The sequence below is a fragment of the Ranitomeya imitator genome, chromosome 4 (genome assembly GCF_032444005.1).
Source record: "Ranitomeya imitator isolate aRanImi1 chromosome 4, aRanImi1.pri, whole genome shotgun sequence".
Classification (NCBI taxonomy): Eukaryota; Metazoa; Chordata; class Amphibia; order Anura; family Dendrobatidae; genus Ranitomeya; species Ranitomeya imitator.
Genome location: NC_091285.1, coordinates 495,766,371 through 495,910,549, shown reverse-complemented (window position 1 = coordinate 495,910,549; position 144,179 = coordinate 495,766,371). Strand labels below are relative to the sequence as shown.

The following is a 144,179-nucleotide window of genomic DNA, read 5'->3' as shown; positions in this document are numbered from 1 at the left end:
AAGCGTCAGCAGGCTGTATTGGCTATGAAGTGTTTGGGCGACAACAGACACACCGCGGAAGTTCTGTCCGAGTTCTTGCAGAAAGAAACGCAGTCGTGGCTGGGCACAGTAGATCTTGAGGCAGGCAAGGTAGTGAGTGATAACGGAAGGAATTTCATGGCTGCCATCTCCCTTTCCCAACTGAAACACATTCCTTGCCTGGCTCACACCTTAAACCTGCTGGTGCAGTGCTTCCTGAAAACTTATCCGGGGTTATCCGACCTGCTCCTCAAAGTGCGCGGACTTTGCTCACATATCCGCCGTTCGCCCGTACACTCCAGCCATATGCAGACCTATCAGTGGCCTTTGAACCTTCCCCAGCATCGCCTAATCATAGTCGTTGCAACAAGGTGGAACTCAACACTGCACATGCTTCAGAGACTGTGCGAACAGAGGCGGGCTGTAATGTTTTTGTGGGAGGATACGCATACACGGGCAGGCAGTAGGATGGCAGACATGGAGTTGTCAGGTGTGCAGTGGTCGAAGATACAAGACATGTGTCAAGTCCTTCAGTGTTTTGAGGAATGCACACGGCTGGTTAGTGCAGACAATGCCATAATAAGCATGAGCATCCCCCTAATGCGTCTGCTGATGCAAAGTTTGATGCACATAAAAAATCAGGCGTCTGCAGCAGAGGAACAGGAAAGCCTTGATGACAGTCAGCCATTGTCTGGTCAGGACAGTGTACAGGACGAGGTAGTGGGTGAAGAGGAGGAGGACGAGGAGGATGATGGGGATGAGTATATTTTTAATGAGGAAGCTTTTCCGGGGCCACTGGAAATTGGTGGCGTGGCAAGGCCGGGTTCTGGTTTTTTGAGGAACACAAGTGACGTAGATTTGCCTGAAACTGCCCCTCAACCAAGCACAACCGCTGATTTGACAACTGGAAGTTTGGCCCACATGGTGGATTATGCCTTACGTATCCTCAAAAGGGACACACGCATTACTAAAATGATGAACGATGACGATTACTGGTTGGCCTGCCTCCTTGATCCTCGCTATAAAGGCAAATTGCAAAATATTATGCCACATGAGAACTTGGAACTAATATTAGCAACCAAACAATCAACTCTTTTTGACCGTTTGCTTCAGGCATTCCCAGCACACAGCGCCCGTGATCGTTCTCACACGAGCAGCAGGGGGCAGCAGAACAGAAGTGTTAGAGGTGCAGAAATCCGAAGTGGCGTTGGACAGAGGGGTTTTCTGACCAGGTTGTGGAGTGATTTTGCTATGACCGCAGACAGGACAGGTACTGCTGCATCAATTCAAAGTGACAGGAGACAACATTTGTCCAGTATGGTTACTAACTATTTTTCATCACTTATCGATGTTCTACCTCAACCGTCATTCCCATTTGATTACTGGGCATCCAAATTAGACACCTGGCCAGAATTGGCAGAATATGCATTGCAGGAGCTTGCTTGCCCGGCAGCTAGTGTCCTATCAGAAAGAGTATTCAGTGCTGCAGGTTCAATATTAACCGAAAAAAGGACTCGTCTGGCCACCCAAAATGTTGATGATCTAACCTTCATTAAAATAAACCACAACTGGATTTCGAATTCTTTTGCCCCACCTTGCCCGGCCGACACCTAGCTTTCCTATGAAAAGGTATTGCCTGTGGACTACTCTGAATTACTTTACCAATCTCGTAATTTGCAGCAGCTGATTGTCCAGCATACGACATGTTTACACCTCCGAAAATGGCCAAACTCCCCACACGGGGCCGTGGTATCGCCACTTGAAGCAAGCACCCGTGAGAGTGCTGTTTGTCTGAAGAGGTGGGTGTGCCCGCTTTTGGTCTACGGCACTGCCACTGCATCCCTCATAGTACAATAAAGTGTCTCTGGCGGTGGTGGTGCGCACCCAACGTCAGACACACTGTTGTAACATGAGGGGCCCTGGGCATGTACCGCCGGCCACAAGAGAGTTCACCCACCCCCAGCTCAAACATTGCTCTACCACTTGCACAATTATCTCTCACAGTTACACCTATGTTTAGTCTATGCGCTGACATCCGTAAATTACTGCCACTGACAACACCATTGTGTTGACATGTATGATGGTACTTAACATAGTCAGGGGCAGTGTCCTATATTTACCCAAGTAAATACTTTGTGCAAAATTACTAGGTCTGAAACTACGCAGAGGAGCCCAACCCTGTACCTAATGATTGCACCCTTTTGGTTTTTCTTTTTGTTGTAATGCGAGACATTAACATGTATTGATTTTTTTGGGACTACTAACTGGCAGACACTCATTACAATCGGCCGCCGCTGACAACACCAATGGTGCCCACTGCCTGTGTACCCCTGCAAGACAATTCAAAGTGCCTACAGCCCAATTTTATTATGTTAGGCCTTCGAAGCCTGTCTGCGGTCCCTCCTTCCACTAGGCCTCCACTGACCTGTCTACTGCTGCCCGTGTTCCCCTGGAACCAATGTTAAAGTGCCTACAGCCCTAATTTATTATGTTAGGCCTTCGAAGCCTGTCTGCGGTCCGTTCTTTCTACTACTCCTCCACTGACCAGACCACTGCTGCCCGTGTACCCCTGGAACCTATTTAAAAGTGCCTACAGCCCAATTTTTTTATGTTAGGCCTTCGAAGCCTGTCTGCGGTCCCTTCTTTCTACTACTCCTCCACTGACCAGACCACTGCTGCCCGTGTACCCCTGGAACCTATTTAAAAGTGCCTACAGCCCAATTTTTTTATGTTAGGCCTTCGAAGCCTGTCTGCTGTCCCTTCTTTCTACTACTCCTCCACTGACCAGACCACTGCTGCCCGTGTACCCCTGGAACCTATTTAAAAGTGCCTACAGCCCAATTTTTTTATGTTAGGCCTTCGAAACCTGTCTGCAGTCCCTTCTTTCTACTACTCCTCCACTGACCAGACCACTGCTGCCCGTGTACCCCTGGAACCTATTTAAAAGTGCCTACAGCCCAATTTTTTTATGTTAGGCCTTCGAAGCCTGTCTGCGGTCCCTTCTTTCTACTACTCCTCCACTGACCAGACCACTGCTGCCCGTGTACCCCTGGAACCAATTATAAAGTGCCTACAGCCCAATTTTATTATGTTAGGCCTTTGAAGCCTGTCTGCGGTCTTTCCTTCCAATAGTTCTCCACTGACCAGACCAATGCTGGCCGTGTACCCCTGGAACCCAGCTGAAAGTGCATGGAGCCTCCTTTTTTTCTTTGTTTTATATTTAGAAAGCCCAGATGAACTACGCTGTACCAAGGTTCAAGCTACCCAGTCGACATTTCTTTTGCGAGAAAAGCCATCCCAGCCCTCCACCGGCATGAAAAAGTCTGCATTGTCATACATAGTAACATAGTTAGTAAGGCCGAAAAAAGACATTTGTCCATCCAGTTCAGCCTATATTCCATCATAATAAATCCCCAGATCTACGTCCTTCTACAGAACCTAATAATTGTATGAAACAATATTGTTCTGCTCCAGGAAGACATCCAGGCCTCTCTTGAACCCCTCGACTGAGTTCGCCATCACCACCTCCTCAGGCAAGCAATTCCAGATTCTCACTGCCCTAACAGTAAAGAATCCTCTTCTATGTTGGTGGAAAAACCTTCTCTCCTCCAGACGCAAAGAATGCCCCCTTGTGCCCGTCACCTTCCTTGGTATAAACAGATCCTCAGCGAGATATTTGTATTGTCCCCTTATATACTTATACATGGTTATTAGATCGCCCCTCAGTCGTCTTTTTTCTAGACTAAATAATCCTAATTTCGCTAATCTATCTGGGTATTGTAGTTCTCCCATCCCCTTTATTAATTTTGTTGCCCTCCTTTGTACTCTCTCTAGTTCCATTATATCCTTCCTGAGCACCGGTGCCCAAAACTGGACACAGTACTCCATGTGCGGTCTAACTAGGGATTTGTACAGAGGCAGTATAATGCTCTCATCATGTGTATCCAGACCTCTTTTAATGCACCCCATGATCCTGTTTGCCTTGGCAGCTGCTGCCTGGCACTGGCTGCTCCAGGTAAGTTTATCATTAACTAGGATCCCCAAGTCCTTCTCCCTGTCAGATTTACCCAGTGGTTTCCCGTTCAGTGTGTAATGGTGATATTGATTCCCTCTTCCCATGTGTATAACCTTACATTTATCATTGTTAAACCTCATCTGCCACCTTTCAGCCCAAGTTTCCAACTTATCCAGATCCATCTGTAGCAGAATACTATCTTCTCTTGTATTAACTGCTTTACATAGTTTTGTATCATCTGCAAATATCGATATTTTACTGTGTAAACCTTCTACCAGATCATTAATGAATATGTTGAAGAGAACAGGTCCCAATACTGACCCCTGCGGTACCCCACTGGTCACAGCGACCCAGTTAGAGACTATACCATTTATAACCACCCTCTGCTTTCTATCACTAAGCCAGTTACTAACCCATTTACACACATTTTCCCCCAGACCAAGCATTCTCATTTTGTGTACCAACCTCTTGTGCGGCACGGTATCAAACGCTTTGGAAAAATCGAGATATACCACGTCCAATGACTCACCGTGGTCCAGTCTATAGCTTACCTCTTCATAAAAACTGATTAGATTGGTTTGACAGGAGCGATTTCTCATAAACCCATGCTGATATGGAGTTAAACAGTTATTCTCATTGAGATAATCCAGAATAACATCCCTCAGAAACCCTTCAAATATTTTACCAACAATAGAGGTTAGACTTACTGGCCTATAATTTCCAGGTTCACTTTTAGAGCCCTTTTTGAATATTGGCACCACATTTGCTATGCGCCAGTCCTGCGGAACAGACCCTGTCGCTATAGAGTCACTAAAAATAAGAAATAATGGTTTATCTATTACATTACTTAGTTCTCTTAGTACTCGTGGGTGTATGCCATCCGGACCCGGAGATTTATCTATTTTAATCTTATTTAGCCGGTTTCGCACCTCTTCTTGGGTTAGATTGGTGACTCTTAATATAGGGTTTTCATTGTTTCTTGGGATTTCACCTAGCATTTCATTTTCCACCGTGAATTCCGTGGAGAAGAAGGTGTTTAATATGTTAGCTTTTTCCTCGTAGCACTCAGGCAATCAAACAGTAGAAAGGTGCACCTGACAAGAGACGCATGGACCAGTAGGCATGTCCACAAAAAGTTACGTGTCCATTACGGCGCACTGGGTTAATGTGTTGGATGCATGGTCCACAGGGGACAGCCTACAAAGTCTGTCTGCAGTCCCTAATTCAAATTGTCCTCCGCTGACCACACCACTGCTGCACGTGTACCCCTGGAACCAATTTTAAAGTGCCTACAACCTAATTTTGTTATGTTAGGCCTACTATGCCTGTCTGCGGTCCCTCCTTCCAATACTCGTCCACTGACCACACCACTGCTGCCCGTGGACCCCTGGAACCTATTTTTAATTGCATAGAGCATCCTTTTTTTAATAGTAGGTGTACAAAGTCTGTCTGCGGTCCACTATTGAAATTGTCCTCCACTGCCCAGAGCAATGCTGGCTGTGTACCCCTGTAACCTTTTTTAAACTGCAGTGAGCCACATTTTTGGTTTAAGGCCTACTACCTGTGTCTGTCTGCGCCACTCAATACAGCTGTCCTCCTTTGAAAAAAGCAGAGCGTCAATAGTCTTGTTTTCAGCCTCTAGGAATTTTAAAACTGCATTGGGGCTACTACTTTGGTAGGGCCTACTAACGGTGTCTGCCGCCCCAAGGTGTGCCCCAGGTTTCCTCTCCATTGCTTCGATCTTCCTACTCTCGTTTAGTAGTTGTTGCAAACTACACTGCATTAGGCCTACAAATTGGGTATGGGGTGTAGAGAGACGGTGTGTTACACTCCAAGGTGTTCCCCAGGTTTCGTCCACATTGCTTCGATCTTCCTACTCGCGTTTAGTAGTTGTTGCAAACTACACTGCATTAGGCCTACAAATTGGGTATGGGGTGTAGAGAGACGGTGTGTTACACTCCAAGGTGTTCCCCAGGTTTCGTCCACATTGCTTCGATCTTCCTACTCTCGTTTAGTAGTTGTTGCAAACTACACTGCATTAGGCCTACAAATTGGGTATGGGGTGTAGAGACGGTGTGTCCCACTCCAAGGTGTTCCCCAGGTTTCCTCGCCATTGCTTCAGTCTTCCGACTCTCGTTTAGTAGTTGTTGCAAACTATACTGCATTAGGCCTACAAATTGGGTATGGGGTGTAGAGAGACGGTGTGTTACACTCCAAGGTGTTCCCCAGGTTTCGTCCACATTGCTTCGATCTTCCTACTCTCGTTTAGTAGTTGTTGCAAACTACACTGCATTAGGCCTACAAATTGGGTATGGGGTGTAGAGACGGTGTGTTCCACTCCAAGGTGTTCCCCAGGTTTCCTCGCCATTGCTTCAGTCTTCTGACTCTCGTTTAGTAGTTGTTGCAAACTACACTGCATTAGGCCTACAAATTTGGTATGGGGTGTACAGACGGTGTGTCCCACTCCAAGGTGTTCCCCAGGTTTCCTCGCCATTGCTTCGGTCTTCCGACTCTCGTTTAGTAGTTGTTGCAAACTACACTGCATTAGGCCTACAAATTGGGTATGGGGTGTAGAGAGAGGGTGTGTTACACTCCAAGGTGTTCCCCAGGTTTCTTCCACATTGCTTCGATCTTCCTACTCTCGTTTAGTAGTTGTTGCAAACTACACTGCATTAGGCCTACAAATTGGGTATGGGGTGTAGAGACGGTGTGTTCCACTCCAAGGTGTTCCCCAGGTTTCCTCGCCATTGCTTCAGTCTTCTGACTCTCGTTTAGTAGTTGTTGCAAACTACACTGCATTAGGCCTACAAATTTGGTATGGGGTGTAGAGATGGTGTGTCCCACTCCAAGGTGTTCCCCAGGTTTCCTCGCCATTGCTTCGGTCTTCCGACTCTCGTTTAGTAGTTGTTGCAAACTACACTGCATTAGGCCTACAAATTGGGTATGGGGTGTAGAGACGGTGTGTTCCACTCCAAGGTGTTCCCCTGGTTTCGTCCACATTGCTTCGATCTTCCTACTCTCGTTTAGTAGTTGTTGAAAACTACACTGCATTAGGCCTACAAATTGGGCATGGGGTGTAGAGAGAGGGTGTGTTACACTCCAAGGTGTTCCCCAGGTTTCTTCCACATTGCTTCGATCTTCCTACTCTCGTTTAGTAGTTGTTGCAAACTACATTGCATTAGGCCTACAAATTGGGTATGGGGTGTAGAGAGACGGTGTGTTACACTCCAAGGTGTTCCCCAGGTTTCTTCCACATTGCTTTGATCTTCCTACTCTCGTTTAGTAGTTGTTGCAAACTACACTGCATTAGGCCTACAAATTGGGTATGGGGTGTAGAAAGACGGTGTGTTACACTCCAAGGTGTTCCCCAGGTTTCGTCCACATTGCTTCGATCTTCCTACTCTCGTTTAGTAGTTGTTGAAAACTACACTGCATTAGGCCTACAAATTGGATATGGGGTGTAGAGAGACGGTGTGTTACACTCCAAGGTGTTCCCCAGGTTTCGTCCACATTGCTTCGATCTTCCTACTCTCGTTTAGTAACATAGTAACATAGTAACATAGTTAGTAAGGCCGAAAAAAGACATTTGTCCATCCAGTTCAGCCTATATTCCATCATAATAAATACCCAGATCTACGTCCTTCTACAGAACCTAATAATTGTATGATACAATATTGTTCTGCTCCAGGAAGACATCCAGGCCTCTCTTGAACCCCTCGACTGAGTTCGCCATCACCACCTCCTCAGGCAAGCAATTCCAGATTCTCACTGCCCTAACAGTAAAGAATCCTCTTCTATGTTGGTGGAAAAACCTTCTCTCCTCCAGACGCAAAGAATGCCCCCTTGTGCCCGTCACCTTCCTTGGTATAAACAGATCCTCAGCGAGATATTTGTATTGTCCCCTTATATACTTATACATGGTTATTAGATCGCCCCTCAGTCGTCTTTTTTCTAGACTAAATAATCCTAATTTCGCTAATCTATCTGGGTATTGTAGTTCTCCCATCCCCTTTATTAATTTTGTTGCCCTCCTTTGTACTCTCTCTAGTTCCATTATATCCTTCCTGAGCACCGGTGCCCAAAACTGGACACAGTACTCCATGTGCGGTCTAACTAGGGATTTGTACAGAGGCAGTATAATGCTCTCATCATGTGTATCCAGACCTCTTTTAATGCACCCCATGATCCTGTTTGCCTTGGCAGCTGCTGCCTGGCACTGGCTGCTCCAGGTAAGTTTATCATTAACTAGGATCCCCAAGTCCTTCTCCCTGTCAGATTTACCCAGTGGTTTCCCATTCAGTGTGTAATGGTGATATTGATTCCCTCTTCCCATGTGTATAACCTTACATTTATCATTGTTAAACCTCATCTGCCACCTTTCAGCCCAAGTTTCCAACTTATCCAGATCCATCTGTAGCAGAATACTATCTTCTCTTGTATTAACTGCTTTACATAGTTTTGTATCATCTGCAAATATCGATATTTTACTGTGTAAACCTTCTACCAGATCATTAATGAATATGTTGAAGAGAACAGGTCCCAATACTGACCCCTGCGGTACCCCACTGGTCACAGCGACCCAGTTAGAGACTATACCATTTATAACCACCCTCTGCTTTCTATCACTAAGCCAGTTACTAACCCATTTACACACATTTTCCCCCAGACCAAGCATTCTCATTTTGTGTACCAACCTCTTGTGCGGCACGGTATCAAACGCTTTGGAAAAATCGAGATATACCACGTCCAATGACTCACTGTGGTCCAGTCTATAGCTTACCTCTTCATAAAAACTGATTAGATTGGTTTGACAGGAGCGATTTCTCATAAACCCATGCTGATATGGAGTTAAACAGTTATTCTCATTGAGATAATCCAGAATAACATCCCTCAGAAACCCTTCAAATATTTTACCAACAATAGAGGTTAGACTTACTGGCCTATAATTTCCAGGTTCACTTTTAGAGCCCTTTTTGAATATTGGCACCACATTTGCTATGCGCCAGTCCTGCGGAACAGACCCTGTCGCTATAGAGTCACTAAAAATAAGAAATAATGGTTTATCTATTACATTACTTAGTTCTCTTAGTACTCGTGGGTGTATGCCATCCGGACCCGGAGATTTATCTATTTTAATCTTATTTAGCCGGTTTCGCACCTCTTCTTGGGTTAGATTGGTGACCCTTAATATAGGGTTTTCATTGTTTCTTGGGATTTCACCTAGCATTTCATTTTCCACCGTGAATACCGTGGAGAAGAAGGTGTTTAATATGTTAGCTTTTTCCTCGTCATCTACAACCATTCTTTCCTCACTATTTTTTAAGGGGCCTACATTTTCAGTTTTTATTCTTTTACTATTGATATAGTTGAAGAACAGTTTGGGATTAGTTTTACTCTCCTTAGCAATGTGCTTCTCTGTTTCCTTTTTGGCAGCTTTAATTAGTTTTTTAGATAAAGTATTTTTCTCCCTATAGTTTTTTAGAGCTTCAATGGTGCCATCCTGCTTTAGTAGTGCAAATGCTTTCTTTTTACTGTTAATTGCCTGTCTTACTTCTTTGTTTAGCCACATTGGGTTTTTCCTATTTCTAGTCCTTTTATTCCCACAAGGTATAAACCGCTTACACTGCCTATTTAGGATGTTCTTAAACATTTCCCATTTATTATCTGTATTCTCATTTCTGAGGATATTGTCCCAGTCTACCAGATTAAGGGCATCTCTAAGCTGTTCAAACTTTGCCTTCCTAAAGTTCAATGTTTTTGTGACTCCCTGACAAGTCCCCCTAGTGAAAGACAGGTGAAACTGCACAATATTGTGGTCGCTATTTCCTAAATGCCCAACCACCTGCAGATTTGTTATTCTGTCAGGTCTATTAGATAGTATTAGGTCTAAAAGTGCTGCTCCTCTGGTTGGATTCTGCACCAATTGTGAAAGATAATTTTTCTTGGTTATTAGCAGAAACCTGTTGCCTTTATGGGTTTCACAGGTTTCTGTTTCCCAGTTAATATCCGGGTAGTTAAAGTCCCCCATAACCAGGACCTCATTATGGGTTGCAGCTTCATCTATCTGCTTTAGAAGTAGACTTTCCATGCTTTCTGTTATATTTGGGGGTTTGTAACAGACCCCAATGAGAATTTTGTTACCATTTTTCCCTCCATGAATTTCAACCCATATGGACTCGACATCCTCATTCCCTTCGCTAATATCCTCCCTTAAAGTGGACTTTAGACAAGACTTTACATAGAGACAAACCCCTCCTCCTCTCCGATTTTTACGATCCTTTCTAAACAGACTGTAACCCTGTAAGTTAACTGCCCAGTCATAGCTTTCATCTAACCATGTCTCGGTTATTCCCACTATGTCAAAGTTACCTGTAGATATTTCTGCTTCTAGTTCTTCCATCTTGTTTGTCAGGCTTCTGGCGTTTGCGAGCATGCAGTTTAGAGGATTTTGTTTTGTTCCAATCTCCTCACTGTGGATTGTTTTAGAAATGTTCTTACCTCCCTTCTGAGTATGTTTTCCTGGGTCGTCTTTGTTCGAGTCTAATGTTTTTCTTCCCGTCCCCTCTTCTTCTAGTTTAACGCCCTCCTGATGAGTGTAGCGAGTCTTCTGGCGAATGTGTGTTTCCCAGGTTTGTTGAGGTGTAGTCCGTCTCTGGCGAGGAGTCCATCATACCAGTAATTCACACCGTGGTCCAGGAATCCAAATCCTTGTTGTCTGCACCATCGTCTTAGCCAGTTGTTTGCATCAAGGATCCTGTTCCATCTCCTGGTGCCATGCCCGTCTACTGGAAGGATAGAAGAAAAAACTACCTGTGCATCCAGTTCCTTTACTTTCTTCCCCAACTCTTCAAAGTCCTTGCAGATTGTCGGTAGGTCCTTCCTTGCCGTGTCATTGGTGCCAACATGTATCAGAAGAAATGGGTGGACGTCCTTGGAGCTGAAGAGCTTTGGTATCCTATCGGTCACATCCTTGATCATCGCACCTGGAAGGCAGCATACTTCTCTTGCAGTTATGTCCGGTCTGCAGATGGCTGCTTCGGTGCCTCTCAGTAGTGAGTCTCCCACCACCACCACTCTTCGTTGCTTCTTGGCTGTACTTTTTGCTGTCACTTGTTGCTGTGTGCCCTTTTCTTTTTTGCTTGCTGGTATTGCTTCATTCTTAGGTGTGCCATCTTCATCCTCTACAAAGATTTGATATCGGTTCTTCAGTTGTGTGGTTGGTGATTTCTCCATGGTCTTCTTGCTTCTTTTGGTCACATGCTTCCACTCATCTGCTTTTGGAGGTTCTCTGACACTTTTTGCACCTTCTGTGACCAGTAGAGATGCTTCTGTTCTGTCTAGAAAGTCTTCATTCTCTTTGATGAGTTTCAAAGTTGCTATTCTTTCTTCCAGACCCCGCACCTTTTCTTCTAAAAGGGCCACTAGTCTACACTTCTGACAGGTGAAATTGGATTCTTCTTCTGGTCGATCTGTGAACATGTAGCACATGCTGCAGCTCACCATGTAGGTTGTCACATCTGCCATGTTGCTCCTAGATCCTGCTGACTTGCTGTGTGTTTTCCTTCTTGTGTAATCTACTCAGCCAAGCTCTCTTGCAATAATGTCCTACAGGCAAAAATTCGCGCGGTTTGGTGATGCTTTCGAAGCAGCTGGTCCCGGCTGTATCCAACGATCTTCTAGCTTAGGGAGACTTCGCTTCTCCCAGAAGGCACCTGGAATATGCAAATTAGCCTCCTGAAGCTTGAATCCCTGGTTTGGTGATGCTTTCGAAGCAGCTGGTCCCGGCTGTATCCAACGATCTTCTAGCTTAGGGAGACTTCGCTTCTCCCAGAAGGCACCTGGAATATGCAAATTAGCCTCCTGAAGCTTGAATCCCTGGTTTGGTGATGCTTTCGAAGCAGCTGGTCCCGGCTGTACCCAACGATCTTCTAGCTTAGGGAGACTTCGCTTCTCCCAGAAGGCACCTGGAATATGCAAATTAGCCTCCTGAAGCTTGAATCCCTGGTTTGGTGATGCTTTCGAAGCAGCTGGTCCCGGCTGTATCCAACGATCTTCTAGCTTAGGGAGACTTCGCTTCTCCCAGAAGGCACCTGGAATATGCAAATTAGCCTCCTGAAGCTTGAATCCCTGGTTTTTGTTGTTGAAAACTACACTGCATTAGGCCTACAAGTTGGGTCTGGGTTGTAGAGACGGTGTCCTCCGCTCCAAGGTGTTCTCCAGGTTGCCTTTCCATTGCTTCAATCTTCATGCTCGTGTTAAAGGGACACTGTCACCTGGATTTGGAGGGAACAATCTTCAGCCATGGAGGCGGGGTTTTTGGGTTTTTGATTCCCCCTTTCCTTACCCGCTGGCTGCATGCTGGCTGCAATATTGGATTGAAGTTCATTCTCTGTCCTCCATAGTACATGCCTGCGCTGTGCAAGATTACCTTGTGCAGGCATGTACTACGGAGGACAGAGAATGAAGTTCAATCCAATATTGCAGCCAGCATGCAGCCAGCGGGTAAGGAAAGGGTGAATCAAAAACCCAAAAACCCCGCCTCCATGGCTGAAGATTGTTCCCTCCAAATCCAGGTGACAGTGTCCCTTTAAGTAGTTGTTGAAACAACACTACATTATGCCTACAAGTTGGGTCTGGGTCATAGAGACGGTGTCTTCCGCTCCAAGGTGTTCTCCAGGTTGCCTCTCCATAGCTTCGATCTTCTAGCTCTCGTTAAGTAGTTGTTGAAACAACACTGCATTAGGCCTACAAGTTGGGTCTGGGTTGTAGAGACGGTGTTTTCCGCTCCAAGGTGTTCTCCAGGTTGCCTTTCCTGAGCTTCTATCTTCAGGCTCTTGTGAAATAGTGGTTAAATGGAACAACTGCATTTGGCGTACTAGTTGGTTTGGGGCCTACTAACAGTGTCTGCCGCTCCTTGCTGTTCTCCTGGTTTCCTGTCCTGAAATTCCATTTTCAGGCTCTCGTTAAGTAGTTGTTAATGTTAGACTGCATTTGGCCTACTAGTTGGGTTGGGGCCTACTATCGGTGTCTGCCACTCCTTGCTGTTCTCCTCCACTGAACAAAGCTGTGCCGCCTGTTTACTACTGTTGCCAATTTTGAACTGCATTTCGACTACTTACTGATTTGGGCCTACTCTCTGTGTCAGCCTCTCATTCCAGTTGTCCTCCACTGCAATGCCCCCTGGTTAGTCCTGTGTTACCAATTTTGAACTGCATTTAGCCCACTTTATTCTTTGGGCCTATATCTGTGTTTCCTCCTCATCCTGCCCATTGCCCAGCCAGTGATAGATGAGTCTGCTGGTACATTGACCCATAATGCAACATTCCCCGTGCACGCTACACAGCAAGATTGTGACCCTGCTGAAAGTCAGGTTCCTCTTCCCGCATACCATACCACCTTACACGGGGACAAAGAGGAAGGTGCAGATGAAAGTGCAGGTTCCTTCATCAGGTGGGGGGAGGAATACTAGTTGGCGACGTCACTGGCACAGGGCCTCTCATAGTACGCAAAAGTGTTTCTGCCGGTGGGAGGCGCCCCCGCCGTGCAAACACACCGCTGTACTTTGAGGGGCCCTGTGCCAGTGCCAATGCCAACGAGTGGGCCCCCCCTGCTTGCTCAGGATCACAGCACTTGCAAAGTTGAAATACTTACCTCTCCCTGCTCCACTGCCGTGACGTGGTCCAGATTTACTGGGCCCACTAATTACTTGAACCAGCCCTACCCCCCACAACTTTAGCCAAATGACCCCCAATTTCAAATGCCTTCCAATTATTATAAGCTAAATTACGATTGACAAGCTTCTGTAACAAGAATGGATGTTTTTGCCATTAAAATGGGCAGTGTAGGTGTTTTCCTGGCCTCCACTCACTGCCGACTATGCTCCCCCATTGACTTGCATTGGGTTTCGTGTTTCGGTCGATACCCGACTTTTCGCGATAATCGGCCGATTCCACTCGACTCGACTTTTAAGATAGTCGGGTTTCGCGAAACACGGCTCAACTCTAAAAAGGTCAAGGTCGCTCAACCCTAGTGTCCACAATTAATTATCAAGAGACCGGTGCCGGCTTGTGCGGTGGATACTGCGTTGCACTAGCACAAGCCGGCACTGGTCTCTTGATAAGTAATTGCCGTACATCCCACATCACGTCCAAGGGACGCTTCTATATCTTCCTTATGGAAATTGTTACTGCAGAAGGCCAAGCATTAAGGCCGAAACGTTTATTTTGATGACTACAATAAATTACAAAAAAACTCCATTTAAGTTGAGTGCCTAAGTTTATCTTTCACTATATACGGCTTTGGACCCTACTAAGGCACCATTTCCGGATAGTGCACGCGGTTTTCCTCTAAACCACAGTAGGCAGCCACATGTTTGACATTATTATAATGGGGAGAAGGTAGTTAATTTATGTGTGTGAATCGCAAGAAACACGAGCTGGCACAATGTATGGGGGTGCTACAATATATGGGGGCTCTACACTGTATGGGGACACAATGTATGTGTACTAGACTGGCAGATTTGCAATTCTCCAGAAAAAAAGCCTGGCTTGTATGCAGGGACGGTTTTAAACAAATTGGGGCCCTAGACAAAATTCAAAGTGGGGCCTCCATGTCCATATAAAACATGTACATTTTACACCCATATCGGTGTCACCAGTGTTTTCAATCAGTGTGCCATCCGTGTTTTTCCGGTATGGATAATGGAAATGAAATTACAAAGCTTCTCATATACTTTCCATGTTTAACACGGATGGCACACATACGGCACACGGGCAGCACATGTACAGCACACGGACGGCACATGGACGGCACAAGGACAGCATGGACTCATAGACTTGTATTGGCCCTTGTCATCTGTGCTGCTGGGAAAACATGGACATGAGTTCAGCACTGTAGGTCAAATAGGGCACACATGGCATCCGTGAATAACATGATCGAACATGTGACAGGAGCTGTACAGTCACATAATAGAAAACAGCAGAATTGCCGTCTTTTTCTACATCCTACCTCACAAACAGCAGAATAAAAAGTGATTAAAAAAAGTCCTACATGTCCCCCAACCTACTCTGCTAAATCCCCTCTGGCTCCATGGCCGATGGTTCGGGGTCCCTGATGGTTATTATTCACTTTGCCACTATAATATAAGGTGAAGCTACAGACCCCTGCAGCCCAGTGCCGACATTTTGTGAAAGGGCAGAACCCCTGCAGTTGCATGGTTTCCTATGGGGTGGACTCCGGGAAAATGGATGCTGGGGGCATCCCAGCAGATGGAGATCTTGGGAGATGAGATTTCATCGCTGAGATCTCATCTCCCGAGATCTTGGTGCCAAGATCTCCATCTGCGCATGCGTCACCCCCGGCAGCTATTTTCCCTGTAGTCTGCCGCATAGGAAACCATACCATGCAACTGTGGTGGCACGGTGGCTCAGTGGTTAACACAGCAGCCTTGCAGTGTTGGGGTCCTGGGTTCAAATTCCACCAAGGACAACATCTGCAAGGATTTTGTATGTTCTCCCAGTGTTTGCATGGGTTTTCTCCGGGTGCTCCGGTTTCCTTCCACATTCCAAAGACAGGGAATTTAGATTCTGAGCCCCATTGGGGACAGTGCCATTAATGTCATTAATAGCGCTATATAAATGAGTAGAGTTGAGCGACCTTGACCTTTTTAGAGTCGAGCCGGGTTTCGCAAAACCCGACTATCTCAAAAGTCGGGTCGAGTGAAATCGGCCGATTATGACGTAAAGTCGGGATCGACCGAAACACGAAACCCAATGCAAGTCAATGGGGCAGCATAGTCGGCCGTGAGTGGGGGCCAGGAAAACACCTAGAGTGCCCATTTTAATGTCAAAACCATCCATTCTTCTTAATGAAGCTTGTCAAGCGTAACTTAATAATTGGAAGGCATTTGAAATTGGGGGTCATTTGGCTAAAGTTGTGGTGGGTAGGGCTGGTTCAAGTAATTAGTGGGCCCAGGAAATCTGGACCACGTCACGGCAGTGGAGCAGGGAGAGGTAAGTATTTCAACTTTGCAAGTGCTGTGAACCTGAGCAAGCAGGGGGGGCCCACTCGTTGGCATTGGCACTGGCACAGGGCCCCTCAAAGTACAGCGGTGTGTTTGCACGGCGGGGGTGCCTCCCACCGGCAGCAACACTTTTGCGTACCATGAGAGGCCCTGTGCCAGTGACGTCGCCAACTAGTATTCCTCCCCCCACCTGATGAAGGAACCTGCACTTTCATCTGCACCTTCCTGTTTGTCCCCGTGTAAGGTGGTATGGTATGCGGGAAGGGGGACCTGACTTTCAGCAGGGTCACAATCTTGCAGTGTAGCGTGCACGGGAAATGTTGCGTTATGGGTCAATGTACCAGCAGACTCATCTATCACTGGCTGGGCAATGGGCAGGATGAGGAGGAAACACAGATATAGGCCCAAAGAATAAAGTGGGCTAAATGCAGTTCAAAATTGGTAACACAGGACTAATCAGGGGGCATTGCAGTGGAGGACAACTGGAATGAGAGGCTGACACAGAGAGTAGGCCCAAATCAGTAAGTAGTCGAAATGCAGTTCAAAATTGGCAACAGTAGTAAACAGGCGGCACAGCTTTGTTCAGTGGAGGAGAACAGCAAGGAGTGGCAGACACCGATAGTAGGCCCCAACCCAACTAGTAGGCCAAATGCAGTCTAACATTAACAACTACTTAACGAGCGCCTGAAAACGGAATTTCAGGACAGGAAACCAGGAGAACAGCAAGGAGCGGCAGACACCGATAGTAGGCCCCAAACCAACTAGTACGCCAAATGCAGTTGTTCCGTTTAACCACAATTTAATGAGAGCCTGAAGATAGAAGTTCAGGAAAGGCAACCTGGAGAACACCTTGGAGTGGAACACACCATCTCTCTACACCCCATACCCAATTTGTAGGCCTAATGCAGTGTAGTTTCCAACAACTACTAAACGAGAGCCGGAAGATCGAAGCTCAGGAAAGGCAACCTGGAGAACACCTTGGAGTGGAACACACCATCTCTCTACACCCCATACCCAATTTGTAGGCCTAATGCAGCGTAGTTTCCAACAACTACTAAACGAGAGCATGATGATCGAAGCATTGGCGAGGAAACCTGGGGAACACCTTGGAGTGTAACACACCATCTCTCTACACCCCATACCCAATTTGTAGGCCTAATGCAGCGTAGTTTCCAACAACTACTAAACGAGAGCCGGAAGATCGAAGCTCAGGAAAGGCAACCTGGGGAACACCTTGGAGTGTAACAAACCCTCTCTCTACACCACGGAAGGGCTGATTCTTAGGAAGGAAGGCTGTCGGAAAGAAGCAGGGCGCGTCCGAGGGTGATTATATTACATAGTAACATAGTAACATAGTTAGTAAGGCCAAAAAAAGACATTTGTCCATCCAGTTCAGCCTATATTCCATCATAATAAATCCCCAGATCTACGTCCTTCTACAGAACCTAATAATTGTATGATACAATATTGTTCTGCTCCAGGAAGACATCCAGGCCTCTCTTGAACCCCTCGACTGAGTTCGCCATCACCACCTCCTCAGGCAAGCAATTCCAGATTCTCACTGCCCTAACAGTAAAGAATCCTCTTCTATGTTGGTGGAAAAACCTTCTCTCCTCCAGACGCAAAGAATGCCCCCTTGTGCCCGTCACCTTCCTTGGTATAAACAGATCCTCAGCGAGATATTTGTATTGTCCCCTTATATACTTATACATGGTTATTAGATCGCCCCTCAGTCGTCTTTTTTCTAGACTAAATAATCCTAATTTCGCTAATCTATCTGGGTATTGTAGTTCTCCCATCCCCTTTATTAATTTTGTTGCCCTCCTTTGTACTCTCTCTAGTTCCATTATATCCTTCCTGAGCACCGGTGCCCAAAACTGGACACAGTACTCCATGTGCGGTCTAACTAGGGATTTGTACAGAGGCAGTATAATGCTCTCATCATGTGTATCCAGACCTCTTTTAATGCACCCCATGATCCTGTTTGCCTTGGCAGCTGCTGCCTGGCACTGGCTGCTCCAGGTAAGTTTATCATTAACTAGGATCCCCAAGTCCTTCTCCCTGTCAGATATACCCAGTGGTTTCCCATTCAGTGTGTAATGGTGACATTGATTCCTTCTTCCCATGTGTATAACCTTACATTTATCATTGTTAAACCTCATCTGCCACCTTTCAGCCCAAGTTTCCAACTTATCCAGATCCATCTGTAGCAGAATACTATCTTCTCTTGTATTAACTGCTTTACATAGTTTTGTATCATCTGCAAATATCGATATTTTACTGTGTAAACCTTCTACCAGATCATTAATGAATATGTTGAAGAGAACAGGTCCCAATACCGACCCCTGCGGTACCCCACTGGTCACAGCGACCCAGTTAGAGACTATACCATTTATAACCACCCTCTGCTTTCTATCACTAAGCCAGTTACTAACCCATTTACACACATTTTCCCCCAGACCAAGCATTCTCATTTTGTGTACCAACCTCTTGTGCGGCACGGTATCAAACGCTTTGGAAAAATCGAGATATACCACGTCCAATGACTCACCGTTGTCCAGCCTATAGCTTACCTCTTCATAAAAACTGATTAGATTGGTTTGACAGGAGCGATTTCTCATAAACCCATGCTGATATGGAGTTAAACAGTTATTCTCATTGAGATAATCCAGAATAACATCCCTCAGAAACCCTTCAAATATTTTACCAACAATAGAGGTTAGACTTACTGGCCTATAATTTCCAGGTTCACTTTTAGAGCCCTTTTTGAATATTGGCACCACATTTGCTATGCGCCAATCCTGCGGAACAGACCCTGTCGCTATAGAGTCCCTAAAAATAAAAAATAATGGTTTATCTATTACATTACTTAGTTCTCTTAGTACTCGTGGGTGTATGCCATCCGGACCCGGAGATTTATCTATTTTAATCTTATTTAGCCGGTTTCGCACCTCTTCTTGGGTTAGATTGGTGACCCATAATATAGGGTTTTCATTGTTTCTTGGGATTTCACCTAGCATTTCATTTTCCACCGTGAATACCGTGGAGAAGAAGGTGTTTAATATGTTAGCTTTTTCCTCGTCATCTACAACCATTCTTTCCTCACTATTTTTTAAGGGGCCTACATTTTCAGTTTTTATTCTTTTACTATTGATATAGTTGAAGAACAGTTTGGGATTAGTTTTACTCTCCTTAGCAATGTGCTTCTCTGTTTCCTTTTTGGCAGCTTTAATTAGTTTTTTAGATAAAGTATTTTTCTCCCTATAGTTTTTTAGAGCTTCAATGGTGCCATCCTGCTTTAGTAGTGCAAATGCTTTCTTTTTACTGTTAATTGCCTGTCTTACTTCTTTGTTTAGCCACATTGGGTTTTTCCTATTTCTAGTCCTTTTATTCCCACAAGGTATAAACCGCTTACACTGCCTATTTAGGATGTTCTTAAACATTTCCCATTTATTATCTGTATTCTTATTTCTGAGGATATTGTCCCAGTCTACCAGATTAAGGGCATCTCTAAAATATTCTTATTAGGTATATACTCACCCTCGGACGCGCCCTGCTTCTTTATTTGTAATGAATGTTTATTTGCAATGTGGTTTTGACTTACTCTATTTTTTTGGTAAATAATGATTTTATTATTTTCATTGTTTTGCATCTTCTTGGCAATAATATAAAGAAGACGCGACAGGACAACACTCGGTGGATGCCATATCTGTGTTTAAAATTGAAAAAAACTTTCAGTTAACTACTTGCAGGAGAAAGTTATTGTAGCTGGTGGCCATTTTTAGTACTGTACCAGATTTTTGTTGTATGTGTTTGTTTTTAATGTTAAAATGTCTGCATTTGATATCTCTCCAGTATTTTCTTTTTTATAAGCAAAATACTTATTTTTATATTTTCTGATGTTGGTTCCAGGGGTACACGGGCAGCAGTGGTGTGGTCAGTGGAGGCCTAGTGGAAGGAGTGACCGCAGACAGGCATCGAAGGCCTAAAATAATAACACATGGCTGTAGGCAATTTTAAATTGGTTCCAGGGGTACACGGGCAGCAGTGGTGTGGTCAGTGGAGGCCTAGTGGAAGGAGTCACCGCAGACAGGCATCGAAGGCCTAAAATAATAACACATGGCTGTAGGCAATTTTAAATTGGTTCCAGGGGTACACGGGCAGCAGTGGTGTGGTCAGTGGAGGCCTAGTGGAAGGAGTGACCGCAGACAGGCATCGAAGGCCTAAAATAATAACACATGGCTGTAGGCAATTTTAAATTGGTTCCAGGGGTACACGGGCAGCAGTGGTGTGGTCAGTGGAGGCCTAGTGGAAGGAGTGACCGCAGACAGGCATCGAAGGCCTAAAATAATAACACATGGCTGTAGGCAATTTTAAATTGGTTCCAGGGGTACACGGGCAGCAGTGGTGTGGTCAGTGGAGGCCTAGTGGAAGGAGTGACCACAGACAGGCATCGAAGGCCTAACATAACAAAAATGTCAATACAATGGTATTGTCAGTGGCAGGCATTGAAGGATGTCAGCGCATAGACTAAACATTGGTGGAGCTGTGAGATAATTTTGCAAGTGGTAGAGCACTGTTTGAGCTGGGGGGGAACTGTCTTGTGGCCGGCGGTACAGGCCCAGGGCCCCTCATATTACAACGGTGTGTCTGACGTTGGGAGCGCACCACCACCGCCAGAGACACTTTATTGTACTAGGAGGGACCCAGTGGCAGTGCCGTCGACCAAAAGCGGGCTCACCCACCTCTTCAGACAAACTGCACTCTCACGGGTGCTGTCGCCAAGTGTCGATACCACGGCCCCGTGTGGGGAGTTTGGCCATTTAGTGAGGTGTAAACATGTCGTATGCTGGACAATCAGGTGCAGAAAATTACGAGATTGGAAAAGGCATTCAGAATAGTCCACAGGTAAGACCTTTTCATAGGAAAGCTAGGTGTCAGCCGGGCAAGGTGGGGCAAAAGGTTTCGAAATCCAGTTGTGGTTCATTTTAATGAAGGTTAGATCATCTACATTTTGGGTAGCCAGACGAGTCCTTTTTTCTGTTAGTATTGAACCTGCAGCACTGAATACTCTTTCTGATAGGACACTAGCTGCCGGGCAAGCAAGCTCCTGCAATGCATATTCTGCCAATTCTGGCCAGGTGTCTAATTTTGATGCCCAGTAATCAAATGGGAATGACGGTTGAGGGAGAACATCGATAAGGGATGAAAAATAGTTTGTAACCATACTGGACAAATGTTGTCTCCTGTCACTTTGAATTGATGCTGCAGTACCTGTCCTGTCTGCGGTCATAGCAAAATCACTCCACAACCTGGTCAGAAAACCCCTCTGGCCAACGCCACTTCTGATTTCTGCCCCTCTAACTCCTCTGGTCTGCTGGCCCCTGCAGCTCGTGTGAGAACGATCACGGGCGCTGTGTGCAGGGAATGCCAGAAGCAAACGGTCAACAAGAGTTGATTGTTTGGTTGCTAATATTAGTTCCAAGTTCTCATGTGGCATTATATTTTGCAATTTGCCTTTATAGCGAGGATCAAGGAGGCAGGCCAACCAGTAATCGTCATCATTCATCATTTTAGTTATGCGTGTGTCCCTTTTGAGGATACGTAAGGCATAATCCGCCATGTGGGCCAAAGTTCCAGTTCTCAAATCTGCGGTTGTGCTTGATTGAGGGGCAGTTTCAGGCAAATCCACGTCACTTGTGTCCCTCAAAAAACCAGAACCCGGCCTTGCCGCGCCACCAATTTCCAGTGGCCCCGGAAAAGCTTCCTCATTAAAAATATAATCATCCCCATCATCCTCCTCGTCCTCCTCCTCCTCTTCGCCCGCTACCTCGTCCTGTACACTGCCCTGGCCAGACAATGGCTGACTGTCATCAAGGCTTTCCTCTTCCTCAGCTGCAGACGCCTGATCCTTTATGTGCGTCAAACTTTGCATCAGCAGACGCATTAGGGGGATGCTCATGCTTATTATGGCGTTGTCTGCACTAACTAGCCGTGTGCATTCCTCAAAACACTGAAGGACTTGGCACATGTCTTGAATCTTCGACCACTGCACACCTGACAACTCCATGTCTGCCATCCTACTGCCTGCCCGTGTATGTGTATCCTCCCACAAAAACATAACAGCCCGCCTCTGTTCACACAGTCTCTGAAGCATGTGCAGTGTTGAGTTCCACCTTGTTGCAACGTCTATGATTAGGCGATGCTGGGGAAGGTTCAAAGAACGCTGACAGGTCTGCATACGGCTGGAGTGTACGGGCGAACGGCGGATATGTGAGCAAAGTCCACGCACTTTGAGGAGCAGGTCGGATAACCCCGGATAACTTTTCAGGAAGCACTGCACCACCAGGTTTAAGGTGTGAGCCAGGCAAGGAATGTGTTTCAGTTGGGAAAGGGAGATGGCAGCCATGAAATTCCTTCCGTTATCACTCACTAACTTGCCTGCCTCAAGATCTACAGTGCCCAGCCACGACTGCGTTTCTTTCTGCAAGAACTCGGACAGAACTTCCGCGGTGTGTCTGTTGTCGCCCAAACACTTCATAGCCAATACAGCCTGCTGACGTTTGCCAGTAGCTGCCCCATAATGGGAGACCTGGTGTGCAACAGTGGCAGCAGCGGATGGAGTGGTTGTGCGACTGCGGTCTGTGGACGAGCTCTCGCTTCTGCAGGAGGACGAAGAGGAGGAGGAGGGGGTGCGAACGGCTACAGCCAATTGTTTCCTAGACCGTGGGCTAGGCAGAACTGTCCCAAACTTGCTGTCCCCTGTGGACCCTGCATCCACCACATTTACCCAGTGTGCCGTGATGGACACGTAACGTCCCTGGCCATGCCTACTGGTCCATGCATCTGTTGTCAGGTGCACCTTTGTGCTCACAGATTGCCTGAGTGCATGGACGATGCGCTCTTTAACATGCTGGTGGAGGGCTGGGATGGCTTTTCTGGAAAAAAGTGTCGACTGGGTAGCTCGTAGCGTGGTACAGCGTAGTCCATCAGGGCTTTGAAAGCTTCGCTTTCAACTAACCGGTAGGGCATCATCTCTAACGAGATTAGTCTAGCTATGTGTGCGTTCAAACCCTGTGTACGCGGATGCGAGGCTAAGTACTTCCTTTTTCTAACCATAGTCTCATGTAGGGTGAGCTGGACTGGAGAGCTGGAGATCGTGGAACTAGCGGGGGTGCCGGTGGACATGGCAGACTGAGAGACGGTGGGAGATGGTATTGTTGCCACCGGTGCCCTAGATGCAGTGTTTCCTACTACGAAACTGGTGATTCCCTGACCCTGACTGCTTTGGCCTGGCAAAGAAACCTGCACAGATACTGCAGGTGGTGCGGAAAATGGTGGCCCTACACTGCCAGAAGGGATGTTGCGTTGCTGACTAGCTTCATTGGCCGAGGGTGCTACAACCTTAAGGGACGTTTGGTAGTTAGTCCAGGCTTGCAAATGCATGGTGGTTAAATGTCTATGCATGCAACTTGTATTGAGACTTTTCAGATTCTGTCCTCTGCTTAAGGTAGTTGAACATTTTTGACAGATGACTTTGCGCTGATCAATTGGATGTTGTTTAAAAAAAATGCCAGACTGCACTCTTTCTAGCATCGGATACCTTTTCAGGCATTGCAGACTGAGCTTTAACCGGATGGCCACGCTGTCCTCCAACAGGTTTTGGCTTTGCCACGCGTTTTGGGCAAGATACGGGCCCGGCAGATGGAACCTGTTGCGATGTTGATGCCTGCTGCGGCCCCTCCTCCTCCGCTTCAGAACTGCTGCCGCCTGCACCCTGTTCCCCCAATGGCTGCCAATCGGGGTCAAGAACTGGGTCATCTATTACCTCTTCTTGTAGCTCGTGTGCAACTTCGTCTGTGTCACCGTGTCGGTCGGTGGTATAGCGTTCGCGATGGGGCAACATAGTCTCATCAGGGTCTGATTCTTGATCAGCACCCTGCGAGGGCAATGTTGTGGTCTGAGTCAAAGGACCAGCATAGTAGTCTGGCTGTGGCTGTGCATCAGTGCACTCCATGTCAGATTCAACTTGTAATGGGCATGGACTGTTAACTGCTTCACTTTCTAAGCCAGGGACGGTATGTGTAAAGAGCTCCATGGAGTAACCTGTTGTGTCGCCTGCTGCATTCTTCTCTGTTGTTGTTTTTGCTGAAGAGGACAAGGAAGCGACTTGTCCCTGACCGTGAACATCCACTAACGACGCGCTGCTTTGACATTTACCAGTTTCACGAGAGGAGGCAAAAGAGCTAGAGGCTGAGTCAGCAAGATAAGCCAAAACTTGCTCTTGCTGCTCCGGCTTTAAAAGCGGTTTTCCTACTCCCAGAAAAGGGAGCGTTCGAGGCCTTGTGTAGCCAGACGACGAACCTGGCTCCACAGCTCCAGACTTAGGTGCAATATTTTTTTTCCCACGACCAGCTGATGCTCCACCACTACCACTACCCTCATTACCAGCTGACAATGAACGCCCCCGGCCACGACCTCTTCCACCATACTTCCTCATTGTTTTAAAAACGTAAACAAACTAACGGTATTTGTTGCTGTCACACAAATTACACGGTGAGCTATAACTTCAGTATGATTTAGCTACCCCTTTACAGGTGAGTGAGACCACAACGAAAATCAGGCACAATGTTACACACTCTGTTGTTGGTGGCAACAGATGAGAGAGATGCCACACACGCAGGACTGTCACTGAAGCACAAATGTAAATATTAATCTCCCACTGATTTGATTTTTTTTTTTTTTTTAAGGGAGACTTTAGGAAAAAAAAATAATAGAATAAAATGATTTTTTCAGGAAGAATTTAGAAACCAAATAAAATAAAATGATTTTTTCAGGGAGAATTTAGAAAACAAATAAAACAAAAAAAGGCTTTCTATGGCCCACTGAGTGAGAGATGACGCACACAGGAGTCAGGAGTGGCACACAAGCCCAGAGGCCAATATTTATCTCCCACTGATTGATGTAGTGATTTTTTCAGGTAGATTTTGGAACCCAAATCAAGCTAAAAAAAATAATAGGCTTTCTATGGCCCACAATTGGAGAGAGAGAGAGAGATGGCACACCCAGGAGTCAAGACTGGCACACAAGCAGAAAGGGCAATATTAATCTCCCACTGATTTGTTTTTTTTTGTTTTTTTTCAGGGAGACTTTAGGAAAAAAAAAATAGAATAAAATGATTTTTTCAGGAAGAATTTAGAAACCAAATAAAATAAAATGATTTTTTCAGGGAGAATTTAGAAAACAAATAAAACAAAAAAAGGCTTTCTATGGCCCACTGAGTGAGAGATGACGCACACAGGAGTCAGGAGTGGCACACAAGCCCAGAGGCCAATATTTATCTCCCACTGATTGATGTAGTGATTTTTTCAGGTAGATTTTGGAACCCAAATCAAGCTAAAAAAATAATAGGCTTTCTATGGCCCACAATTGGAGAGAGAGAGAGAGAGATGGCACACCCAGGAGTCAAGACTGGCACACAAGCAGAAAGGGCAACATTAATCTCCCACTGATTTGTTGTTTTTTTTTTTTTTTTTCAGGGAGACTTTAGGAGAAAAAAAAAATAGAATAAAATGATTTTTTCAGGAAGAATTTAGAAACCAAAGAAAATAAAATGATTTTTTCAGGGAGAATTTAGAAAACAAATAAAACAAAAAAAGGCTTTCTATGGCCCACTGAGTGAGAGATGACGCACACAGGAGTCAGGAGTGGCACACAAGCCCAGAGGCCAATATTTATCTCCCACTTTTTTTTTTTGTTCCAGGGAAAATTTATAAACCCAATAAAAAAAATAATAAATAGGCTTTCTATGGCCCACTATCTGAGAGACAGAGAGAGATGGCACGCTTAGGACTGGCACACAAGCCCAAAGGCCAATATTAATCTCCCTTTTTTTTTAAGGGAGAATTTATAAAACCAAAAAAAAATAAATAAATAGGCTTTCTATGGCCCACTATTTGTGAGAGAGATGGCACGCTCAGGACTGGCACACAAGCCCAGAGGCCAATATTAATCTCCCACTTTTTTTTTTTTTTCCAGGGAAAATTTATAAACTCATTAAAAAAAAAAAAAAATAAATAGGCTTTCTATGGCCCACTATCTGAGAGAGAGAGATGGCACGCTTAGGACTGGCACACAAGCCCAAAGGCCAATATTAATCTCCCGCTGATTGATTTATTGATTTTTTCAGGTAGAATTTAGAACCCAAATAAAGCAAAAAAAAAAAAAAATGGGCTTTCTATGGCCCACTGAGTGAGTGATGATGCACACAGGAGTCAGGAGTGGCACACAAGCCCTGAGGCCAATATTTTTCTCCCACTGATTGATGTAGTGATTTTTTCAGGTAGATTTTATAACCCAAATCAAGCAAAAAAATAAATAGGCTTTCTATGGCCCACTGAGTGAGAGATGACACAGACAGGGATGGCACTCTAGCAGAAATGTCAATCTTAATCTCCCACAAAAAAAAAAAAAAAAACAGGGAGTGTCCTTCAATTACTATCTCCCTGCAGTAATCTCAGCCAGGTATGGCAGGCAGCAATAAGGAGTGGACTGATGCACAAATTAAATAAAAAGTGTGTACAAACCAAAAAGATAGCTGTGCAGAAAGGAAGGAACGAGAGGATTTGTGCTTTGAAAAAAGCAGTTGGTTTGCACAGCGGCGTACACACAGCAATGCAGCTATCAGGGAGCCTTCTAGGGCAGCCCAATGAGCTACAGCGCTGAGGGAAAAAAAAAAAAAATGTAGCTTCTAGAGTTGAGCGACCTTGACCTTTTTAGAGTCGAGCCGGGTTTTGCGAAACCCGACTATGTCCAAAGTCGGGTCGAGTGAAATCGGCCGATTATGACGTAAAGTCGGGATCGACCGAAACACGAAACCCAATGCAAGTCAATGGGGCAGCATAGTCGGCAGTGAGTGGGGGCCAGGAAAACACCTAGAGTGCCCATTTTAATGTCAAAACCATCCATTCTTCTTAATGAAGCTTGTCAAGCGTAATTTACCTTATAATAATTGGAAGGCATTTGAAATTGGGGGTCATTTGGCTAAAGTTGTGGGGGGTAGGGCTGGTTCAAGTAATTAGTGGGCCCAGGAAATCTGGACCACGTCACGGCAGTGGAGCAGGGAGAGGTAAGTATTTCAACTTTGCAAGTGCTGTGAACCTGAGCAAGCAGGGGGGGCCCACTCGTTGGCATTGGCACTGGCACAGGGCCCCTCAAAGTACAGCGGTGTGTTTGCACGGCGGGGGCGCCTCCCACCGGCAGCAACACTTTTGCGTACTATGAGAGGCCCTGTGCCAGTGACGTCGCCAACTAGTATTCCTCCCCCCACCTGATGAAGGAACCTGCACTTTCATCTGCACCTTCCTCTTTGTCCCCGTGTAAGGTGGTATGGTATGCGGGAAGAGCAACCTGACTTTCAGCAGGGTCACAATGTTGTTGTGTAGCGTGCACGGGGAATGTTGCGTTATGGGTCAATGTACCAGCAGACTCATCTATCACTGGCTGGGCAATGGGCACGATGAAGTGGAAACACAGATATAGGCCCAAAGAAGAAAGTGGGCTAAATGCAGTTCAAAATTGGTAACACAGGAATAACCAGGGGGCATTGCAGTGGAGGACAACTGGAATGAGAGGCTGACACAGAGAGTAGGGCCAAATCAGTAAGTAGTCGAAATGCAGTTCAAAATTGGCAACCGTAGTAAACAGGCGGCACAGCTTTGTTCAGTGGAGGAGAACAGCAAGGAGTGGCAGACACCGATAGTAGGCCCCAAACCAACTAGTACGCCAAATGCAGTTGTTCCATTTAACCACAATTTAATGAGAGCCTGAAGATAGAAGCTCAGGAAAGGCAACCTGGGGAACACCTTGGAGTGTAACACACCATCTCTCTCCACCCCATACCCATTTTGTATGGCCTAATGCAGTGTACTTTTCTACAACTACTAAACGAGAGTCGGAAGACCGAAGCAATGGCAAGGAAACCTGGGGAACACCTTAGAGTGTAACACACCCTCTCTCTACACCCCATACCCAATTTGAAGGTCTAATGCAGTGTAGTTTCCAAGAACTACTAAACGAGAGCCGGAAGATCGAAGCTCAGGAAAGGCAACCTGGGGAACACCTTGGAGTGTAACACACCCTCTCGCTACACCCCATACCCAATTTGAAGGCCTAATGCAGCGTAGTTTCCAACAACTACTAAACGAGAGCCGGAAGATCGAAGCTCAGGAAAGGCAACCTGGGGAACACCTTGGAGTGTAACAAACCCTCTCTCTACACCCCATACCCAATTTGTAGGCCTAATGCAGCGTAGTTTCCGATAACTACTAAACGAGAGCCGGAATATCGAAGCTCAGGAAAGGCAACCTGGGGAACACCTTGGAGTGTAACACACCCTCTCTCTACACCCCATACCCAATTTGTAGGCCTAATGCAGCGTAGTTTCCGATAACTACTAAACGAGAGCCGGAATATCGAAGCTCAGGAAAGGCAACCTGGGGAACACCTTGGAGTGTAACACACCCTCTCTCTACACCCCATACCCAATTTGAAGGCCTAATGCAGTGTAGTTTCCAAGAACTACTAAACGAGAGCCGGAAGATCGAAGCTCAGGAAAGGCAACCTGGGGAACACCTTGGAGTGGAACACACCATCTCTCTACACCCCATACCCAATTTGAAGGCCTAATGCAGCGTAGTATCCAACAACTACTAAACGAGAGCCGGTAGATCGAAGCTCAGGAAAGGCAACCTGGGGAACACCTTGGAGTGTAACACAACGTCTCTCTACACGACGGAAGGGCTGATTCTTAGGAAGGAAGGCTGTTGGAAATAAGCATTGCGCGTCCGAGGGTGATTAGATTCTTATTAGGTATATACTCACCCTCGGACGCGCCCTGCTTCTTTATTTGGAATGAATGTTTATTTGCAATGTGGTGTTGACTTTCTCTATTATTTTGGTAATTAATGATTTTATTATTTTCATTATTTTGCATCTTCTCGGCAATAATATAAAGAAGACGCGACAGGACAACACTCGGTGGATGCCATATGTGTGTTTTCAATTTAAAAAAACTTTCAGTTAACTACTTGCAGGAGAAAGTAATTGTAGCTGGTGGCCATTTTTAGTACTGTACCAGATTTTAGTTGTGTGTTTGTTTTTAATGTTAAAATGTCTGCATTTGATATCTCACCAGTATTTTCTTTTTTATAAGCAAAATACTTATTTTTATATTTTCTGATGTTGGTTCCAGGGGTACACGGCCAGCAGTGCCCTGGTCAGTGTAGTAGTAGTTGAAAGAATGGACCGCAGACAGGCATCGAAGGCCTAAAATAATAACACATGGCTGTAGGCAATTTTAAATTGGTTCCAGGGGTACACGGACAGCAGTGGTGTGGTCAGTGGAGGCCTAGTGGAAGGAGTGACCGCAGACAGGCATCGAAGGCCTAAAATAATAACACATGGCTGTAGGCAATTTTAAATTGGTTCCAGGGGTACACGGGCAGCAGTGACCTGGTCAGTGTAGTAGTAGTTGAAAGAATGGACCGCAGACAGGCATCGAAGGCCTAAAATAAAAAAATTGGGCTGGCTGTAGGCAATTTTAAATTGGTTCCAGGGGTACACGGGCAGCAGTGGTGTGGTCAGTGGAGGCCTAGTGGAAGGAGTGACCGCAGACAGGCATCGAAGGCCTAAAATAATAACACATGGCTGTAGGCAATTTTAAATTGGTTCCAGGGGTACACGGACAGCAGTGGTGTGGTCAGTGGAGGCCTAGTGGAAGGAGTGACCGCAGACAGGCATCGAAGGCCTAAAATAATAACACATGGCTGTAGGCAATTTTAAATTGGTTCCAGGGGTACACGGGCAGCAGTGACCTGGTCAGTGTAGTAGTAGTTGAAAGAATGGACCGCAGACAGGCATCGAAGGCCTAAAATAAAAAAATTGGGCTGGCTGTAGGCAATTTTAAATTGGTTCCAGGGGTACACGGACAGCAGTGGTGTGCTCAGTGGAGGCCTAGTGGAAGGAGTGACCGCAGACAGGCATCGAAGGCCTAAAATAATAACACATGGCTGTAGGCAATTTTAAATTGGTTCCAGGGGTACACGGACAGCAGTGGTGTGGTCAGTGGAGGCCTAGTGGAAGGAGTGACCGCAGACAGGCTTCCAAGGCCTAACATAACAAAATTGGGCTGACTGTAGGCACTTTTAAATTGGTTCCAGGGTAACACGGCCAGCAGTGCCCTGGTCAGTGTAGTAGTAGTTGAAAGAATGGACCGCAGACAGGCATCGAAGGCCTAAAATAAAAACACATGGCTGTAGGCAATTTTAAATTGGTTCCAGGGGTACACGGACAGCAGTGGTGTGGTCAGTGGAGGCCTAGTGGAAGGAGTGACCGCAGACAGGCATCGAAGGCCTAAAATAATAACACATGGCTGTAGGCAATTTTAAATTGGTTCCAGGGGTACACGGGCAGCAGTGACCTGGTCAGTGTAGTAGTAGTTGAAAGAATGGACCGCAGACAGGCATCGAAGGCCTAAAATAAAAAAATTGGGCTGGCTGTAGGCAATTTTAAATTGGTTCCAGGGGTACACGGGCAGCAGTGGTGTGGTCAGTGGAGGCCTAGTGGAAGGAGTGACCGCAGACAGGCATCGAAGGCCTAAAATAATAACACATGGCTATAGGCAATTTTAAATTGGTTCCAGGGGTACACGGACAGCAGTGGTGTGGTCAGTGGAGGCCTAGTGGAAGGAGTGACCGCAGACAGGCATCGAAGGCCTAAAATAATAACACATGGCTGTAGGCAATTTTAAATTGGTTCCAGGGGTACACGGGCAGCAGTGACCTGGTCAGTGTAGTAGTAGTTGAAAGAATGGACCGCAGACAGGCATCGAAGGCCTAAAATAAAAAAATTGGGCTGGCTGTAGGCAATTTTAAATTGGTTCCAGGGGTACACGGACAGCAGTGGTGTGCTCAGTGGAGGCCTAGTGGAAGGAGTGACCGCAGACAGGCATCGAAGGCCTAAAATAATAACACATGGCTGTAGGCAATTTTAAATTGGTTCCAGGGGTACACGGACAGCAGTGGTGTGGTCAGTGGAGGCCTAGTGGAAGGAGTGACCGCAGACAGGCTTCCAAGGCCTAACATAACAAAATTGGGCTGACTGTAGGCACTTTTAAATTGGTTCCAGGGTAACACGGCCAGCAGTGCCCTGGTCAGTGTAGTAGTAGTTGAAAGAATGGACCGCAGACAGGCATCGAAGGCCTAAAATAAAAACACATGGCTGTAGGCAATTTTAAATTGGTTCCAGGGGTACACGGACAGCAGTGGTGTGGTCAGTGGAGGCCTAGTGGAAGGAGTGACCGCAGACAGGCATCGAAGGCCTAAAATAATAACACATGGCTGTAGGCAATTTTAAATTGGTTCCAGGGGTACACGGGCAGCAGTGACCTGGTCAGTGTAGTAGTAGTTGAAAGAATGGACCGCAGACAGGCATCGAAGGCCTAAAATAAAAAAATTGGGCTGGCTGTAGGCAATTTTAAATTGGTTCCAGGGGTACACGGGCAGCAGTGGTGTGGTCAGTGGAGGCCTAGTGGAAGGAGTGACCGCAGACAGGCATCGAAGGCCTAAAATAATAACACATGGCTGTAGGCAATTTTAAATTGGTTCCAGGGGTACACGGGCAGCAGTGACCTGGTCAGTGTAGTAGTAGTTGAAAGAATGGACCGCAGACAGGCATCGAAGGCCTAAAATAAAAAAATTGGGCTGGCTGTAGGCAATTTTAAATTGGTTCCAGGGGTACACGGACACCAGTGGTGTGGTCAGTGGAGGCCTAGTGGAAGGAGTGACCGCAGACAGGCATCGAAGGCCTAAAATAATAACACATGGCTGTAGGCAATTTTAAATTGGTTCCAGGGGTACACGGACAGCAGTGGTGTGGTCAGTGGAGGCCTAGTGGAAGGAGTGACCGCAGACAGGCTTCCAAGGCCTAACATAACAAACTTGGGCTGGCTGTAGGCACTTTTAAATTGGTTCCAGGGGTACACGGGCAGCAGTGGTCTGGTCAGTGGAAGTCTAGTGGAAGGAGTGACCGCAGACAGGCTTCCAAGGCCTAACATAACAAAATTGGGCTGGCTGTAGGCACTTTAAATTGGTTCCAGGGGTACATGGGCAGCAGTGTATGGTCAGTGGAAGTCTAGTGGAAGGAGTGACGGCAGACAGTCTTCGAAGGCCTAACATAACAAAATTGGGCTGACTGTAGGCACTTTTAAATTGGTTCCAGGGTAACACGGCCAGCAGTGGCCTGGTCAGTGTAGTAGTTGTAGAAAGAAGGGACCGCAGACAGGCTTCGAAGGCCTAACATAACAAAAATGTCAAAACAATGGTATTGTCAGTGCCAGGCATTGAAGGATGTCAGCGCCTAGACTACACATTGGTGAAGCTGTGAGAGATAATTTTGCTAGTGGTAGAGCACTGTTTGAGCTGGGGGGGGGAACTGTCTTGTGGCCGGCGTTACAGGCACAGGGCCCCTCATATTACAACGGTGTGTCTGACGTTGGGTGCGCACCACCACCGCCAGAGACACTTTATTGTACTATGAGGGACCCAGTGGCAGTGCCGTCGACCAAAAGCGGCCACACCCACCTCTTCAGACAAACAGCACTCTCAAGGGTCCAAGCGCAAAGTGGCGATAGCACGGCCCCGTGTGGGGAGTTTGGCCATTTCGTGAGGTGGAAACATGTCGTATGCTGGACAATCAGGTGAAGAAAATTACGAGATTGGAAAAGTCATTCAGAATAGTCCACAGGCAAGACCTTTTCATAGGAAAGCTAGGTGTCAGCCGGGCAGGGTGGGGCAAAAGATTTTGAAATCCAGTTGTGGTTCATTTTAATGAAGGTTAGATCATCTACATTTTGGGTAGCCAGACGAGTCCTTTTTTCTGTTAGTATTGAACCTGCAGCACTGAATACTCTTTCTGATAGGACACTAGCTGCCGGGCAAGCAAGCTCCTGCAATGCATATTCTGCCAATTCTGGCCAGGTGTCTAATTTGGATGCCCAGTAATCAAATGGGAATGACGGTTGAGGGAGAACGTCGATAAGGGATGAAAAATAGTTTGTAACCATACTGGACAAATGTTGTCTCCTGTCACTTTGAATTGATGCTGCAGTACCTGTCCTGTCTGCGGTCATAGAAAAATCACTCCACAACCTGGTCAGAAAACCCCTCTGGCCAACGCCACTTCTGATTTCTGCCCCTCTAACACCTCTGGTCTGCTGGCCCCTGGAGCTCGTGTGAGAACGATCACGGGCGCTGTGTGCAGGGAATGCCAGAAGCAAACGGTCAACAAGAGTTGATTGTTTTGTTGCTAATATTAGTTCCAAGTTCTCATGTGGCATAATATTTTGCAATTTGCCTTTATAGCGAGGATCAAGGAGGCAGGCCAACCAGTAATCGTCATCGTTCATCATTTTTGTAATGCGTGTGTCCCTTTTGAGGATACGCAAGGCATAATCCGCCATGTGGGCCAAAGTTCCCGTTGTCAAATCTGCGGTTGTGCTTGGTTGAGGGGCAGTTGCAGGCAAATCTACGTCACTTGTGTCCCTCAAAAAACCAGAACCCGGCCTTGCCACGCCACCAATTTCCCGTGCCCCCGGGAAAGCTTCCTCATTAAAAATATACTCATCCCCATCATCCTCCTCATCCTCCACCTCCTCTTCGCCCGGTACCTCGTCATGTACACTGCCCTGACCAGACAATCGCTGACTGTCATCAAGGCTTTCCTCTTCCTCTGGTGCAGACGCCTGATCCTTTATGTGCGTCAAACTTTGCATCAGCAGACGCATTAGGGGGATGCTCATGCTTATTATGGCGTTGTCTGCACTAACCAGCCGTGTGCATTCCTCAAAACACTGAAGGACTTGACACATGTCTTGAATCTTCGACCACTGCACACCTGACAACTCCATGTCTGCCATCCTACTGCCTGCCCGTGTATGTGTATCCTCCCACAAAAACATAACAGCCCGCCTCTGTTCGCACAGTCTCTGAAGCATGTGCAGTGTTGAGTTCCACCTTGTTGCAACGTCTATGATTAGGCGATGCTGGGGAAGGTTCAAAGAACGCTGATAGGTCTGCATACGGCTGGAGTGTACAGGCGAACGGCGGATATGTGCGCAAAGTCCACGCACTTTGAGGAGCAGGTCGGATAACCCCGGATAACTTTTCAGGAAGCACTGCACCACCAGGTTTAAGGTGTGAGCCAGGCAAGGAATGTGTTTCAGTTGGGAAAGGGAGATGGCAGCCATGAAATTCCTTCCGTTATCACTCACTACCTTGCCTGCCTCAAGATCTACAGTGCCCAGCCACGACTGCGTTTCTTGCTGCAAGAACTCGGACAGAACTTCCGCGGTGTGTCTATTGTCGCCCAAACACTTCATAGCCAATACAGCCTGCTGACGTATGCCAGTAGCTGCCCCATAATGGGAGACCTGGTGTGCAACAGTGGCAGGTGCGGATGGAGTGTTTGTGCGACTGCGGTCTGTGGACGAGCTCTTGCTTCTGCAGGAGGACGAGGAGGAGGAGGAGGAGGGGGTGCGAACGGCTACAGACAACTGTTTACTAGACCGTGGGCTAGGCAGAACTGTCCCAAACTTGCTGTCCCCTGTGGACCCTGAATCCACCACATTTACCCAGTGTGCCGTGATGGACACGTAACGTCCCTGGCCATGCCTACTGGTCCATGCATCTGTTGTCAGGTGCACCTTTGTGCTCACAGATTGCCTGAGTGCATGGACGATGCGCTCTTTAACATGCTGGTGGAGGGCTGGGATGGCTTTTCTGGAAAAAAAGTGTCGACTGGGTAGCTCGTAGCGTGGTACAGCGTAGTCCATCAGGTCTTTGAAAGCTTCGCTTTCAACTAACCGGTAGGGCATCATCTCTAACGAGATTAGTCTAGCTATGTGGGCGTTCAAACCCTGTGTACGCGGATGCGAGGCTAAGTATTTCCTTTTTCTAACCATAGTCTCATGTAGGGTGAGCTGGACTGGAGAGCTGGAGATCGTGGAACTAGCGGGGGTGCCGGTGGACATGGCAGACTGAGAGACGGTGGGAGATGGTATTGTTGCCGCCGGTGCCCTAGATGCAGTGTTTCCTACTACGAAACTGGTGATTCCCTGACCCTGACTGCTTTGGCCTGGCAAAGATACCTGCACAGATACAGCAGGTGGTGCGCTAAATGGTGGTCCTACACTGCCGGAAGGGATGTTGCGTTGATGACTAGCTTCATTGGCCGAGGGTGCAACAACCTTAAGGGACGTTTGGTAGTTAGTCCAAGCTTTCAAATGCATGGTGGTTAAATGTCTATGCATGCAACTAGTATTGAGACTTTTCAGATTCTGACCTCTGCTTAAGGAAGTAGAACATTTTTGACAGATGACTTTGCGCTGATCAATTGGATGTTGTTTAAAAAAATGCCAGACTGCACTCTTTCTAGCATCGGATACCTTTTCAGGCATTGCAGACTGAGCTTTAACCGGATGGCCACGCTGTCCTCCACCAGGTTTTGGCTTTGCCACGCGTTTTGGGCAAGATACGGGCCCGGCAGATGGAACCTGTGGCGATGTTGATGCCTGCTGCGGCCCCTCCTCCTCCTCTGCTTCAGAACTGCTGCCGCCTGCACCCTGTTCCCCCAATGGCTGCCAATCGGGGTCAAGAACTGGGTCATCTAATAACTCTTCTTGTACCTCCTGCGCAACTTCGTCTGTGTCACCGTGTCGTTCGGTGGTATAGCGTTCGTGATGGGGCAACATAGTCTCATCAGGGTCTGATTCTTGATCAGCACCCTGCGAGGGCAATGTTGTGGTCTGAGTCAAAGGACCAGCATAGTAGTCTGGCTGTGGCTGTGCGTCAGTGCACTCCATGTCAGATTCAATTTGTAATGGGCATGGACTGTTAACTGCTTCACTTTCTAAGCCAGGGACGGTATGTGTAAAGAGCTCCATGGAGTAACCCGTTGTGTCGCCTGCTGCATTCTTCTCTGTTGTTGTTTTTGCTGAAGAGGACAAGGAAGTGACTTGTCCCTGACCGTGAACATCCACTAACGACGCGCTGCTTTTACTTTTACCAGTTTCACGAGATGAGGCAAAAGAGCTAGAGGCTGAGTCAGCAAGATAAGCCAAAACTTGCTCTTGCTGCTCCGGCTTTAAAAGCGGTTTTCCTAATCCCAGAAAAGGGAGCGTTCGAGGCCTTGTGTAGCCGGACGACGAACCTGGCTCCACAGCTCCAGACTTAGGTGCAATATTTTTTCCCCCACGACCACCTGATGCTCCACCACTACCACTACCCTCATTACCAGCTGACAATGAACGCCCCCGGCCACGACCTCTTCCACTAGACTTCCTCATTGTTTTAAAAACGTAACCAAACTAACGTTATTTGTTGCAGTCACACAACTTACACGGTGAGCTATAACTTCAGTATGATTTAGCTACCCCTTTACAGGTTGGTGAGACCACAGCGAAAATCAGGCCCAATGTTACACACTCTTTTTTTGGTGGCTGCAAATTAGAGAGATGCCCCACACGCAGGACTGTCACTGAAGCACAAATGTTAATATTAATGTCACACTATTATTTTTTTTTTATTTTTATTTTTTTCAGGAACACTTTAGAAACCCCCCCCCAAAAAAAAAAAAGATTTTTGCAGGGAGAATTTAGAAAACAAATGTAACAAACTATATGCTTTCTATGGGCCACTGAGTGAGAGATGACGCACACAGGAATCAGGAGTGGCACACAAGCCCAGAGGCCAATATTTTTCTACCAATGATTGATGGAGTTATTTTCTCTGGTAGATTTTGGAACCCAAATCAAGGAAAAAAAATGTAGGCTTTCTATGGACCACAATTGGAGAGAGAGAGAGAGAGAGAGAGAGATGGCACACCCAGGAGTCAAGACTGGCACACAAGCAGAAAGGCCAATATTAATCTCCCACTGTTTTTTTTTTTTTTTTTTCAGGGAGACTTTAGAAAAAAAAATAATAAAAAAAATGTGATTTTATCAGGAAGAATTTAGAAACCAAATAAAATAAAATGATTTTTTCAGGGAGAATTTAGAAAACAAATAAAACCAAAAATAGGCGTTCTATGGCCCACTGACTGAGAGAGAGAGAGAGAGAGATGGAACGCTTAGTACTGGCACACAAGCCCAAAGGGCAATATTAATCTCCCTTTTTTTTTCCAGGGAGAATTTCTAAAACCCAAAAAAAAAAAAAAATAGGCTTTCTATGGCCCACTATTTGTGAGAGAGATGGGACGCTCAGGACTGGCACAGATGGCACGCTCAGGACTGGCACAGAAGCCCAGAGGCCAATATTAATCTCCCTTTTTTTCTGGTAGAATTTATAAAACCAAAAAAAATTTAAATAGGCTTTCTATGGCCCACTATTTGTGAGAGAGATGGCACGCTCAGGACTGGCACAGATGGCACGCTCACAACTGGCACACAAGCCCAGAGGCCAATATTAATCTCCCTTTTTTCAGGGAAAATTTATAAAACAAAAAAAAAAAATAAATAGGCTTTCTATGGCCCACTATTTGTGAGAGAGATGGCACGCTCAGGGCTGGCACAGATGGCACGCTCAGGACTGGCACACAAGCCCAGAGGCCAATATTAATCTCCCTTTTTTTCAGGGAGAATTTATAAAACCCCCAAAAAAAATAAAATAGGCTTTCTATGGCCCACTATTTGTGAGAGAGATGGGACGCTCAGGACTGGCACAGATGGCACGCTCAGGACTGGCACAGAAGCCCAGAGGCCAATATTAATCTCCCTTTTTTTCTGGGAGAATTTATAAAACCAAAAAAAAATTTAAATAGGCTTTCTATGGCCCACTATTTGTGAGAGAGATGGCACGCTCAGGACTGGCACAGATGGCACGCTCACAACTGGCACACAAGCCCAGAGGCCAATATTAATCTCCCTTTTTTCAGGGAAAATTTATAAAACAAAAAAAAAAAATAAATAGGCTTTCTATGGCCCACTATTTGTGAGAGAGATGGCACGCTCAGGGCTGGCACAGATGGCACGCTCAGGACTGGCACACAAGCCCAGAGGCCAATATTAATCTCCCTTTTTTTCAGGGAGAATTTATAAAACCCCCCAAAAAAATAAAATAGGCTTTCTATGGCCCACTATTTGTGAGAGAGATGGGACGCTCAGGACTGGCACAGATGGCACGCTCAGGACTGGCACAGAAGCCCAGAGGCCAATATTAATCTCCCTTTTTTTCTGGGAGAATTTATAAAACCAAAAAAAAATTTAAATAGGCTTTCTATGGCCCACTATTTGTGAGAGAGATGGCACGCTCAGGACTGGCACAGATGGCACGCTCACAACTGGCACACAAGCCCAGAGGCCAATATTGATCTCCCTTTTTTCAGGGAAAATTTATAAAACAAAAAAAAAAATTAAATAGGCTTTCTATGGCCCACTATTTGTGAGAGAGATGGCACGCTCAGGGCTGGCACAGATGGCACGCTCAGGACTGGCACACAAGCCCAGAGGCCAATATTAATCTCCCTTTTTTCAGGGAAAATTTATAAAACAAAAAAAAAAATTAAATAGGCTTTCTATGGCCCACTATTTGTGAGAGAGATGGCACGCTCAGGGCTGGCACAGATGGCACGCTCAGGACTGGCACACAAGCCCAGAGGCCAATATTAATCTCCCTTTTTTTCAGGGAGAATTTATAAAACCAAAAAAAAAAATAAATAGGCTTTCTATGGCCCACTATTTGTGAGAGAGATGGCACGCTCAGGGCTGGCACAGATGGCACGCTCAGGACTGGCACACAAGCCCAGAGGCCAATATTAATCTCCCTTTTTTTCAGGGAGAATTTATAAAACCCCCCAAAAAATAAAATAGGCTTTCTATGGCCCACTATTTGTGAGAGAGATGGCACACTCAGGACTGGCACACAAGCCCAAAGGCCAATATTAATCTCCCACTGTATTTTTATCAGGGAGAATTTATACACCCCACAAAAAAAAATACAGAAAAATGAAAAGGCTTTCTATGGCCCACTATGTGAGAGAGATGGCACACACAGGGATGGCACTCTAGCAGAAATGCCAAATTGCCAATCTTAATCTCCCACCAAAAAAAAAACAAAAAAAAAAACAGGGAATGTCCTACAATTACTATCTCCCTGCCTGCAGTAATCTCAGCCAGGTATGGCAGGCAGCTACTATCTCCCTGCCTGCAGTAATCTCAGCCAGGTATGGCAGGCAGCAATAAGGAGTGGACTGATGCACAAATGAAATAAAAAGTGTGGACAAACAAAAAAGATAGCTGTGCAGAAAGGAAGGAACAAGAGGATTTGTGCTTTGAAAAAAGCAGTTGGTTTGCACAGCGGCGTACACACAGCAATGCAGCTATCAGGGAGCCTTCTAGGGCAGCCCAATGAGCTACAGCGCTGAGGGGAAAACAAAAAAAAAAAAAACTTCCACTGTCCCTGCACACCGAGGGTGGTGTTGGACAGTGCAAATCGCTGCAGCACAAGCGGTTTTGTGGTTAATGGACCCTGCCTAACGCTATCCCTGCTTCTGACAAAGCGGCAGCAACCTCTCCCTAAGCTCAGATCAGCAGCAGTAAGATGGCGGTCGGCGGGAACGCCTCTTTATAGCCCCTGTGACGTCGCAGACAGCAAGCCAATCACTGCAATGCCCTTCTCTAAGATGGTGGGGACCAGGACCTATGTCATCACGCTGCCCACACTCTGCGTTTACCTTCATTGGCTGAGAAATGGCGCTTTTCGCGTCATTGAAACGCGACTTTGGCGCGAAAGTCGCGTACCGCATGGCCGACCCCGCACAGGGGTCGGATCGGGTTTCATGAAACCCCGACTTAGCCAAAAGTCGGCGACTTTTGAAAATGTTCGACCCGTTTCGCTCAACCCTAGTAGCTTCCACTGTCCCTGCACACCGAAGGTGGTGTTGGGCAGTGGAAATCGCTACAGCACAAGCGGTTTGGTGGTTAATGGACCCTGCCTAACGCTATCCCTGCTTCTGACGAAGCGGCAGCAACCTCTCCCTAAGCTCAGATCAGCAGCAGTAACATGGCGGTCGGCGGGAACGCCCCTTTATAGCCCCTGTGACGCCGCAGACAGCAAGCCAATCACTGCAATGCCCTTCTCTAAGATGGTGGGGACCAGGACCTATGTCATCACGCTGCCCACACTCTGCGTTTACCTTCATTGGCTGAGAAATGGCGCTTTTCGCGTCATTGAAACGCAACTTTGGCGCGAAAGTCGCGTACCGCATGGCCGACCCCGCACAGGGGTCGGATCGGGTTTCATGAAACCCGACTTTGCCAAAAGTCGGCGACTTTTGAAAATGAACGACCCGTTTCGCTCAACCCTATAAATGAGTAAAAATAAATAAACTGCAGGGGTTCTGGCCTTTCATAAAATGTGACCCTGGGACCCCGCTTCACTGCAGCCGCCACCGCCGGTAAGCAATAAGCGTGGATTATAAGAAGCACCACCATTGTATTAAAAAAAAAGTTTTTTTCCTATTTTTCTCCTCAAAATTTGGGGTGCCTCTTATAATCCGGAGCATTTTATAATCGGCAAAATACAGTAAACTACTAATTCCTATTATAGCGACAATACAATTACAGAACGATATATGCAGCACATGTACACAGATTCACACTATACATGTACACACATTATATATACTTTATGCATATAGAAACACACACTATATAAAGTATATACACAGAAACTTTCAGTTTATATACAGTATGCTCACATACTTATAGAGTTTATATATTTACACAATATAATGCACATATACAGTATACAAATATAGTATACGTACACATGCTAAATACTGTATGTACATGTGTGTATCTACTATATAATTGTCTAAGGGTCACTTCCATCTGTCTTTCTGTCTGTCTGTCTGTCACGGAAATCCCAAGTCGCTGATTGGTCGCGGCAAAACGGCCATGACCAATCAGCAACGGACACAGTCTGGCGGCAAAATGGCCACTCCCTACTCCCCTGCCATCAGTGCCGCTCCATACTCCCCTCCAGTCAGCGCTCACACAGGGTTAATGGCAGCATTAATGGACCGTGTTAAGCCGCGGTGTAACGCACTCCGTTAACGCTGCTATTAACCCTGTGTGACCAACTTTTTACTATTGATGCTGCCAATGCAGCATCAATAGTAAAAAGATCTAATGTTAAAAATAATTAAAAAATAAAAAATCATTATATTCTCACCTTTCGTCACCTTTCCAGCTCCTCGCGACGCTCCGGTGACCGGTCCATGCATTGCAGTCTCGCGAGATGATGACGTAGCAGTCTCGCGAGACCGCTACGTCATCATCTCGTGAGACCGCAATGCACTCTTGGGACCAGAGCATCGCGAGGAGCATCGGTAAATGCCTGGGCTGGATCCAAGGGCCAACGGACGGTGAATATATAACTAATTTTTATTTTAATTCTTTTTTAACAGGGTTTGGTGCCAACATTGCTATATATTACGTGGGCTGTGTTATATACTAACTGGGCTGTGCTATATACTACATCTCTGTGCTATATACTATGTGGGCTTTGCTATATAATACGTGGCTGTGGTATATATTACGTGGCTGGGCAATATACTACATCACTGTGCTCTATACTACGTGGCCTGTGTTATATACTGCATGGGCAGTGTTATATACTATGTCTCTGTGTTATATACTATGTGGCTGTGCAATATATTACGTGGCTGTGCAATATACTACGTGCCTGTGCAATATACTACATGGCTGTGGTATATATTACGTGGCTGGGCAATATACTACATCGCTGTGCTCTATACTACATGGCCGGTGTTATATACTGCATGGGCAGTGTTATATACTATGTCTCTGTGCTATATACTATGTGGCTGTGCTATATACTACGTGGCTGTGCAATATATTATGTGGCTGTGCAATATACTACGTGGCTGTGCAATATATTACGTGGCTTGGCAATTTACTATGTGTCTGTGCTATATACTACGTGGCTGGGCAATATACTACGTGGCTGTGGTATATATTACGTGGCTGGCCAATATACTGCATTGCTGTGCTCTATACTATGTGGCCAGTGTTATATACTGCATGGGCAGTGTTATATACTTCGTCTCTGTGCTATATACTACGTGGCTGTGCAATATACTACGTGGCTGTGCAATATATTACGTGGCTGGGCAATATACTACATGTTTGTGCTATATACTACGTCTCTGTGCTATATACTACGTGGCTGTGCTATATACTACGTGGCTGTGCTATATACTACGTGGCTGTGCAATATATCACGTGGCTGTGCTATATACTATGTGGCTGTGCAATATATTATGTGGCTGTGCTATATACTACGTGGCTGGGCAATATACTACATGGCTGGGCAATATACTACGTGGTTGGGCAATATATTATGTGGCTGGGCAATAGACTACGTGGCTGTGCAATATACTATGTGTCTGTGTTATATACTATGTGGCTGGGCAATATACTACGTGGCTGTGGTATATATTACGTGGCTGGGCAATATACTACATTGCTGTGCTCTATACTACGTGGCCAGTGTTATATACTGCATGGGCAGTGTTATATACTTCGTCTCTGTGCTATATACTACGTGGCTGTGCAATATATTACGTGGCTGGGCAATATACTACGTGTTTGTGCTATATACTACGTCTCTGTGCTATATACTACGTGGCTGTGCTATATACTACGTGGCTGTGCAATATATCACATGGCTGTGCTATATACTATGTGGCTGTGCAATATATTATGTGGCTGTGCTATATATTATGTGGCTGTGCTATATACTACGTGGCTGGGCAATATACTACGTGTTTGTGCTATATACTACGTCTCTGTGCTATATACTACGTGGCTGTGCTATATACTACTTGGCTGGGCAATATACTACGTGTTTGTGCTATATACTATGTCTCTGTGCCTTATACTACGTGGCTGTGCTATATACTACGTGGCTGTGCAATATATCACATGGCTGTGCTATATACTATGTGGCTGTGCAGTATATTATGTGGCTGTGCTATATACTACGTGGCTGGGCAATATACTACATGGCTGGGCAATATACTACGTGGCCGGGCAATATACTATGTGGCTGGACAATATACTACGTGGCTGTGCAATATACTACGTGTCTGTGCTATATACTATGTGGCTGGGCAATATACTAGGTGTCTGTGCTATTTACTATGCGGGCTGTGCTGTATACTACGTGGCTGTGCTATATACTACGTAGATGTGCTATATACTACGTGGCTGTGTTATATGCTACGTGGCTGTGCTATATACTACATGGGCTGTGTTATATACTACGTGGGCTGTGTTATACGCTACTTGGCTGTGCTATATTTCTCTGCTGTATCTGTGCATCATGAATTGTGGTATGTATTAAAGAGGGGGGCCCACTGAGACTCTTTTGCCCATTGCCCTCAAAAACCTGGAGCCGGCCCTGGCTTCACTGATTGGTCACGCCCGGCCGCGAACAATCAGCGGACGGCGCAGTCCGCCCACGAATTGGCATGGAATTTGAACCACGCTTCACTAATTGGTCATGGCCGGCCGGCCGAATCCTGTGTATAAATTGCATTATTCTGAAAACTTCATAAACATACTATATACATATTCTAGAATACCTGATGCGTTAGAATCGGGCCACCATCTAGTATATATATACACACTCACATGCACCACAGATATACACAATCATACTACAGTATATAGTGCATATATGTACACACATATTACACATACTATACTATACACATACTATGTACTGTACATATGTACACACATACTATATACATATATACAGACACACACACTGTATACTACACATCTACATACAGATACAGATATACATATATACTTACCAGCTTCTGCGGCTTCACTTGTACAGATCCATTCCCAGGACAGTGCTAGGAGCAGCCATGATGAGGGGAGAGGACACAGACACACAGGGCTGCAGGTATCTTCTTGGCCCGGCTCTGACCTCTGTCTGCTGTCCTGTAATTGGGTCCCTAACCCTTAACTACTTACCTGACTGCAGGCAGGGAGAAAGAGAAAGAGAGGGGGCTGGAAGGGGGTTTGGGAGAGACGTTGTGGGACTTACTGCTCATTCACTGCTGTACATCCTCTGGGCACTTCATAAAGGGGCTGCAGATGCAGGGGGCCCCTTTGTGAGTGGGGGCCTCAGGCGTCGCCCTTGTCTGTCTGCCCCAAATGCTGGCCCTGCTTGTATGTTCCAAAATAATCACTGCAGCCATAAATGAGTTCATAGAGAGCTGCAGTTTCTACAATGGAGTTTTTTTTTTCTTGCTGTCCTGGCACTTTTGGGGCTTTGCAAATGTCGCCCAGAAACTATTCTAGCAAAATCTGTGCTCCATAAGCCAAATAGCGCTCCTTCCTTCTCAGCAGTGAGGTGTGGCCTAACAGTAATTTCTGACAACATATGGGGCAGCGTTGCGTGTGGGAGAAATTTCGCAATAGATTGTGGGGGTCTAGTTTCACCTATTAACCCTTGTGTACCTGAGAAATTTACAGTAAATACAAAAATTACATTTTTGCCACAAAAAATGTCATATTTTCACGTCTCAATATTATAAAATTCTGTGAAGCACCTATGGGTTTAAAATACTCACTACACCACTAGAAGAATATCTTGAGGGGTCTAGTTTCCAAAATGGGGTCACTTGTGGGGTGTTTCTGCTGTTTTCACATGTCAGGGGCTCTTTAAATGTAACATAGTAACATAGTAAGGCCGAAAAAAGACATTTGTCCATCTAGTTCAGCCTATATTCCATCATAATAAATCCCCAGATCTACGTCCTTCTACAGAACCTAATAATTGTATGTTACAATATTGTTCTGCTCCAGGAAGACATCCAGGCCTCTCTTGAACCCCTCGACTGAGTTCGCCATCACCACCTCCTCAGGCAAGCAATTCCAGATTCTCACTGCCCTAACAGTAAAGAATCCTCTTCTATGTTGGTGGAAAAACCTTCTCTCCTCCAGACGCAAAGAATGCCCCCTTGTGCCCGTCACCTTTCTTGGTATGAACAGATCCTCAGCGAGATATTTGTATTGTCCCCTTATATACTTATACATGGTTATTAGATCGCCCCTCAGTCGTCTTTTTTCTAGACTAAATAATCCTAATTTCGCTAATCTATCTGGGTATTGTAGTTCTCCCATCCCCTTTATTAATTTTGTTGCCCTCCTTTGTACTCTCTCTAGTTCCATTATATATATATATATATATACCGACCCCTGTGGTACCCCACTGGTCACAGCGACCCAGTTAGAGACTATACCATTTATAACCACCCTCTGCTTTCTATCACTAAGCCAGTTACTAACCCATTTACACACATTTTCCCCCAGACCAAGCATTCTCATTTTGTGTACCAACCTCTTGTGCGGCACGGTATCAAACGCTTTGGAAAAATCGAGATATACCACGTCCAAGACTCACCGTGGTCCAGCCTATAGCTTACCTCTTCATAAAAACTGATTAGATTGGTTTGACAGGAGAGATTTCTCATATACCCATGCTGATATGGAGTTAAACAGTTATTCTCATTGAGATAATCCAGAATAACATCCCTCAGAAACCCTTCAAATATTTTACCAACTATAGCGGTTAGACTTACTGGCCTATAATTTCCAGGTTCACTTTTAGAGCCCTTTTCGAATATTGGCACCACATTTGCTATCCTGCGGAACAGACCCCGTCGCTATAGAGTCCCTAAAAATAAGAAATAATGGCTTATCTATTACATTACTTAGTTCTCTTAGTACTCGTGGGTGTATGCCATCCGGACCCGGAGATTTATCTATTTTGATCTTATTTAGCCGGTTTCGCACCTCTTCTTGGGTTAGATTGGTGACCCTTAACCCCTTCATGACCGGGGGATTTTTCGTTTTTCCGTGTTCGTTTTTCGCTCCCCTCCTTCCCAGAGCCATAACTTTTTTATTTTTCTGTCAATTTGGCCATGTGAGGGCTTATTTTTTGCGGGACGAGTTGTACTTTTGAACGACATCATTAGTTTTAGCATGTCATGTACTAGAAAACGGGAAAAAAATTCCAAGTGCGGTGAAATTGCAAAAAAAGTGCAATCCCACATTGGTTTTTTGTTTGGCTTTTTTGCTAGGTTCACTAAATGCTAAAACTGACCTGCCATTATGATTCTCCAGGTCATTACGAGTTCATAGACACCAAACATGACTAGGTAGTTTTTTTTTTATCTAAGTGGTGAAAAAAAATTCCAAACTTTGCTAAAAAAAAAAAAAAAAAAAATTGCGCCATTTTCCGATACTCGTAGCGTCTCCATTTTTCATCATCTGGGGTCGGTTGAGGGCTTATTTTTTGCGTGCTGAGATGACGTTTTTAATGATAGCATTTCGGTGCAGATACGTTCTTTTGATCGCCCGTTATTGCATTTTAATGCAATGTCGCGGCGACCAAAAAAACGTAATTCTGGCGTTTCGAATTTTTTTCCCGCTACGCTGTTTAGCGATCAGGTTAATACTTTTTTTTAATTGATAGATCGGGCGATTCTGAGCGCGGCGATACCAAATATGCGTAGATTTGATATTTTTTTTATTGATTTATTTTGATTGGGGTGAAAGGGGGGTGATTTAAACTTTTATGTTTTTTTTATTTTTTTCACATTTTTTTAAACTTTTTTTTTAACTTTTGCCATGCTTCAATAGCCTCCATGAGAGGCTAGAAGCTGGCATAGCACGATCGGCTCTGCTACATAGCAGCGATCTGCTGATCGCTGCTATGTAGCAGAATTGCACGTGTGCTGTGAGCGCCGACCACAGGGTGGCGCTCACAGCGACGGGCAATCAGTAACCATAGAGGTCTCAAGGACCTCTATGGTTACCATTCACAAGCATCGCCGACCCCCGATCATGTGACGGGGGTCGGCGATGACGTCATTTCCGGCCGCCCGGCCGGAAGCGGTAGTTAAATGCCGCTGTCTGCGTTTGACAGCGGCATTTAACTAGTTAATAGGTGCGGGCAGATCGCGATTCTGACCGCGCCTATTACGGGCACATGTCAGCTGTTCAAAACAGCTGACATGTCCCGGCTTTGGTGCGGGCTCACCGCGGAGCCCTGCATCAAAGCAGGGGAGCCGGCATCGGACGGTATAGTACGTCCGATGCCGGTAAGGGGTTAATATAGGGTTTTAATTGTTTCTTGGCATTTCATCTATCATTTCATTTTCCACCGTGAATACCGTGGAGAAGAAGGTGTTTAATATGTTAGCTTTTAATAATAATAATAATCTTTATTTTTATATAGCGCTAACATATTCCGCAGCGCTTTACAGGTTGCACACATTATCATCACTTTCCCCGATGGGGCTCACATTCTAGAATCCCTATCTGTATGTCTTTGGAATGTGGGAGGAAACCGGAGTGCCCGGAGGAAACCCACGCAAACACGGAGAGAACATACAAACTCTTTGCAGATGTTGTCCTGGGTGGGATTAGAACCCAGGACCCCAGCGCTGCAAGGCTGCTGTGCTAACCACTGCGCCACCGTGCTTTTTCCTCGTCATCTACGACCATTCTTTCCTCACTATTTTTTAAGGGGCCTACATTTTCAGTTTTTATTCTTTTACTATTGATATAGTTGAAGAACAGTTTGAGATTAGTTTTACTCTCCTTAGCAATGTGCTTCTCTGTTTCCTTTTTGGCAGCTTTAATTAGTTTTTTAGATAAAGTATTTTTCTCCCTATAGTTTTTTAGAGCTTCAATGGTGCCATCCTGCTTTAGTAGTGCAAATGCTTTCTTTTTACTGTTAATTGCCTGTCTTACTTCTTTGTTTAGCCACATTGGGTTTTTCCTATTTCTTGTCCTTTTATTCCCACAAGGTATAAACCGCTTACAGTGCCTATTTAGGATGTTCTTAAACATTTTCCATTTATTATCTGTATTCTTATTTCTGAGGATATTGTCCCAGTCTACCAGATTAAGGGCATCTCTAAGCTGGTCAAACGTTGCCTTCCTAAAGTTCAGTTTTTTTGTGACTCCCTGACAAGTTCCCCTAGTGAAAGACAGGTGAAACTGTGCAATATTGTGGTCGCTATTTCCTAGATGCCCGACCACCTGCAGATTTGTTATTCTGTCAGTGCTACTCCTCTGGTTGGATTCTGCACCAATTGTGAAAGATAATTTTTCTTGGTTATTAGCAGAAACCTGTTGCCTTTATGGGTTTCACAGGTTTCTGTTTCCCAGTTAATATCCGGGTAGTTAAAGTCCCCCATAACCAGGACCTCATTATGGGTTGCAGCTTCATCTATCTGCTTTAGAAGTAGACTTTCCATGGTTTCTGTTATATTTGGGGGTTTGTAACAGACCCCAATGAGAATTTTGTTACCATTTTTCCCTCCATGAATTTCGACCCATATGGACTCGACATCCTCATTCCCTTCGCTAATATCCTCCCTTAAAGTGGACTTTAGACAAGACTTTACATAGAGACAAACCCCTCCTCCTCTCCGATTTTTACGATCCTTTCTAAACAGACTGTAACCCTGTAAGTTAACTGCCCAGTCATAGCTTTCATCTAACCATGTCTCGGTTATTCCCACTATGTCAAAGTTACCTGTAGATATTTCTGCTTCTAGTTCTTCCATCTTGTTTGTCAGGCTTCTGGCGTTTGCGAGCATGCAATTTAGAGGATTTTGTTTTGTTCCAATCTCCTCGCTGTGGATTGTTTTAGAAATGTTCTTACCTCCCTTCTGAGTATGTATTCCTGGGTCTTCTTTGTTCGAGTCTAATGTTTTTCTTCCCATCCCCTCTTCTTCTAGTTTAACGCCCTCCTTATGAGGGTAGCGAGTCTTCTGGCGAATGTGTGTTTCCCAGGTTTGTTGAGGTGTAGTCCATCTCTGGCGAGGAGTCCATCGTACGAGTAATTCACACCGTGGTCCAGGAATCCGAATCCTTGTTGTCTGCACCATCGTCTTAGCCAGTTGTTCGCATCAAGGATCTTGTTCCATCTCCTGGTGCCATGCCCGTCTACTGGAAGGATAGAAGAAAAAACTACCTGTGCATCCAGTTCCTTTACTTTCTTCCCCAACTCTTCAAAGTCCTTGCAGATTGTCGGTAGGTCCTTTCTTGCCGTGTCATTGGTGCAAACATTTATCAGAAGAAATGGGTGGACGTCCTTGGAGCTGAAGAGCTTTGGTATCCTATCGGTCACATCCTTGACCATCGCACCTGGAAGGCAGCATACTTCTCTTGCGGTTATGTCCGGTCTGCAGATGGCTGCTTCTGTGCCTCTCAGTAGTGAGTCTCCCACCACCACCACTCTTCGTTGCTTCTTGGCTGTACTTTTTGCTGTCACTTGTTGCTGTGCGCCCTTTTCTTTTTTGCTTGCTGGTATTGCTTCATCCTTAGGTGTGCCATCTTCATCCTCTACAAAGATTTGATATCGGTTCTTCAGTTGTGTGGTTGGTGATTTCTTCATGGTCTTCTTGCCTCTTTTTGTCACATGCTTCCACTCATCTGCTTTTGGAGGTTCTCTGACACTTTTTTCACCTTCTGTGACCAGTAGAGATGCTTCTGTTCTGTCTAGGAAGTCTTCATTCTCTTTGATGAGTTTCAAAGTTGCTATTCTTTTTTCCAGACCCCGCAAATGTGACATGGCATTCACAATCTATCCCAGGCAAATAGCACTTTTTCCTTTTCTAGCCCTTCCATGTGCCCAAGCAGAAGTGTTTGACCACATATGGGGTATAGTCCATTTGAGACAAATTGCGCCACCATTTTTTCTCCTATTATCTATTGTGAAAACTACAAATTTGGGACAAGAACAACATTTTTGTGAAAAACATGAACATTTTCAATATGATGACCAAATGTTATAAAATTCTGTGTAGCACCTGTGGGTTCAACATTCTCACTATATGCCTGGATAAAATCCTTGAGGAGTGTAGTTTCCAAAATGGGGTCACTTGTGGAGGGCTTTCACTGTTTAGGCAGATAAGGGGCTTTTTAAACGCAACATGACACCTTCAGACCATTCCAGCAAAGTCCAAAACATCACTCTTTCCTTTCCAAGCCCTGCTGTGTACCGAAACAGTGGTTTTCCTCCACTTATGGGGTATCGGCTTACTTAGGAGAAATTGCACAACAAATTTTTGGGTCAATTTCTCCTGTTACCCTTGTGAAAATAAAAAAAATTGTAGCTGAAAGTACATTTGTTGGTTAAAATGTGATTTTGTATTTTCACAGCTGTACATCATAAACTTCTTTGAAGCATCTGGGGGTTTCAGGTGCTCATGAAACATCTAGATAAGTTCCCTACGGGGTCTAGTTGCCAAAATGGGGTCACTTGTAGTTTTTTTTCACTATTGGGGCTAAAAGCACAATTTTGTGGGTAAAATGTGATTATTTATTTTCACAGCTTTGCGTTATAAGCTTCGGTGAAACATCTGGGGGGTCAGCGCGCTCACCATACATCTAGATACATTCCTTAAGGAGTCTAGTTTCCAACATGATGTCAATTGTGGAAGGGTTTCCACTGTTTAGCTACATCAGGGACTCTCTAAACGCGACATGACGTCCACTCTCTATTCCAGCCATTTTTGTGTTTAAAATGTCAAATGGTGCTCCTTCCCCTCTGAACCCTGCCATACACTTAAACACAAAAAAGGAGAAAAGACCGAACTACAAGGATCAATACAGTAATGGAAAAAAACACAAAAAGATGTATAAAGTAGTCCAAAAAAGTATTTTTATTAGTAACAAATAGGGACAAAAAAAGAAGAAAAAGGATGGCAAAGTGGCGCTAACCACACACAATGTGTATCAGCCCACACGAACACCGCATACGTTGTATCAAAATATATAATACTCAAATGTACATAATGTTACAAAGACTAACTAAAACAATGGCATATATCAAATACTATATATATAACCCGTAGAATGTACTAGAGGGGCAAATACATGTACATAGAGGTACATCAGGAAACCAAAAAAATGCAATGATCAGTGCACATATGTCTAAGTAGAATCAATTGTTAAATGTAAGACCGAATCAATTGCTTAATATAGGACCGAACCATATCATGACCTGCAGCTGCATAGAAAATCAGTCACATGTGACTATAGATACCCTGACGAAGGGTTTCTGATCCGAAACGCGCGTCGGGGCGCGTGTGCTCGCACTCACCGCTCCATTCAGGTAAACCATGGTATCTATAGTCACATGTGACTGATTTTCTATGCAGCTGCAGGTCACGATATGGTTCGGTCCTATATTAAGCAATTGATTCGGTCTTACATTTAACAATTGATTCTACTTAGACATATGTGCACTGATCATTGCGGTTTTTTGGTTTCCTGATGTACCTCTATGTACATGTATTTGCCCCTCTAGTACATTCTACGGGTTATATATAGTATTTGGTATATGCCATTGTTTTAGTTATTCTTTGTAACATTATGTACATTTGAGTATTATATATTTTGATACTACGTATGCGGTGTTCGTGTGGGCTGATACACATTGTGTGTGGTTAGCGCCACTTTGCCATCCTTTTTCTTCTTTTTTTGTCCCTATTTGTTACTAATAAAAATACTTTTTTGGACTACTTTATACATCTTTTTGTGGTTTTTTCCATTACTGTATTGATCCTTGTAGTTCGGTCTTTTCTCCTTTTTTGTATTCCTCATTTACCGAATGGTCTGCCATTTTTTGTTTTTTTATCTTTTTCTTTATCAAGCTTTGCGATATATTGTTGTTTGTACATATTCTACTACATTGCTTGTGAAGTGTGCATTTCCTCATACACCTAAATAGTAGTTTTCCCCCACATATGGCGTATCGGCATAGTCATGAGAAATTGAACACCTAATTTTAGGGTCCATTTTCTCCTGCTACCCTTGTGAAAATAGTTAAATGTTAATTTTTTCCTTCCACATTGTTTTAGTTCCTGTGAAGGACCGGGAGGGTTAATAAACTTCTTAGAATGGTGTCACTTTTGGATATTTTTTGTCATATAGGCTCCCCAAAGTCACTTCAAATGTGATGTGGTCCCTAAAAAAATGGTTTTGTAAATTTTGTTTGAAAAATGAGAAATTGCTAAACAACTTTTAACCCTTATAACTTACTAACAAAAAATATTTAAAAAAAAATGATGCAGATGCAAAGTAGACATGTGGAAAATGTTATTTATTAACTATTTTGTGTAACATAATTTTCAGATTTAAGGGCATAAGCATAAAAATTTGGATAACTGCGAAATATTCTAAATGTATGCCAAATTTCTGATATTTTCACAATTAACGCTAGCCATATCGAACAAATGTTACCACTATTATGAAGTAAAATATGTCACGAAAAAACAGTCTCAGAATCAGTGGGATCTGTTGAAGCGTTATAGAGTTTTTACTGCATAAAGTGACACTGGTCAGGTTTTAAAAAATTGGCCAGGTCAATTAAGGTCAAAAATGGCTCGGTCACTAACAAGGATGCATAAAAGCAAAAACATTTAGTTTTATTTTTTACAGTTATTTTGAATATTTAAGGTATGTCACTATGGGACATATTTTCTCCAGTGGCATATATATTTATTAATTATTATTATTAGTTATTTAAGAGGCTATTCATTTTGAAGTAATTTTAAAAACTTATAACCCAGACAAAATAAACAAACATGTGAGTTGAACAAGCTTAGTTTATATTGTATTTGTAAGTGCTGAACCATGACAGATTTATTTTTCTTTGAGTGTAGTGACTAGCACTGCTCTTAAAGATGAGCTTTTCCAATTTCTTGCCTTATACAAAGATTAGATTTTCACCAGAGGGCTGAAGTTTGTGCCTAATAGGCTTATTGTCTATGATATTTCTATACAATGTCAGCCTTCCTTGTCAAGTTTTCTGACATCTTCTGGTAATTGACTGCTCCTCTTTACAAAAGAAGCTTAGACTATGACTGCTGTTTCCAAGACACCCTTCATTCCCTTATGGGGCCCCTCCTTGCCTCTCCCGGACACACGCCTCTGCCATCACTTCCACATCATTAATTTGGATCTGAAAGTATAATCTTTGTTAAACAGCCCACGGCAAGTCAAGACATTTAAACAGACTCCAGCCCATAAAAAGCACTTTGTTATCCAAGAGAAGACGTTTTTCTTCTTCTGGAGATTCTTAAGAAGAGGACGCTGAGCAGAGTGTGCTTGCTTTAAAACGACCATTGGCATGGGGACAGAAAGGGTTGTGAGTTTGGTGGCTTGTTCTGAAAGAGGAAGCTATAGTGTGGTCCTCAGAGGTGTGATAGCTGTCCTGGCCATTGTCACACTGCTCAATGTAGGTGGAACCTTATTTATCCTACTGCAATGGAGAGATCTTGCTTCTAGAGTTAAGGAACTGGAATCCTTTCAAAGACCTTCCCAGGAGGACACGTTGACAGCTCACCTGAACCAGTTAGTTTCAGAAATAAAGGATAAAGATTTAGAAGAAACAAGAACACAGGTCTCCAGAAACAAAAGGAGCCATCGCCACCGGCAGCAAGAATCCTACATCCGAGCTGAGAATGAAGACATGCTAATGATGATGAGGATGACATATTCACTGGTCCCGGTAATCTGGAAACATGCGTATATCACCATGTAATCAAACTGATTTATTATTAGGCTAGATTCACAGAGTCCATCGATTGTGCTGGAGAAAAATAGAGCGAAGCATTTCTAGTCTGGTAAAATGATGGACTCTGTGAAGGAACCCAGAAAACTCCTTTATAGCCTATGGGGTAGTAATTATGCCTGGTATATGATGGATCAACATATAGTTATTTTTCCATTTTTGCTCCTCTAGTGGGACAGAAAGCAGGACATGTTTATAGCACAGATGATCTTCTGTTGGTTTTTAGGCATTATTTACATGTCACTATTTTATATCAGTATTTTATAGTTATTCCTTATACTGAGGGAAACACTATAATAAAAATGTTTACACCTGTTGTATTCTGAAGTTTAGAAATATTGATGCAAAAATTAACCAAACTACTGACATGTGAATAAAGCCTAAATGACATCACTCTTCCAGTCATGCATTGCATGTGGACTTCCAGTGTTTGCCTACAATCTTAACATTTACAAATTGCAGAATAGCAGAAAATGCCCCTAACTAATATTTCATCACAAATGCATTCTTAACTTTGTTATCTCCAACCACACAAGTTAGTTGCTTTTAACTTATACTGATCTATATAGTATAATACTCTAATGCTAGGGTCACATGACTGCTTTTCTCTCATCTGTGAAAATCAGTCTGATTATGCCAATCACACTCTGATCAGAGTGTGATTTGATTTTCTCAGATGTGGAAAATAAAAAATAGAAAAATAAGTTTCTCTATCCAGTCTGTCCGCAAAAATCCGACTATATTTAGATGTTATCTGACTGTGATTCGATTTTCCACGGACCCACGGACGTGAATTGTCATGTACATTCTGTTCATCGGAGGAAAATAGGGCATGTTGTGATTTTTTTTCCTTGGACCTCACGGTCTGAGAAAAAAAATTGAACCTGTGCATGACCTTATTGACAAAAACATGGAGACGAATGCTAGCCATCAAAACTACAGATAGCACTTGTCCAATTTTTAAGGAAGCATGCACCAGCCCTAACATTTGTTAGTGGTGTACGATACATAAGATATTTTACCAATCATCCAATAAGACATATAAAATGTTGTAGTAAGTGACCATACATAATGATAATGAGGTTTACAGGATTATAATTTACACAGACATGTGGCATTCACTCTTCATTAAAACAATTAGGTGAACTGTTACAACCCAGAGATGCAAGGTAATGACCATTTCAGCCTGTGATTATGTTGTCTGGTGACTTTATGGAAATTCTACTCCAGTTTCTGTGCATATAGGAAAGGTTACTAGTTTTACATTTGTGTATTATTTAAAAGACCGGTGTTTTGTATGATTGGAGCACTGGAGTAAGATGCGCCAAATTCATGAAGAGGCATCCACGTATTTAATGATCTTCAATCATCACTCAACTGTGGTGCGCCACCGCCTGAAATGTACACAAGGCAAGAGCTGACATACAGCATTTCCATCATAATTTGCACCACCTTCGTGGCGTAAATTATGATAAATTTGTCATACGTGTTTGGTAACATCCCAACAAAGTTTCTTGCATTTTTCAAAACGCAAAAAATCTCAGCATTTCTGCTTAACTAACAGTTGCAAATATTTTTTGCAACATTTCAAGCAATTTTGCTCCTGAATTTTTGCAAAACCTCTTCAGGAACATTCCTATTATTTTGTAGCACTTTTGAAGACAATGTAGCATAATTTTTACCATTATAGAAACAATAATATATTACAATGCAATTATAATTATTGCACCATTGGTTGATCAGTATAAGTCTCGGTACACATGATGCCATTTTTGGCCATGTGACAGGACAAGTGTCTGGATTGCAAGCCCAGGTTTTTATGTTCCTGCACTTGTACATAAAGCATTTAACATGTCACATGTTCAGCTTGCTTTGAGGTTTCTACCTTTACAAATCAACACAAAATTTTGTCAGTTTTTCAATCAATGGAAAGATTTGCAAAAAAATAAAAATTTGAATAAATCTGATAGTTAATGCAATCCATTTGTGTATATAAATTCTGTACATTTCTTTTATGCAGGATTTATTGTGGATTATTTCAGTCTTCTCTTACAGTGGTAGAAATATACTATGGAACAACTTACGAGTTTCCTTCTAATTTTAGTATAGAAGAGTCTAAATGGAAAAGATGCAACAAAGCAGCCTGTCACATGATTCTTGCTGCTCAAACACGGGCAGCATGAGTGAGAGCCTGGCTGTACGATCACAGTCCTGCATACCCTTCTCTAATATGCTTCAGCATTTCAGAGAACATATACCCTACATTAAAGATCTGTCCGGGGACCATAGGCGGAAGTCAGACTAGTCCGGCTCCTCCATCTGGCTTCTCCAGCATTGCTAAAGGTGAGTGGCAGGTCTCTTATTATGGGATAGATCTGTAAATCCATGACATCATATTCACAGACATTGATGACTCAATTGATCACCTTAGGGTACCGTCACACAGTGCAATTTTCATCGCTACAACGGTACGATCCGTGACGCTCCAGCATCGTAACAATATCGCTCCAGCGTCGTAGACTGCTGTCACACTTTGCAATCTACGACGCTGGAGCGATAATTTCATGACGTATGTGCGATGTAGAAGCCGTTGGTTACTATGCGCACATCGTATACGATATATGTTACACCATGCGATCATGCCGCCACAGCGGGACACTAGACGACGAAAGAAAGTTTCAAACGATCTGCTACGACGTACGATTCTTAGCAGGGTCCCTGATCGCAGGAGCGTGTCAGACACTGCGATATCGTAACTATATTGCTCGAACGTCACGAATCGTGCCGTCGTAGCGATCAAAATTGCACTGTGTGACGGTACCCTTAGAGTGGACGCTTTTTTTCTTCATTTACATATGTACCTCCAAGCAGGGTTCCTTGGGGACTCAAACATGCGTCCTTGTCAGTAAGTGCTGCCAGCCACACTTTTCTCTTAGACATTAACAATTCGGTTGTCACAAATTCTCTTCATGGAAAGGACAACCCCGAAACGTCTAGGTGTGTTGTCCCATGTCTAATCAATTCTGTGTGGCATCTCATAAGATATTCATGAACTTTTTATTGGGCATGTTGGTGTTAAAATTTGAAAATCTATTTCTGCATTTGTTTGCCATGAAGAGAATTTGTGATATGGCTTTGAAAAGAAAAGAAAAATATTTCAAAATTGAAACATCAGTATTCATGAACGTTGTTTATTCCATTGATTGTAGATGGGTTTGAGGGATCTCAGTGCATGTGATGAGTGAAAACTGCAGCCTGACGATTGAACTATATGTAGAGAGCTGTCAATCATCGGCAGCAGATCTGGGAATATTCAACCAGGGAAAGTACTGGACTACTCTGATCTCCAGATATAGTCCTCTGATGACAGTATATGTTCCTGAAGCGTTTCAGGGAAAATTATACCTGACCACAATCATGCATCCCGGCTCTAATTCACGGAGCTTGTAGTTCAGGTAGCATGAAACATGAGACTGGTTCCCAATAAATATCGTGCACAGTACACACCTGGCCTCTGGCTTTAAATACTACCTATTCATGTAGTACTACTCCCTTTCAGGCTGGTTAAACATGAGCGTTGATTCTCCCATGTGAGAGAATTGGGCCGATTATGCTAATGACACTCTGCTCTAACTCTGTCAGTTTACGGTGATTCGATTCTTTCCCATGAGAGAATTGTATCACAGGTGTGAAAAAGATGGAGTACTTAATTTCTCCATCTTCTCCATTGACTGGGTCCTCGTAAATTGGACTTCACTCGGATAGCATACGAGTGCAGTCTGATTTCCTCGCACCCATAAACTTGAATGTGTCCGATTTGCGAAACCACTCGCAGCATGTTGCATTTTTTTCTCTTTCAGGACCGGCATGAAAAAAAAAATAGCACATAAGCAGTGCCCCTTGGTACAGCATTCGGCCGAGTGCTATCATAATAAATAACATAATAAAACATCAGATAGGTCTCAGACAAGTTATATGCTCGTGTGAGCAAGACCACAGAGTTAATTCTGTAGCAAAATTAATTTAGAATATGTTAATTATTTTGATATTGCAACAAGTTTTGTTGTACAGGGCTTGCACCCCACCTCCCTCGCTCTTTTCTAACAAAAGACAGTTATGGTCTAGAGAAGAACTGTACTAACTTATAATATACAGTGGTATTAAAAAGTGTTCGCCCCCTTCCTGATTTCTTATTCTTTTGCATGTTTGTCACATTTAAATGTTTCAGATCACCAAACAAATATAAAAAATATTATACAATGAAAACCCAAGTAACACAAAATGCAGTTTTAAATGAAGGTCTTTATTTTTAAGGGAAAAAGAAATCCAAACCTAGAGGACCCTGTGTGAAAAGTGATTGCCCCCTAAACCTATTAACTGGTTGAGCCACCCTTAGCAGCAACAACTGCAAAGTGTTTGCAATAACTGACTATGAGTGTTTTACAATGCTCTGGAGAAATTTTTGCAGAATTGTTGTAATTAAGCCACATTCCTGGGTTTCCGAGCCTGAACTGCATTTTTAAGGTGATGGCACAAGCATCTCAATCAGATTAAGGTCAGGACTTTGACTAGGCCACTCCCAAGTCGTAATTTAGTTCAGTTTTTCTTAAGCCTTGCTGGTGTGTTTTTGAACATTCTCCTGCTGTATATTATTAAGTGCGCTTCAGCTTGAAGTCACGAACATTCGCCTTCAGGATTTTTTGGCATACAGCAGAATTCATGGTTCTATTTACCACAGCAAGTCTTCCAGGTCCTCAAGCAGCAAAACAGCCCCAGATTATAACACTACCACCACCATAATTTACTGTTAGTATGATGTTCTTTTTCTGAAATGCTGTGTTACTTCTACTCCAGATGTAATGGGACATACAGCTTCCAAAAAAGTTCAACTTTTGTTTTGTCAGTCCAGAGAGTGTTCTGCAAAAAGTCTTAGGTATCATCAAGATATTTTCTGGCAAAATGATAAGAGCCTTTATTTTCGTATTGCTTAGAAGTAGTTTTTGTTTTGGAACTGCTATGCAGACCATTGTTGCCCAGTCTCTTTCTATACTCTCTGGACTCCCCTCTAGCACTCTGGCACCACTTCAATCCATCCTACACTCTGCTGCCCGACTAATCCACCTGTCCCCCCGCTATTCCCCAGCCTCTCCCCTGTGTCAAGCCCTTCACTGGCTTCCTATCGCCCAGAGACTCCAGTTCAAAACCCTCACACTGACATACAAAGCCATCCACAACCTGTCTCCTCCATACATCTGTGACATGGTCTCCCGGTACCTACCTACACGCGACCTCCGATCCTCCCAAGACCTCCTTCTCTACTCCCCTCTCATCTCTTCTTCCCATAACCGCATCCAAGACTTCTCCCGTGCTTCCCCCATACTCTGGAACTCTCTACCCCAACACATCAGACTTGCGCCTACCATAGAAACCTTCAAAAAGAACCTGAAGACTCATCTCTTCCGACAAGCCTACAGCCTGCAGTGATCCTCAACCTACTGAACAGCCGCACAGCCAGCTCTTCCTTCTCCTAGTGTATCCTCACCCACCCCCTGCAGACTGTGAGCCCTCGCGGGCAGGGTCCTCCCTCCTTATGTACTCGTGTGCCTTGTTATCTGCTCATGTTTAATGTATTTGTCTATATTTGCCCCGTATTCACATGTAAAGCGCCATGGAATAAATGGCGCTATAAAAATGTATAATAATAATAATAATAATAATGATGAAGTCATAAACACTGACATCAACTGAGGCAAGTGAGCCCTGTAGTTCTTTGGATGTTGTTGTAGGGTCTATGTGACCTTTTGGATGAGTAATCGCTGCTCTCTTGGGGAAATTTTGGTTGGCCAGCCACTCCTTGGAAGATTCACCACAGTTCCATGTTTCACCATCTGTGGGTAATGCCTCTCACAGTGGTTCGCTGGAATCCCAAAGCTATATAAATGGCTGTATAACTTTTTCCAAACTGATAGATCTCAATTTCTTTGTTTTTTCATTTGTTCCAGAATTTCTTTGGAACGTGGCATGATGTCTAGCATTTGAGGATCTTCTGATCTAATTCACTTTGTCAGGCAGGTTCTTTTTAAGTGATTTCTTGATTAAGAACAGGTGTGGCAGTAATCAAGCCTGGGTGTGGATAGGAAATTTGAACTCGGCCTCCAAAATATGTGATACCCCACAGTTAATTTATGTTTTAAAGGAGGAGAGGGGGAATCACTTTTTTACACAGGGCCCTGTAGGTTTGGATTTCTTTTTCCCTTAATAAAGAACTTCATTCAAAAACTGCATTTTGTGCTTACCTGTGTTATCTTTCTCTAACATTTAAATTTGTGTGGTGATCTGAAACATTTAAGTGTGACAAAGATGCAAAAGAATAGGAAATCAGTAAGAAGGCAAACACTTTTTCACAATTCTGTATGTGTTTCATCATACCACCTAATTATTAAACATATATTGGCCTGACCTGAGCATAAAAATGGAGGCCCACTATGAGAACTGTCCATGGGGGCATCATAACAACAAATGTGTGCAAGAGCTTTGCACAGTTCACTGAGTTCTGTTAATTGTAGCCAAATGTACATTGCTTATTGTAAGTAATGATTTACATACTTTAAAGGGAACCTGTCACCCCGTTTTTTCAGTACGAGATAAAAATACTGTTAAATAGGGCCTGAGCTGTGCGTTACTATAGTGTATTTTGTGTACCCTGATTCCCCACCTATGCTGCTGAAATACCTTACAAAAGTCGCCGTTTTCGCCTGTCAATCAGGCTGGTCAGGTCATATGGGCATGGTGACATCGCTGTTTCTTCCCCCAGATCTTGCATATATTTCCGGTGGTGGCGTAGTGGTTTGCGCATGACCATCTTCTGACTCCACTGGGCAGGAGAAGAAAAAACGTGCGATCGGCGCTATTTCCCTGGTGATCTGTGGGGGCGGCCATCTTCCTGAGGCCGCGCGTGCGCATATGGAGTCCTCTGCTGCCCGAGGCTTCAGGAAAATGGCCGCGGGATGCCGCGCATGCGCAGATGTAGATCGCGGCGGCCATTTTCCTGATGCCGAGTCGCATCTCGGCTTCAGTAAAATGGCTGCCGCGATCTCCATCTGCGCACGCGCGGCATCACGCGGCCATTTTCCTGAAGCCCCGGGCAGCAGAGGACTCCATATGCACACGCGCAGCCTCAGGAAGATGGCCGCCCCCACAGATCACCAGGGAAATAGCGCCGATCGCACGTTCTTTCTTCTCCTGCCCAGTGGATTCAGAAGATGGGCATGCGCAAACCACTACGCCACCAACGGAAATATATGCAAGATCTGGGGGAAGAAACAGCGATGTCGCCACGCCCATATGACCTGACCAGCCTGATTGACAGGCGAAAACGGCGACTTTTGTAAGGTATTTCAGCAGCATAGCTCAGGCCCTATTTAACAGTATTTTTATCTCGTACTGTAAAAACGGGGTGACAGGTTCCCTTTAAATTTGGAGTTGAGTTCTCTTTCACTTCTGCAATCTTCTTGCCTGCTTATCTGTGCTTCGTCTACACTTCTCTCAGGACTCAATGTAGTTGCATGCTATTCATAAAATGCACTTTCATTATAGGTTCGTGTCATGCTTGATTTGTGCAACAGTACAAGAGGAATATGTCTAACAGGTATGTCCATAGTTGTGCCTATATGTGATAGGAATGGAGTTAATCAATATGAATGGGGAGATTTGTCAGTTCATGTGCATAACAAAAAGTCTAAGTGCAGAACTCAATGCACTAAAAATTAGAGTAATCTTTATTAGAGAATACCTTAAAGTATACTGTATAATGAAACAAAAAAGCTTACACAAAGGTGGTAAAAAAAAATCCAGAAAAAAAGAGAGAAAACAACACTGCTTTGTCTGGTAATAAGTAATATACAATAATAATTGAAACCACAATTTTGTGCTAATAGTAAGGTATTACATATAAAATAGTAATGGCTCTCAACAGAAGAATCAAGAGAGAAGCATGTTCTTTATTCCCAGACCAGGTAATATTGTTTCTGGATTTTGCTCTTTCTTCTGGATTTTCTTACTACCTTTGTGTAGCAATTTTAATATGATTATGCACTTTGAGACATTCCCTCTTTTTTTGCTTTACATATTGTTAATGTTATCTAGGGACTCATAAGCTTTGGGCTTATTTTGATGTGGAACAATATCACTTCCCATTTCTTTTTACATATTCATACAGTAAATCAGAGTTAACCTGGTAAATTGTCAGCAGTTCTCATACAGAAGACAGCACAATATTATCCATTTTACATTTCAAAAATAATGCAGAACATAATGTGACTAATTTTACTCTCTCCTTTCTGGGGGGGCGGTGCACTTCCAAAGATTAATAGTATGAGCCATTGGCATGGTTGTGCTGATGTAACGAACAACATATTTTATCCCGTGATTCGACTACCTTCAGAGCAACGCTTGCATACTCTATAGCAACGAAATTGCAAGCACACTCTCTTTGCTCAGAAAACGTGGCACATTTAATAGACTGCAGTGGTTGCCCATAGCCTATGAAAAAAAAATCCCTTGGTTTTTGAAAACAGTGAGGATTTTTAATTAGAGACAAATTGCAAACTTATTTATTTTTAATAGCAGTTTGCAATTTTATCAATTAGTTATGATGATGATAAAACCCCATTATGCCCCCATGAACCTGACAAGTGTTACAAGATGCATAGCCATATTATAGAAATTTGTCTCCAGACTTCTCACTAGAAGCATCAAAGAGAGCTTTTTAGATGATTTATGGAGCCTGAACTTGGGACTGTTCAGAGAATATATACTTTAAAACCAAGAACATTGACAAGGTGACTAGAATTAGACATAGGACTAGGGTTGAGCGAAACGGGTCGTTCATTTTCAAAAGTCGCCGACTTTTGGCAAAGTCGGGTTTCATGAAACCCGATCCGACCCCTGTGCGGGGTCGGCCATGCGGTACGCGACTTTCGCGCCAAAGTCGCGTTTCAATGACGCGAAAAGCGCCATTTCTCAGCCAATGAAGGTAAACGCAGAGGGTGGGCAGCGTGATGACATAGGTCCTGGTCCCCACCATCTTAGAGAAGGGCATTGCAGTGATTGGCTTGCTGTCTGCGGCGTCACAGGGGCTATAAAGGGGAGTTCCCGCCGACCGCCATGTTACTGCTGCTGATCTGAGCTTAGGGAGAGGTTACTGCCGCTTCGTCAGAAGCAGGGATAGCGTTAGGCAGGGTCCATTAACCACCAAACCGCTTGTGCTGTAGCGATTTCCACAGCCCAACACCACCTTCGGTGTGCAGGGACAGTGGAAGCTACATTTTTTTTTCCCCCTCAGCGCTGTAGCTCATTGGGCTGCCCTAGAAGGCTCCCTGATAGCTGCATTGCTGTGTGTACGCCGCTGTGCAAACCAACTGCTTTTTTCAAAGCACAAATCCTCTTGTTCCTTCCTTTCTGCACAGCTATCTTTTTGGTTTGTACACACTTTTTATTTAATTTGTGCATCAGTCCACTCCTTATTGCTGCCTGCCATACCTGGCTGAGATTACTGCAGGGAGATAGTAATTGAAGGACACTCCCTGTTTTTTTTTTTTTTTTGTGGGAGATTAAGATTGACATTTCTGCTAGAGTGCCATCCCTGTCTGTGTCATCTCTCACTCAGTGGGCCATAGAAAGCCTATTTATTTTTTTGCTTGATTTTGGTTCTAAAATCTACCTGAAAAAATCACTACATCAATCAGTGGGAGAAAAATATTGGCCTCAGGGCTTGTGTGCCACTCCTGACTCCTGTGTGCATCATCACTCACTCAGTGGGCCATAGAAAGGCCATTTTTTTTTTTTTGCTTTATTTGGGTTCTAAATTCTACCTGAAAAAATCAATAAATCAATCAGTGGGAGATTAATATTGGCCTTTGGGCTTGTGTGCCAGTCCTAAGCGTGCCATCTCTCTCTGTCTCTCAGATAGTGGGCCATAGAAAGCCTATTTATTATATTTTTTATTGGGTTTATAAATTTTCCCTGGAACAAAAAAAAAAAAAGTGGGAGATAAATATTGGCCTCTGGGCTTGTGTGCCACTCCTGACTCCTGTGTGCGTCATCTCTCACTCAGTGGGCCATAGAAAGCCTTTTTTTGTTTTATTTGTTTTCTAAATTCTCCCTGAAAAAATCATTTTATTTTATTTGGTTTCTAAATTCTTCCTGAAAAAATCATTTTATTCTATTTTTTTTTTCCTAAAGTCTCCCTGAAAAAAAAAAAAAAAAAACAAATCAGTGGGAGATTAATATTGCCCTTTCTGCTTGTGTGCCAGTCTTGACTCCTGGGTGTGCCATCTCTCTCTCTCTCCAATTGTGGGCCATAGAAAGCCTATTATTTTTTTAGCTTGATTTGGGTTCCAAAATCTACCTGAAAAAATCACTACATCAATCAGTGGGAGATAAATATTGGCCTCTGGGCTTGTGTGCCACTCCTGACTCCTGTGTGCGTCATCTCTCACTCAGTGGGCCATAGAAAGCCTTTTTTTGTTTTATTTGTTTTCTAAATTCTCCCTGAAAAAATCATTTTATTTTATTTGGTTTCTAAATTCTTCCTGAAAAAATCATTTTATTCTATTTTTTTTTTTTTCCTAAAGTCTCCCTGAAAAAAAAAAAAAAAAAAACAAATCAGTGGGAGATTAATATTGCCCTTTCTGCTTGTGTGCCAGTCTTGACTCCTGGGTGTACCATCTCTCTCTCTCTCTCCAATTGTGGGCCATAGAAAGCCTATTATTTTTTTTAGCTTGATTTGGGTTCCAAAATCTACCTGAAAAAATCACTACATCAATCAGTGGGAGATAAATATTGGCCTCTGGGCTTGTGTGCCACTCCTGACTCCTGTGTGCGTCATCTCTCACTCAGTGGGCCATAGAAAGCCTTTTTTTGTTTTATTTGTTTTCTAAATTCTCCCTGAAAAAATCATTTTATTTTCTTTGGTTTCTAAATTCTTCCTGAAAAAATCATTTTATTCTATTTTTTTTTTCCTAAAGTCTCCCTGAAAAAAAAAAAAAAAAAAACAAATCAGTGGGAGATTAATATTGCCCTTTCTGCTTGTGTGCCAGTCTTGACTCCTGGGTGTGCCATCTCTCTCTCTCTCTCCAATTGTGGGCCATAGAAAGCCTATTATTTTTTTTAGCTGAATTTGGGTTCCAAAATCTACCTGAAAAAATCACTACATCAATCAGTGGGAGATAAATATTGGCCTCTGGGCTTGTGTGCCACTCCTGACTCCTGTGTGCGTCATCTCTCACTCAGTGGGCCATAGAAAGCCTTTTTTTGTTTTATTTGTTTTCTAAATTCTCCCTGAAAAAATCATTTTATTTTCTTTGGTTTCTAAATTCTTCCTGAAAAAATCATTTTATTCTATTTTTTTTTTTTCCTAAAGTCTCCCTGAAAAAAAAAAAAAAAAAATCAAATCAGTGGGAGATTAATATTTACATTTGTGCTTCAGTGACAGTCCTGCGTGTGTGGCATCTCTCTCATTTGTTGCCACCAACAACAGAGTGTGTAACATTGTGCCTGATTTTCGTTGTGGTCTCACTCACCTGTAAAGGGGTAGCTAAATCATACTGAAGTTATAGCTCACCGTGTAATTTGTGTGACAGCAACAAATACCGTTAGTTTGTTTACGTTTTTAAAGCAATGAGGAAGTATGGTGGAAGAGGTCGTGGCCGGGGGCGTTCATTGTCAGCTGGTAATGAGGGTAGTGGTAGTGGTGGAGCATCAGCTGGTCGTGGGAAAAAAAATATTGCACCTAAGTCTGGAGCTGTGGAGCCAGGTTCGTCGTCTGGCTACACAAGGCCTCGAACGCTCCCTTTTCTGGGAGTAGGAAAACCGCTTTTAAAGCCGGAGCAGCAAGAGCAAGTTTTGGCTTATCTTGCTGACTCAGCCTCTAGCTCTTTTGCCTCCTCTCGTGAAACTGGTAAATGTCAAAGCAGCGCGTCGTTAGTGGATGTTCACGGTCAGGGACAAGTCGCTTCCTTGTCCTCTTCAGCAAAAACAACAACAGAGAAGAATGCAGCAGGCGACACAACGGGTTACTCCATGGAGCTCTTTACACATACCGTCCCTGGCTTAGAAAGTGAAGCAGTTAACAGTCCATGCCCATTACAAGTTGAATCTGACATGGAGTGCACTGATGCACAGCCACAGCCAGACTACTATGCTGGTCCTTTGACTCAGACCACAACATTGCCCTCGCAGGGTGCTGATCAAGAATCAGACCCTGATGAGACTATGTTGCCCCATCACGAACGCTATACCACCGACCGACACGGTGACACAGACGAAGTTGCACACGAGCTACAAGAAGAGGTAATAGATGACCCAGTTCTTGACCCCGATTGGCAGCCATTGGGGGAACAGGGTGAAGGCGGCAGCAGTTCTGAAGCGGAGGAGGAGGGGCCGCAGCAGGCATCAACATCGCAACAGGTTCCATCTGCTGGGCCCGTATCTTGCCCAAAACGCGTGGCAAAGCTAAAACCTGTTGGAGGACAGCGTGGCCATCCGGTTAAAGCTCAGTCTGCAATGCCTGAAAAGGTATCCGATGCTAGAAAGAGTGCAGTCTGGCATTTTTTTAAACAACATCCAATTGATCAGCGCAAAGTCATCTGTCAAAAATGTTCAACTACCTTAAGCAGAGGACAGAATCTGAAAAGTCTCAATACAAGTTGCATGCATAGACATTTAACCACCATGCATTTGCAAGCCTGGACTAACTACCAAACGTCCCTTAAGGTTGTAGCACCCTCGGCCAATGAAGCTAGTCAGCAACGCAACATCCTTTCCGGCAGTGTAGGGCCACCATTTTCCGCACCACCTGCAGTATCTGTGCAGGTTTCTTTGCCAGGCCAAAGCCGTCAGGGTCAGGGAATCACCAGTTTCGTAGTAGGAAACACTGCATCTAGGGCACCGGTGGCAACAATACCATCTCCCACCGTCTCTAAGTCTGCCATGTCCACCGGCACCCCCGCTAGTTCCACGATCTCCAGCTCTCCAGTCCAGCTCACCCTACATGAGACTATGGTTAGAAAAAGGAAGTACTTAGCCTCGCATCCGCGTACACAGGGTTTGAACGCACACATAGCTAGACTAATCTCGTTAGAGATGATGCCCTACCGGTTAGTTGAAAGCGAAGCTTTCAAAGCCCTGATGGACTACGCTGTACCACGCTACGAGCTACCCAGTCGACACTTTATTTCCAGAAAAGCCATCCCAGCCCTCCACCAGCATGTTAAAGAGCGCATCGTCCATGCACTCAGGCAATCTGTGAGCACAAAGGTGCACCTGACAACAGATGCATGGACCAGTAGGCATGGCCAGGGACGTTACGTGTCCATCACGGCACACTGGGTAAATGTGGTGGATGCAGGGTCCACAGGGGACAGCAAGTTTGGGACAGTTCTGCCTAGCCCACGGTCTAGGAAACAATTGGCTGTAGCCGTTCGCACCCCCTCCTCCTCCTCTTCGTCCTCCTGCAGAAGCGAGAGCTCGTCCACAGACCGCAGTCGCACAACCACTCCATCCGCAGCTGCCACTGTTGCACACCAGGTCTCCCATTATGGGGCAGCTACTGGCAAACGTCAGCAGGCTGTATTGGCTATGAAGTGTTTGGGCGACAACAGACACACCGCGGAAGTTCTGTCCGAGTTCTTGCAGAAAGAAACGCAGTCGTGGCTGGGCACTGTAGATCTTGAGGCAGGCAAGGTAGTGAGTGATAACGGAAGGAATTTCATGGCTGCCATCTCCCTTTCCCAACTGAAACACATTCCTTGCCTGGCTCACACCTTAAACCTGGTGGTGCAGTGCTTCCTGAAAAGTTATCCGGGGTTATCCGACCTGCTCCTCAAAGTGCGTGGACTTTGCTCACATATCCGCCGTTCACCCGTACACTCCAGCCGTATGCAGACCTATCAGCGTTCTTTGAACCTTCCCCAGCATCGCCTAATCATAGACGTTGCAACAAGGTGGAACTCAACACTGCACATTCTTCAGAGACTGTGTGAACAGAGGCGGGCTGTTATGTTTTTGTGGGAGGATACACATACACGGGCAGGCAGTAGGATGGCAGACATGGAGTTGTCAGGTGTGCAGTGGTCGAAGATTCAAGACATGTGTCAAGTCCTTCAGTGTTTTGAGGAATGCACACGGCTGGTTAGTGCAGACAACGCCATAATAAGCATGAGCATCCCCCTAATGCGTCTGCTGATGCAAAGTTTGACGCACATAAAGGATCAGGCGTCTGCAGCTGAGAAAGAGGAAAGCCTGGATGACAGTCAGCCATTGTCTGGCCAGGGCAGTGTACAGGACGAGGTAGCGGGCGAAGAGGAGGAGGAGGACGAGGAGGATGATGGGGATGATTATATTTTTAATGAGGAAGCTTTTCCGGGGCCACTGGAAATTGGTGGCGCGGCAAGTCCGGGTTCTGGTTTTTTGAGGGACACAAGTGACGTGGATTTGCCTGAAACTGCCCCTCAACCAAGCACAACCGCAGATTTGAGAACTGGAACTTTGGCCCACATGGCAGATTATGCCTTACGTATCCTCAAAAGGCACACACGCATAACTAAAATGATGAATGATGACGATTACTGGTTGGCCTGCCTCCTTGATCCTCGCTATAAAGGCAAATTGCAAAATATAATGCCACATGAGAACTTGGAACTAATATTAGCAACCAAACAATCAACTCTTGTTGACCGTTTGCTTCTGGCATTCCCTGCACACAGCGCCCGTGATCGTTCTCACACGAGCTGCAGGGGCCAGCAGACCAGAGGAGTTAGAGGGGCAGAAATCAGAAGTGGCGTTGGCCAGAGGGGTTTTCTGACCAGGTTGTGGAGTGATTTTGCTATGACCGCAGACAGGACAGGTACTGCAGCATCAATTCAAAGTGACAGGAGACAACATTTGTCCAGTATGGTTACAAACTATTTTTCATCCCTTATCGATGTTCTCCCTCAACCGTCATTCCCATTTGATTACTGGGCATCAAAATTAGACACCTGGCCAGAATTGGCAGAATATGCATTGCAGGAGCTTGCTTGCCCGGCAGCTAGTGTCCTATCAGAAAGAGTATTCAGTGCTGCAGGTTCAATACTAACAGAAAAAAGGACTCGTCTGGCTACCCAAAATGTAGATGATCTAACCTTCATTAAAATGAACCACAACTGGATTTCGAAATCTTTTGCCCCACCTTGCCCGGCTGACACCTAGCTTTCCTATGAAAAGGTCTTGCCTGTGGACTATTCTGAATGCCTTTTCCAATCTCGTAATTTTCTGCACCTGATTGTCCAGCATACGACATGTTTACACCTCACTAAATGGCCAAACTCCCCACACGGGGCCGTGGTATCGACACTTGGCGACAGCACCCGTGAGAGTGCAGTTTGTCTGAAGAGGTGGGTGAGCCCGCTTTTGGTCGACGGCACTGCCACTGGGTCCCTCCTAGGACAATAAAGTGTCTCTGGCGGTGGTGGTGCGCACCCAACGTCAGACACACGGTTGTAATATGAGGGGCCCTGGGCCTGTACCGCCGGCCACAAGACAGTTTCCCCCCACCCCAGCTCAAACAGTGCTCTACCACTTGCAAAATTATCTCACAGCTCCACCAATGTTTAGTCTATGCGCTGACATCCTTCAATGCCTGCCACTGACAATACCATTGTATTGACATTTTTGTTATGTTAGGCCTTCGATGCCTGTCTGTGGTCACTCCTTCCACTAGGCCTCCACTGACCACACCACTGCTGCCCGTGTACCCCTGTAACCAATTTAAAATTGCCTACAGCCATGTGTTATTATTTTAGGCCTTCGATGCCTGTCTGCGGTGACTCCTTCCACTAGGCCTCCACTGACCACACCACTGCTGCCCGTGTACCCCTGGAACCAATTTAAAATTGCCTACAGCCATGTGTTATTATTTTAGGCCTTCGATGCCTGTCTGCGGTGACTCCTTCCACTAGGCCTCCACTGACCACACCACTGCTGCCCGTGTACCCCTGGAACCAATTTAAAATTGCCTACAGCCATGTGTTATTATTTTAGGCCTTCGATGCCTGTCTGCGGTCACTCCTTCCACTAGGCCTCCACTGACCACACCACTGCTGCCCGTGTACCCCTGGAACCAATTTAAAATTGCCTACAGCCATGTGTTATTATTTTAGGCCTTCGATGCCTGTCTGCGGTCACTCCTTCCACTAGGCCTCCACTGACCACACCACTGCTGCCCGTGTACCCCTGGAACCAATTTAAAATTGCCTACAGCCATGTGTTATTATTTTAGGCCTTCGATGCCTGTCTGCGGTGACTCCTTCCACTAGGCCTCCACTGACCACACCACTGCTGCCCGTGTACCCCTGGAACCAATTTAAAATTACCTACAGCCATGTGTTATTATTTTAGGCCTTCGATGCCTGTCTGCGGTCACTCCTTCCACTAGGCCTCCACTGACCACACCACTGCTGCCCGTGTACCCCTGTAACCAATTTAAAATTGCCTACAGCCATGTGTTATTATTTTAGGCCTTCGATGCCTGTCTGCGGTGACTCCTTCCACTAGGCCTCCACTGACCACACCACTGCTGCCCGTGTACCCCTGGAACCAATTTAAAATTGCCTACAGCCATGTGTTATTATTTTAGGCCTTCGATGCCTGTCTGCGGTCACTCCTTCCACTAGGCCTCCACTGACCACACCACTGCTGCCCGTGTACCCCTGTAACCAATTTAAAATTGCCTACAGCCATGTGTTATTATTTTAGGCCTTCGATGCCTGTCTGCGGTCACTCCTTCCACTAGGCCTCCACTGACCACACCACTGCTGCCCGTGTACCCCTGGAACCAATTTAAAATTGCCTACAGCCATGTGTTATTATTTTAGGCCTTCGATGCCTGTCTGCGGTCACTCCTTCCACTAGGCCTCCACTGACCACACCACTGCTGCCCGTGTACCCCTGGAACCAATTTAAAATTGCCTACAGCCATGTGTTATTATTTTAGGCCTTCGATGCCTGTCTGCGGTCACTCCTTCCACTAGGCCTCCACTGACCACACCACTGCTGCCCGTGTACCCCTGTAACCAATTTAAAATTGCCTACAGCCATGTGTTATTATTTTAGGCCTTCGATGCCTGTCTGCGGTCACTCCTTCCACTAGGCCTCCACTGACCACACCACTGCTGCCCGTGTACCCCTGGAACCAATTTAAAATTGCCTACAGCCATGTGTTATTATTTTAGGCCTTCGATGCCTGTCTGCGGTGACTCCTTCCACTAGGCCTCCACTGACCACACCACTGCTGCCCGTGTACCCCTGGAACCAATTTAAAATTGCCTACAGCCATGTGTTATTATTTTAGGCCTTCGATGCCTGTCTGCGGTCACTCCTTCCACTAGGCCTCCACTGACCACACCACTGCTGCCCGTGTACCCCTGGAACCAATTTAAAATTGCCTACAGCCATGTGTTATTATTTTAGGCCTTCGATGCCTGTCTGCGGTCACTCCTTCCACTAGGCCTCCACTGACCACACCACTGCTGCCCGTGTACCGCTGTAACCAATTTAAAATTGCCTACAGCCATGTGTTATTATTTTAGGCCTTCGATGCCTGTCTGCGGTCACTCCTTCCACTAGGCCTCCACTGACCACACCACTGCTGCCCGTGTACCCCTGGAACCAACATCAGAAAATATAAAAATAAGTATTTTGCTTATAAAAAAGAAAATACTGGAGAGATATCAAATGCAGACATTTTAACATTAAAAACAAACACATACAACAAAAATCTGGTACAGTACTAAAAATGGCCACCAGCTACAATAACTTTCTCCTGCAAGTAGTTAACTGAAAGTTTTTTTCAATTTAAAACACAGATATGGCATCCACCGAGTGTTGTCCTGTCGCGTCTTCTTTATATTATTGCCAAGAAGATGCAAAACAATGAAAATAATAAAATCATTATTTACCAAAAAAATAGAGTAAGTCAAAACCACATTGCAAATAAACATTCATTACAAATAAAGAAGCAGGGCGCGTCCGAGGGTGAGTATATACCTAATAAGAATATAATCACCCTCGGACGCGCCCTGCTTCTTTCCGACAGCCTTCCTTCCTAAGAATCAGCCCTTCCGTGGTGTAGAGAGAGGGTTTGTTACACTCCAAGGTGTTCCCCAGGTTGCCTTTCCTGAGCTTCGATCTTCCGGCTCTCGTTTAGTAGTTGTTGGAAACTACGCTGCATTGGGCCTACAAATTGGGTATGGGGTGTAGAGAGATGGTGTGTTCCACTCCAAGGTGTTCCCCAGGTTGCCTTTCCTGAGCTTCGATCTTCCGGCTCTCGTTTAGTAGTTGTTGGAAACTACGCTGCATTAGGTCTACAAATTGGGTATGGGGTGTAGAGAGATGGTGTGTTCCACTGTAGAGAGATGGTGTGTTCCACTCCAAGGTGTTCCCCAGGTTTCCTCTCCATTGCTTCGATCTTCCGGCTCTCGTTTAGTAGTTGTTGGAAACTACGCTGCATTAGGCCTACAAATTGGGTATGGGGTGTAGAGAGATGGTGTGTTACACTCCAAGGTGTTCCCCAGGTTTCCTCTCCATTGCTTCGATCTTCCGGCTCTCGTTTAGTAGTTGTTGGAAACTACGCTGCATTAGGCCTACAAATTGGGTATGGGGTGTAGAGAGATGGTGTGTTACACTCCAAGGTGTTCCCCAGGTTTCCTCTCCATTGCTTCGATCTTCCGGCTCTCGTTTAGTAGTTGTTGGAAACTACGCTGCATTGGGCCTACAAATTGGGTATGGGGTGTAGAGAGATGGTGTGTTCCACTCCAAGGTGTTCTCCAGGTTGCCTTTCCTGAGCTTCGATCTTCCGGCTCTCGTTTAGTAGTTGTTGGAAACTACGCTGCATTAGGCCTACAAATTGGGTATGGGGTGTAGAGAGATGGTGTGTTACACTCCAAGGTGTTCCCCAGGTTTCCTCTCCATTGCTTCGATCTTCCGGCTCTCGTTTAGTAGTTGTTGGAAACTACGCTGCATTAGGCCTACAAATTGGGTATGGGGTGTAGAGAGATGGTGTGTTCCACTCCAAGGTGTTCTCCAGGTTGCCTTTCCTGAACTTCTATCTTCAGGCTCTCATTAAATTGTGGTTAAACGGAACAACTGCATTTGGCGTACTAGTTGGTTTGGGGCCTACTATCGGTGTCTGCCGCTCCTTGCTGTTCTCCTGGTTTCCTGTCCTGAAATTCCGTTTTCAGGCGCTCGTTAAGTAGTTGTTAATGTTAGACTGCATTTGTCCTACTAGTTGGGTTGGGGCCTACTATCGGTGTCTGCCACTCCTTGCTGTTCTCCTCCACTGAACAAAGCTGTGCCGCCTGTTTACTACTGTTGCCAATTTTGAACTGCATTTCGACTACTTACTGATTTGGGCCTACTCTCTGTGTCAGCCTCTCATTCCAGTTGTCCTCCACTGCAATGCCCCCTGATTAGTCCTGTGTTACCAATTTTGAACTGCATTTAGCCCACTTTATTCTTTGGGCCTATATCTGTGTTTCCTCCTCATCCTGCCCATTGCCCAGCCAGTGATAGATGAGTCTGCTGGTACATTGACCCATAACGCAACATTTCCCGTGCACGCTACACTGCAAGATTGTGACCCTGCTGAAAGTCAGGTCCCCCTTCCCTCATACCATACCACCTTACACGGGGACAAACAGGAAGGTGCAGATGAAAGTGCAGGTTCCTTCATCAGGTGGGGGGAGGAATACTAGTTGGCGACGTCACTGGCACAGGGCCTCTCATGGTACGCAAAAGTGTTGCTGCCGGTGGGAGGCGCCCCCGCCGTGCAAACACACCGCTGTACTTTGAGGGGCCCTGTGCCAGTGCCAATGCCAACGAGTGGGCCCCCCCTGCTTGCTCAGGTTCACAGCACTTGCAAAGTTGAAATACTTACCTCTCCCTGCTCCACTGCCGTGACGTGGTCCAGATTTCCTGGGCCCACTAATTACTTGAACCAGCCCTACCCACCACAACTTTAGCCAAATGACCCCCAATTTCAAATGCCTTCCAATTATTATAAGGTAAATTACGCTTGACAAGCTTCATTAAGAAGAATGGATGGTTTTGACATTAAAATGGGCACTCTAGGTGTTTTCCTGGCCCCCACTCACTGCTGACTATGCTGCCCCATTGACTTGCATTGGGTTTCGTGTTTCGGTCGATCCCGACTTTACGTCATAATTGGGCGATTTCACTCGACCCGACTTTTGAGATAGTCGGGTTTCGCGAAACCCGGCTCGACTCTAAAAAGGTCAAGGTCGCTCAACTCTACATAGGACCTCTAGTGTTGGACGGGCCCAGCAGAGCACCAGAGAATCCTCCGGGGGCCCTCTCATTCTGAACGTTTAGAGCAGTGATTTTCAACCTTTTTTGAGCCGCGGCACACTTTTTATACTTAAAAAATCCCGAGGCACACCACCAACCAAAATGGCACAAAATGGTGCGTCCAGGTTTGAGATGAAAGTCTGCAGTCATTCTATGTGACTGCAGGCTTCTGAATTCTCACAGCACAAGCACTGCACACTTTCAGGATTCTCCCTTGCCGGTGGCCAGAGTGGACGGTCATGACAGCACAAGTATGTGATTTGGATACCTCTGGCCACATTCTAACTAGACGTGTCCGGCCTCAGTCAATTCATTTTCATTGAATGAGGCCACACATGTCTAGTCAGCACGTGACCGCATGTATGTAAATCACCAACATCAGAGAATTATGATAGCAGTGTGCACTGTGAGAATTCAGAAGTCTGCAGTCACATAGTATGACTGCAGACTCATCACAACCTTGGACATCCCCTTTAATGTTCCTAACAAATAAAAATGAGAATTAGTATCACAAAAAAAACACATTTACATCCAGGTACCTGATAGATGACGTTGTTTGTGGAGTCGCCTCTTTCTTTTCATCTTCACCTTGTCCAGATGCCATGATGACTCTTCTCATCCACCGGCAGAGCTCGTTTCTGCAGACTTCCATCTTCTCCTGTCTTCTGCAGCACATCCCGACACAACACCCTTAAAGATAGCAGTGGGGTATGGGGTATGGGGTATTCCGGAGTTTAATGCTCCGGAATAACAATATCTGCCCTAGGCTGAGCCCCTGAGTAAATAATTGCCCCTCACTTTATTCCCAGCACATAATATGACCCTCACTGTCCCTCTTATGGTACATGCCATCCACACTACCCTCTCTCTCTTTTCCATACTTCACACTGCCTTCTCATACGGTGTCCCTCATAGAGAGCCCAGTCTCTCTACTGTGCCCCTTCATTACACTCCTCCTACTTGGCATACTGTCTCCTCCTGGCTGTTACCCTCACACTACTCAGTATCTATTATGTGTCCACTCACACTTTCATCCCCCCATACTGTCTGCACACATTTCTAATAGCCTCCTCCTGTACATCCCCCCCCCTGCTAACATACCCCTCTCTCCATATTTCCTCCTCACACATTCCCCCCTCACACATTCCCCCGACTCCCCATACTGTCCTCACACATCCCATCACCGTTGCTCCCAGTACTGTCAGCACACATTTTTCCCCTCGCTACTGTGTCCACCCCCATCTCCCCACTCACCCCCACAGAATATATCCACTCCCCTTCCGATAGAATAAATCCATCCCCTTCCACACAGAATAAATGCACCCTGCCCCACACATGCTAAATAAATTCCAGCCCCCCCCCACGTACACACTGAATAAATCCCCCCCACACACTGAATAAATCCCCCCCACACACTGAATAAATCCCCCCACACACACTGAATAAATCCCCCCACACACTGAATAAATCCCCCCCACACTGAATAAATCTCCCCACACACAGAATAAATCCCCCCACACACTGAATAAATCCCCCCCCACACTGAATAAATCCCCCCACACTTAATAAATCCCCCCACACACTTAATAAATCCCCCCACACACTTAATAAATCCCCCCACATACTCCCCATAAACCCACCCCACGCTGAATCTTCGGTGTCTTCAGCTCCACAGCACAGGAGCACTTACCACCAAGTCTCTTCTTTCTCCTGCGCGCCGGATAGTGACGTCAGCAGCGTGATGACATGACTTGATCACGCTGCTGGCGTCGCTCTGACCCAGCGGTCAGAGCCTCAATTGTACTCGCAGCTGGTAGATGGCTGCGAGTACAATTGATCTCCGGGAGCCGGCGCGCTGCAGCTTCTCTGTGCCGGCTGTCAGCTTGACAGTCGGCACAGAGAACAGCTGACTCCCGTTCCCCGCGGCACACCCGACCATGTGTCGCGGCACACTAGTGTGCCGCGGCACACTGGTTGAAAAACACTGGTTTAGAGCAGAGACACTTTGGCTGAAGTCTGAAGCATCATTATAAGGTAGTACTGACATCTACTTTGAGTTCGGCAGTACTACCTATATTCTTTGTTGAAAAGACAGTGTCTTTTACTGAATGAGGGCCCCCACACTGACACTGACAGCTATACACGCATAATACATGCGTATAAATAATCCGTATACATATATACACTCACACTTACTGTCAGCTGCGTGGGTTGACCTACGGGCTTCAATCAGTTATGGTAAAGGTAGAGAGTTAGACAAAGTTCTCTTTCTATATTAGTGAGGCTATAACTGGCTAAGGGTCCACTCCCATTTCCCATCTCTATCAATAAGAGCTCTTTTACACATCAGGAAAACCAAAGTGGAGAAAGAAACCCTTTAAAAAATTACTTTTATTAATACTTTTTAAAATACCAAAAAATCCTCTTGTATATAACAAAGAGTTTGTAGAGGGACTGATACAGGTAATCCCAAAGAAATTGTCTACTGAGATACAAAAAACATAAAAAATAGCTTGTGGATTTTGGCGCTTATAAATAACACAAAAGGAAGAGCCTAGGGAAGATAGATAGTGCGTCATCCTATATTTATCCTGTCCTTACAGCAGAGGTTGGCACCCTGGGTAGTGAAATAGTGCTTCTGCTCCACGTAGATTGACCCTCCCTGACTCTCAGAAAGGACTCCTTAACAAAGCCACCATCAACACCTACATAAAGTGCTTAAAGTGCATATATAAGATGTATGATCCTATGTGCCTAATCAGCAATGAGCCATGCAGGGATATGGCTCAATGTTACAGAAGAAAGATAATACTCTCATAAGTATATATTTCATATGCCTTTATTCTAAACATTTCTTGTCTATATCACTCTGAAATATTTACCAGTTTATATAATGTCCTAGATCAAGGACAAAAAAGTTGTGTCTGGTGACAACACAAACCCTATCTATCAGATATCTTTCTCCACTTTGGTTTTCTTTCTACTAAGACCCCATAATACCGTCTTGGTTTTTGACTCTTTTACACATCAGATATTTTTGGTAAATGTGCTACTCATCAATTTTGCCGATAGATTCTGGACCCATTACAGTGAATTTGCTTTTTCACTGTTTTATTTCTGGTTACCAACAAACTGAAACATATTTTACTGTGATCTGTGTTCCTGATCAAATTCAGCAGTGCAGGTCAGTGAAATAAAAAACAGATAAAACACAGATGTGCTCTGTTCACATTCTATTGTTTAACATTTTAATGACTTATGACGTACAATTGCATCAAAAGGCGATAAGGAGTGTATGAAGCCGGCGAGGAGATGATTCTACTTTATACCCGGCAGATCCCAGGTGTTACCATGCTGGCATCTGCCTCCAACTGTAGTGGCACGAGTAAGCTCCATTCACCATAGTTTATAGTCTAGTTTTCATAGTGCTACAATACTGTGTATATGGTATAGTCTCATAGTTCTACAATACTATGTGTTTAGTCTATTCTCATAGTGCTACAGTATTGTGTGTATGGTATAGTCCCATAGTGCAAAATAGCAAAATCTGTATAACGGTTATACTAAACAGATGAACCCACTAGATATAGGTAATACTAAATACAGCGCAAGTGGAAATAAAACATAACTTTTACTAAATATAGATAAAAGTCAAAACAAAGTCACCCAAAAGTGATTTAAAACACTTGGGGTAAGGTCTCAACTATGAAACACAAAAAAACCCCTAATAGGATTCAAAAACACTCCGCCTGCAGAGGCACTTGCGGAGGAAAAGCAGACCAACGTATGGTTTAGACACTAGCTGCCAGAGACAAATACATATGAATCACAGAGTAATACTTCATACAGTTGGTTGCATGTGAAAAAATTATCACAGAATGGCAAAACATGGCACCTATAATACGGTGTCCCTAATAAGAATAAGAATTGGAAAACGGAACGATCTCACCAATTCCAGGATGCATGAGCAGGAGTACCGGAAGACCTCTGGTCAGGGAATTCTCCGGAGTTTGATTAAAAGAGACGACAATGCCCTGTCATTCCCTATGGGGCTAACAATAGTCTATCCCCAGAACTCCTGCCCTTACAAGGGCAGTCCACAGCTACCCCTGTATCAACATGCCCTGCACTCTCCCTGTGGTCAGTCCCGACGCGTTTCCTCCAAGCTAATCATCAGGGGACCTGCTTGTTTGAAGAGATAAGTGCCTACGTGCTCAAAAAGGGAGACATTCGTTTCTGCCACCCCCTATTCTATCCAGGCAGACAGATAGTCCCATAGTGCCACAATTGTTGTGAATTCTGTTGTCAAGCTCCCTCCTGTGGTCATGAATGGTACTTCGGCTGGTTCTGTCCATGGGCTTCCTTTGGTGGTTGTGAGTGGAGCTGCGGCTTCTGAGTTTCCTTCCACAGGTGATGAGGTTAATTCGTTAGCTGGCTGCTCTATTTAACTCCACTTAGATCATTGCTCCATGCCACCTGCCAATGTTCCAGTATTGGTCTAGTTCTCTCCTGGATCGTTCTTGTGTCCTGTCTTCCCAGCAGAAGCTAAGTTCCTGCTTGTTTTTCTCTGGTTTGCTATTTTTCTGTCCAGCTTGCTATTTTGATTTGTCTTGCTTGCTGGAAGCTCTGGGACGCAGAGGGAGCGCCTCCACACCGTGAGTCGGTGCGGAGGGTCTTTTTGCGCCCTCTGCGTGGTCTTTTTGTAGTTTTTTGTGCTGACCGCAAAGTTACCTTTCCTATCCTCTGTCTGTTCAGTAAGTCGGACCTCACTTTGCTAAATCTATTTCAACTCTGTGTTTGTAATTTTCATCTTTACTCACAGTCATTATATGTGAGGGGCTGCCTTTTCCTTTGGGGAATTTCTCTGAGGCAAGGTAGGCTTTATTTTTCTATCTCTAGGGCTAGCTAGTTTCTTAGGCTGTGTCGAGTTGCATAGGGAGCGTTAGGAGCAATCCACGGCTATTTCTAGTGTGTGTGATAGGATTAGGGATTGCGGTCAGCAGAGTTCCCACGTCTCAGAGCTCGTCCTATATTATTAGTAACTATCAGGGCAGTCCGTGTGCTCTTAACCACCAGGTCCATTATTGTCCTTACCACCAGGTCATAACACACAATACTGTGTATATAGTCTAGTCTCATAGTGCTGCAATACTGTGTGGAAAGTTTAGTCTCATAGTGCTACAATATTGTGTGTATAGTATAGTCTCATATTGCTATAATAATATGTCTATAGTCTTGTCTCATAGTGCTACCATGCTGTATGTACTGTATAATCTCATAATGCCAAAATATTGGCTGTAATTGTGTGCAGCTTTTGATAAATTCCTGAGACATCATGAAAAAGGCCACAAAACTAGCAGCCAAAAACTGTGGTTTTGCACAGATGGAGTTAATTTTTTTTCTTCCCATATCTTTGATACTCTCAATTGAGCATAAATCTACATCGTTTAACCATATTATGTCTCAAAGGCATCACAATTACAGGAGTTGTTTGATATTTAAAAAAAATAGGTAAGAACAGGAGGTGTGATAACATAATAAAATATATTTTATTTACCTAGTCAAACCCCACCATGTCGGAACTACTGCTCCAGTTGTCTCTGCTATTTTGCCCTTCCTGCAATGCTAACATTACAGCTCTTAGGGTATGTGCACACGCTTCGGATTACTCTGCAGATTTTTCCGGACTGATTTTTGTAAATCCGCAGGTAATCCGCACTGTGGATTTCCTGCGGAATTACCGCAGTTTTTTTGCGGATTTCACATGCAGTTTTACACCTGCAGATTCCTATTATGGAGCAGGTGTAAACTGCTGCGGAATCCGCACAAAGAATTGACATGCTGCGGAATAAACAACGCTATGTTTCTGCACCTTTTTTTCTGCAGCATGTGCACTGCGGATTTTGTTTTCCATACGTTTATATGGTACTGTAAACTCAGGGAAAACAGCTGCGGATCCGCAGCAAAATCCGCAGCGTGTGCACATACCCTAAATCATGTGACCACACTGCTGAAGCCAATTGGCTGCCACAGTCACATGACTGATGATCTTATCACTGTAGGACTGGTGAGGACAAACAAAACAGCAGCCTTTAAGCATTTATATCATTATTTTAACACCTTTTCTGTCCTGCCCCTCACCCAATCTTAGAAAAAAAAATCCCAGACAACTGATTTAACGTTGAAAATTGTTTTTCAATATTGGTCCTTTCCATTTTGTTTTCCTTGCTCATTAGGAAGATTCATAGTGATGCCTAATCTATTCTCTGCATGGGCTGCCTGTAAATTCCAGCTGTGCAGCATATTTTAACAATATAATTTAAAGTGTTCGCAATTTTAATAATTATACTCATTTTATTTGCAGGTCCGCCTGGGCCTCCAGGTAAGTAATATTCCACCTTCTTAATTACTAGTAATCTTATTTCATAATGTTCAAATACTATCACTTCATGAATCAAAAAAAGTATAATTATGGCAATCCCACCTGGCAAGTGGCCCATACAGTATATAAATAGTGTAATTGTTATGTGCACTTTGAACAGCTAATGCCTATAACTTTGTTCTTTTTTGGAGCTGAAGCATAGATGGCTTATTTTTTTTAATTAACTGTATTGTTATTAAAAGTTTATATATAGTGTAGGTAATGGAAAACATCATAATAAAGTCAGAATAAATTAGTACATTGTGTAGTTATGGTTATTACAAGGTGATCAAACATAGTAGACATATTGGCCCCAATTCATCAAAGCAATTTACCAGTAGTCTGGGATAAATTGCTTTGAAAAGTCACTAAATTTTTTCGCAACTCAGAGTTGCACAAAAATGTTGGGAGTTTTTGCAGTTTCCCAGGTCTGGAAGAATTGGTGTGACTTTTGTGGGATGGACCGTGATGCCACAACTCACTTAATTCATGACCAGCTGTGGCGTTCCTTACACCAGAAATCTTACTCCAGCCACTTGTCAGATGCTCCAAATTCATGAAGAGGCATGCAAACAAAACCAACTCCACTAACTCCATCACGCCCCATCACGGAGACCATCAAGAAAATAGCCGGTCTTGATGAATGAGGGCTATTGACTATAATCTAGCAGCCAAAGGAAGTATAACACAACATAACATATCTAAAATAGAATTGAAATATCCCACATTTCAACTTATATTAAATGACATTAAAGTCAGCAGGAATTCCAGTGGTGCTCAGCAAGAGTAAGTGAATATGTCCACAGGAAGAGAAAGAAATACGGCACTCACCATATCTTGGAATTTAAAAGTCCTTTATCCTCCTCATGACCATAGGAATTTCCATTTTTTGAGTTTCCATTTTTGCTCCCCATCATCCCACATCCATTACTTTTTTATTTTTCTTCAATATGGCCGTGTGAGGATTTGGTTTTGGCGGGATGAGTTGTATTTTTGAACGACACCATTGATTTTACCATATAGTGTACTGGAAAATGGGGAAAAAAATCCAAGTGCAGTTAAATTGCAAACAAAAGAGCCATTTCACAATTGTTTTTTTTTTCTTTTTTCACCATTTCACTAAATGCTAAAACTGACCTTCCATTATGATTCTCCAGGTCATTACATGTTCATAGACACCAAACATGTCTAGGTTCTTTTTTATTTAAGTGGTAAAAAAAAATCCAAAATCCCCCAAAAATGGCAACATTTTCCGAGACCCCTCACATCTTTATTTTTCGAGAATCTGGGGCTGGGTCAGGGCTTATTTTTTGCGTGCCAAGCTGATGATTTTATTACTACCATTTTGAGATAGATATGATATTTTGATCGCCTACTATTGCAATTTTGGGATGACCAAATATGTAATTTAGGCGTTTTGACTTTTTTTCATTACGCAGTTTATCAATCGGATTAACTGTTTTTAGATTTTGATAGATCTGGCGTTTCTGAACTCAGCAATTCCAAATATGTCTTTTTTAATTTAATTTTGAATGAGGCAAAAGGAAAGGTGATTTGAACATTTATATTCACTCTGCACCTCATCTTGACAGAAAAAAACGGAAATGCAGTCATTTTTGCAAATTTATTATTAAAGAAGAACTGAAATATCACATGGTCATAAGTATTCAGACCCTTTGCTCAGTATTGAGTAGAAGCACCCTTTTGCGCTAGTACCGCCATGTGTCTTCTTAGGAATGATGCAACAAGTTTTTCACACCAGGATTTGGAGATCTTTGCCATTCTTCCTTGCAGATCCTATCCAGTTCCATCAGGTTGGATGATGAACGTTGGTGGACAGCCATTTTCAGGTCTCTCCAGAGATGCTCAATTGGGTTTAGGTCAGGACTCTGGCTGGGCCAGGTCTATAATGGTCACAGAGTTGTGCTGAAGCCCCTCCTTTGTTATTTTAGCTGTGTGCAAAGGGTCATTGTCTTGTTGGAAGGTGAACCTTCTGCCAAGTCTGAGGTCAAGAGCACTCTGGAAGAGGTTTTCATCCAGGATATCTCTGTACTTGGCCGCATTCATGTTTCCTTCAATGTCAACCAGTCATCCTGTCCCTGCAGCTGAAAAACACCCCCATAGCATGATGCTGCCACCACCATGTTTCACTGTTGGGATTGTATTGGGCAGGTGATGAGCAGTGCCTGGTTTTCTACACACATACCGCTAAGAATTATCACCTACAAGGTCTATCTTCATCTCATCAGTCCAGAGAATCTTATTTCTCATAGTCTGGGAGTTCTTCATGTGTTTTTTTAGCAAACTCTATGAGGGCTTTCATATCTCTTGCACTGAGGAGAGGCTTCCGTCGGGCTACTCTGCCATAAAGGTCCGACTGGTGGAGGGCTGCAGTGATAGTTGACTTTGTCGAACTTTCTCCCATCTCTCTACTGCATCTGTGGAGCTCAGCCACAGTGATCTTGGGGTTCTTCTTTAACTCTGTTACCAAGGCTCCTCTCCCATGATTGCTTTTAGGAACCTTGACTACTGCAGAAAGTCTGTTGTAACCTTTGACAGATCTGTTCCTTGCCACAATTCTGTCTCTCAGCTCCTTGGCCAGTTCCTTTGACCTCATGATTCTCATTTGGTCTGACATCCACTGTGAGCTGTGAGGTCTTATATAGACAAATATGTGCCTTTCCAAATCAAGTTCTGTCATCTGTACTCCAATGAAGGAGTAGAACCATCTCAAGGAGGATGACAAGGAAATGGACAGCGTGTGACTTAAATATGAGTGTCTGAGCAAAGGGTCTGAATACTTATGACCATGTGATATTTCAGTTTTTCTTTTTTATTAAATTTGCAAAAAATTCTACATTCCTGTTTTTTTTCCAGTCAAGATGGGTTGCAGAGTGAGCATTAATGTGAAAAAAATGAACTGTTTTAAATTCTCTAAATGACTTCAATGAAACAAAGAGCAAAACATTTAAAGGGTCTGAATACCTTCCGTACCTATTGTAAAACCGGACTAAACACATAAGGTAGAGGATGCGGGGATATAGAAAGGAAATGCAAGAAAGATGAGCCTTAAAATCTGACTTCAATTGAGTCAGTCAAATCTACAGCAAAAACGCAGGTATAAAAATGTTTGCGGATTTGCTGAGTTTTTGTTTTGCATTCTACTGGCTTTCTATGGTGTTTCCCAAGCTGTCATCTGTGTGACAGTGTGAGAAACATCAGTATGGTAGTTCTTATAGGTGGTAACGCTACTGCTGGTAAGAGCATTGGTCAGAGCACTGTGGGATCATGCTGGCAGATATCAGTATGACCCTGCAGCTGTGACTGTCACCCACAGTAACACTACCGGCAGTACTGTTGGCCAGAGCGCTGCGGGATCATGCTGGCAGATGTCAGGGTGACCCCGCAGCTGTGACTGTGACCCACAAGCGTGGAATGATGAGACTACTGCTCTAATCAGGCTACATCTGGTGTCACTGATAACTGTGACAGCAGGTGCAGCTAATGGGAGACATAGTCTCATCTGCCGATGTTTGTGCTCACATTTAAAAAAAAAAGAGTAAAATTATATACATATTCAAATAAAAATTAAAAAAAATTATACTCACCTAACACCAAATCCCCAAAGCCTTTGTTTCGTAGAAATAATGTAAAATAATAAACCAACATATGCTCACCTGTCCGCCGTAGTCCATGTAATCCCAAGTGTCCCACGGCAATCTCACGTTTAGAAAAGTCACATTGGAAGATGTTACTGCTCTACCCAGCCGCTGGCGATACACTGACAGGAAGTAATAGCTCCCTCAATGTACCACTGAGCTGCCGTGAGAGTTCACCGGAGTTCATCAGCTTCGTTGCTCTCACTTATGGCACTGCTGCGTGGGAACTTTCCCATGCAGCAGTGGTGACTTAAGGGAGGTCACCAGAGCTGATCAGCTGATGAACTCCAGTGAACTCTCTCACAGTAGCTCAGTGATACACTGCGAGAGTGATTACCTCCTAGCAGTGTATTGCCGACTGTCTTCGAGAGCAGTAACATCAGTAACTGCTGTCAAAGTGATCAGGATCGTTGTGGGACATTATGGATTATCTTCTCTGTGGACCAGTGAGGAATATTGCTGTTTATTTTATTTTTGTTGCAGGAGACGTTGGCTTTGGTGGATTAGGCGTTCAATAAGTATGGTTTAATTAAGATTATTAAAGGAGTCTGTGTCATTATTTGAAATAAACGACTTTATTCTGAGTGTGTCTGTTTTTATACAATATCACTATGGGGCTACTAATGGATAGGTGACATACAGTATAGACACCTCTCCATTACTAACCTGTGGGCTTGATGTCACCTGACAATACAAAGGTGACATCAACCCCACAAAAATGAACCCCACTTGCCACTGCTGCAGGGCAAGTAGGAAAAGCAAGATTCAGCATCAGATTTGGTGCATCTTATAGATGCAATTTTTCTCGGGCTGCTGAGAGCTGCTGTTTAGTCTGGGAGAGGCCAATATCCATGGCCCCTTCCAATGCTATTAATATCAGCCTGCAGTTGTCTGCCTAGCCTTTGCTGGTTTGATTTTGTAAGGGGACCCTATGTCAATTTTTTTCTAGGGTCCCCCTGTAAATTAGCTAGTAAAGTCTAAGCAAACAGCTGTGAGCTGATATTAATAGCCTAGGAATCTTTATGGCTATTGGCTCCTTCCCAGAATATTAACAACAGCCCTCAGCTGTGGGCTTTCCCTTTGCTGGTTATTAAAATTAATCAGGAGCCCACGCAATTTTTTTTTCTTGTTTTTGTTTAACATTAACAGTTGCTGTCTGGTTACAGAATATGTAGGTTCATTCTGTTAATGCTCCTACATAGGCTGGTGACAATGTGTGTGTTTATGTTTGTGTTTACTTATCGGCTTAGTAATGAGGGTGTCGGGCTGACACCTTTTCATTACTAAGCCTAGAGCTAGGTGTTATTGAAGCCCTAATTCCATTACCGATGCCACTGCATCAGCGTGAAAAAGGTGGTGTTGAACCAAAAAATTACATCAGAAAACTTTTTTTTTAAATATCTTTACTTAGCTCAAAAAAACATTGATTACTGTACAAAAACGCATGCAAAAACACATACAAAAAATGCATACAAAAAAGTGGCAAAAACGAGTGTTTTTTTCAGCAGCGTTTTTCCTGCCAAGAGATGCAATTAATGGAAAGATGAAACCTGTTAGGCGATTCCTGCTGGCCAAAACCATGGGCTGCTTGAACTGCAGCCTGGATGCAGAATTGCAGCCAAATAAAATATTCTATGAAATGCTCCAGTGTGATTATAGTTTGAGGATCTTAACAGCTGATTGACAGATCTTTCCTTATGTACACGAAAGGGAGAAACCTGTCAATTGGATGCAGTCACTTTGCTAAGTGCCAGCCATGGGTGGAGCCAGACTAGTCTTCTCCCCGGTTGGACATAGCCCCCTGCCCTGATCTTCGAAGTATATATTTTTTAAATGCTGGAGCATTTCAGAGAAGAATATACCTTGCTGCAATCATACCGCCGGCTGTGCTTTGTGCTGCCAACAGTTAGGACAGCATGAGCTGCCTGACAGGTTTCCTTTAAATATGTCAAGTTGGAAGAACAAGAGATATTTGACTTTGCAAAAGTGCAGTAGCCTATATCAAGATATCGTGATTAGTGATGAGCAAATATACTCGGTACTTGAGATTTCCCAAGCACGATCGGGGGTCCTCCGAGTATTTGTAAGTCCCCGGAGATTTAGTTTTCATCGCCGAAGCTGAATGATTTACATCTGATAGCCAGCATAAGTACATGTGGGGGTTGCCTGGTTGCTAGGGAATCCCCACATGTACTTATGCTGGCTAACATTTGTAAATCATTCAGCTGCAGCAATAAAAACTAAATCTCCGAGCACTAAAAAATACTCGGAGGACACCCGAGCGTGCTCGGGAAATCTCGAGTACCGAGTATATTCGCTCATCACTAATCTTGATGCATCTGGCATGGGGGTCACATTAGAAAATGTTACATAGTTATTTAGGGATACTGCCCCAAAAGACCACCTTTGAGTAAACCAACGTCTTATTCAGACTAAATTTTTACGTACAGATTCTAAGGTCCATCAGATACACGCATACTGAACCCATTTTGTTGACGACCATTTTTAAATCAACTTTTCATGATTTTCTCAGAGAGGTTATAATTTAGGTCAGCTACCATATTTATAAAATCCTTGTTGACACACGCTCCTTTGCCAGGAAAAACAGTTGGACCTTCAACACAGAAATCATTTTCCGTAAGGATTTCAATTTGATGCCAAGCATTATATAGCAAGTGTTGCATTACAGGCTGTTTTTTTTAATGATTTGACATGTTTGTTGTAGGACCCCCTGGATTTGATGGAATGGATGGGATGCCAGGATTTAATGGTTCTGATGGGGTTCCTGGTATTCCAGGACACAAAGGTGAACCCGGTGCTTCTGGAAAAAGAGGAAAAATTGGTAATGTGATTGTTTTCTCTGCTGTGTTCCAATACAGATGATTGTTGTAGCAGATGTTAACCATAATAGCTATGTATGTATCTATCTATCTTATGCAATATTTAAATCTGTCAGCAGTTTTATGATATTTCATCTTTGAGCAGCAAGTAACGTAGGCCAAAAGAGTCTGATTTCAGGGACGTGTCACTTATTAAGCTATGTACCAAAGTTTCAGTACAATCAGCGTTTTATCAGCAGAAGATTTATCAGCAGAGCATAAAGGTGCCGTCACACTCAGCAACTTTGCAACGAGAACGACAATGATCCGTGATGTTGCAGCGTCCTGGATAGCGATCTCGTTGTGTTTGACACGCAGCAGCGATCTGGATCCCGCTGTGCCATCGCTGGTCTGAGCTAGAAGTCCAGAACTTTATTTGGTCGTCAGGTCGGCATGTATCGTCATGTTTGACATCAAAAGCAACGATGCCAGCAACGTTTTACATGGAGCTAACAACCAGCGAGAACGATAAGTGAGTCGCCGTTACGTCACTGGATCGCTCCTGCATCGTTCTGGAGTTGCTGTGTTTGACGTTTCTACAGTGACCTAAACAGCGACGCTCCAGCGATCTAGTTTAGGTTGGCTCGTTTTCTATATCACTGCAGCATCGCTGAGTGTGATGGTACCTTAAGATGGCCATGGGGTCCTTCAGGGAAGGTGGCGTGTCAGTGCCTGCTCAGAGCAGGAACTGAGATGCCTCCTCCCTGCCCGTCAGATCCTGGTCTAATGCCCTGCAGTGCAGATGAGTTGCAGAACATCAGATCAGCGATCTGATGTTATACAGTACTGCCCCATACTGGGGCAATGTAAAAAAATAAATAAATAAAAGTGCAAAAATATATTTTTTTAAATCCCCAAATAAAGAAAAAATGAAAGAAACAAACAAGCAGAGCACAACTGCCGGAATACTCACCAGGACTGTGAGCGCAAAGAGCAGTGACTATTCATTGATCTTCTGTAGTGCGCAGTGTCAGGAACCGGCTTCCTGCTGTTGAAAGCATTCATGTGTGCCACTACTTAAGAGAAATGAATATTCATTTCACTTAAATAGTGGCACTTGTGACCGCCGGAAGCAGCAGGAAGCTGGTTGCTGACACTCCGCGCTACTGAAGAGCAATGAATAGTCACTGCTCTTTGCGCTCACAGTCCTGACGAGTATTCTGGCAACTGTGCTCTGTTTGTGAGCAGCGCATGACGTCCCTTTGATGCGCTGCCTACAAGCATAAAGCAGTTGCTGGCACCGGAGCAGGACGCTGCGAGGGAGTGCTGGCTAGGTAAGTGTAATGGTTTTTTTTTTTAATCACTTACTGCTGGGCAGTGTTCATAGCAACCTGGCTATGAGAACCACAGGGGTCAGCTGCAGACCCCGGGTTGTCATGCCAACCCATCGGTGACCCACGGTCATGTGACACGGCGCTTGCATGTTAAATGCCGCTGTCAGAGATTGACAGCGGCATTTAACATGTTAACAGCCATGGGTGGATCGCTATTCCACCCATGGCTGTTAGGGGCACATGACAGTGGTTCAGATCAGCTGTCACATGCTTGAAAAGGTGCAGGCTCATTGCCGGGGCCCACACCAAACAGCGGGAGGCACCCAATGACGGACACTGCACATCATTGGGTGTAAAGGGGTTAAGCTGCTTACAAAAAACAGATTTTGCTTAGTTTTTGCTGCATTGTTGTTTACAAGTTTTTATCAGGGTACAGTTATCTCTTCTGCATGCTGAAAAAGTTTAGTGCAAAAAAAAAAATAATCGGATTCAACTTCATCAAGTTTTGGCAAAAAAAAAAAAAGGCAGCAAAACCTAATACCCATGAGTTTACAGTTCAATGTAAACCTATGGGAAACAAAAAACGCTGTGCACATGCTGCGGAAAAAAACGTGTGGACACGCAGCAGTTTACATTCTGCAGCATGTCACTTCTTTCTGCGGATTTCACAGCGGTTTTACAGCTGCTCCAATAGAAAACCGCAGTTGTAAAACCGCAGTGAAATCTGCAGAAAAACCGCGGTAAATCCGCAGCGGTTTTGCACTGCGGATTCATCAAATCCGCTGCGGATAAATCCGCAGTGGACCAGAATACGTGTGCACATAGCCTAAAAGTGAATCCATCTCGTAGTCTTTGGCAGACACGTATACTTTTTTAAATTCAGGCCAATCAATTTTGCCATGTCCCAGTATCCATGGAAGCTCATGTACATAACAAGGTAAGCTCTCACTGACATATAATGCGTAATTTGCTTCTTCATTCACCCAAAGACAAATTCTATACGACCTGCTCGAATTAAAAATTAACGCCAAGGACATTGAGTGCTTTAATGTCTATGGCATCAGCAAACTGTTACCCAACAAAAATCCACAGGTTTTCGGTAAACTAGAGGCGGTTACATAAAATGTTGTTACATTACGTGGAGCGTTTTGTTTTTCTTTATTATTTAGGTGAACCAGGAATGAAAGGTGAACAAGGTGAAAAAGGAGAGAAAGGAGATTCCGGTGAAATTGGGTATTCTGGAAAAGATGGCATGACGGGAAAAAGGGGTGAAAAGGGGGAGAAGGGGGACGAAGGTGACACTTCTAATGACGTCCTTAGTGAAGGTAGATGAGCATTGGAAAACAAATGCAGTTTCTTGAATAATGAATACCCCAACAAAATACCTTCACCCCCATTACATATGTAATACAGTATGTTCATTTTTATGTATTCGCACACGGGTTTACCTTCCATGGACTCAAAGTACAAAACTCCAAAGGAAGGAAATTTACAATGTCTGCCATTCTGATCATATGTAAACAATTCTGCAGGTATGAAAGGAGAAATGGGACCTCAAGGCCCACCAGGTCCACCAGGTCCTCCTGGTCCCATGGGTCCTCCAGGCAGGAAGAAAGTCAAAGCTCAGCCAGTTATACAGGAATTCAGTACTAAGTGCACAGGTAACTTATTTCCTTAATAATTTACTGAATATACTTTTTGCCACATTGTCCCCTAAACAGGTCAATCAGGATAATTTAACTGAGAGCTAAATGTTTTATGCAATTGTACTCGGTAACCTTTCCCTCTCTTCATGCTTGATTTCATTAATCATGCAATTTACATATCTTCCTTATAATTAAGAAAGCTTATTGTTATAGTTCCTGGATGGGGGGAAACTGTGATAAATTCCTATGCATTTGCGTGTCTCACGTCATATGTGCTTATTTTCCAATGGTTCAACATTATGCTGTATCAGTTTATCGCTACAAAATACATGTATATGAGGATTCTTCCCGTACAGACATATCAGAAGGTAATTACAGTCATAGAAACTGTTGGGGGCAGAGAATGATAGACCCTACTCATGTGCAAGAACATTGTACCTTTTGGTAAGGAATAAGTTGGTGGTTTTCTACCATTTAGCATAACTATGTTCTACATGACCTGTTTACACCAAGCCTGACTGCACTTCTGTTCTTAGTTCTTCAGTGTTATCTATCTACAGTCATGGCCAAAAGTATTGACACCCCTGCATTTCTGTCAAATAATACTCATTTTCTTCCTGAAAATGATTGCAAAAATAAATTATTTGGTATTATTATCTTCATTTAATTTGTCTTAAATGAAAAAACACAAAAATAATTGTCCTAAAGCCAAATTGGATATAATTCCACAGCAAACAAAAAAAAAGGGGGTGAACAAAAGTATTGGCACTGTTCGAAAAATCATGTGATGCTTCTCTAATTTGTGTAATTAACAGCACCAGTAACTTACCTGTGGCACCCAACATGTGTTGGCAATAACTAAATCACACTTGCAGCCAGTTGACATGGATTAAAGTTGACTCAACCTCTGTCCTGTGTCCTTGTGTGCACCACATTGAGCATGGAGAAAAGAAAGACGACCAAAGAACTGTCTGAGGACTTGAGAAACCAAATTGTGAGGAAGCATGAGCAATCTCAAGGCTGCAAGTCCATCTCCAAAGACCTGAATGTTCCTGTGTCTACCGTGCGCAGTGTCATCAAGAAGTTTAAAGCCCATGGCACTGTGGCTAACCTCCCTAGATGTGGACGGAAAAGAAAAATTTACAAGAGATTTCAACGCACGATTGTGCGGATGTTGGATAAAGAACCTCGACTAACATCCAAACAAGTTCAAGCTGCCCTGCAGTCCGAGGGTACAATAGTGTCAACCCGTACTATCCGTCGGCATCTGAATGAAAAGGGACTGTATGGTAGGAGACCCAGGAAGACCCCACTTCTTACCCCAAGACATAAAAAAGCCAGGCTGGAGTTTTCCAAAACTTACCTGAAAAAGCCAAAAAAACATTTTGGAAGAATTATCTCTGGTCAGATGAGACAAAAGTAGAGCTTTTTGGGCAAAGGTATCAACATAGAGTTTACAGGAGAAAAAAAGAGGCATTCAAAGAAAAGAACACGGTTCCTACAGTCAAACATGGCGGAGGTTCCCTGATGTTTTGGGGTTGCTTTGCTGCCTCTGACACTGGACTGCTTGACCGTTTGCATGGCATTATGAAGTCTGAAGACTACCAACAAATTTTGCAGCATAATGTAGGGCCCAGTGTGAGAAAGCTGGGTCTCCCTCAGAGGTCATGGGTCTTCCAGCAGGACAATGACCCAAAACACACTTCAAAAAGCATTAGGAAATGGTTTGAGAGAAAGCACTGGAGGCTTCTAAGGTGGCCAGCAATGAGTCCAGACCTGAATCCCATAGAACACCTGTGGAGAGATCTAAAAATGGCAGTTTGGAGAAGGCACCCTTCAAATATCAGGGACCTGGAGTAGTTTGTCAAAAGAAGAATGGTCTAAAATTCCAGCAGAGCATTGTAAGAAACTCATTGATGGTTACCGGAAGCGGTTGGTCGCATTTATTTTGGCTAAAGGTTGTGCAACCAAGTATTAGGCTGAGGGTGCCAATACTTTTGTCTGGCCCATTTCTGGAGTTTTGTGTGAAATGATCAATGTTTTGCTTTTTGCTTCATTCTCTTTTGTGTTTTTTAATTTAAGACAAATTAAATGAAGATAATAATACCAAAGAATTTGTGTTTGCAATCATTTTCAGGAAGAAACTGAGTATTATCTGACAGAATTGCAGGGGTGTCAATACTTTTGGCCATGACTGTATCTATCTGTGAGCCCTCGCGGGCAGGGTCCTCTCTCCTCCTGCACTTGTGTGTGCCTTGTTTTACTCATGTTTATTGTATTTGTCTATATTTGCCCCATTCACTTGTAAAGCGCCATGGAATAAATGGCGCTATAAAAATGAATAATAATAATAATCTATCTATCTATCTAATATCCATCTATCTATCTATCTATCTATCTATCTATTACATATCTAATATCTATCTATCACATATCTATCTATCTATCTATCTATCTATCTATTACATATCTAATATCTATCTATCACATATCTATCTATCTATCTATCTATCTATCTATTACATATCTAATATCTATCTATCACATATCTATCTATCTATCTATCTATCTATTAACTATCTATCCATCTATTATCTATCTATCTATCTATCTATTACATATCTAATATCTATCTATCTATTATCTATCTATCTATCTATCTATCTATCTATCTATCTATCTATCTATCTATCTATCTATCTATTACATATCTAATATCTATCTATCACATATCTATCTATCTATCTATCTATCTATCTATCTATCTATCTATCTATCTATCTATCTATCTATCTATCTATTAACTATCTATCCATCTATTATCTATCCAGAAAAATTGGAGGCAGCACACCACTTTGTAGTGAAAAGGATATATTTTTTACTGACAAAAGAAAAAAATTGAGTATATAAATGTCCGTTACAAGAAAAAGATAAAGAGATGGAGTTGGTTGTCACCCTTGTCTGGGATGCTTCAGCTGTACTGACAATTTCTGCCATTCAATTACTGATGAGTTAGCTAACATGTTCTAGTGATTAATTGTTGGAATGTCTATGTAAATTGTGTTATGTGGGTGAGATCGCATGGGACCTTTAGGGTATGTGCACACCTCAGGATTTCTTGCAGAAATCTCCTGACAAAAACCGGACATTTCTGCCAGAAATCCGCATGCATTTTTTATGTGTTTTTTGCACGTTTTTTGTGCGGTTTTTTTTTCCACGGTTTTTTCCAATGCATTAAATAGCGGGAAAAACACGAAAAATCCGCAAAATTAATGAACATGCTGCTTTTTTTACCGCGATGCATTTTTTGCGCGGAAAAAAATGCATCATCTGCACAAAAATTGCAGAATGCATTCTAAATGATAGGATGCATATGTATGAATTTTTTTATGCGTTTTTATAGCGTTTTATCGTGAAAAAAACACAAAAAAAAACTGAACGTGTGCACATACCCTAAAACCCATGTGAATCACCTCAGATACACAATTAGAAAAAAAGAAACTTGATCAACATTTTGTGAAACAGGACCACACTGGAAAATCTCAAATTTCGTATCATTGATTATCACCCCCCCCCCCCTTGAGATGGCGTGCTTAAAACTATGGAATTATTATGGATCCGGAGGTTAAATATGCTAAAACCTTTTATATAATTAGTTCTTTCATGAGTTACTCTTTGTGGTGTCTCTTATATGCTTCAGCTGGATTCTTTTTCTTTTTGCTTGGGTTAGTGCCAATTGTTTTTAAAAAAATGTTTTCCTTTTTTGAAAAATGTGAATATAATCAAATATTATGATCCATGGTTTTTCCCATTCAGAAAGATTGGCAAGGTGTTTTTTGTTTTTATTTATTTATTTATTTTTAGTTGGAAATTGAGATCAAACAATAATATGTAGATATATTTACTCTTGACACAAGGGACCTTCTGTGACTTGGGGATGATTCCCTCTATTGAAAAGGTTTAAGATGTGGCTTTAGAGGAGTATATTATCCATTTAAGAATTTGGGGTTGAGACACATTTCTTTAGCGAGGCTCGTGTCTCCCCCATTCTTCGTGTGGTGAGTTGCCAGCCCCAGCTAATGGGGGGTGTTCTCACCCTTTTGGATTTTTCCTAGCCCTTCTAATATCTAATTTTAACATGTTTGAAAATGAGTCTTATATGTATGGTGCTTTTTGATTTTATGAGCATTATATTATTGAACAATATTTGTGTCATTATATCAAAGTGCTACTATATTAAAACTTTATGTGCTGTACATTTAGTTTCTCTGTTTATAAACAAAGATGTTGTAGCTTATCAGTCATCATATGTGGCATTCTTTGAGTCTGGAGGAGAGAAGGTTTTTCCACCAACATAGAAGAGGATTCTTTACTGTTAGGGCAGTGAGAATCTGGAATTGCTTGCCTGAGGAGGTGGTGATGGCGAACTCAGTCGAGGGGTTCAAGAGAGGCCTGGATGTCTTCCTGGAGCAGAACAATATTGTATCATATAATTATTAGGTTCTGTAGAAGGACGTAGATCTGGGGATTTATTATGATGGAATATAGGCTGAACTGGATGGACAAATGTCTTTTTTCGGCCTTACTAACTATGTTACTATGTTACTATATGAATATGGAGCGCCCCCAGACGCAGGGCCGCGGGTTACTCGGTACCGGTCCTCTCTGGCTCAGTTCTGGGGTTGTCACGGTGGCTGGACCCGGTCCGTGACCCTGCTAAGGGGCGTCCAAAAAAAAGTGATACAAGTCTGTCAAGGTTTCGTGTCGCCACCTGTGGTATTCGGTCAGGGTGACCGACGCTGCTCGGGGTCCACCGGGGTGATGTGATGGCAGCTAGATGTATACCTTCCCACAGGTGAAGTATATCCCCAGGGCTTCCCAGTAGTGTAGGTGATGATGGTGTGAGGCGCAGTCAATAACGAGGACACAGGGTTGCAGTCTCTTTACCTCTTTACTGGTGACTTCAGGATCCACAATCCAGAGCACTGTTAACAGGGCTGTCTGAGACCGGCCGATCCGAAGGCACATCCAGAGTTCCCTTTGCAGGTGGAAATCGTTGCCTACCACTAACGCCTGTGTGTTGAAGTGCTTCCCTGCTGAGCATTCAGGATAGTCCTCACAACTTCTGTTCTCGTTCTTTCTCGTTCTTTCTAGTTCTTTCTCGTTCTTTCTATTCTCTGTCCCCCAGGTTTGTTATGGCTAGGACGCACCCGTTTGACGGGAAGGCTCGGAGTTCTTCCGGGACCCTAGAGACGCCCCTCTCCACGCGTTGCCCCCTATGTCTGCTTAGGTGATGTAAGGTAGACAGCCAACCTATAATTAACTGTCCTGCGGTATTTGAAGTAAGGCATAAAGTCAGTTACTTCCTCGGTGTTCCGGGCACCGGCTACGCGTCTAAGTAGGATGTTGCCGTTCTCCGGGCACGACTCCTACTGGCTCTCCTTTGTGCTTGATCTCGTTTCTCACTGTCCACAATATCCTTTGCTTCGTGTCCTTTCTTTGGATGCCGCCGCAGATAGCGCAGGCGCGGCTCCGTAACATTCTATCCTTGTCGCTAGGTGCCTGCCAGGTTCCCACGCCTGACGGGGACCCCCATGAATCTTCCCCCCCACAACACCCCCTGCCACGGGATGTTGCCTGAACAAAACCCAGTCAGCTTCTGACTAACTTCCTATCCAACCCCTAGTTTTACCAGTGTGAGGAGTGGCCTAATAAATAAAACCTTTTGCTCCCCCTAGTGGCCGGAGTGTGAAGTGTAATGTGTGCTGGTGATACCTGGTCAGATGAACTCCTTTAGTGCCATCAGATGTACCATCACTCCCCTTAGTGGCAGAGCGATACTACTGCAACAACCAGGTCTCTGGGGCGCTGCAAATACAATGTAGCGCTGAGGTTTCGTTCCTTTGTAACATGCTTGAAAATGATAGACTTACGACTATGGTGTTTTATACTAACACAAGATGAAAACTGAATTATAATCATGCTATAACACTGTTGTACATTTATTTTTCTGTTTATATATAGATTTTTTTTTTTTTAAGGCACTGTGACTTGGTAGCGCTGAGGTTTCGTTCCTTTGTAACATATTGTTTACTTGGATCTTTTTGCCTTTCCCCAAGAGTGGGACAAGTCATGGATGTGATTAACAAGGTTCTACACCTGTTTTATCATTACTAATTGATGTCTAAATGCATATTTTTCAATGCCATCTCTATCTATATTTATGCACTGCACTTTATGTGATGAATAATTCCTGTATCACTGTCTGCAATTTATGCATGTCAATTATAATGTAAATGCATGCTCTCACAATTAGAGTTGAGCGACCTTGACCTTTTTAGAGTCGAGCCGGGTTTCGCGAAACCCGACTATCTCAAAAGTCGGGTCGAGTGAAATCGGCCGATTATGACGTAAAGTCGGGATCGACCGAAACACGAAACCCAATGCAAGTCAATGGGGCAGCATAGTCGGCAGTGAGTGGGGGCCAGGAAAACACCTAGAGTGCCCATGTTAATGTCAAAACCATCCATTCTTCTTAATGAAGCTTGTCAAGCGTAATTTACCTTATAATAATTGGAAAGCATTTGAAATTGGGGGTCATTTGGCTAAAGTTGTGGTGGGTAGGGCTGGTTCAAGTAATTAGTGGGCCCAGGAAATCTGGACCACGTCACGGCAGTGGAGCAGGGAGAGGTAAGTATTTCAACTTTGCAAGTGCTGTGAACCTGAGCAAGCAGGGGGGGCCCACTCGTTGGCATTGGCACTGGCACAGGGCCCCTCAAAGTACAGCGGTGTGTTTGCACGGCGGGGGCGCCTCCCACCGGCAGCAACACTTTTGCGTACTATGAGAGGCCCTGTGCCAGTGACGTCGCCAACTAGTATTCCTCCCCCCACCTGATGAAGGAACCTGCACTTTCATCTGCACCTTCCTCTTTGTCCCCGTGTAAGGTGGTATGGTATGCGGGAAGAGCAACCTGACTTTCAGCAGGGTCACAATGTTGTTGTGTAGCGTGCACGGGGAATGTTGCGTTATGGGTCAATGTACCAGCAGACTCATCTATCACTGGATGGGCAATGGGCAGGATGAGGAGGAAACACAGATATAGGCCCAAAGAATAAAGTTGGCTAAATGCAGTTCAAAATTGGTAACACAGGAATAACCAGGGGGCATTGCAGTGGAGGACAACTGGAATGAGAGGCTGACACAGAGAGTAGGCCCAAATCAGTAAGTAGTCGAAATGCAGTTCAAAATTGGCAACCGTAGTAAACAGGCGGCACAGCTTTGTTCAGTGGAGGAGAACAGCAAGGAGTGGCAGACACCGATAGTAGGCCCCAACCCAACTAGTAGGCCAAATGCAGTCTAACATTAACAACTACTTAACGAGTGCCTGAAAACGGAATTTTAGGACAGGAAACCAGGAGAACAGCAAGGAGTGGCAGACACCGATAGTAGGCCCCAAACCAACTAGTACGCCAAATGCAGTTGTTCCGTTTAACAATTTAATGAGAGCCTGAAGATAGAAGTTCAGGAAAGGCAACCTGGAGAACACCTTGGAGTGGAACACACCATCTCTCTACACCCCATACCCAATTTGTAGGCCTAATGCAGTGTAGTTTCCAACAACTACTAAACGAGAGCCGGAAGATCGAAGCTCAGGAAAGGCAACCTGGAGAACACCTTGGAGTGGAACACACCATCTCTCTACACCCCATACCCAATTTGTAGGCCTAATGCAGTGTAGTTTCCAACAACTACTAAACGAGAGCCGGAAGATCGAAGCTCAGGAAAGGCAACCTGGAGAACACCTTGGAGTGGAACACACCATCTCTCTACACCCCATACCCAATTTGTAGGCCTAATGCAGCGTAGTTTCCAACAACTATTAAACGAGAGCATGAAGATCGAAGCATTGGGGAGGAAACCTGTGGAACACCTTGGAGTGGAACACACCATCTCTCTACACCCCATACCCAATTTGTAGGCCTAATGCAGCGTAGTTTCCAACAACTACTAAACGAGAGCCGGAAGATCGAAGCTCAGGAAAGGCAACCTGGAGAACACCTTGGAGTGGAACACACCATCTCTCTACACCCCATACCCAATTTGTAGGCCTAATGCAGTGTAGTTTCCAAGAACTACTAAACGAGAGCTGGAAGATCGAAGCTCAGGAAAGGCAACCTGGAGAACACCTCGGAGTGGAACACACCATCTCGCTACACCCCATACCCAATTTGTAGGCCTAATGCAGTGTAGTTTCCAAGAACTACTAAACAAGAGCCGGAAGATAGAAGCTCAGGAAAGGCAACCTGGAGAACACCTTCGAGTGGAACACACCATCTCTCTACACCCCATACCCAATTTGTAGGCCTAATGCAGTGTAGTTTCCAACAACTACTAAACGAGAGCCGGAAGATCGAAGCTCAGGAAAGGCAACCTGGAGAACACCTTGGAGTGGAACACACCATCTCTCTACACACCATACCCAATTTGTAGGCCTAATGCAGTGTAGTTTCCAAGAACTACTAAACGAGAGCCGGAAGATCGAAGCTCAGGAAAGGCAACCTGGAGAACACCTTGGAGTGGAACACACCATCTCTCTACACCCCATACCCAATTTGTAGGCCTAATGCAGCGTAGTTTCCAACAACTACTAAACGAGAGCATGAAGATCGAAGCATTGGCGAGGAAACCTGGGGAACACCTTGGAGTGGAACACACCATCTCTCTACACCCCATACCCAATTTGTAGTCCTAATGCAGCGTAGTTTCCAACAACTACTAAACGAGAGCCGGAAGATCGAAGCTCAGGAAAGGCAACCTGGAGAACACCTTGGAGTGGAACACACCATCTCTCTACACCCCATACCCAATTTGTAGGCCTAATGCAGTGTAGTTTCCAAGAACTACTAAACGAGAGCTGGAAGATCGAAGCTCAGGAAAGGCAACCTGGAGAACACCTTGGAGTGGAACACACCATCGCTCTACACCCCATATCCAATTTGTAGGCCTAATGCAGTGTAGTTTCCAACAACTACTAAACGAGAGCCGGAAGATCGAAGCTCAGGAAAGGCAACCTGGAGAACACCTTGGAGTGGAACACACCATCTCTCTACACCCCATACCCAATTTGTAGGCCTAATGCAGTGTAGTTTCCAACAACTACTAAACGAGAGCCGGAAGATCGAAGCTCAGGAAAGGCAACCTGGAGAACACCTTGGAGTGGAACACACCATCTCTCTACACCCCATACCCAATTTGTAGGCCTAATGCAGTGTAGTTTCCAAGAACTACTAAACGAGAGCCGGAAGATCGAAGCTCAGGAAAGGCAACCTGGAGAACACCTTGGAGTGGAACACACCATCTCTCTACACCCCATACCCAATTTGTAGGCCTAATGCAGTGTAGTTTCCAACAACTACTAAACGAGAGCCGGAAGATCGAAGCTCAGGAAAGGCAACCTGGAGAACACCTTGGAGTGGAACACACCATCTCTCTACACCCCATACCCAATTTGTAGGCCTAATGCAGTGTAGTTTCCAACAACTACTAAACGAGAGCCGGAAGATCGAAGCTCAGGAAAGGCAACCTGGAGAACACCTTGGAGTGGAACACACCATCTCTCTACACCCCATACCCAATTTGTAGGCCTAATGCAGTGTAGTTTCCAAGAACTACTAAACGAGAGCCGGAAGATCGAAGCTCAGGAAAGGCAACCTGGAGAACACCTTGGAGTGGAACACACCATCTCTCTACACCCCATACCCATTTTTTAGGCCTAATGCAGTGTAGTTTTCTACAACTACTAAACGAGAGTCGGAAGACCGAAGCAATGGCAAGGAAACCTGGGGAACACCTTGGAGTGTAACACACCATCTCTCTCCACCCCATACCCAATTTGTAGGCCTAATGCAGCCTAATTTCCGACAACTACTAAACGAGAGCATGAAGATCGAAGCTCAGGAAAGGCAACCTGGGGAACACCTTGGAGTGTAACAAACCCTCTCTCTACACCATGGAAGGGCTGATTCTTAGGAAGGAAGGCTGTCGGAAAGAAGCAGGGCGCGTCCAAGGGTGATTATATTCTTATTAGGTATATACTCACCCTCGGACGCGCCCTGCTTCTTTATTTGTAATGAATGTTTATTTGCAATGTGGTTTTGACTTACTCTATTTTTTTGGTAAATAATGATTTTATTATTTTCATTGTTTTGCATCTTCTTGGCAATAATATAAAGAAGACGCGACAGGACAACACTCGGTGGATGCCATATCTGTGTTTTAAATTGAAAAAAACTTTCAGTTAACTACTTGCAGGAGAAAGTTATTGTAGCTGGTGGCCATTTTTAGTACTGTACCAGATTTTTGTTGTATGTGTTTGTTTTTAATGTTAAAATGTCTGCATTTGATATCTCTCCAGTATTTTCTTTTTTATAAGCAAAATACTTATTTTTATATTTTCTGATGTTGGTTCCAGGGGTACACGGGCAGCAGTGGTGTGGTCAGTGGAGGCCTAGTGGAAGGAGTGACCGCAGACAGGCATCGAAGGCCTAAAGTAAAAAAATTGGTCTGGCTGTAGGCAATTTTAAATTGGTTCCAGGGGTACACGGGCAGCAGTGGTGTGGTCAGTGGAGGCCTAGTGGAAGGAGTGACCGCAGACAGGCATCGAAGGCCTAAAATAATAACACATGGCTGTAGGCAATTGTAAATTGGTTCCAGGGGTACACGGGCAGTAGTGGCCTGGTCAGTGTAGTAGTAGTAGAAAGAATGGACCGCAGACAGGCATCGAAGGCCTAAAATAAAAAAATTGGGCTGGCTGTAGGCAATTTTAAATTGGTTCCAGGGGTACACGGGCAGCAGTGGTGTGGTCAGTGGAGGCATATTGTAAGGAGTGACCGCAGACAGGCATCGAAGGCCTAAAATAATAACACATGGCTGTAGGCAATTTTAAATTGGTTCCAGGGGTACACGGGCAGCAGTGGTGTGGTCAGTGGAGGCATATTGTAAGGAGTGACCGCAGACAGGCATCGAAGGCCTAAAATAATAACACATGGCTGTAGGCAATTTTAAATTGGTTCCAGGGGTACACGGGCAGCAGTGGCCTGGTCAGTGTAGTAGTAGTGGAAAGAATGGACCGCAGACAGGCATCGAAGGCCTAAAATAAAAAAATTGGGCTGGCTGTAGGCAATTTTAAATTGGTTCCAGGGGTACACGGGCAGCAGTGGCCTGGTCAGTGTAGTAGTAGTGGAAAGAATGGACCGCAGACAGGCATCGAAGGCCTAAAATAAAAAAATCGGGCTGGCTGTAGGCAATTTTAAATTGGTTCCAGGGGTACACGGGCAGCAGTGGTGTGGTCAGTGGAGGCGTAGTGGAAGGAGTGCCCGCAGACTGGCATCGAAGGCCTAAAATAATAACACATGGCTGTAGGCAATTTTAAATTGGTTCCAGGGGTACACGGGCAGCAGTGGTGTGGTCAGTGGAGGCATATTGTAAGGAGTGACCGCAGACAGGCATCGAAGGCCTAAAATAATAACACATGGCTGTAGGCAATTTTAAATTGGTTCCAGGGGTACACGGGCAGCAGTGGCCTGGTCAGTGTAGTAGTAGTAGAAAGAACGGACCGCAGACAGGCATCGAAGGCCTAAAATAAAAAAATTGGGCTGGCTGTAGGCAATTTTAAATTGGTTCCAGGGGTACACGGGCAGCAGTGGTGTGGTCAGTGGAGGCCTAGTGGAAGGAGTGACTGCAGACAGGCATCGAAGGCCTAAAATAATAACACATGGCTGTAGGCAATTGTAAATTGGTTCCAGGGGTACACGGGCAGCAGTGGCCTGGTCAGTGTAGTAGTAGTAGAAAGAATGGACCGCAGACAGGCATCGAAGGCCTAAAATAAAAAAATTGGGCTGGCTGTAGGCAATTTTAAATTGGTTCCAGGGGTACATGGGCAGCAGTGGTGTGGTCAGTGGAGGCATATTGTAAGGAGTGACCGCAGACAGGCATCGAAGGCCTAAAATAAAAAAATTGGGCTGGCTGTAGGCAATTTTAAATTGGTTCCAGGGGTACACGGGCAGCAGTGGCCTGGTCAGTGTAGTAGTAGTGGAAAGAATGGACCGCAGACAGGCATCGAAGGCCTAAAATAAAAAAATCGGGCTGGCTGTAGGCAATTTTAAATTGGTTCCAGGGGTACACGGGCAGCAGTGGTGTGGTCAGTGGAGGCGTAGTGGAAGGAGTGCCCGCAGACAGGCATCGAAGGCCTAAAATAATAACACATGGCTGTAGGCAATTTTAAATTGGTTCCAGGGGTACACGGGCAGCAGTGGTGTGGTCAGTGGAGGCATATTGTAAGGAGTGACCGCAGACAGGCATCGAAGGCCTAAAATAATAACACATGGCTGTAGGCAATTTTAAATTGGTTCCAGGGGTACACGGGCAGCAGTGGCCTGGTCAGTGTAGTAGTAGTAGAAAGAACGGACCGCAGACAGGCATCGAAGGCCTAAAATAAAAAAATTGGGCTGGCTGTAGGCAATTTTAAATTGGTTCCAGGGGTACACGGGCAGCAGTGGTGTGGTCAGTGGAGGCCTAGTGGAAGGAGTGACTGCAGACAGGCATCGAAGGCCTAAAATAATAACACATGGCTGTAGGCAATTGTAAATTGGTTCCAGGGGTACACGGGCAGCAGTGGCCTGGTCAGTGTAGTAGTAGTAGAAAGAATGGACCGCAGACAGGCATCGAAGGCCTAAAATAAAAAAATTGGGCTGGCTGTAGGCAATTTTAAATTGGTTCCAGGGGTACATGGGCAGCAGTGGTGTGGTCAGTGGAGGCATATTGTAAGGAGTGACCGCAGACAGGCATCGAAGGCCTAAAATAAAAAAATTGGGCTGGCTGTAGGCAATTTTAAATTGGTTCCAGGGGTACACGGGCAGCAGTGGCCTGGTCAGTGTAGTAGTAGTGGAAAGAATGGACCGCAGACAGGCATCGAAGGCCTAAAATAAAAAAATCGGGCTGGCTGTAGGCAATTTTAAATTGGTTCCAGGGGTACACGGGCAGCAGTGGTGTGGTCAGTGGAGGCGTAGTGGAAGGAGTGCCCGCAGACAGGCATCGAAGGCCTAAAATAATAACACATGGCTGTAGGCAATTTTAAATTGGTTCCAGGGGTACACGGGCAGCAGTGGTGTGGTCAGTGGAGGCATATTGTAAGGAGTGACCGCAGACAGGCATCGAAGGCCTAAAATAATAACACATGGCTGTAGGCAATTTTAAATTGGTTCCAGGGGTACACGGGCAGCAGTGGCCTGGTCAGTGTAGTAGTAGTAGAAAGAACGGACCGCAGACAGGCATCGAAGGCCTAAAATAAAAAAATTGGGCTGGCTGTAGGCAATTTTAAATTGGTTCCAGGGGTACACGGGCAGCAGTGGTGTGGTCAGTGGAGGCCTAGTGGAAGGAGTGACTGCAGACAGGCATCGAAGGCCTAAAATAATAACACATGGCTGTAGGCAATTGTAAATTGGTTCCAGGGGTACACGGGCAGCAGTGGCCTGGTCAGTGTAGTAGTAGTAGAAAGAATGGACCGCAGACAGGCATCGAAGGCCTAAAATAAAAAAATTGGGCTGGCTGTAGGCAATTTTAAATTGGTTCCAGGGGTACATGGGCAGCAGTGGTGTGGTCAGTGGAGGCATATTGTAAGGAGTGACCGCAGACAGGCATCGAAGGCCTAAAATAATAACACATGGCTGTAGGCAATTTTAAATTGGTTCCAGGGGTACACGGGCAGCAGTGGCCTGGTCAGTGTAGTAGTAGTGGAAAGAATGGACCGCAGACAGGCATCGAAGGCCTAGAATAAAAAAATTGGGCTGGCTGTAGGCAATTTTAAATTGGTTCCAGGGGTACACGGGCAGCAGTGGTGTGGTCAGTGGAGGCATATTGTAAGGAGTGACCGCAGACAGGCATCGAAGGCCTAAAATAATAACACATGGCTGTAGGCAATTTTAAATTGGTTCCAGGGGTACACGGGCAGCAGTGGCCTGGTCAGTGTAGTAGTAGTAGAAAGAACGGACCGCAGACAGGCATCGAAGGCCTAAAATAAAAAAATTGGGCTGGCTGTAGGCAATTTTAAATTGGTTCCAGGGGTACACGGGCAGCAGTGGTGTGGTCAGTGGAGGCATAGTGGAAGGAGTGACCGCAGACAGGCTTCGAAGGCCTAACATAACAAAAATGTCAATACAATGGTATTGTCAGTGGCAGGCATTGAAGGATGTCAGCGCATAGACTAAACATTGGTGGAGCTGTGAGATAATTTTGCAAGTGGTAGAGCACTGTTTGAGCTGGGGGGGGGGAACTGTCTTGTGGCCGGCGGTACAGGCCCAGGGCCCCTCATATTACAACGGTGTGTCTGACGTTGGGAGCGCACCACCACCGCCAGAGACACTTTATTGTACTAGGAGGGACCCAGTGGCAGTGCAGTCGACCAAAAGCGGGCACACCCACCTCTTCAGACAAACAGCACTCTCACGGGTGCTGTCGCCAAGTGTCGATACCACGGCCCCGTGTGGGGAGTTTGGCCATTTAGTGAGGTGTAAACATGTCGTATGCTGGACAATCAGGTGCAGAAAATTACGAGATTGGAAAAGGCATTCAGAATAGTCCACAGGCAAGACCTTTTCATAGGAAAGGTAGGTGTCGGCCGGGCAAGGTGGGGCAAAAGATTTCGAAATCCAGTTGTGGTTCATTTTAATGAAGGTTAGATCATCTACATTTTGGGTAGCCAGACGAGTCCTTTTTTCTGTTAGTATTGAACCTGCAGCACTGAATACTCTTTCTGATAGGACACTAGCTGCCGGGCAAGCAAGCTCCTGCAATGCATATTCTGCCAATTCTGGCCAGGTGTCTAATTTTGATGCCCAGTAATCAAATGGGAATGACGGTTGAGGGAGAACATCGATAAGGGATGAAAAATAGTTTGTAACCATACTGGACAAATGTTGTCTGCTGTCACTTTGAATTGATGCTGCAGTACCTGTCCTGTCTGCGGTCATAGCAAAATCACTCCACAACCTGGTCAGAAAACCCCTCTGGCCAACGCCACTTCTGATTTCTGCCCCTCTAACTCCTCTGGTCTGCTGGCCCCTGCAGCTCGTGTGAGAACGATCACGGGCGCTGTGTGCAGGGAATGCCAGAAGCAAACGGTCAACAAGAGTTGATTGTTTGGTTGCTAATATTAGTTCCAAGTTCTCATGTGGCATTATATTTTGCAATTTGCCTTTATAGCGAGGATCAAGGAGGCAGGCCAACCAGTAATCGTCATCATTCATCATTTTAGTTATGCGTGTGTCCCTTTTGAGGATACGTAAGGCATAATCCGCCATGTGGGCCAAAGTTCCAGTTCTCAAATCTGCGGTTGTGCTTGGTTGAGGGGCAGTTTCAGGCAAATCCACGTCACTTGTGTCCCTCCAAAAACCAGAACCCGGCCTTGCCGCGCCACCAATTTCCAGTGGCCCCGGAAAAGCTTCCTCATTAAAAATATAATCATCCCCATCATCCTCCTCGTCCTCCTCCTCCTCTTCGCCCGCTACCTCGTCCTGTACACTGCCCTGGCCAGACAATGGCTGACTGTCATCAAGGCTTTCCTCTTCCTCAGCTGCAGACGCCTGATCCTTTATGTGCGTCAAACTTTGCATCAGCAGACGCATTAGGGGGATGCTCATGCTTATTATGGCGTTGTCTGCACTAACCAGCCGTGTGCATTCCTCAAAACACTGAAGGACTTGACACATGTCTTGAATCTTCGACCACTGCACACCTGACAACTCCATGTCTGCCATCCTACTGCCTGCCCGTGTATGTGTATCCTCCCACAAAAACATAACAGCCCGCCTCTGTTCGCACAGTCTCTGAAGCATGTGCAGTGTTGAGTTCCACCTTGTTGCAACGTCTATGATTAGGCGATGCTGGGGAAGGTTCAAAGAACGCTGATAGGTCTGCATACGGGTGGAGTGTACGGGCGAACGGCGGATATGTGAGCAAAGTCCACGCACTTTGAGGAGCAGGTCGGATAACCCCGGATAACTTTTCAGGAAGCACTGCACCACCAGGTTTAAGGTGTGAGCCAGGCAAGGAATGTGTTTCAGTTGGGAAAGGGAGATGGCAGCCATGAAATTCCTTCCGTTATCACTCACTACCTTGCCTGCCTCAAGATCTACAGTGCCCAGCCACGACTGCGTTTCTTTCTGCAAGAACTCGGACAGAACTTCCGCGGTGTGTCTGTTGTCGCCCAAACACTTCATAGCCAATACAGCCTGCTGACGTTTGCCAGTAGCTGCCCCATAATGGGAGACCTGGTGTGCAACAGTGGCAGCTGTGGATGGAGTGGTTGTGCGACTGCGGTCTGTGGACGAGCTCTCGCTTCTGCAGGAGGACGAAGAGGAGGAGGAGGAGGAGGGGGTGCGAACGGCTACAGCCAACTGTTTCCTAGACCGTGGGCTAGGCAGAACTGTCCCAAACTTGCTGTCCCCTGTGGACCCTGCATCCACCACATTTACCCAGTGTGCTGTGATGGACACGTAACGTCCCTGGCCATGCCTACTGGTCCATGCATCTGTTGTCAGGTGCACCTTTGTGCTCACATATTGCCTGAGTGCATGGACGATGCGCTCTTTAACATGCTGGTGGAGGGCTGGGATGGCTTTTCTGGAAAAAAAAGTGTCGACTGGGTAGCTCGTAGCGTGGTACAGCGTAGTCCATCAGGGCTTTGAAAGCTTCACTTTCAACTAATCGGTAGGGCATCATCTCTAACGAGATTAGTCTAGCTATGTGGGCGTTCAAACCCTGTGTACGCGGATGCGAGGCTAAGTACTTCCTTTTTCTAACCATAGTCTCATGTAGGGTGAGCTGGACTGGAGAGCTGGAGATCGTGGAACTAGCGGGGGTGCCGGTGGACATGGCAGACTGAGAGACGGTGGGAGATGGTATTGTTGCCGCCGGTGCCCTAGATGCAGTGTTTCCTACTACAAAACTGGTGATTCCCTGACCCTGACTGCTTTGGCCTGGCAAAGAAACCTGCACAGATACTGCAGGTGGTGCGGAAAATGGTGGCCCTACACTGCCGGAAGGGATGTTGCGTTGCTGACAAGCTTCATTGGCCGAGGGTGCTACAACCTTAAGGGACGTTTGGTAGTTAGTCCAGGCTTGCAAATGCATGGTGGTTAAATGTCTATGCATGCAACTTGTATTGAGACTTTTCAGATTCTGTCCTCTGCTTAAGGTAGTTGAACATTTTTGACAGATGACTTTGCGCTGATCAATTGGATGTTGTTTAAAAAAATGCCAGACTGCACTCTTTCTAGCATCGGATACCTTTTCAGGCATTGCAGACTGAGCTTTAACCGGATGGCCACGCTGTCCTCCAACAGGTTTTGGCTTTGCCACGCGTTTTGGGCAAGATACGGGCCCGGCAGATGGAACCTGTTGCGATGTTGATGCCTGCTGCGGCCCCTCCTCCTCCGCTTCAGAACTGCTGCCGCCTGCACCCTGTTCCCCCAATGGCTGCCAATCGGGGTCAAGAACTGGGTCATCTATTACCTCTTCTTGTAGCTCGTGTGCAACTTCGTCTGTGTCACCGTGTCGGTCGGTGGTATAGCGTTCGTGATGGGGCAACATAGTCTCATCAGGGTCTGATTCTTGATCATTACCCTGCGAGGGCAATGTTGTGGTCTGAGTCAAAGGACCAGCATAGTAGTCTGGCTGTGGCTGTGCATCAGTGCACTCCATGTCAGATTCAACTTGTAATGGGCATGGACTGTTAACTGCTTCACTTTCTAAGCCAGGGACGGTATGTGTAAAGAGCTCCATGGAGTAACCCGTTTTGTCGCCTGCTGCATTCTTCTCTGTTGTTGTTTTTGCTGAAGAGGACAAGGAAGCAACTTGTCCCTGACCGTGAACATCCACTAACGACGCGCTGCTTTGACATTTACCAGTTTCACGAGAGGAGGCAAAAGAGCTAGAGGCTGAGTCAGCAAGATAAGCCAAAACTTGCTCTTGCTGCTCCGGCTTTAAAAGCGGTTTTCCTACTCCCAGAAAAGGGAGCGTTCGAGGCCTTGTGTAGCCAGACGACGAACCTGGCTCCACAGCTCCAGACTTAGGTGCAATATTTTTTTTCCCACGACCAGCTGATGCTCCACCACTACCACTACCCTCATTACCAGCTGACAATGAACGCCCCCGGCCACGACCTCTTCCAACAGACTTCCTCATTGTTTTAAGAACGTAAACAAACTAACGGTATTTGTTGCTGTCACACAAATTACACGGTGAGCTATAACTTCAGTATGATTTAGCTACCCCTTTACAGGTGAGTGAGACCACAACGAAAATCAGGCACAATGTTACACACTCTGTTGTTGGTGGCAACAAATGAGAGAGATGCCACACACGCAGGACTGTCACTGAAGCACAAATGTAAATATTAATCTCCCACTGTTTTTTTTTTTTTTTTTTCAGGGAGACTTTAGGAAAAAAAAATAATAGAATAAAATGATTTTTTCAGGAAGAATTTAGAAACCAAATAAAATAAAATGATTTTTTCAGGGAGAATTTAGAAAACAAATAAAACAAAAAAAGGCTTTCTATGGCCCACTGAGTGAGAGATGACGCACACAGGAGTCAGGAGTGGCACACAAGCCCAGAGGCCAATATTTATCTCCCACTGATTGATGTAGTGATTTTTTCAGGTAGATTTTGGAACCCAAATCAAGCTAAAAAAATAATAGGCTTTCTATGGCCCACAATTGGAGAGAGAGAGAGAGATGGCACACCCAGGAGTCAAGACTGGCACACAAGCAGAAAGGGCAATATTAATCTCCCACTGATTTGTTTTTTTTTTTTTTTTCAGGGAGACTTTAGGAAAAAAAATAATAGAATAAAATGATTTTTTCAGGAAGAATTTAGAAACCAAATAAAATAAAATGATTTTTTCAGGGAGAATTTAGAAAACAAATAAAACAAAAAAAGGCTTTCTATGGCCCACTGAGTGAGAGATGACGCACACAGGAGTCAGGAGTGGCACACAAGCCCAGAGGCCAATATTTATCTCCCACTGATTGATGTAGTGATTTTTTCAGGTAGATTTTGGAACCCAAATCAAGCTAAAAAAATAATAGGCTTTCTATGGCCCACAATTGGAGAGAGAGAGAGAGAGATGGCACACCCAGGAGTCAAGACTGGCACACAAGCAGAAAGGGCAATATTAATCTCCCACTGATTTGTTTTTTGTTTTTTTTTCAGGGAGACTTTAGGAAAAAAAATAATAGAATAAAATGATTTTTTCAGGAAGAATTTAGAAACCAAATAAAATAAAATGATTTTTTCAGGGAGAATTTAGAAAACAAATAAAACAAAAAAAGGCTTTCTATGGCCCACTGAGTGAGAGATGACGCACACAGGAGTCAGGAGTGGCACACAAGCCCAGAGGCCAATATTTATCTCCCACTGATTGATGTAGTGATTTTTTCAGGTAGATTTTGGAACCCAAATCAAGCTAAAAAAAATAATAGGCTTTCTATGGCCCACAATTGGAGAGAGAGAGAGAGATGGCACACCCAGGAGTCAAGACTGGCACACAAGCAGAAAGGGCAATATTAATCTCCCACTGATTTGTTTTTTTTTTTTTTTTCAGGGAGACTTTAGGAAAAAAAATAATAGAATAAAATGATTTTTTCAGGAAGAATTTAGAAACCAAATAAAATAAAATGATTTTTTCAGGGAGAATTTAGAAAACAAATAAAACAAAAAAAGGCTTTCTATGGCCCACTGAGTGAGAGATGACGCACACAGGAGTCAGGAGTGGCACACAAGCCCAGAGGCCAATATTTATCTCCCACTGATTGATGTAGTGATTTTTTCAGGTAGATTTTGGAACCCAAATCAAGCTAAAAAAATAATAGGCTTTCTATGGCCCACAATTGGAGAGAGAGAGAGAGATGGCACACCCAGGAGTCAAGACTGGCACACAAGCAGAAAGGGCAATATTAATCTCCCACTGATTTGTTTTTTTTTTTTTTTTCAGGGAGACTTTAGGAAAAAAAATAATAGAATAAAATGATTTTTTCAGGAAGAATTTAGAAACCAAATAAAATAAAATGATTTTTTCAGGGAGAATTTAGAAAACAAATAAAACAAAAAAAGGCTTTCTATGGCCCACTGAGTGAGAGATGACGCACACAGGAGTCAGGAGTGGCACACAAGCCCAGAGGCCAATATTTATCTCCCACTGATTGATGTAGTGATTTTTTCAGGTAGATTTTGGAACCCAAATCAAGCTAAAAAAAATAATAGGCTTTCTATGGCCCACAATTGGAGAGAGAGAGAGAGATGGCACACCCAGGAGTCAAGACTGGCACACAAGCAGAAAGGGCAATATTAATCTCCCACTGATTGATTTATTGATTTTTTCAGGTAGAATTTAGAACCCAAATAAAGCAAAAAAAAAAAAAAAAAAGGGCTTTCTATGGCCCACTGAGTGAGTGATGATGCACACAGGAGTCAGGAGTGGCACACAAGCCCTGAGGCCAATATTTTTCTCCCACTGATTGACGTAGTGATTTTTTCAGGTACATTTTAGAACCCAAATCAAGCAAAAAAATAAATAGGCTTTCTATGGCCCACTATTTGTGAGAGAGATGGCACGCTCAGGACTGGCACACAAGCCCAGAGGCCAATATTAATCTCCCACTTTTTTTTTTTTTTGTTCCAGGGAAAATTTATAAACCCAATAAAAAAAATTATAAATAGGCTTTCTATGGCCCACTATCTGAGAGAGAGAGATGGCACGCTTAGGACTGGCACACAAGCCCAAAGGCCAATATTAATCTCCCACTGATTGATTTATTGATTTTTTCAGGTAGAATTTAGAACCCAAATAAAGCAAAAAAAAAAAAAAATGGGCTTTCTATGGCCCACTGAGTGAGTGATGATGCACACAGGAGTCAGGAGTGGCACACAAGCCCTGAGGCCAATATTTTTCTCCCACTGATTGATGTAGTGATTTTTTCAGGTAGATTTTAGAACCAAAATCAAGCAAAAAAACAAATAGGCTTTCTATGGCCCACTGACTGAGAGATGGCACACACAGGAGTCAAGAGTGGCACACAAGCCCAGAGGCCAATATTTTTCTCCCACTGATTGATGTAGTGATTTTTTCAGGTAGATTTTGGAACCCAAATCAAGCTAAAAAAATAATAGGCTTTCTATGGCCCACAATTGGAGAGAGAGAGAGAGATTGCACACCCAGGAGTCAAGACTGGCACACAAGCAGAAAGGGCAATATTAATCTCCCACTGATTTGTTTTTTGTTTTTTTTTCAGGGAGACTTTAGGAAAAAAAATAATAGAATAAAATGATTTTTTCAGGAAGAATTTAGAAACCAAATAAAATAAAATGATTTTTTCAGGGAGAATTTAGAAAACAAATAAAACAAAAAAAGGCTTTCTATGGCCCACTGAGTGAGAGATGACGCACACAGGAGTCAGGAGTGGCACACAAGCCCAGAGGCCAATATTAATCTCCCACTGATTGATTTATTGATTTTTTCAGGTAGAATTTAGAACCCAGATAAAGCAAAAAAAAAAAAAAAAATTGGCTTTCTATGGCCCACTGAGTGAGTGATGATGCACACAGGAGTCAGGAGTGGCACACAAGCCCTGAGGCCAATATTTTTCTCCCACTGATTGACGTAGTGATTTTTTCAGGTACATTTTAGAACCCAAATCAAGCAAAAAAATAAATAGGCTTTCTATGGCCCACTATTTGTGAGAGAGATGGCACGCTCAGGACTGGCACACAAGCCCAGAGGCCAATATTAATCTCCCACTTTTTTTTTTTTGTTCCAGGGAAAATTTATAAACCCAATAAAAAAAATAATAAATAGGCTTTCTATGGCCCACTATCTGAGAGAGAGAGATGGCACGCTTAGGACTGGCACACAAGCCCAAAGGCCAATATTAATCTCCCACTGATTGATTTATTGATTTTTTCAGGTAGAATTTAGAACCCAAATAAAGCAAAAAAAAAAAAAAATGGGCTTTCTATGGCCCACTGAGTGAGTGATGATGCACACAGGAGTCAGGAGTGGCACACAAGCCCTGAGGCCAATATTTTTCTCCCACTGATTGATGTAGTGATTTTTTCAGGTAGATTTTATAACCCAAATCAAGCAAAAAAATTAATAGGCTTTCTATGGCCCACTGACTGAGAGATGGCACACACAGGGATGGCACTCTAGCAGAAATGTCAATCTTAATCTCCCACAAAAAAAAAACAAAAAAAAAACAGGGAGTGTCCTTCAATTACTATCTCCCTGCAGTAATCTCAGCCAGGTATGGCAGGCAGCAATAAGGAGTGGACTGATGCACAAATTAAATAAAAAGTGTGTACAAACAAAAAAGATAGCTGTGCAGAAAGGAAGGAACAAGAGGATTTGTGCTTTGAAAAAAGCAGTTGGTTTGCACAGCGGCGTACACACAGCAATGCAGCTATCAGGGAGCCTTCTAGGGCAGCCCAATGAGCTACAGCGCTGAGGGGAAAAAAAAAAAAAATGTAGCTTCCACTGTCCCTGCACACCGAAGGTGGTGTTGGGCAGTGGAAATCGCTACAGCACAAGCGGTTTGGTGGTTAATGGACCCTGCCTAACGCTATCCCTGCTTCTGATGAAGCGGCAGCAACCTCTCCCTATGCTCAGATCAGCAGCAGTAAGATGGCGGTCGGCGGGAACGCCCCTTTATAGCCCCTGTGACGCCGCAGACAGCAAGCCAATCACTGCAATGCCCTTCTCTAAGATGGTGGGGACCAGGACCTATGTCATCACGCTGCCCACACTCTGCGTTTACCTTCATTGGCTGAGAAATGGCGCTTTTCGCGTCATTGAAACGCAACTTTGGCGCGAAAGTCGCGTACCGCATGGCCGACCCCGCACAGGGGTCGGATCGGGTTTCATGAAACCCGACTTTGCCAAAAGTCGGCGACTTTTGAAAATGAACGACCCGTTTCGCTCAACCCTACTCACAATGATGATTAATGCAAATGGTTAGAATTTTGTATACTCTTTATATACCTGGCACTTTTACATGTTCACTGCTTGAGGCCTGTCCCACACGTCCAGATAATTCTGGTACCGGAAAAATCGGTACCAGAGTTATCCGTATCTGTGTGTCCGTGTGCTCACGTGGCACATCCCCCCTATGGGAGGTGGAGCCGCATATTCATCACTGTAATGTGCGGCACCATGTGACCGCTCATACAGAACAAGCAGCGACGCTGAGAGGAAGCATCGAAGGAGCTGGGTAAGTATTTTAATGCCAGCGGGCGGGCGCACAGGGGGAGGGAGGCGGGAGCTGACCGGGAACATTATTTTAAACACACACAAAAAAACCCCCCTGATTTTCCATTCCTTCTCTCCAGCAAACGCTGCTGGGAAGAAGGAATGAATTCTGGATTCAGCACCCAAAGCAGGGGACAGCGCTGAGACTCGTTTCACCTTTGCGTTTTTTTGTGTTTTAGCGCTAAAAAACGCATGCTTTTTTTCCCTACACTTAACATTAAAAACGCATGCGTTTTTTTGCGTGCGTTTTGCCGTGTTTTGACGATGCATGCATCGTTTCTATGCATGCGTTTTGTTGCAGAAATGCAACATGTAGTAATTTCTAGCGGCATTTTTTTGCGGCAAAAAAAGTATTGATGTCTATGTAAACACATGTGTTTTTAAGCACATGCGTTTGCATGCGTTTTAATAGAAAAACACAAGAAAACACACTGATAAGCCAACCCTAACCCTAACCCAAACCCTAACCCTAAGGGATCCTAACCCTAACCCAAACCCTAAGGGATCCTAACCCTAACCCAAACCCAAACCCTAAGGGATCCTAACCCTAACCCTAACCCAAATAGAAGGATCCCTTAGCATTTGGGTTTGGGTTAGGGTTAGGATCCCTTAGGGTTAGGGTTAGGGTTACGATCCCTTAGGGTTTGGGTTAGGGTTAGGATCCCTTAGGGTTAGGGTTAGGGTTAGGATCCCTTAGGATTAGGGTTAGGATCCCTTAGGGTTAGGGTTTGGGTTAGGGTTAGGGTTAGTAACATAGTAACATAGTAACATAGTTAGTAAGGCCGAAAAAAGACATTTGTCCATCCAGTTCAGCCTATATTCCATCATAATAAATACCCAGATCTACGTCCTTCTACAGAACCTAATAATTGTATGATACAATATTGTTCTGCTCCAGGAAGACATCCAGGCCTCTCTTGAACCCCTCGACTGAGTTCGCCATCACCACCTCCTCAGGCAAGCAATTCCAGATTCTCACTGCCCTAACAGTAAAGAATCCTCTTCTATGTTGGTGGAAAAACCTTCTCTCCTCCAGACGCAAAGAATGCCCCCTTGTGCCCGTCACCTTCCTTGGTATAAACAGATCCTCAGCGAGATATTTGTATTGTCCCCTTATATACTTATACATGGTTATTAGATCGCCCCTCAGTCGTCTTTTTTCTAGACTAAATAATCCTAATTTCGCTAATCTATCTGGGTATTGTAGTTCTCCCATCCCCTTTATTAATTTTGTTGCCCTCCTTTGTACTCTCTCTAGTTCCATTATATCCTTCCTGAGCACCGGTGCCCAAAACTGGACACAGTACTCCATGTGCGGTCTAACTAGGGATTTGTACAGAGGCAGTATAATGCTCTCATCATGTGTATCCAGACCTCTTTTAATGCACCCCATGATCCTGTTTGCCTTGGCAGCTGCTGCCTGGCACTGGCTGCTCCAGGTAAGTTTATCATTAACTAGGATCCCCAAGTCCTTCTCCCTGTCAGATTTACCCAGTGGTTTCCCGTTCAGTGTGTAATGGTGATATTGATTCCCTCTTCCCATGTGTATAACCTTACATTTATCATTGTTAAACCTCATCTGCCACCTTTCAGCCCAAGTTTCCAACTTATCCAGATCCATCTGTAGCAGAATACTATCTTCTCTTGTATTAACTGCTTTACATAGTTTTGTATCATCTGCAAATATCGATATTTTACTGTGTAAACCTTCTACCAGATCATTAATGAATATGTTGAGGATCCCTTAGGGTTAGGGTTAGGATCCCTAGGGTTACTAGGGATCCTAACCCTAACCCTAACCCTAGCTATTTCTGTTTATAGTGGGTTTTCTTGTTGATTTTGATGATTGGCAGGTGTCACACACTTCTCATCATGCGTTTCAAAAATGTAAACGCAGGAAAAAACGCATGTAAACGCGTCAAAACGCCGCATTTGGATTAAAACATGCAAAAACGCTTGCGTCTAAAAAACGCAGCGTTTAAACGCGTTTAAATGCGTTTTTTCACCAATTGCGTTTGCGTTTAAAATGCTGCGTTTTTAAACACAAATGTGAAACCAGCCTTAACTCTAGCGATGTCTCCTGCACGGTGCGTGTGGTACCCAGTCGGCACACGGACGGCACATGGACAGCATCCGTGTGCGGTACGTGTTTATGATACGTGCGCTCCCACAAACACTGACATGTCTCCGTGTTTTTCAAGCGGACATGCGGTCCGTGAAAACACGCTGACATGTGCAGAGACACATTGATTTTAATGTGTCTACGTGAGTCAGTGTCTCAAGTACGTGAGGAAACTGTCACCTCACGTACCGGAGCCACTGACGTGTGAAACCGGCCTGAGAAAGGTTCCTGTTGGGACTGAAACGTCGCTTTCTGGGCTGATTAAATAGCTCCTTTTCACTACAAAATAGTGTGCTGCCTCTAATTTTTCTGGATTTTTATAATGGAGGTTTGGTATTTGCCTGGGGGGCTCTGCACCCAGACTCTTTCTTTGTGCTGCTCTAATTCTCTTTCTCCTATCTATCTATCTATCTATCTATCTATCGATTATCTGCTGTATCTATCTAATATCTATCTATCTAATATCTATCACATATCTATCTACAGTTAGGTCCATATATATTTGGACAGAGACAACATTTTTCTAATTTTATTTATAGACATTACCACAATGAATCAATGAATTTTAAACAAAACAATTCAGATGCAGTTGAAGTTCAGACTTTCAGCTTTCATTTAAGGGTATCCACATTAAAATTGGATGAAGGATTTAGGAGTTTCAGCTCCTTAACCCCTTTACCCCCAAGGGTGGTTTGCACGTTAATGACCGGGCCAATTTTTACAATTCTGACCACTGTCCCTTTGTGAGGTTATAACTCTGGAACGCTTCAACGGATCCCAGTGATTCTGACATTGTTTTCTCGTGACATATTGTACTTCATGACAATGGTAAAATTTCTTTGATATTACCTGCATTTATTTGTGAAAAAAACGGAAATATGGCGAAAATTTTGAAAATTTCGCAATTTTCCAACTTTGAATTTTTATGCAATTAAATCACAGAGATATGTCACACAAATTACTTAATAAGTAACATTTCCCACATGTCTATTTTACATCAGCACAATTTTGGAACCAAATTTTTTTTTTGTTAGGGAGTTATAAGGGTTAAAAGTTGACCAGCAATTTCTCATTTCTACAACACCATTTTATTTTAGAGACCACATCTCATTTGAAGTCATTTTGAGGGGTCTATATGATAGAAAATACCCAAGTGTGACACCATTCTAAAAACTACACCCCTCAAGGTGCTCAAAACCATATTCAAGAAGTTTATTAACCCTTCTGGTGCTTCACAGGAATTTTTTGAATGTTTAAATAAAAATGAACATTTAACTTTTTTTCACAAAAAATTTAATTCAGCTCCAATTTGTTTAATTTTACCAAGGGTAACAGGAGAAAATAGACCCCAAACATTGTTTTACAATTTGTCCTGAGCACGACAATACCCCACATGTGGGGGTAAACCACTGTTTGGGCGCATGGCAGAGCTCGGAAGCGAAGGAGCGCCATTTGACTTTTCAATGCAAAATTGACAGGAATTGAGATGGGACGCCATGTTGCGTTTGGAGAGCCACTGATGTGCCTAAACATTGAAACCCCCCACAAGTGACACCATTTTGGAAAGTAGACCCCCTAAGGAACTTATCTAGATGTGTGGTGAGCACTTTGACCCACCAAGTGCTTCACAGAAGTTTATAATGCAGAGCCGTAAAAATAAAACAAAACATTTTTCCCACAAAAATTATTTTTTTAGCCCCCAGTTTTGTATTTTCCCGAGGGTAACAGGAGAAAGTGGACCCCAACATTTGTTGCCCAATTTGTCCTGAGTGCGATGATACACCATATGTGGGGGGAACCACTGTTTGGGCACATGGGAGGGTTCGGAAGGGAAGGAGTGCCATTTGAATGCAGACTTAGATGGAATGGTCTGCAGGTGTCACATTGCGTTTGCAGAGCCCCTAATGTACCTAAACAGTAGAAACCCCCCACAAGTGACACCATTTTGGAAAGTAGACCCCCTAAGGAACTTATCTACATGTGTGGTGAGCACTTTGACCCACCAAGGGCTTCACAGAAGTTTATAATGGAGAGCCGTAAAAATAAAACAAAATTTTTTCCCACAAAAATTATTTTTTAGCCCCCAGTTTTGTATTTTCCCGAGGGTAACAGGAGAAATTGGACCCCAAAATTTGTTGTCCAATTTGTTCTGAGTGCGCTGATACCCCATATGTGGGGGGGAACCACTGTTTGGGCGCATGGGAGGGCTCGGAAGGGAAGGAGCTCCATTTGGAATGCAGGCTTAGATGGAATGGTCTGCAGGTGTCACATTGCATTTGCAGAGCCCCTAATGTACCGAAACAGTAGAAACCCCCCACAAGTGACACCATTTTGGAAACTAGACCCCCTAAGGAACTCATCTAGATGTGTTGTGAGAGCTTTGAACCCCCAAGTGTTTCACTACAGTTTGTAACGCAGAGCCGTGAAAATTGAAAAAAAAATCTTTCCCCAAAAAATTATTTTTTAGCCCCCAGTTTTGTATTTTCCCGAGGGTAAGAGGAGAAATTTGACCCCAAAAGTTGTTGTCCAATTTGTCCTGAGTACGCTGATACCCCATATGTGGGGGGTAACCACCGTTTGGGTGCATGGGAGTGCTCGGAAGGGAAGGAGTGCCATTTGGAATGCAGACTTAGATGGAATGGTCTGCAGGCGTCACATTGCGTTTGCAGAACCCCTAATGTACCTAAACAGTAGAAATCCCCCACAAGTGACCCCATATTGGAAACTAGATCCCCATGGAACTTATCTAGATGTGTTGTGAGAACTTTGAACCCCCAAGTGTTTCACTACAGTTTATAACGCAGAGCCGTGAAAATAAAAAATCTTTTTTTTTCCCACAAAAATTATTTTTTAGCCCCCAGTTTTGTATTTTCCCAAGGGTAACAGGAGAAATTGGACCCCAAAAGTTGTTGTCCTATTTGTCCTGAGTACGCTGATACCCCATATGTTGGGGTAAACCCCTGTTTGGGCACACGGGAGAATTGGCTGGAATTGAGATCGGACGCCATGTCGCGTTTGGAGAGCCCCTGATGTGCCTAAACAGTGGAAACCCCCCAATTATAACTGAAACCCTAATCCAAACACACCCCTAACCCTAATCCCAGCAGTAACCCTAACCACACCTCTAACCCTGACACACCACTAACCCTAATCCCAACCCTATTCCCAACTGTAAATGTAATCTAAACCCTAACTGTAACTTTAGCCCCAATCCTAACCGTAACTTTAGCCCCAACCCTAACTGTAGCCTTAACCCTAGCCCCAACCCTAACTTTAGCCCCAACCCAAACTGTAGCCCTAACCCTAGCCCTAACCATAGCCCTAACCCTAACTTTAGCCCCAACCCTAACTGTAGCCTTAACCCTAGCCCTAACCATAGCCCTAACCCTAGCCCTAGCCCTAACCCTAGCCCTAACCCTAGCCCTAACCCTAGCCCTAACCCTAGCCCTAGCCCTAACCCTAACCCTAGCCCTAACCCTAGCCCTAACCCTAGCCCAAACCCTAGCCCTAGCCCTAACCCTAGCTCTAGCCCTAACCCTATTGGAAAAATGGAAATAAATACATTTTTTTAATTTTTCCCTAACTAAGGGGGTGATGAAGGGGGGTTTGATTTACTTTTATAGCGGGTTTTTTAGCGGATTTTTATGATTGGCAGCCGTCACACACTGAAAGACGCTTTTTATTGCAAAAAATATTTTTTGCGTTACCACATTTTGAGAGCTATAATTTTTCCATATTTTGGTTCACAGAGTCATGTGAGGTCTTGTTTTTTGCAGGACGAGTTGACGTTTTTATTGGTAAAATTTTCGGGCACGTTACATTTTTTGATCGCTTTTTATTCCGATTTTTGCGAGGCAGAATGACCAAAAACCAGCTATTCATGAATTTCTTTTGGGGGAAGGCGTTTATACCGTTCCGCGTTTGGTAAAATTGATAAAGCAGTTTTATTCATCGGGTCAGTACGATTACAGCGACACCTCATTTATATCATTTTTTTATGTTTTGGCGCTTTTATACGATAAAAACTATTTTATAGAAAAAATAATTATTTTTGCATCGCTTTATTCTCAGGACTATAACTTTTTTTTTTTTTGCTGATTATGCTGTATGGCGGCTCGTTTTTTGCGGGACAAGATGACGCTTTCAGCGGTACCATGGTTATTTATATCTGTCTTTTTGATCGCGTGTTATTCCACTTTTTGTTCGGCGGTATGATAATAAAGCGTTGTTTTTTGCCTCGTTTTTTTTTTTCTTCTTACGTTGTTTACTGAAGGGGTTAACTAGTGGGCCAGTTTTATAGGTCGGGTCGTTACGGACGCGGCGATACTAAATATGTGTACTTTTATTGTTTTTTTTATTTAGATAAAGAAATGTATTTAGGGGAATAATATTTTTTTTTTTTATTTCATTATTTAGGAATATTTTTTTAAATTTTTTTTTACACATTTTGAAAATTTTTTTTTAACTTTTTTACATTGTCCCAGGGGGGACATCACAGATCAGTGATCTGACAGTGTGCACAGCACTCTGTCAGATCACTGATCTGACATGCATCGCTGCAGCCTTCACAGTGCCTGCTCTAAGCAGGCTCTGTGAAGCCACCTCCCTCCCTGCAGGACCCGGATCCGCGGCCATCTTGGATCCGGGGCTGGAGGGAGCAGGGAGGGAGGTGAGACCCTCGCAGCAATGCGATCACATCGCGTTGCTGTGGGGGGCTGAGGGAAGCCCGCAGGGAGCCCCCTCCCTGCGGGAAGCTGCCCTATACCGCCGGCACATCGCGATCATCTTTGATCGCGGTGTGCCAGGGGTTAATGTGCCGGGGGCGGTCCGTGACCACTCCTGGCACATAGTGCCGGATGTCAGCTGCGATAAACAGCTGACACCCGGCCGCGATCGGCGGCGCTCCCCCCGTGAGCGCCGCCGATCGCGCTGGACGTACTATCCCGTCCGTGGTCATGGGGGCCCACCCCACCTCGACGGGATAGTACGTCCCATGTCAGAAAGGGGTTAACATGTGCCACCCTGTTTTTAAAGGGACCAAAAGTAATTGGACAGATTCAATAATTTTAAATAAAATGTTCATTTTTAGTACTTGGTTGAAAACCCTTTGCTGGCAATGACTGCCTGAAGTCTTGAACTCATGGACATCACCAGACGCTATGTTTCCTTCTTTTTGATGCTCTGCCAGGCCTTCACTGCGGTGGTTTTCAGTTGCTGTTTGTTCGTCGGCCTTTCTGTCTGAAGTTTAGTCTTTAACAAGTGAAATGCATGCTCAATTGGGTTGAGATCAGGTGCCTGACTTGGCCACTTAAGAATATTCCACTTCTTTGCTTTAATAAACTCCTGGGTTGCTTTGGCTTTATGTTTTGGGTCATTGTCCATCTGTAGTATGAAACGACGACCAATCAGTTTGGCTGCATTTGGCTGGATCTGAGCACACAGTATGTCTCTGAATACCTCAGAATTCATTCGGCTGCTTCTGTCCTGTGTCACATCATCAATAAACACTAGTGACCCAGTGCCACTGGCAGCCATGCATGCCCAAGCCATCACACTGCCTCCGCCGTGTTTTACGGATGATGTGGTATGCTTTGGATCATGAACTGTACCTCGCCTTCGCCATACTTTTCTCTTTCCATCATTCTGGTAGAGGTTGATCTTGGTTTCATCTGCCCAAAGAAAGTTCTTCCAGAACTTTGCTGACTTTTTTAGATGTTTTTTAGCATAGTCCAGTCTAGCCTTTTTATTCTTGATGCTTATGAGTGGCTTGCACCGTGCAGTGAACCCTCTGTATTTACTTTCATGCAGTCTTCTCTTTATGGTAGATTTGGATATTGATACCTCCTGGAGAGTGTTGTTCACTTGGTTGGCTGTTGTGAAGGGGTTTCTCTTCACCATGGAGATTATTCTGCCATCATCCACCACTGTTGTCTTCCGTGGGCGCCCAGGTCATTTTGCATTGATGAGTTCACCAGTGCTTTCTTTCTTTCTCAGGATGTACCAAATTGTAGATTTTGCCACTCCTAATATTGTAGCAATTTCTCGGATGGGTTTTTTCTGTTTTCGCAGCTTAAGGATGGCTTGTTTCACCTGCATGGAGAGCTCCTTTGACCGCATGTTAACTTCACAGCAAAATCTTCCAAATGCAAGCACCACACCTCAAATCAACTCCAGGCCTTTTATCTGCTTAATTGAGAATGACATAACGAAGGGATTGCCCACACCATTTCATGAAATAGCTTTGGATTCAATTGTCCAATTACTTTCGGTCCCTTTAAAAACAGGGTGGCGCATGTTAAGGAGCTGAAACTCCTAAACCCTTCATCCAATTTTAATGTGGATACCCTCAAATGAAAGCTGAAAGTCTGAACTTCAACTGCATCTGAATTGTTTTGTTTAAAATTCATTGTGGTAATGTCTATAACCAAAATTAGAAAAATGTTGTCTCTGTCCAAATATATATGGACCTAACTGTATCTGTCTATCTATCTATCATATATCTATCTATCTGCAGCCAGCAGCCAGTAATTAAATAAGCAAAAAAAAACGATCCGCCCCTCCTAATGTGAACACGTGCAAGCTGCGAAAACTGCATAAGGCCTGTCCCACACGTCCAGATAATTCCGGTACCAGAAAAATCGGTACCGGAATTATCCGTGTCCGTGTGCTTACGTAGCACATCAGTGTGGCACACATGCGGCAGCCGTGTGCCGACTGAGGACCACATGGACCGTGCAGGAGACAGCGCTACAGTTAAGCGCTGTCCCCTGTGTGCGGTGCTGAAGCCGCTATTCATCCCTTCCTTCCAGCAGCGTTCGCTGGAGAGAAGGAATGGACAATCTTTTTTTTTTTCCCCTTAAAAATAAAGTTTGTGCGTTCCCCTCCCGCCTCCCATCCCCTATGCGCATATTCCTCACTGTAATGAGTGGGACCACGTGACCGCTCACACAGCACAGGCTGCAGCCGCTGAGAGGAGACATCGCTGGAGCTGGCTGTCGGTGAGTATTTCCTGGCAAGCGGGGGGGGGGGGGGGGGGGCGCACAGGGGATGGGAGGTGGGAGGGGACACACAGACTTTATTTTTAGGGTATGTGCACACGTCAGGTTTTTTTCCTGACAAAATCCTGAGAATTCTGCCAGAAATCCGCGTCTTTTTTCGTGCGGATTTCTCGTGGAATTTGCGCGTTTTTTGCGCGGATTTTGCGTGGATTTTTTCGGAATTTTTGCGTGTTTTTTTTTTCCTGAATGTCCTTTTTGACATGGAATCCGCAAAAAATCTGCAAAAAGAATGAGCATGTCGGTTCTTTTTGCGGAATGCGTTTTTTTTTGCAGAAAAAAACGCTAACATATGCACAAAAAATGCGGAATGCATTCTAAAAGATAGGATGCATAATGTTAGCGTTTTTTTCCCGAATTTATAGCGTTTTTATAGCGAAATTCCGCAAAAAAACCGCTAAAAATCCGGACGTGTGCACATACCCTTAAGTGGAAAGAAAAAAAAAAGATTATTCATTCCTTCTCTCCAGCGAACGCTGCTGGGAAGAAGGGATGAATTCCAGCTTCAGCACCACATGCGGGGGGGGGGAAGGACAGCGCTTACAGTAGCGCTGTCTCCTGCACGGCACACGGACTGCACACGGAGAGCATCCATGTGCGGTACGTGTTTTACACGGACCCATTGACTTTACTTTGCGTTCCCGCAAACACTGACATGTCTCCGTGTTTTTCAAACGGACACACGGTCCGTGAAAACACGCTGACATGTGCAGAGACACATTGATTTTAATGTGTCTACGTGAGTCAGTGTCTCCGGTACGTGAGGAAACTGTCACCTCACCTATCGGAGCCACTGACGTGTGAAACCGGCCTAATATAGCCAAAAAAGAACACAGCTGCACATTTATTACTGGATGCTGGCTGCCTCCAGTCTGATCTTGCACCCTTCCCATTGGCCTTGCAGGTGCCATTATCAGCTCTACCTGCCCATAAATTGTAGGCTTAGCCTGGTAGTGACATGTTTGTCCAAAACTGTAGTCTGGTGGCCCAAAAGTGGCTTATATTGTAGAGCAGGGACCCATCAGAGAGAGGTCACCTTGCAGTTGTTGATGGGCCTGCACGTGTTCACATTAGGAGTGCTGATGTTTTTTTTTTTAGTTATATATCTATTATCTATCTATGTATCTATCTATCTATTTGTCTATCTCATATCTATCTCATATCTATCTATCTATCTATCTATCTATCTATCTATCTATCTATCTATCTATCTATCTATCTATCTATCTATCTCATTCCTAGGGAGCCCATAAAATGTACACTATATTATGTAGGGCAGCACGGTGGCTCAGTGGTTAGCACTGCAGCCTTGCAGCTCTGGGGTCCTGGGTTCAAATCCCACCAAGAAAACATCTGCAAGCAGTTTGTATGTTCTCCCTGTGTTTGCGTGGGTTTCCTCCGGGCACTCCGGTTTTCTCCCATACTCCAAACACATACTGATAGGGAATGTAGATTGTGAGCCCCAATGGGGACAGTGATGATGATGTCTGTAAAGCGCTGCGGAATATGACGGTGCTATAACAATAAGCCAAATCATAATTATATTTCTCTGCAGTTGTGATTTTCTCAATAATGTTTACTGAGATGGTTGGACTCAGTACAACATGGACGCATGGAGTTAACATAATCACTACAAAGTGTCTTAATTATTTTGAAAACTTATTTAGTTACCAGAACCCAAATACGCACTGATGACTTTCCATGTGCTGCTCTCATGGGCCTTGACACTTTTACTGGGACAGATATCGTCTTGAGAGAGCAATTTTGGATTTCTTCCAATGTTAATGTGTACGCTAGAAATCAAGAAGATAGCACTCATGTATCCGTCAGCGAGATATAATCATGCACTACCAGTAGACATCACCAAACATATACAAAATATTAGGACTTATACACGTGTATGTGTGACTCAGTGTGGCCCCCTCCCCTGCCATTGCCAAGTTACCTTCTACTGAGGCATGAATACAGCGTGATACAGGTGTTATTACAGGTGTTATTCCACCGCGGAGGACAATTACATGGCAACGAGTTGTCATTGTGTACCATAGACTACTTATAGTGAGCGCAGTATATAATATAAATAGCACAGCAAATACGAGGGGCGATCCAAAAGTAATGATAATCGGTTATTTCTATTTCACACAGAAATTAAAATAAAATGTTTTCTTCTCTCTTAGGTACCCACTAGTCCAGGAAAAAAAATCACTTAAATAGACCACGATTCCCGGGAGCTACATTCATCTATAATATAACGCTGGGAGCGTCACTCTGTCCGAAGCCTCTATAGACTGCGCAAGCGCAAGCGCCGGCGCAGTCTGGGCCTCACAGAGCGACGCTCCCGGGAGATCGCGGTGTGCATTCACACTGAACGCACACCGCGATCTCCACCGCAGAAGCAGGGACCGCCAGGAGGGTGAGTATCGGCCTATATTCACCTGTCTCCGTTCCATCGCTGAGCGGCGCCATCTTCCCGGTCTTCGGTCTGTGGCCTTCAGTTCAGAGGGCGCGATGACGCGCTTAATGCGCGCCGGCGCCGCCCTCTGACTGAACAGTCACAGCCAGGAGACCGGGAAGATGGCGGCGCTCAGCGATGGAATGCCGGACAGGTGAGTATAGTAAGTGCTGGGGGGGCCTGAGCTGGCGGCGATACCGGCACCTGACCCCCACAGCGTGCCGGTGTCCCCGCCTGCTCAGGCCCCCCAGCACTCGGCGCCGAGCGGGTCAGAGGCAGTATGGGGACGCAGGATGGAGCAGCACATAACAGTATGGGGACGCAGGATGGAGCAGGACATAAGGATGGGGACGCAGGATGGAGCAGCACATAACAGTATGGGGACGCAGGATGGAGCAGCACATAACAGGATGGGGACGCAGGATGGAGCAGCACATAAGGATGGGGACGCAGGATGGAGCAGCACATAAGGATGGGGACGCAGGATGGAGCAGCACATAACAGTATGGGGACGCAGGATGGAGCAGCACATAAGGATGGGGACGCAGGATGGAGCAGCACATAAGGATGGGGACGCAGGATGGAGCAGCACATAAGGATGGGACGCAGGATGGAGCAGCACATAACAGTATGGGGACGCAGGATGGAGCAGGACATAAGGATGGGGACGCAGGATGGAGCAGCACATAAGCATGGGGACGCAGGATGGAGCAGCACATAAGGATGGGGACGCAGGATAGAGCAGCACATAACAGTATGGGGACGCAGGATGGAGCAGCACATAAGGATGGGGACGCAGGATGGAGCAGCACATAAGGATGGGGACGCAGGATGGAGCAGCACATAAGGATGGGGACGCAGGATGCAGCATGAACATAAGGATGGGGACGCAGGATGGAGCAGCACATAAGGATGGGGACGCAGGATGCAGCAGCACATAAGGATGGGGACGCAGGATGGAGCAGCACATAACAGTATGGGGACGCAGGATGGAGCAGGACATAAGGATGGGGACGCAGGATGGAGCAGCACATAAGGATGGGGACGCAGGATGGGAGCAGCACATAAGGATGGGGACGCAGGATGGAGCAGGACATAAGGATGGGGACGCAGGATGGAGCAGCACATAAGGATGGGGACGCAGGATGGAGCAGCACATAAGGATGGGGACGCAGGATGGAGCAGCACATAAGGATGGGGACGCAGGATGGAGCAGCACATAAGGATGGGGACGCAGGATGGAGCAGCACATAACAGTATGGGGACGCAGGATGGAGCAGGACATAAGGATGGGGACGCAGGATGGAGCAGCACATAAGGATGGGGACGCAGGATGGAGCAGCACATAAGGATGGGGACGCAGGATGGAGCAGCACATAAGGATGGGGACGCAGGATGGAGCAGCACATAAGGATGGGGACGCAGGATGGAGCAGCACATAAGGATGGGGACGCAGGATGGAGCAGCACATAAGGATGGGGACGCAGGATGCAGCAGCACATAAGGATGGGGACGCAGGATGGAGCAGCACATAACAGTATGGGGACGCAGGATGGAGCAGGACATAAGGATGGGGACGCAGGATGGAGCAGCACATAAGGATGGGGACGCAGGATGGGAGCAGCACATAAGGATGGGGACGCAGGATGGAGCAGGACATAAGGATGGGGACGCAGGATGGAGCAGCACATAAGGATGGGGACGCAGGATGGAGCAGCACATAAGGATGGGGACGCAGGATGGAGCAGCACATAAGGATGGGGACGCAGGATGGAGCAGCACATAAGGATGGGGACGCAGGATGGAGCAGCACATAACAGTATGGGGACGCAGGATGGAGCAGGACATAAGGATGGGGACGCAGGATGGAGCAGCACATAAGGATGGGGACGCAGGATGGAGCAGCACATAACAGTATGGGGACGCAGAATGGAGCAGCACATAAGGATGGGGACGCAGGATGGAGCAGCACATAAGGATGGGGACGCAGGATGGAGCAGCACATAAGGATGGGGACGCAGGATGCAGCATGAACATAAGGATGGGGACGCAGGATGGAGCAGCACATAAGGATGGGGACGCAGGATGGAGCAGCACATAAGGATGGGGACGCAGGATGGAGCAGCACATAAGGATGGGAACGCAGGATGGAGCAGCACATAAGGATGGGGACGCAGGATGGAGCAGCACATAAGGATGGGGACGCAGGATGCAGCAGCACATAAGGATGGGGACGCAGGATGGAGCAGCACATAACAGTATGGGGACGCAGGATGGAGCAGGAAATAAGGATGGGGACGCAGGATGGAGCAGCACATAAGGATGGGGACGCAGGATGGAGCAGCACATAAGGATGGGGACGCAGGATGGAGCAGCACATAAGGATGGGGACGCAGGATGGAGCAGCACATAACAGTATGGGGACGCAGGATGGAGCAGCACATAAGGATGGGGACGCAGGATGGAGCAGCACATAAGGATGGGGACGCAGGATGCAGCATGAAGATAAGGATGGGGACGCAGGATGGAGCAGCACATAAGGATGGGGACGCAGGATGGAGCAGCACATAAGGATGGGGACGCAGGATGGAGCAGCATATAAGGATGGGGACGCAGGATGGAGCAGCACATAAAGATGGGGACGCAGGATGGAGCAGCACATAAGGATGGGGACGCAGGATGGAGCAGCACATAACAGGATGGGGACGCAGGATGGAGCAGCACATAAGGATGGGGACGCAGGATGGGAGCAGCACATAAGGATGGGGACGCAGGATGGAGCAGCACATAACAGGATGGGGACGCAGGATGGAGCAGCACATAAGGATGGGGACGCAGGATGGGAGCAGCACATAAGGATGGGGACGCAGGATGGAGCAGCACATAAGGATGGGGACGCAGGATGGAGCAGCACATAAGGATGGGGACGCAGGATGCAGCATGAACATAAGGATGGGGACGCAGGATGCAGCATGAACATAAGGATGGGGACACAGGATGCAGCATGAACATAAGGATGGGGACGCAGGATGCAGCATGAACATAAGGATGGGGACGCAGGATGCAGCAGCACATAAGGATGGGGACGCAGGATGGAGCAGCGCATGACAGGATGGGGACGCATGATGGAGCAGTGCATGACAAGATGGGGACGCAGGATGGAGCAGCACATGACAGGATGGGGACGCAGGATGGGAGCAGTGCATCACAGGATGGAAGCAGCGCATCACAGGATGGGGACGCAGGATGGGAGCAGCGCATGACAGGATGGGGACGCAGGATGGGAGCAGCGCATGACAGGAAGGGGAACGCAGGATGGAGCAGCACATGACAGGATGGGGACGCAGGATGGAGCAGCGCATGACAGGATGGGGACGCAGGATGGAGCAGCACATGACAGGATGGGGACGCAGGATGGAGCAGCGCATGACAGGATGGGGACGCAGGATGGAGCAGCACATACCATGATGGAGACAATATACCAATATAAATGCTCGCCACCCGGGCGTAGAACGGGTTCAATAGCTAGTTTGAATATAAACTGCCGAGGAGTGAACATCAAAATGGAAAAAAACGAGCTCAGAGCTGTCATCAAATACCTCTGCTTGAAAAAAATGACTACCAAAGACATACACAGCGACTTGGTGGAAACATTGGGGGACTCTTCTCCTCCATATTCCACAGTTGCACGCTGGGCCAAGGAATTTAAGCTGGGAAGAACATCGACGAAAGATGAACATCGTGAAGGACGCCCATCCACGTCCCTCAATGAAGAAAACGTGAAAAAAGTTGAAGAAGTTGTATTGGCAGATCGAAGAGTGACTATCAGGCATGTAGCTGAGGTCACAGGGATCTCATATGGCAGTATTCAATGAATCCTTGCAAAAGAATTGCATATGAGAAAGGTCTCCGCGCATTGGGTGCCAAAAATGTTAACCGACGAACAAAAGAAGAAACGAGTTGACATTTCAATAGCAAATCTCGAAAAGTTCCAAGCAGACAAGAAAAATTTTTGTCACGTTTTTTGACCACTTTGATCCCGAAACTAAACAACAATCGATGACATGGAAACGAGCCGACGAACCGACGCTAAAGAAATTCAAAGTGTCAAGCTCAGCAGGGAAGGTTATGGCGTCCGTTTTTTGGGACACTGAAGGAATTATTATGGTGGACTATTTGGAGAAGGGAGCCACTATTACGGGCTCCTACTACGCAGAACAAATAGGAAGATTGCAGGAGGCTATCAAGGAGAAAAGGCGCGGCAAACTGCGGGCTGGAGTGTTGTTTCACCAAGATAACGCGCCAGCTCACAAAGGTGCTGTTGCCATGGCTACCAATCAAGAATCGGGCTTTGAACTGGTGGAACATCCCCCCATTCGCCAGATGTAGCCCCCAGTGACTTCTTTCTCTTTCCTCGGCTCAAGGAACACCTCTGGGGCAAGAAATTTGACAACAATAGCGACGTGATAACCGCTGTTGGGGATTTTTTTGAGGGTCAAGATCAAGAATTTTTTTTCGAAGGGAATTCTAAGTTTAGAAAAGAGATGGACTAAATGTAGTCTTGTCAGGAGACTATGTAGAAAAATATATATTTTTTTACTATATTCATTGTGTTTAGTATTGATTATCATTACTTTTGGATCGCCCCTCGTATTAATCCTTTATCTGCAGGAGTGTTGTCCATAATGTAAGAGGTGGTTATATATGGCCCTAGAGATCCATATAAGAAGAATTCTCTGGAAATAGGGGATTGTTATGTAAATTGGTGTGTAGTAGAGTATTATCTCATCCAACTCACAGACATGTAACTGCTTAAGGATAAATCTACTCTCCTGATAAATTATAGGCTTTTTTCCTAGTAAGAAATATATACACTAGCCGAATCTTGTTATATGTTCTAACCCGATTTCATGTTGAATTCTAAGGTGAGACTTGTGACGTTCCTAATGATGACACCATGGCTGGTAAATCCAGTGAGAAGACCAATGGCGTTCCTCCAAAGAAAGATGGTAAATAAGCTTCTTCTGTTATTTAAAGGGAACCTGTCCGCAGGATTGTGCTCAGTAACCCACAGACAGTGTCAGGTCGGCGCCTTCATACTGATTACAATGATATCTTGGCTGATGAAATCCGTCTTGTGGTTGTTGTTTAATCTTTATTTACAGTTCTGAGTTAATGATATACTCGTGCTCCGGGGCGACCTGTGTGAGTCTTTATGTAGTGCTCTGATTGGCTATTCATAATGCAGACTGCTGACAGGTCACTGATCCCTCACTGACCTGCCCCATATTTTACATACTAAATATAATATGTATTGAAAAAACAAAATCACATTCAGCAGGCGGCGGCACCTGTGCTGCAGCACGATTGTATCTATAATGTGCATTCAATTATTTTATTTAGTGACTGATATACATTTATTCTGAAAGAAAAATAATTTCTCTCTCAAAATAGTTCTATTGGCGATCTAACACATCACCGATGGATTGTACTGCACAATTGGAGACACTTTTTTTTTCTCTAGCAAGATGGCACCAGTTGCGCCTGTCCAGTAACATCTATGGATCGCTGATAGATGCCACTGCATTTTGAGAGATAATTTTTTTTAGGAATAAATTTATATCAGCAAATAACACAATTAACCCCTTCATGACCTTGGGATTTTCCATTTTTCCGTGTTCGCTTTTCCCTCCCCTCCTTCCCAGAGGCATAACTTTTTTTTTTTTCCGTCAATATGGCCATGTGAGGGCTTATTTTTTGCAAAACAAGTTGTACTTTTGAACGCCATCATTGGTTTTAGCATGTCGTGTACTAGAAAACGGCAAAAAAATTGAAAGTGAGGTGAAATTGCAAAAAAAGTGCAATCCCACAGTTGTTTTTTGTTTGGCTTTTCTGCTATGTTCACTAAATGGTAAAACTGACCTGCCATTATGATTCTCCAGGTCATTACGAGTTCATAGACTCCTAGGATGTCTAGGTTCTCTTTTATCTAAGGCTACTTTCACACTTCCGTCGGTACAGGGCCGTCGCCATGCGTCGGCTCGACGTACTGAAGGACATTGTGAAATAAATGAACAATGGGGGCAGCGGATGCAGTTTTTCAATGCATCCGCTGCCCCATTGTAATGTCCGGTGAGGTGGGGGCGGAGCTCCGGCCGCGCATGCGCGGTCAGAAATGGCAGACACGTCCCACAAAAAAAGTTACATGGAACATTTTTTTGTGCTGACGGTTCGCCAAAACACGACTCATCCGTCGCACGACGGATGCGACGTGTGGCCATGCGTTGCTAATGCAAGTCTATGGAGAAAAAACGCATCATGCGGGCAACTTTGCAGGATGCGTTTTTTCTCCAAAACTACGTATTGCGACGTAGGCACTTTAACAGAAGTGTGAAAGTAGCCTAAGTGGTGAAAAAAAATTCCATACTTTGCTAAAAAAAAAAAAATTGCGCCATATTCCGATACCCGTAGCGTCTCCAATTTTCATGATCTGGGGTTGGTTGAGGGCTTATTTTTTGCGTGCTGAGCTGGCGTTTTTAATGATACCATTTTAGTGCAGATACGTTCTTTTGATCGCCCGTTATTGCATTTTAATACAATGTCACGTCGATCAAAAAAAGTAATTCTGGCGTTTCGAATTTTTTCCTCGCTATGCCGTTTAGCGATCAGGTTAATGCTTTTTTTATTGATAGATCGGGCAATTCTGAACGCGGCAATACCAATTATGTGTAGGTTTGATTTTTTTTAATTGATTTATTTTGAATGGGGCGAAAGGGGGGTGATTTAAACTTTTATATTTTTTTTATTTTTTTCACATTTTTTTTAAACTTTTTTTTAACTTTTGCCATGCTTCAATAGCCTCCATGGGAGGCTAGAAGCTGGCACAGCACGATCGGCTCTGCTACATAGCAGCGATCATCAGATCGCTGCTATGTAGCTGAATTGCAGGTGTGCTATAAGCGCCGACCACAGGGCGGCTCACAGCTACCGGCGATCAGTAACCATAGAGGTCTCAAGGACCTCTATGGTTACCATTCTGATGCATCGCTGACCCCCGATCATGTGTCGGGGTGAGCGATGCACTCATTTCCGGCCGGATGGCTGGAAGCGCCGGTTAAATGCCGCTGTCAGCATTTGACAGCGGCATCTAACTAGTTAATAGCGGCGGGTGAATCGCGATTTCAGCCGCCGCTATTGCGGGCACATGTCAGCTGTTCAAAACAGCTGACATATCCCGGCTTTGATGTGGGCTCACCGCCGGAGCCCTGCGTCAAAGCGGGGGATCTGACCTCGGATGTACTATCCCGTCTGAGGTCAGAAAGGGGTTAAATGCATATTATACATGCAATCATGCTGCAGCACAGGTGGCGCCACCTGCCTGCTGTATGTGATTTTTTTTTTTTTCAATCCATATTATATTCAGTATGTAAAATAAGTGTCAGGTCATTGAGGGATCAGCGACCTGTCATAAGCCATACAGATGCATATATAACCAGAGCACCACATGAAGACCCCCTCCAGGCTGGCCCCAGAGCACGAACATATCATAGAATGAAAATTACAAACACAGATCAGACAACCACAAGACGGATTTCATCACCCAAGGCATCATTGCAATCAGTATAACGGCGCCAACCTGACACTGTGTGTAGGTTACTGAGCACAATCCTGCTCACAGGCTCCCTTTAATACTTGTAATGCCCTGCTGATATCTAATAACGTGTTTGTTACCCAGACTGCACCATAAAGGCGATAGAGGATCCGATTCACATTGCCAAAGTAAAAGAGACATTTGGAGCTTGGATGACGGATTTCTCAAACCGAACCAGTGATGAAAGAATTTGGATTGTGGCACATTTCTCAGGTGCAGTAAAACAAGACATGGAGAGAATTAACAAATCTAAGAGCGTGACCAGCACTGCTGTGAAGTTTGTTACATTCTTTTCTCATTTATTAGTTTATCTACTTTGCTCCTGAACTACATTTGACATATACACCTGGAAAGCACTAAGCACATATGACGAATGTTTCTAGAATCCTCCATTAACCCAGCATATGCCAAAATGTATTAGTGTGGAAAGAACCTTTCTGTGCAATGGTTCTGTCATAAGATACTCCAGTTGTTAGAGGATGCAAAGATGACCCCAAAATTGAAAAAATGTGCATCCTTATCATGACAGTGGCAGCAGGGTTATGTGACCTACATGTATTGGCTCATTTTATTTCTTTATTCCTTTTTACAGGATTAATAGTAAAGCAATATGAAAATATAACTACTCTGCTGAGCGATGACTACAAGTCTACAAAACTGCGCTGGTTCTACCATGGATGCGGGCATCTAGTGTATGACAATTCACTGTATTACCACAAGGGAGGATCTAATAAAATTGTAAGGTAAAGTATTATCCACAATTACAATAATGTTCTTCCCTTCACAATCAGCCGTCATGACTTATGTTACTGACCTACAATTGGTTTCCCTATTTAATTTGGGAGACAGCATTAAAGGGTTTGTCACTCTAAGTGACTGTAGATTTCTGAATACTTACAGTGTGTGCACGGCACACTGTCAGGATCCTCAAGCATTGTCAGCCAGAGCAGTCGGTCACGTGACTGTACGTATAACCTTTACCTATTTCCGGTCACATTCTCGCTAGACATGCCGAGCATGTCTAGTTGGCACGTGACCATGTGTATGCAAATTATATACTTCTGGTCACGTGATCGCTGGCTCTCACCAGCAACACCTAAGAATCAGCATATGAAGCACCCAATGTAAAGATTCAGAAGTCTGTAGTCACTTAAGTGCCTGTAGTCTTTCATCAGAAATCTAGACAACCCTCTTAAGTAATATTAGTAATAAATATTGTTCTTGTGCTACAAAAATATACTAGACATTAGCCAGTGGGGTATGATAGAAATTGCAGCACACACCATAAAGTGTTTCTAGTTCAGCAGCTTTTGGTTGTGATTCTGGGACCATTGACCTACCAGCACATGTTTTTGGAGTGTGAAAGGTAAGTCACACAAACATGGGGAGAACAAACAAGTTATCTTCGGTCAGACCAATGATAAATACTGAATAACATTGACTTGGGAAATAGACATGACTATTTTGTTGTTTTTCATCTTTTAGGTATGAACTTGACACTGAAATCTTCCAGACTCTCGGCATTGACAATGCAGCTTATCACAATCGTAGCTATCTCTTCTCAAATTCTAAATCTTACTTTAAAGTGGCAGCTGATGAGAAAGATCTCTGGATCATCTACTCCTCTGACACAGATAAAAGTATCATGGTCGCTCACCTGGATGACAAAACCTTCTCCGTCACTCAGCACATTAACACAACATACCCAAAGTCCAAAGCGGGCAATGCCTTTATTGCATGTGGAGTTCTTTATGTTACAGACACCAAAGATTTGAGGGTGACCTTTGCATTTGATCTCCTGAAACAGAGGCAGGTTGATGCTAGTTTTGACCTTAGGTCATCAACATCAGTTCTTTCCATGCTGTCCTACAACCCTAAAGATCAGCATTTATATGCATGGGAAGATGGATATCTGATATTATATCCGGTGCGCTTTGTATCCAGCACTTAGTTAAGGGAAACTGCAACCAGGGTACCTACAAAATGTACAAAATGGGTTCACATTTCATGTATAAATGGACATCTTATGATGAGCCTTTAGCTCTGGGTTATAATTCTGGAATCATCATTTTACGTTTTTAAATAAATATTTTAATAAAAAGATACAATTGATACGAGATGCTGTTTACTTGTTTCTGCCTTGTTCCAAGTATTTGCTTTGGCAAATTTCTTTTGACTGAATTAGGTATGCAGTCATTTTGCTGTCAGTATCAATCAATGAAGCAAAATATTAGGTTACTTAGAGCCTGAAGAAAGTAGGTAAACAGATTTGCAATGGTAGTTAAAGAGATATTATCTAGTCCTCCAAAACCTCTGTACATAGATCCCGCAGGAAAAGTGTCAAACTTTCCAATTTACCTTTTCACCGCAATCCAATTCCTTTATATACCATATTTTTTTAACTATAAGACACACTTTTTTTTCCAAAAATGTGGAGGAAAATGGGGGGTGCATCTTATGGTTCAGATGTACCAGTTCTGGCTATGGTGGGGAGGTGGGGGAGCGGTTTCAGCAGAGCAGGGGGTCAGAGAGACAGGAGCAGGCTGCTGTGGCTAACTCCTGTACCAGCTGCTAAAGAGAAATTAATATTCACTGCATTCCACGCCCATGGGTGTGGAGGACAATGAATATTAATTTCTCTTAATAGCATCCTGGTATGATTAGCCCCATCCTGGTCCTGGTATGATTGGTCTCATCCTTTTCTTATCCTGGTATGATTGGCCCCCACCCCCATCCTGGCATGCATGACCCCATCAGAAAACATTAAAAAAACAAACTATTATACTTACATTCCCGGCACTCCCTCGCAGCATCCTGTTCCGATGCCAGCAACTGCTTTATGCTTGTACGCAGTGCATGGTAGGTGCATCATGCGCTGCTAACAAGCTAAAGGGCAGCTGCCGGAATGCTCAATGCTCTGCATGCCAAGATTGTGTGTGTGTAAAGCAGTGAGTAGTCATTGTTCTCTAGCCAGCATAGTGTCAGCTGGAGACTTCCTGCTGCTGCTGGCTGTCATGTGTGCCGCTAAGTAAGAGAAATGAATATTCACCCCATTCCATGAATATTAATCTCTCTTAATTATCGGCACATGTGACCGCCGGCAGCAGCAGGAAGTCTCCGGCTGACACTGTGCTCGCTAGAGCGCAATGAATACACACTGCTTTGCGCGCACAAAGTCCCAGCATGCAGAACATTGAGTATTCCGGCAGCTGTGCTCAGCTTGTGAGGAGCACATGATGTTCCTGCCATGCACTACTTACAAGCATTAAGCAGTTGCTGGCATTGGAACAGAATGCTGCGAGGGAGCGACAGGAAGGTAAGTATAAAGGTTTGTTTTTAATGTTTTCTGCACACCAGGATGGGGGTGGGGTCCAATCATAAGGATGGGGCCATGCATACCAAGATGGGGGTTGTTGGGTGGGGGCTAATCATAAGGATGAAGCCATGCATACCAGAAGCGGGGTTTAGTGCCAGTTATACCAGAATAAGGATGGGCCCAATCATACCAGGGTAAGGATGGGACAATGCATACCAGGACCGGGATGGGGCCAATCATACAGGTTAAGCATGGGGCCCTGCAAATCAGGATAGAGATGGGGCCATGCAAGCTAGGATGAGATGGGGACCCTGCATACCAGAATAGGAATGAGGGGGACCATTCCTACCAGGATGGAGATGAGGGAGCCATGCATACCAGGGTATGGAGGAGTGGGACCATGGAAATCAGAATAGGGATGAGAGGGACCATGCATACCGGGATGGGGATGAGGGAGCCATGTGTATCAGGATGGGGATGAGGGGACCATATATACCAGGATAGGGGATATTAAGTACAGAATTGACCACATTTTTTGCTTCAATTTTTTTCCTAATATCGTCCTCTAAAACCTAGGTGCATCTTATGGTACAGTGCATCTTATGGTCCAAAAAATACGGTATAGAATGGAACACATTTGCTAACACAGGTTTACTCCTTATTAATAAGCCAATATGAAATTGTATGGTAGCATAAGTCATATATCTCAATACAGAATTCAGCAATTGTGGAATGCAGCACGAATACTGAACAGTGCCAGGTTGCTCTCACTAACTATTTTACAAGAATTGGAAAAACATTACAAGAATGGGAAAAACAAGATAATCTTGTAGCTATTATACCTTTTAATGGCTAACAAAATAAATTAAATTATGTCACACACCAAGGCTACCAGCCTGCAACAGATTATTCGAGCCTCAAGGATCCCTTGAAGTCCTCTGGTGGTGACCTACAACCCAACAGCTTGAGGTACTGAGAAAAGCTGCTAAAAAACCTTCACCACATCCTACACAACGATGACCGGCTAAAAACAATATTCAAAGATCCTCTTTTGCTGTGCTACAGGCAACCTTCAAGTTTAAGAAACATCATGATCTGAAGTTCAATGCCCTCAGATATGCGAAGAGGAAGCTATGCTTGCAATTTGAAGAGCAGCAAAACTTGCAGTCACATAGAGACCAAAGACAGGATACCGGTCCGCAATGCACAGCAGGACTATAAGATTCCCGGGACACTCACATGTTTTCTTCCAATGCGGTGCACTTCATTCTGTGCACTATATGTCCTATTGGGGGTCTCTATGTGGGAGAAACAGGACAGAAACTGAAAGCAAGGATGAGGTCTCATTGCTTTATGATTACAATTAAAAAAAAATTATCAGTGGCCAAGCAGTACTGTATCCAGGACACAACATAAACAAGCTGTCATATTAAATAGAAACTTTAAATCACAAAAACATCGAAGGGGTTGGGAATACAAACTTATTAAAGTCTTTGATATCCTTCACAGGACTAAATCTGTCAGGTGGATTTATGACTCACTTCAAAATCTGAGGAATCTACTCCAGAGACAGTGAGGGCACCAGGCCCCTGATCTTACTTGGATATTGAGACTATAAAATTTTCACACCACTAATCTAATCCAATTAAGGATTCATTCTCTGAGCTCAGTTTGTTTGTTTATTTAAATGTGCATTTATTATGCCGTGCATCTGATTTTTTGTTGTGTATATATTTGCGTTTCTTTAGACACTTTGTTATGCCATGCCTAATGAAGAAGTCTCGAAAGCTTGCTTTGTATCATCATTTATTTTATTTTTGTTAGCCACTAAAAAGAATCATAACTACAAGATTATCTTGTTTTTACCATTGAGCGCATTATTTTTTCAACTGTCTAACACAATACCAAACCTTTTTTTCTTTTAACTATTTTACAAGAAGCACTACTTTCCCAAACGTGTGACAGATGTCGGCAAGTTAGCAATGCTTTCTCTATGTTTTTAGTGTCGGTGGAAATCCAGAGGTAAAAAAAAATAGGAAACCCCCTTTAATACTATTTTTTAAACTAATTATGCTAGTAATCTGTCTAAATAAATGTTCGCCAATGTTCACAGACAGATAGAGATGTATGGTGTATTATGAAACACATATCATTGTAGTGTAACCTCGAAGATCTCTGATTGAATTGTAAATTACACAATCTGTTAAAGCACAACTCCAGCATTTTTTTTTCATTTTACCATTGGAGTCTAATCTAAGCTCCCTGTCCCTTTTATTATACTTACCAGCCGTCGGCTTCATAATAGCTCACCGAGTACCAGGGGAGGAAATGTTGGAGTCATGTATTAATATGCTGATGGTGGTGCATATAGCTAGATTTGGTATTTCCTACCCTGGGCAAATGATCAAATTCATTCCTTGAAATCAAATATCAGAAAAAAGTGTCAAAACCACAACAGTTTTATGAAAATTTCTAAAGACTCAAACTGAATTATATTTATGGATCTACCTCATTTAGCTTTTAGATTTGTGCATTTAATTTATTACATAAGAAATTCTTTTATATCACAAATGACAATGCTGATGATCCACAGAAGATAACAGACTTTAAGGAAAATGTATCAAAACTTTTCTAAAGCAAATCAGAGTGGTTTCCCATTTCAGCAAATCAGATAGCTGTTATCATTTTTAAAGGGTCTCTTAAGGTACCGTTACACTAAGTGACGCTGCAGCGATATAGATAACGAGCCGATCGCTGCAGCGTCGCTGTTTAGGTCGCTAGGAGACGTCAAACACGGCACGATGCAGAACGATGCAGGAGCGATCCAGTGACGTACTTATCGTTCTCGCTGGTTGTTCGCTCCATGAAAAACATTGCTGGCATCGTTGCTTTTGCTGTCAAACATGACGAATCACGCCAACCTGACGACCAAATAAAGTTCTGGACTTCTAGCTCCGACCAGCGATGGCACAGCGGGATCCTGATCGCTGCTGCATGTCGAACACAACGAGATCGCTATCCAGGACGCTGCAACGTCACGGATCGCTGTCGTTCTCGTTGGAAAGTTGCTCAGTGTGAAGGTACCTTTAGAAATTAAAGGAATCTGATTGGTTGTTGTGAGCAGTTATTCTATCTTTGCTTTTCACCAGGTTGGATACGTTTCCCTATGTACTACAAATTGTGATCAGTTTTTTGCGTAAAATTACTAATTATGAAAATACAAAGATAACAAAGATGGTAATTTAATAGTATTGTAGTTTTATTATCATCTCCATCTAATTTCATCATCTTTAGGAGGTAATTAATAGAAAAATGTCATGTGATTGGGGGTCGGCATGACAACCAGAGGTCTCCTTTAGACCTCTATGGTTGTTGATGCCAGATTGCTATGAGCACCACCCAGTGATCGGCGCTCATAGTATGCTGTAATTCTGTTACATAGGGGCGATCTGTGCATCGTCTCTATGTAGCAGAGGCAATCGAGTTGTGGCAGCTATTGGTCTCCCATGGAGGCATGCCAAAAGTAAAAAAAAAGTGTTTCAAAATATGAAAAAAATAAAAGTTCAAATCACCCCCCTTTCGTCCCATTCAAAATTAAACAATAAAAATCAAATCAAACCTACACATAGTTTGTGTCGCTGAGTTCAGAATCGCCCGATCTATTAATTAAAAAAAAAGGATTAACCTGATCGCTAAACGGCGTAGTGAGAAAAAAATCGAAATGCCAGAATTACATTTTTTTGGTCATAGCGACATTGCATTAAAATGCAATAACAGGCGATCAAAAGAACGTATCTGCACAAAAGTGATATCATTAAAAACATCAGGTCGGCACACAAAAAATAAACCCTCACCCAACCTCAGATCACAAAAAATTGAGACACTACGGGTGTCGGAAAATTGCTAATTTTTTTTTTTTTAGCAAACTTTGGAATTTTGTTTGGTGTCTATGAACGCATAATGACCTGTTCCACAATTGGCTGTGTTTAAAAAAAATATTCCAGTGCAGGACCATGGTCTGACCATACCACATCTCCTGGGCAGGGGAGAAAGCAAAAGAGTTTACAAACATTACAGCATGGGATTGCAGCTGATTCTTTTTGTGAGGCAAAACATTTCACTGCTTGTTTTTAAGAAATGTTTTACCTCAAAGTAAGAATCAGCTGTGACCCCGTGCTGTCCTGTCTGTATATTCTCTTTTGCTTCCTCCCCTGCCCAGGAGATGTGGTATGATCAGACCATGTTCCTGTGCGGTCAGGCACGGCCATTACACCTTACACAGCAGGGGCAGATTTATAAGATTATCTCAGCACAGGAACATTTTTTTTAAACACATCCAACTGTGGAAATCATTATTATTTTATTGATTAAAATGTTGATTAAAATAAACTTTGTTTGTGGGAAACCCCTTTAACCTTATATCTTAGGTTAGTAGGATTAGAAACATGACAGGTTTCAGCTAAGCACGTGTTATCATATCGTACAAGTTAAAGCACCTTAAAGCAATATAATTATACTAAATATGTTCTAGAATTTAACAAGATTAACAATAACAAGCCTTAAGCATGTATGAGTAATGGAGACGTTGTTCTGGCTTGTCTTCTCTGTGTGCTGTAATTTGTGTAAATGCTTTATGTTTTGTTGGTAGCCTGTGAATATATTTTCATTTTAAATGACATTTATAATACAGAATTATAAAAAAAACCTCTCATACTGATTCAATTTAATTATGAACAATCAACATTTCATGCCAAATACATAGGATGACTATTTAAAATGCTTAGAATCGTGGAAGTTCAGAATTGTGTAACCATACTAGTTTTTCAGTGGCTTGTAGTTGTGGGTGAAGGTCTAGTGTTTGATGGAGAAAATCCAGTCAAGATAATCTTTTGATTTATATACTGTGTACATATGGAAAGATCACATTGATGATTTTTGTAATCTTAAGTCACTATTTTCAGAATTAAAAAGGTGTGCAGGCGTTGGCACATTGGACTCACCAGTGGACTTGACTCATCTATCCAAAATCAATGCATTATCATTGAAGGTTTTTTTTGGATCATGGCTAATTTTTGTCATGCACTGTCTACACAATGTTAGGATTTGGCTCAACTTGCCTGTTGGAACGATGATCAAGTGATCGCTCACATACAATTAACTAATCTTCCTGCTTAGCTAAATGATAATGGTAAAGCATCGAGAGAAGCAGGGAGAGAAGTTAGTTGGTATAGGATTACAAGTATGCTAGTAGCAAAAGAACGATCACATGACTACTTATCAAACAGGTAAGCAGAGCCGAATCCTAACAATATATACAATGTATTTTACACTGTATGATACTGTGTCTGAAGAAGATTAGCACTAGCCTGGAAAACCTTCCTGACCAGGCCAAATTTAACAATTCTGACCAGTGTCCCTTTATGTGGTAATAACTGCGGAATTCTTCAATGTATCCCACTAATTCTGAGACTGTGTTTTTGTGACACGTACCTCATAATAAGTGGTAAACGTAGGCCAATATTTTTTGCATTTATTTGTGGAAATGGCGAAATTTTGGCAAAAAAAAAAAATCGCAGTTTTAAAATTTGTAATTTTGATGCCCTTAAACCAGAGTGATATATCACACAAAATAGGTAATAAAGAACATTTACCACATGTCCATTTTACATAAGCATCGTTTTTTAAATATTATTTTTCAGTAGGAAATTACAAGGGTTAAAAATTGATCATCGATTTCTCAATTTTCCAATGAAATTTACTAAACCAATTTTTGTAGGGATAACATCACATTTGAAGTGACGTTGAGGGGCCTATAAGACGGAAAATACCCCAAAGGGACACCAATTTTAAAACTAAAGTCCTCAAAGTGCTCAAAACCACATTCGAGAAGTTTATTAACCCTTCAGGTGCTTCACAGGAATTAAAGCAATGTGGAAGGAAAAAGTGAAAATTTTACTTTTTCCCACAAAAATGTTGACTTAGCCCCAAATTTTGCAATTTCACAAGAGTGAGAGGAGAAAATGGACCATGTAGTTTGTTATGCAATTTTTACTGAGTGCGCTGCTACCCCATATGTGGTGGAAAGCTACTGGAAGGAGCGCCATATGACTTTTGGAGTGGAAAATTGGCTGGAATCGATAGAGGACAACATGTTTTGGTTGCAGAGCCCCTGATGTGCCTAAACAGTGGAAACTGGCAAAAAGTCACCCCATTTTGGAAATTGAGACCCCGGAGAACATGATCAGGGCCCAAGTTATTCAGTTATTCACTGATAACGGCGATCACAAAAAAGTATCCAAGTTGTTACAATGATTTCTCTCTCTTCTGATATGATATACATGTCAGAGGAGAGAGAAATGATGCCTCCGAGAACACCTGATACCTCTACCATCCCCGGGCGCTCCTGATCTGTCCCCGGCCCAGCGTCAGCTTCCGGGAAACAAAATGGCTGGTGCATGCGCAGTGCGCGCACCGAGATCTGCCAGCTGGTACCTGGTAACAATAGAAAATTGCTCCTATTGGATCCTTTTGATCACTCTGATAGACTCTATCACAGTGATTAAAATGAAAAAAATTGTAAATCAAATCCCCTTTTGTTGTGCCCCCTTAGTTAGACAAAAAATTAATAAAATATAGATAATAAAATATTTTTTCCATTCTTTGCAGTTAGGTTTAGGGATACGGTTAAGGTTGGCATTAGGGTTTGGTTAGGGTTAGGGTTAGAAATTTTTCTTTTTTTCCAAAAGTAAAATAAAAAAAGACGATATGATGCTAGTGTTGAGCAAAAATGCGCTCTACTCAAGGTTGCTTTGGGTGCTCGGGTATGTGTGGAGTATTGCGGCTCCCAGCGTGTTTTTTGGGGTGTCTAACAGCCACAAAGCATGAGAGGCAGGAACTTGAGCATGTCACTTGAGCATCTGCGATATTCTGTGCATACCCAAGCACTCGATGCAAACTGGAGTAGCGACTACTTGCACAACACTAATGATGACTTATTCAATACGACAACCTAACATTAGCAACTTCTCTGTCATACCTGTGGGTTCAAAATGCTCACTATTAGAGATGAGGGAATTTGATCGGGTCAGGGTTTATTCGGCAATTACCGAATAAGCTACAGAGGGATCCCGGCTTCCTGGATCACTCCAGCTGATTAGCTGTTCGGCTCCGCAGCTGCATGTGTGGCGGCTGAGTGACTGTCACGACACATGCATGGAGAGCCCAACAAACAGGTCCCTAAAAAAATAGTTTTGTAAATTTAGTTGGAAAAATGAGAAATCGCTGGCCAACATTTAACCCTTCTAACTTCATAACAAAAAAATTTATTTAAAAAATTGTGCTGATGTAAAGTAGACATGTGGGAAATGTTATTTATTAACTATTTTGTGCAATATGTGCATAATAAAATTAAAAGTTTGAAAATTGCTAATTTTTTTTTTTTTTCAAATTTCCTTTTTTTCACAAGTAAACAAAAGTCACATCAAATATATTTTTCCTTTTTTTTTCACAAATAAAGGAAAATCATATCAAAGAAATTTTACAACTGTCATGAAGTACAGTATGTCATGAAAAAATAATCTCAGAATCAGTGGGATATATTGAAATGTTCCAGAGTTATAACCTCATAAATTGACATGGTCAGAAGTCTAAAATTTGACTTCATTATTAAGGTCAAAATTGGTTCTGTCATTATGGGTTTCATATTTTTTCCATTTGTTTTTGTTTATTATTTTAATGATTTTTTAAAAATAATTTTGCAATTTTTTAAAACTTTTATTTTACCTTTTTACTTAAGCCCTCGACTTTAATTTTTATTAGTCTGATCACTGGTATAAATATACCTGTCAGTGCTGCACTGTCAGAAGCCTCTGAGACCATGCTCTGAGCATGTTCTAACAGGCTTGCTGTAGCTGACTGACCCAAAGGTCATCATGATGACTTCGCGATACCATGGCAATGACTGGGCCCTCGCGATGATGTCACAAGGTCACCGATCTGAAGGGAGGGGGAGCCTCCTCCCACTCTTAGCTTCCCAAATACTGCGATCGATATCAATTTAGGGGGTAAACAACCAGGGGGGTGCGGGCACCACTCCTGACAGTGACAGCCGGGTCTTGGCTTTCACTTAA

The 144,179-nt window shown here is 44.3% G+C and overlaps 1 protein-coding gene across 2 annotated transcripts; it reads left to right on the top strand.

Annotated features, from left to right (window-relative positions):
• The first annotated feature begins 53,216 nt into the window (after window positions 1–53,216).
• On the top strand, window positions 53,217–134,851 carry GLDN (gliomedin). 2 transcript variants are annotated; one of them, XM_069766006.1, is made up of 10 exons: window positions 53,217–53,749; window positions 61,409–61,460; window positions 80,580–80,597; window positions 87,021–87,137; window positions 89,618–89,773; window positions 89,981–90,109; window positions 130,009–130,092; window positions 132,819–132,947; window positions 133,327–133,477; window positions 134,220–134,851. In XM_069766006.1, exons 1-10 carry the CDS (start codon window positions 53,369–53,371, stop codon window positions 134,683–134,685), a joined length of 1,683 nt encoding a protein of 560 aa, XP_069622107.1. In that variant the 5' UTR covers window positions 53,217–53,368; the 3' UTR covers window positions 134,686–134,851. The 2 variants fall into 2 exon arrangements, with proteins under 2 accessions (XP_069622107.1, XP_069622108.1); XM_069766007.1 differs by lacking the exon at window positions 53,217–53,749 and adding an exon at window positions 55,946–56,155.
• The last annotated feature ends 9,328 nt before the right edge of the window (window positions 134,852–144,179 follow it).

Bases quoted from the DNA above. Each gene is read 5' to 3' on its own strand.
- GLDN (XM_069766006.1), top strand. From the start codon at position 53,369: ATGGGGACAGAAAGGGTTGTGAGTTTGGTGGCTTGTTCTGAAAGAGGA. The intron at 89,774-89,980 runs GTAGATGAGCAT...ACAATTCTGCAG, and splicing joins TAATGACGTCCTTAGTGAAG to GTATGAAAGGAGAAATGGGA. The intron at 90,110-130,008 runs GTAACTTATTTC...TTGAATTCTAAG, and splicing joins ATTCAGTACTAAGTGCACAG to GTGAGACTTGTGACGTTCCT.